This window comes from Apium graveolens, chromosome 2 (assembly GCF_009905375.1).
Source record: "Apium graveolens cultivar Ventura chromosome 2, ASM990537v1, whole genome shotgun sequence".
In the NCBI taxonomy this organism is placed as follows: domain Eukaryota; kingdom Viridiplantae; phylum Streptophyta; class Magnoliopsida; order Apiales; family Apiaceae; genus Apium; species Apium graveolens.
In genome coordinates, this window is record NC_133648.1 from 35,756,881 (window position 1) to 35,901,059 (window position 144,179).

Here is a 144,179-nt window from a genome sequence, read left to right on the forward strand (position 1 = left end):
ATTTTTGGTTTTAAAAATCGAAAACATATGGTTGCAGTTCCGGTTTTATCCGAAAACCGAGTCGAACCGTCCCATGCTCTTCCCGAACCTCATATACTCTCGGAAAGTGGACTCGAAAGTGGACTCGAAAGAGTACGATTACATTTGAAGGCTTTTCAGCCGTGGGTGTGACCTTTTATATTCTCATAAGAGTAGGATTACATTTGAAGACTTTTCAGTCGTGAGTGTGACCTCGTCAACTCTCGGAAGAGTGGACTCAAAATAGTAAGATTACATTTGAAGGCTTTTTAGCCGTGGTAGCCACCTCACATACTCTCGAAAGAGTGGACCGAGTACGCTCCAGGGGAGCCTCTCAACCGAGTAGGATACAACCCCAACAAAACTGAAGGTTTTAAAAAAAATCAGCCAAGGAGGCCACAACCACACCCCCTAGCCGAGTAAGGGGCATAGTGCCACCTCTTGGCCGAGTGGAGTGAGCCGAGTGGGCTCCGGAGGAGCCCCTCGACCACCATCGCCTACACGACGACAAAAAAAAAGATTAAAAAAAATTATTTTGAAAAAAATCAGCCAAGGAGGCCACGAGCACACCCCTCAGCCGATTAGGGGGTATGGTGCCACCCCTTGGCTGAGTGATCTCTAGAGGAGCCCCTCGGCCACCGTTGCCTACACAGCGACAAAAAAAGGGATATTTTTAAAAAAAATCATCTAAGGAGCCCTTCGACCACTGTCGCCAAAATAGTGATGGAAAATAAAATTTTAGTTGTAGAGGCACGATCACACCCCCTAGTCGACTAGAGGGCATAGTGAAGCCCCAAGACCGAGTGGGGTGAGCCAAGTAGGGTGAGCCGAGTGGGGTGAGCCGAGGAGGCTCCACGGTAGCCCCTCGGCCACTATCGCTTAGATGAAGACGAAAAAAATTAAAATAATGGAAATTTAGCCATGAAGGACACGACCACGCCCCCAGGCGAGTAGGTGGCCATAGATGAATCCCCTAGCCGAGTAGAGGAGGCCGATTAGGCTCATGGAGGAAGCCTTCGGCCAGGTCGCTCCACACTTTATAATATGACCAAACCCAAAAAAACACGAAACTATCCCCGAGTCGCGATTAGACCGTTTTAACTTTTACAAAAACTTGAGAAGCTTACCCGGAAGTTGGGGAAAATGATATGGATGGAAAGTAATCCGCAAAGACACAATTAATGTTAAGTTAATTATGTCCTAAAGTTGAGTGGTCATGGCGCCACTGCCTAAAGTAGGTCGTCACGGTCATGACCCAATAATAGTCTTTATAGTTCGAGTAGACCATGACGGCCACGACCCAAGATGGGTCATGTCACCCACGACCCAAAATTAACTACATGATAGGCCCGCCGAGCAGATCTAAGAATGAGGTCCACCGTGACATCAACATCTTATCCAATATAGAAATGGACTCCTCCTAGGAAGTATCCAAAATTCACCGTCTAGAGGAGTCATATTTACCATCTAAGTATGAGACTTGTCCACCAAGTCTCCCTACCCTAGTCTAAACCTAAACTCAACATTTATATAAAAGGCTCAACCCCTCAACCCAGAACTACATTTATTGGCTTAATTCTCTACAAGACAGAGATACATAGGCATCTTGCAAGGACGGCTAGTCTGCACCATGAGAATAGCCATTAAAACCCAAAGCTCAATAACCCTAACATTAAATACAATCACAACTGTGACGCCCTCAGAATCTTGGGTCTAGATTTGAGAGTCACTAGCCATACATAATCATAAACCAACCTGGATAATATATATATATATAGATAGACACATACATGCATCTGACCCCGTCTAACTATTATGGATCAATCTTTGGTTATGGTATGAAACAAGAATCCAAAACATAACTATTATTAAAACCCAATTTAAATTCTCAACATAACTCTGATAAGAAGCATACCACAAACCAAAAATCTAATTAAGTTTTATAACTAGATCAATTTTAACACACACACACACTACATAATTTACACATGAGTGAGTAACTCAAAGCTCTCCTCCTGAATAAGGACCAGCACCTTACATGCCTGAGGGTCCCTTCTTCTCACATGCTTCATTGACTTTCAGGTGTGGATAAGCTTCATCTTCTAACTTAACTAAAAGATAAAGGGAGTAATAACGAGCATCAACCATAATTGCTCGGTAAGTCCACAATATGTATATATACAAGATCAACAATGTGAATAAGGTGAATCTGATAAAGAATCAATAAAGTAGTCTCAACTAATTACTTTAGCAAATAAAAAGGAATGCCGCTAATGGAGATCAACAATAACCCTCTGATTAGTCGGGATGCAGTATGAATTTATGCCCATCCGCATAAACCCACAATCATACTGGGTACCCAGGCCAATTCTAGCCTAAAAAAATATAGGGTATAGTCCATCCCTAGCCCTTACTCGTAACCATCCAGTCTATGAGATAAGCATCCGGAACAATCAGTATGCTTAGATGTTATCCCAATATCATAATTCTTTTTTTACTTACAAATAATGCATAAGAAAAATAGGATATGAGAGGTTGCGTTCAAGTTATCCAGATTATCAGGAATCTAGTAAGAAACGCTATCAAAAGAAAGATAACTGAATTGCAAATAATCCAGAACATTGGTTATAGGCTCAAGATATCAATAAACTATCATAATGAAAGATCAAGGGATATGCGTGCTAGCATAATAAGAATTTGATGTAATAAATAAAGTATTTCATTATTCTGAAATTAGAATAGGGGAGAAGACTTGCCTGATATGTGATAAGAACAAACTTTATTACTTCTAGCTAACCATGGCTCATATCGCCTCGTCAGACTCATATCTATAAATAAAAGATACTATTTTAATCGGTTTGTACAACAACTTTTATAACGAATTACTTGTAAAAACCCTATCTTCTACCCATAAGATTTCAAATTACTCACAAAATAATTAAAGATGACAATTAAGACTCGACTATGCGCACAAATCACATAGCACATAAATCAGATCGTCAGATAGGTTCGCAAAATAGTTTTAGAATCAAAATCAGATCATTATTCACAAGTTTACAAAATATTTGACTCGTATAATAATTTTATAAATTAATTAATCCCTATTTCAAAAATAATTTGTATCTAAAATAAATAAATTTCGAAAGCCGATTCGTTTTCGAATAAAATTGAGATTTAAAATAATTTTTATTGAAAATAGATCATTTTTCTATTTTTAGAAATATTAATTTAATTTAAAACGAATAAACGGTTCGATTAATATTTAATTAAAGAGAATAATCAAATTATTATTTAAAATAATTTATTATTCAAATTAATTAATCATTAATCCTATTTTTAAGTAATTATTTAAGAAAAATCAGAATTTAAAATAATTTTTCCTAATTTTAAGAAATTAATTAAAGATAAATCAATTTATTATTTAAACAAAATGATTAATTACTAAAGTAATTAACAATTTGAAATAATAAATAAATAAAAGAATTTCGGATTTTGGAAAATAATTTAAAATTGTTCAGATTTATTTATTAAATAAATCGATTAATTAATTAAATTAATTAAAAGATTCATTTAATTAAATAAACTGATTTTTACATTTACTATTAAAATAAAAACTCAAAAACGGTTTTTATGAAATGCAGTTAGGGTTTGAGAATCAAAACCAAGTCAAAAGTAGATTAAAACCAGGGTTATCGAGTCACCGAAGTGTGAAGAACATGTCGGGAATTATGCTGATTCCAGCGAGCTTCACTACTTTTCCGGCAAGTGTAACGTCCGAGAAATATTATGTAATTATTATTATCAATAAATAATTATTATATAATTTTTATGTGAATTTTGATGAATTATTTGATGAGTGATATTAATATTTGGATGTCTATTTCTGATAAATTTTAGACATTTTAATCTTTAATTATCCAGGATAAAATATACATAGTTTTGGTATTTTTCTGGTAATTTTTTTTGGAGTGTTACGTGATTTTATAAGGATTTATAGAATCAATAATGATTATTTTACGTAATTATAAAATTACTTTTTAGAATCAGAAATCGTCCCACTTCAATCGTTTTTGCGTTTTAAAACCCGAAACTCTTCTGAAAACTCCTTCCTAACCTAATCTGATAATTCTGAACACTTTTCAGTTTTGACTTTTTTGATCCGGGATACGGTTTGACCTGTATGAGTCCCGGCGTAAAATTTTCGATACGCAAATCATTTTATATATCGATAAAAATTTGTATTCTCAAAAGGCGAGACATTATTACCTTATTTTCGTATAAAGTATTTTATAGGAAGCTCTGTTTTGATAATTATCCAAATTTAATATTAAAATCGTATCGTCTTTTTAGTTACTTAGCGGTTAAGTAACCTAGTTTCGGATCCGATATGCACATATAATTATTGAGTATTAAATGAATAAAGTATGTAATGGTTCTGTCAGCCATGCGTTGCTGTATTATTAATTGTTTATGATTTGTTGGATGCGAAGATTAATTTTATAATTAATTATCGAGCTGTATGAATTAATTTGTTTTTAAAGTGATTTTATGGAATATTTATTCATATAAATGCTAAAATTGTTTCAAAAATTATTTTTATTATTTTATAATTTTATTTATTATTTTTAGGAATTTATAAAACTCAGAAATCAATATTTTATTGATTATTTATCTCTAAATGATTTTTCCGATTGCATTTAATTGTAAAATCATTTTTTAATTCCAGAATGCTTCAAAAATCATGAAAATTTTATTTTATTAAGTTTGGAATATTTCGAGAATTTTAAAATTATTTCGAAAATTTTCGGATTAAATCCACCTGCAAGTTCATTCGTTAAACTATCAATTCGGGTGTGTTGAGCGTTTTAAAAATATATTTCAAAATTTCGAAACTTGTGTTTTATTATTTTCGAAATATTTATAAAATTTGGAAATTATCTTGATATGATTTCATTGAGTTTTTGCACGCATACACCGTTAAATTCCCAATTCCGTAACAGAAAATAGGATAATAAAGAAAAGAAAAAAAGAGAGAAAAATAAATAAATAAATAAATAAAACCCCTAATTTTACCCCCTTTCTCCAGCACCGCTGTAGTCTCTCTTCCATTCTTTTTCTCTCTTATTCTCTCAAATCTCTCTCTCTCTATCGACCTTATCTCTCTCGATTTCTCCCTTTTCTTTCCCTCTCTCCTCCTTCTTTCTTTTCCTCTGCCCCGTTCTCTGGTTCCGGTGAGTTCACCGTTGTACTTCTTCCTTTTTTCGGCGTCTTGTTTTCCGAATTAAGTATGTCTCGATTGTTGCCGATGTGGTTGACTATTAATTGCATATATATATATATATACACATAACTGTATGAATATATGTGTGGTTTTGCAGTTCTGTGTTACCTGTGGTGCTATCGCCTCTCGGATTTTCCGAGAGGCATGGTGGCGCGTGGTTAACACGCGGTTGCGTCTTGCCCTTTAATGTGCTGCCTTGGTTCAACTGTTCTGTGAAAATTTTTATTTCATTAATTTATTTTATTGATTTTCTCCAGAAACTCATTGATTGCGATTCGTAAAATGAAATATTTTGTGCGGAAATAAATCATATTAATCGATGAAATTGCGAAGGATGTCCGATATAATCGGGAACCCACAAATTTTATCGCCGTCGGCGAAGAGCCTCGGCGAGCCGACGGTGGGTAATGATGATTTTTATCCGAGTCCTATAATTATAAATAAATAAAATTAGTGTGTAAAATTAATTTTGAAACGAAGAAAAAAATATAAAATAATACGAATAACAATACTTAATAATTGAATACGTATCGGTGATTGGGATTGGTGAATTTGGTTGTGAATTTGATGATTGCGATTGTTTGTTGTTGTGATTGACATCGATTTGATTTCGACGGGTTATTCCGATAAATAAAGGAGACGCTGCCCGATTTTTGGGAAATTAATTCCGAAAATACGGAAACATAACCTATAATTATCGGAGACGTCGAATAACTATATATAGTTATATTATACAAATTTAATAACGGGTGAGACAGAATAATTTAGAAATAATCGATTACCTGTTTTCCAAAACGACGAGTATACGTATTTTCTGAAAATAAATACCGAACCGAGTTTAGAAAATGTGAACCCTAATTGCTATGTGTATTTTAATAATACATATAAATATAAGTTGGGTTATGAAATCGCATGGGTAGAAGTGATAGTGGTATTAAGTTGAGCTTAAGTGATTATCTGAATTAGGGTATTTCAACCCTGTAGGTACTAGACGGAAAACCCGAGTATCGACATCGGACTAGGAATGATCTAGTGATTAGACGTCGAGATCAACGAAGTTCCAATCGAAGGGCCTGAGTGTTGGGATCGTATCCAAAATGGGATAGTAGTTTGACGATAAAGCCGAACATTCAAGTCGAACTAAAGTCAACTAGTAATAGCGATTAAATCTTATTGAGGCAAGTATTCCTGAACTTTCTTTTAAAATACTGCAAATGTTTCTTCGTTCCTATTCTAAGTTCAGAATAGTTAAATGTTTTACATTTCGCTGCAATTACTTTTATTATGCACGTTCTTTTCATTATTGTTCCTATGATTCGATTGCTCTCTTGAGCAAATACCCATTCTTTCGGGTAATTTGCGAACCCTGAATTGGGATGTTTTGAATTCAAAATGATTTGACATCAAAATAATCCACGGGCTGGATAATAATGATGTGTGGGATTATGTTTTACTTAATCCTAAGGACCCGGACATGACCGGTGCCTTGAGACGGGCCGTAGTGCCTGGGGACACGACTGGATCTATACAGGTAGGTATAGATTTGCACTGTATCCTGAATGATCAGCAGGATATAGGTGCGAACTAGTGTCTAGTCTAATTTGTTGTTGATCGTCATTAACGACATTCTTTCTCAAAAAGTTTATGATTCCAAAACCGGACAAAACCCTGATTCAGGAGATGAATCGGGGAATCGTTTGTCACTTTTGGGTTTATAGTTAAAGGCTGGTGATAACCAACGTTTATTCACTCAACTCACACAAATAAATAGAATTGTTAAAATTGTTTAAAGATTTTGTCCGGAAATTTTCCTTTGAAATTAATGCTTGAGACTCAAATTATATACTTGCTGTGCCTTTTTGGCTAACTCTTGCTTTGTAAATTCTTATTTCTTTCAGAAGCAGATAATGATAGAAGTGAATAGCTTTTGTTAGACAGCAGAAGTTAGAGCAATCTTCGCTGCGAGAGGACGAAGATGTTAGAAAAATATGACAAGAACATTAGCATAAAGGTATTTACACTTGTATGTTAGTTATTGTGAATTGTAGAAGATTAGATTCTTATTTCGTACCGGAACCTGTAAACAATCCGGATTCAAGGGGTTAATGTAATATTCTTTCATTTTATATAAAGATTGTTTAGTAACACCAAATCTTGACCCCGGATTTGGGTTGTCACAGCAAGCCCGTTTAAGCCTAAATCAACACGATCTTTCCCCATTTTTTCCTTCAGTTTCATTCACCAACAACACAACAACACATATATGCCTCAATCACCCACAATGTTGGAAAATATCTAAGTGAGAAATCAGGATTTGCTGGGATCGGGATCTGCTAAAGTCATCAAGATCTGCTCAATCGTCAGTATCTGCATACAGTTAGGTTTTACATCAGTATACAGACTTTTAGGATGTGACTGTACTTCAGTATAAATCAGAACATGTTGATTTATACAGTCCCATCATTTGAGGAGTTTGATATAGTCGGTTCCTGACTTATAGAATCACAGATGTTAATTAAATATGTATAAAAACTAGATAAATTATATTGTAATATATCTTGTAATTGATAGAGATTGATTTAATAGTTGTGTATTATATAAACACAGAATAGGTTACCGCATTTGGTGAATCACTCGAGTATCATTTATAACCTAGCAGCTCTTAAAAATATTATTTTCTTGAGAGAGTTCTGTAACAATTTATAAGAGATTTAATAAACTGTTATTTAATCTATTTGTTCTTACTTTACTTCTTTGATAATCGATTAGTAAGAATAATTGTATCCAACCCCCCTTGAACAATTATTCTTTACCGTGTAACAAGTGGTATCAGAGCAGGCTAATTGACTAATAATTAGAAAAGATCAAGATGTCTGGAAGTAAGTATGAAAGCATGAAAATTCCAATCCTGAAAAAGGTTGGCTACTCAACATGGAGAGTCAAGATGTTAATGTCTCTTGAAGCCATTGTTGATGCTTATATTGATATAATCCATAGTGGACTTCCTTAGCCTGATATGGTTGTGGCTATGACACCAAGAGTTCCTGAGTACTACATCAGGAAAGAAAAATCTGAATGGTCAGAACCTGAGAAAGCTGCAATGCTTAAGGATGCCAAGGTAAGGAATATTCTTTACAACAGTTTGGACAATGTAATGTTAAACATGGTGATTGCCTGCAAGACTGCCAAAGCTATATGGAATGCTTTGGAAACTCAGTTTCAAGGAACAATAGCAATCAAGAAGAATAGAAGGGATGTTCTTATGCAAGAGTATGAACAGTTTGATGTCAAATCTGATGAAACCATTATTGACATCTATGACAGATTCCTAACACTGTTAAATGATTTGTCTTTGGTTGGAAATGAGTATGACAAGGAGGATTCATACACCAAGTTTCTTAGAGCTCTTCCTGAAGAATGAGATGATATCTATGGGATGCTGAAAACCCATGATTTGGAGATTCAACAAAGGAAAAACAAGAAAGGTCAGAAAATAAAGGTTGTTGCTCTTAATGTTGATACTTGCAAAGGCAAGGAAAGGGCTAGTGAGACTTCAAGAAGAAGGAACATGGTTGAGGAGTTAGATACTGATGAGTCGTTAGATACTGATGAGGATTCTGGGATTGAGTTGGATGATCCTCAAGTTGTTCAAATGGCTGCAATGTTCGTGAAAGGCTTTAGGAGGTTGAGGTTAAGTCACAGAGAAAAGGTGGCTTTAACAAGAAGTAATCTAACGATGGCAAAGGGAAATTCAGAAGGAATGATGGTCAATATTCAAAGGGAAGGAAGTCTTACAAGACAAAGATGACTTGCTACAACTGCAATGAAAGGGGACATTTGGCTATTGAATGTCCTAAGTCAACTGGAAAAGAACTTAAGCTCAAACAAAGACTGGATGAACACATTAGGACCTGACAGTGATGATGAATGCTATGCACTAATGGAAACTCATGGAGATGATGTGTCTTCCACTAATAAGGTACAGATGACTGTTTCCCATAGGTACTGATAACTTGTCTGAGTTAAAGAAATTCTTGTATTCTTTGCATGTAAACTTTAAGAATAAGTCAATTGAGAATGATAGTTTAATTGCTGAAAATAAAGAACTTAGAAAGAGAAATGATCACTTGGAAGCTGAGTGAATATGTATGCATGAAAATGAAAAACATGTATAAAGGCTATACATAATGAAACTCAGATGCACATTAAATATGTCATGCTAGAGGAAGTACTGGAAAAGGAAAGAGACGTGTTTAAGACTTGGATGACTTCAGGAAGAAAGGTTCATAACTCTATAAATGACAAAAACTGTAAAGAGTTCTTAGGTTATAATAAATTTACTGACAAAAACTTTAATAAAAAGATTACCAACACTACACCAGTTAAGTTTGTCGGTACTGATAAAAATGGAATCAAGTCAGTATATGAAGTAGGGTCTACCTCTACAGTTCCTGACAAAAAGAAAGTTAAATTTAGAGTTAAGGAAAAGAAAGGCAAAAACATAGATATTCTATCTAAAAGTCAACTAGAAAAGAAAATTTGTGAAGTAAATGCTAGGCCTCACAAATCTAGTGTTAAAAGAAATGGAAAAGAGGAGATAAATAAAGCAAGCAATTACAAATACATTACTGATGCTTCTAGGAAAGATGGTTTTAACTATGGAAATACTAACCATATTGCTATTGATTATAGGAAGAACAAAAAGAAAACTATGGTTATTCCTGAATCTGATATTAGTGCTAGATCAATATTTTATAAACCACATTGTGGTAGTATTTGGTATTTCATCTATACTTTTAAGGAGTATCATAGTCTGTACACCATAACAATTATGATCCTTTGCCCAAGTTCAATAAAATTGCTATTTCTGCTAAATCTACCAAATTGAATGATCATGCATCTTATAGAGTTAAAATTGACAGGACCAATTCTGATGGATCAAATCCTGATGGAGTAAATCCTAATGGACCAAATCCCGATGGACCAAATCATGATCTGCTGCAAATAAACATAAGATGTCAAAAAGGACCCAACAAGTGTGGCTTCTTAAAAATCCTAATTGATTTCCATATTTCTGATTGCAGGAAAATAAAAAGAGTCTTCTAGTACTGGATAATGGCTACTCTGCACATATGACTGGTAATAAATCCCTGTTGTCGGAATATGAGGAGCATGATGGCCTAATGGTTTCTTATGGTGATGGAAATGTAATAAAAACACTGGGATATGGCAATATAATCATTGGAAATGTCATCATTCAAGATGTAGCTCTGGTAGAAGGATTGAAGCACAATTTGTTAAGCATCGGTCAAATAACTAACAGAGGATACTATGTTGTATTTTATGTTACTCACCATGAAGTAGTTCATTAAATTACAAAGAAAGTTATTTTCAAAGGGTACAAACATGGAAACAACTATGAAGCCAAACTTCATGCAAATATTGATGGACCTGGGAATTGCTTGATAAGCAAAGCATCAGTAGATGAAAGTTGGAACTGGCACAAGAATATTTCTCATCTCAATTTCAATAATCTTAATGAATTGATGAAGAACGATTTGGTTAGAGGACTACCAAATATGTACTACTCCCCTGGTGGTTTGTGTGATGCATGTCAACAAGCCAAACAAAGTAGAATCTATTTTAAGAGCAAGTCAGAATCATCCATCAAGAAGCCATATCAAATGTTGCACCTTGATCTCTTTGGCACTATTAATATCATGTGAATTAACAAGAAAAGGTACACCTTAGTTGTTGTTGATGATTATACCAGATTTACATGGGTATTTTTATTGCACAGGAAAGATGAAACTCCAAATGTTTTTTTGGATCATCTGAGATTAATTGAGAATGGCTCCAAATATAAAGTACAAATACTCAGAAGTGATAATGACACTGAATTCAAGAATATCAAGATGGATGAGTTATGCAGATACAAGGGAATTTTATAATAATTTTCAGCTCCTGGCACACCTCAACAAAATGGTATTGTAGAAAGGAAGAACATGACACTGATTGAAGCTCGAAGAACAATGCTTGTGGAAGCAAATCTACCAACTTACTTTTTGCATGAAGCATTCAATACTGCCTGTTAGACTCAGAATTTAACTCTTATTAACAGACATGAACTAACTCCTTATCAAATGATCAAGGAAAAGAAGACAATCTTGAAGCATGTTCACATTTTTGGATTAAATGCTTTGTATTGAGAACACATCCTCAAATGCTTGGAAAATTTGACAGAAAAGCTGATGAGGGTATTTTTGTTGGATATCCTTCTTCAAAAGCCTATAAAGTATTCAATTTGAAAATAAGAACCATTGTGGAATCAATTCATGTTTCCTTTGATGACAAAAAGATTCCTTTTGGAGAAGATATTCATGAAAAACTTGTATTTGCAAACAAAAAGCTCAAGTCAGGAAATGATCCAAATCCCGATGACTCATCAAATCTTGATGATGAGTTAAATCCTGATAATGAGTCAAATCATGATAATAATACTGATCTTGATCTAGAGTTGATTATTGAAGATACACATGTTGAGGGGGATAACATCAACACACATACAATAATAACTCTAATGAATCAAATCCTGATGATACTGATGAATAAAAAAATACTGGATCTAATGAAAATTCTTCAAACTCAACAAATGACAGCTCATCAGGATGAGATCATTCAATTGAGCATAAAGATCAATTTGGTGAACAGTCCACAACTGGAAGCTCTTTTCAACCAGGAAATGATAATACTGATATAGGGGGAGCTTCACATGAAAATGATGCATCCAATTCATGAGGAGCATTAGAAAATGGGACCGAACTTCCAAGAGCTGTAAAATGCACAAAAGAACACACACTTGATCTTATCACTGGAGATCCTAATGCTGGTGTTCAGACAAAGAGTGTAATTGAGCATGAATGTCTCTATCATAATTTTCTTTCTAAAGAGGAGCCAAAGAAATTAGAGGATGCACTCAAAGATGCTGACTGGATTCAAGCAATGTAGGAAGAGTAGAATGAATTTGAAAGGAATGAAGTGTGGAATCTTGTTCCAAGGCCAAAGAACAAATCAGTAGTTGGCACAAAGTGGGTTTTTAAAAATAAGACAGATTCAGGTGACACTATAATCAAGAACAAAGCCAGACTTATTACAAAGGGTAATTCACAACAAGAGGAAATTTATTATGATGAAACATTTGCACATGTGGCAAGACTGGAAGCTATTAGGATTTTCTTAGCATATGTTACACATAAGAAATTCAAGGTCTTTCAGATGAATGTCAAGAGTACTTCTGATTGGAGAGTTAGAAGAAGAGGTATATGTTGAGCAACCACCTGGTTTTATTGTTCTAAGATTTCCAAATCATGTGTACAGACTAAAGCTTTATATGGACTCAAACAAGAACCAAGGGCCTGGTATGAAACACTTGCCAATTTTTTGATTGAAAGTGGTTCCAAAAGAGGTACAGTTGGCCAAACCTTATTTTAGATTAATAAGCGTAATGATCTACTTTTGGTGCAAATCTATGTTGATGACATTATTTTTGGGTCTACTAATAACAAGTTGTGCAAAAAATTTTCTGATCTTATGAAGTCAAGGTATTAAATGAGTATGATGGGGGAACTGAGCTACTTTTTTGGACTACAAGTCACACAAACTGAAAAGGGAGTTTTCATTAATAGTCTCAGTATACAAAGAATCTATTGACTAGATTTAATATGCAGGAAATTACTACAACTACAACTCCAATGGCCACTGCTACTAAGTTGGATCCTGATCAAGGTAATGAGGTTGATATCACTGCTTACAAAGGTATGATTGGCTCATTATTGTATCTAACTGCTAGTATACCCGATATTATGTATGCAACTTATTTGTGTGCAAGATTTCAGGCCAAACCTAGAGAACCTCATTTGGTTGTTGCGAAAAGAATTATGAGATATTTAAAGGGGGCTAAATCTCTTGGTTTATGGTATACAAGGGAATCAGATTTTAGTCTGATAGGCTATTCAGATGATGATTTTGCAGGATGCAAAATTGACAAAAAGAGTACCTCTGGTGGCTTTCAGTATTTGGGTGGAAAACTTGTTACATGGCAAAGCAAGAAACAAACATCCATCTCTACATCTACAACTGAAGCTGAATAAATTGCTGCAGGCAGCTTTTGTGCTCAAATTCTTTGGATGAGAAATCAGCTTTTGGATTATGGATTGTTAACTCAAAGATTCCTATCTACTGTGATAATCAAAGTGCAATTGCTATGACAGGAAATCCAGTGCAACACTCTATCATACAATACATCAGTATTAGATATTATTTTATCAGGGAACATGTCATGGAAGGAACAATTGAGCTTCACTTTGTTCCAACTGATCAACAAGTAGCTGACATCATTACCAAGCCATTACTAGAAGCAACCTTTGCGAAACTTATACATGAACTTGGAATGATCAGCTATGAAAAGAAATAATTTATCAAATCCTGATTGTACTAGTCAAATTCCAACACACCATATCCTAACAAGGTGAGTCAAATCCAGAAATAGTCAATCACATCCTGACAAGGTATGTCAAATCCTGACAAGATCAAATCCTGATGAGATAATCGAATCATGATAGGCTCAAATAATGACTGTGAGTATTTTGTAATTTTGTACAAACATTTTTCTTAATTGATACTTGATTTAATTCAGTATATTTGAGACTAATTTTTGTGCATAATTATAGAGTCATTTATAATTCAAAATAATGTGATAATGTAATTGCTAGTTATTAGGCGCAGTATCACATTACTATTCCTTAAAAGCCGTGCAATATTAACTAGATTCACACATTATCTAGTCCAGTAATAATTGCATCCAATTAACTGTTGCCATGTGTACCTGTGTCTTAATGTATTGTACTCTCTCTATCAGTTTTTGACAAAACTACTTAACTTCCCAATACACACATTACACACGAATTGTTCATCTTCTCTATCTCTCTCTGAAAAATTTTTGAACCCTAATTTTTCTCAGAAAAAACCCTAATTTTCACAATGGCCAGTACTGATTCTGTCTCTAAGCTCACCTCCACTAAGTATATGCTTTATGAAAAGACCTTTGTTGCTAATAACTTTAAGGCTCCTCTGAATTGTGATGACATTCATATTTATTTTCAATTTGTTCAAGATTTTCTTTCCCAAAGTGATATCGGGTATACATTAACAGCTTCTTCCCAAGTATGGTTTAAACAAATTATGCATATTTGGGACACTGCAAGAATTGATGCTGAGAAGGGTGTAATCATCTTCACTCATGACAATAAGGAGTATGGGATCAATGCTGAAATTATGGGAAAGAATTTAAAATTGCCTTCATTGATGGCCAGGATGTTATGGTCACACCTACTGCAACTCTTTTTGAGTTTGTCAGGGAGATAGGACATAGCACAGAATTTATAAAAGCTAGGGAACTATTCAGAACAAAGCTGAGAAATGAGTGGAATTTTTATTTTGATTGTATTAGTCATGCCTTTCTGAATAAGGTAACAAATTTTGATGATCTTCCTCCAGTATATGTGCAGTTAGGATATTCACTGATCAAGGGTCATGCATTTGATTATGGTAATAATCGTCTTCAATTCATGATTGCTAGATTAAGTGATAAGGATGGTGTGATAGGGTATCCTAGATTTTTGCAGTTAATCTTCACTTATGTCTTGTCTGATGTTTCTTTTGATAAGGATGAATTATTGTTTATTTTTCAAATAACATCAAAATTAATGATTAATTTGGCAAAAAAAAAAGAAGAAAAGTTTGCAGGCAGGGCTAAGTTTCCAAAGGAGATGTGGCAGTTCCTGACAAGGGTCATGCCACATAAGTATAAAATGATAAATCCTGATACTGGGGGATAGGGCATAACCAACCATGTTCCTGACCCAAATCAAACACAAAAGTTAACATACTATATACGAATAGATTCACAAGGCAACGATCTATAACTACATACAAACCAATTCAATCAAAACAATCTCAAGTAAAAACACCCAAATTCAACGAAAAACACAAAATTTATTTTTTTGAAATCGTTACCCTTGATAAAAACGATGATTGCAATGAAAAGAACACGTTTCGGGCTTCAATTTGAGTACTCGAACTCTTAATTCTAAGACCCCAATCACCTTCAAATTCCCCTTTGAACTTTAAGCTCAATCAAGAACCCTAACCCTAATTTACAAGAGAATTTTCTTGAATTTTCTGAAATTTATCTAATTATTTTATAATTTTATTAATTCTGAAAATTATCTATAGTAGCATAAAAATACCCCTAATTTTAATCAGGGCATTAATTATATATCCTAATAAAAATAATTAGCCCATAATTAATAATTTATGGAAATAATTTTTTAAAATTTTATTTTTAAATAAATATAAAATATATGCCAATTTTTTTAAAAATTATGAATAATCCAAAAAATAAAAAAATATACAATATTTGAAAGACCCATAATTCTGTAAAAATAAAAATATGATTTTTGTGGGCTTTGGAGTACCCGTAGAGGACCGCTGAGATTATTTTTAATGAAATGAGATATTTTCTAAATTAACTGGATGCCCCGAAAATCAATGTGGTAAACACCATATTACGCAATATAAGGCCATACACTCCACACACAATAAAAATTATTAAATTTTAATTTTATAACAAAATATCACATATAAACATATTTAACACGTAATATAATAGCCGAAAATTATCCCGAACCACACTGAACATATAAGGCACATAACAGGTAAAAATTTAGACCAATCATAATTTACATTATAATAAAGCACACACTATTCATTTAATATAACACAAAATAGTCATAATTTCCCGGTTCTTACAACAACCCTAATTTTCATTTCACAACATATGTGTTTTGAGAATTTCGTTTAAATAGATGATATTGTATAAATTTTTTTTTTTTTTTGAAAATGCTCGATATATAGGGAAAATAAATATGATTTTATAGGTGTAATCGAGTGTAATATTTGATCTTATGATTAAAAGAATGGATGAATATGGCTGGTTTTGATGTAATTGGCCAATATTGTAAGGAAATTACATATTTAAGTATGTTATTCGTATTTAATTAATATATTGGTTATTGGACAATCATATCATATTGTGACGAAGTTGATGTATCATATGTATTAAATATGATTACTCTCAAATACATTGGTGAAAAAGACGATGGTATATCAAAGAATAGAGTGGAAAAATTGAAATTTAAGTGATATGCATAAATGAATGATCATTTTGAGATATTGAGTTGGGATCTGAATATTGAGAATGAATCATTGTACATGGTTAGAAATAATTAAGATATTGATAATTGTATTAAAGTGAATGAAAGACTATTATTATGATTCTGTAATATCATCTGTCAGTGAATAAATGACATCGTTTATGAGAAATGAGATTGTAATTATCTGATTCGTGAATGAAAGTCATTGAGTTCGTGAAAAATAAAAAAATGTGGGAGTTGTATGATATTTCCTAAAGATAAAAAATCCATATACTGTAAGTGAATTTTTGGAAAGAAGATACAAGAGAGATATAAATTAGACAATGTCTGTTGCACGAGCGATTTCAACAGCGCTTTTAAAAGCGATAGTTACGAGTGGGATTCTAGAACATACACAACTTAGATGTTATAGTATATGTCTAGAAAGTTTTTGTCTAAGTGGGAGTATAATATCCTACCATGCATGCATCTTTTTCCCCAATATTATATTCATACTGCCTTTGCCCATGATCATCGATGCCCTTAATGTCGATGTGAGTTTCCAGTCCAGCCACAACCTCCACCGCCTAGGAACCATCCTTTTCGCTTTCTTCGTACTCACATGTTATATTTGACTTATTATATCAAATATATAAAAGAAATAATTACATAAATAATATATTTAATAAATGTTGAAGATTTATGAACAAGAAGATCCAACACCTCGGTGCGCCGACGCGGATTATGATTGATTCCTGAGTCCGAAAATTTCATAATTTCCTTGTTAAATTTTAAATAATTTAAGTTGCATATATTCTTTAAGAATTTTAAGATTTTTGTTGGGTTTATTACTTAAACTTGGTTTGACTATAATGAACTGTGAAGATGTGACTTTGATTATGTGGTTTTTATCCGAAATTGATGTAATAAATTTTATATGTTCGGTTTTAGAAGATGCATTTATATTATATTCTTTATTTTTCAATTTTTAAATTAGGGTTTTTTGAAATTTGGGTTTATTTTTAATTATCATTAATATATAATCCGGGGATGATTGTTTTGTGTTTGTACATGTTCATTTAATGAGTTTGTCGATTCAAAATAAAGTTTTAAAACCGAAGCGTGGTTATATTCTATTTGATTTGGTATGTTGATCAATTGAATGATATATGTTAATGATGTATAATAGTCGGTATGTGATTGATTAAGGGTCGTTAAATGTTTATGTGTAATTATATTGTATAATCTTGGTTGTAACTGTTGAAACTATATTGATAGTCGTAGTGTATATAAATCAAATATGATTTGTGATTATTTGCTGTCAGCATGAGACCTGATAGATAGTTGATAAAATAAAAGAATTGATGCCCAAATATTTATAAAACAAAATAACTTTTAAGGAAAAAAACACCTTATTTGTTTTGTTAGTAATTTCACTCTTATAGATATATTAAGGTAAAATATTTTACAAAAATAATTAAATTATATATCCGTATAATATGTAGCCGCTGCATGATTACATGTCTATTTGGTTGCGTATTTATATAAGGTTTAAGGTTTATACAGATACAAGGTTGTACATGACTATGTCATGTTATGCGAATTAGTAGAATAGTTAATACGTTAAGTTGAACGTCAAGTGTGTATAAATTCTCTAAATTCGAGTTCGTTTTCATTTGTAGATTTGAAAGGTGAGGACGCTCGGACTATGAAAAAGAACGTTGCTTTAGGTGATAACAGTTCAGGTCAAAAAGGAAAGGTTTTGAGGCAAGTAACTTTTCCTGCTCTAATAAGTGATGAAACATATGAATAGGATAAATGTTATAATTATGATGATATTTTCACCTAACATGTTGATGAACCTTTTAAATAGCCCATTATTCTTTTCATGTTTATAAATAAATAAATAAATATATATATATATAGACATTATTTTCTTCTTCAATTATGTTTCCCTTAATAATACATTTGCTTACCCCTAAATAACATTTTGAATTATGTTATCATGATATACATTTGCATTCATACTTGAACTTATGAAATTGAAACTAAGAATGATTTCAGACTGGAAAGAGTCTTAATGATTTTAAATGTTGGTAAAGATATAAAAATGAAAATAATTTGACTTTTCTAATATAAAAGTTTTCACTAAATTCCTAAATGGTCCAGCCAAGTCTATGAAATCTTTGCTTCCAGAACCATTACCCTAAAACTTGATTAACTCCAGTCTCATTTTATCAAGCCTTGTATATAGTTTTTTATGTCCAGTATATTAGTAAATTGTTATTGTAGTTATTTGTTGAGCATTTTACCTCATATTATTTGTTGTTTATCTAATCTTGGCACTTAAACGGTAAGATGTCGAGACTTAGACGCGCATCTCGTATGAGTGTCTATAACTGTCCCTTGCGTGCCGTTAGATTCTTTATCTCAACTCATGTAGAAGGTCTTGTGAGAGGAATAGTTCATAGACTTTTGTTAGTGTAACCTTTTATTTAAAGATACATTTGAGTTATTTGATAGTTTCAAGTCGGAATTGTAAATTTTTATACTAAAAGGGTTGTAATATATTTTACGTTCTTGTATGGTAGTTGTAACTGTTTCATACCTCATCATGTATTAGATCCCTGTAGCTTGGGGTGAGCAAGACTGAACCGAAACCGATAAAACGAACCGAGCCGGGTAATTTCGGTTCAGTTTGGTTTGAGTTTTTTAAAAACATTCTTTAAAAAATTCTGATTAATTCGGTTTTTTTTGGTTTGAATCGGAATAATATCGGTTTGGTTCAGTTTTTTAACTATCGATTCTGTTAAAATCGAATTAACTGAAATATATATATATATATATGTATATATATATAAGCCTATTTATCAACAGGCCCATGCCCACATAATGGTCCTAACCATATCTTCTTTTCAGAATTCCCTCTCACTGTCTCTCCCAATATAAGAACACCTGTTATATATCTCTCTGCAATTTATTCCCTTTTTGCCTCCTTCAAAACCATCCTTCGTCGTCTTGAATTTATAATAATTTTATTGCTTAATTTAAATGTTAAACAAAATATGACCTAAATATTCTAAACCTAGACCGATTCATCTATTCGCCGCCATTTAGTTTCAACAGATTGTCATTCAATTCAGTTTCATCCTTAAATATCAAAGATTCTTCCTCTAACAGGTTTTGTTGATTTTGATTCTTCTTCCAAATAGTAGATTCTTTTCTTCAAATTTGGTCATGGTCTCTAACCTTATTTAAAAACTACACATGATTTCAGAATTTCATTTTTTTTCAAACTGAACCGAATTGATTATATTATTTCGATTCGGTTTATAAGAATACTCCGATTCAGTTTGATAAATTTAAGAATTTTGGTTTTCATTTTTTTCGGTTCGGTTTCCGACCGAACCGATCGAATGCTCGGCCCTACTTGTAGCGCTTTGGGGTTGATTTTATATTGCTTTATATTTAGAGTTTAATTATTTGGTTTGTCTAGTATGTGCCCATGAGCACATGCTCAATGTCATTATTTCTCAATCTTGACCCTAGTTCTGAGGGCGTCACGTCCAATATTTTATCACTCTCTTCATATTTATTCCAGGATTATTTATTTAAGTTTTCTTAATATTACTTCACGTCGAACATAAGTTACATTATTGCTTAAAGCTATTTTAGGGGGTGTTATAATGCATTCTACACATCCATCCACTACTTCACCTGGAAAGGGATTTATTATTAAATTTGTGTTTTAAATTATTATAAAGTTCATATTTTTCTTTATTAGTTTCAAACAATAGTGTCTTTACTTAGCGCAAATAACTACCCCTCCAAAACTTTAAGTAATCACAAATCGATAATTTCCCGAATTATTTCTTTAAGATCATTATAAGCAAGTATGTCCTCATTAAACATAATATAATGTCATGAACATACTTAACTACTTCTCTTGTTTTCATAAATTTAATCTCATAGTTATTAACAAAGCTTAATGGATTTATCATATAAATAATCACCACATCATAATTTTCAAATAGACCAACAACTGATGTAAAATCTCTTTCGGTCGACTTTTCATTCATATTTAGATAAAACCATCTTATAACATGTACTAACACTACCTATAATACCAACACTACGTATGAAATAAACGCTTGCTAATTTTATCTTCTTTACATCAAATTTCATATTTAAAATCAAAAAATTTTGCAAACATTCATAATCTATTTTCTTGGATTAGTAGAATTAAATTTTCGTAGATAAAAAATTGTTCTTCACAAATTATAAAAAAGTTGTGAAACATATTAAGTGTAAAATTACATGTAATTTAAGAAAAATCACCTGTAACAGTGGACTACGTGCAATATCCCGTATGACAATTTTTCTTTTGGAACTTTCTGTAAAGATCTCATGGGCATAAATAGTAAAGATGCAAAATTGACGATATAGAAATAATGCTTGTGCTGCATTAGCATCAAATGATTTGGATTGTTAAATGAATGAGGTTGTTGATAAGTGGAACGAGACACGAAAATATGTATTGTAGTGATATACGTTAAAGTTGAAGAGTACACATATAAATTTTTGGGATATGATGTTTTAACATGTTAGAGAAAAGTCTTTATATAGCTTTTAATTAAATTAAATTATATAACTATAGAGTCCGATATAAAGATTACAAATGAGCTGATGTGATATAGTTCACCGAACTTCAACTCAACAACACCGTACATGCAAGATATTCAATTCATTCATATTCCCAATTCACATGTAAGAGATATATGCTTACGAGTAGATGTTTATTTTTACAAAATTCACGGTATATTTGCATCTTGCAAATTGCAACCTTACTATCTCCATCAATGATTTAAGCGTTAAGGTCTTTGTGCTGATTTATAAAGTTTGAGTTCGTATCGTCAGATCAATAACTTCAATAAAACATATTACTCACATATTATATATAAATTAATAATGTCAACTTAGATTAAAATTATATATTAATTGTTATTACATGTATGAAAAATAAAATTTAACTAAATGAACGAGTCCATAATGTAATTAAATTGATGAACTTAATTTAAAGAACTTTTTTAAATACATTTATGAATAGAGAATGAAGTTAGGGAGATAATCTTCGGAAATATATCTTAGTTACCCAATTAAATCATCTTATATTTGGTAATTGTGTGTGTATATATCTAGTTAAATAATTATTAATTTTTCATAATTGACATACATTTAATTATTCTATTTCCTCGAAACAAATACATTTGAGTGTACCTATCGACTGTCGTTTTTATTAAATTTCTTAATATCACCGTAGGTAAATTTGGTGAGATAATCTCATGAACTTTATTATCATATTAATATTATAATTGAAGTTATAAATTTATTTTAATTTAAAATTTAGAGTTAACGATAAATTAATATTTTGTTATCTATCATGATAAATTAATGAATTATTAGCTTACTAAAAATAAAAATTAATAATTAAATAAGATTAATCTATAAATTTGTCACAATATAATAAAAATTTAACATACTAATAAAAAAATTAACTTATCAATTAAAATATCAAAAAATATATAATAAATTTTATTACCCAAATTTACCGTAAAAACAAATCACACCATTCACGACACCACAGATTGTCTGCATTTTTTGGATTAGCAGGTCGTAACTTGGAATTTGGACTTACGGCGGTGGAACTCCATCGCCAAAATCAATTTAGTATATATATACATACAATCGCCTTGTGTATCTATTGTGCGTATGTATATAAATTCAAAGGGGGCTTGTTGCCACAGTTTGCTTCCCGATTTTCGAGATTATAGATATCATCGCTGCTGCTGGTATACTCTGTCTCCAGTAAGTCACAGTCTCTCTCTCTCTCTCTCTCTCTCTCTCTCTCTCTCTCTCTCTCTCTCGCTCTCCCTCTCGCTCTCCCTCTCCCTCTCCCTCTCCCTCCCTCTCTCTCTCTCCCTCACTCTAAAGTGGAATTAAGTAAAACCCTAACGATACTCGAATAACTAGAATACAGGCAGAAATTTTCTTGTATGTTGTGTAGCTATGTGGATCACTAATTTATGTGAATTACAAATACTTTTATTTTCCCTGTGTTTATATTTTATTAATTTCTATATTATCACTAACACTCTGTTTGTGGTGGATTTAAGTAAGCTGCAATGTTTGAAGGTCTCGTGAGACAATTGATTGTCGGTTATTTAGGACGCTACATTAAAGACATTCACAAAGAGCAGCTTAAAATCACCTTATGGAATGGTACATTCTCTCTTCCAACACTTTTTTTAAATAAGTTCCGGCATTTTGTATTTACAGCTGAATGTTTATCTATACTCTACTATTTTTCTGCGAGTAGAATAAGATTTATAGTATCGTCATTTATCTTAGGGTTTTATCATGTTAAAATAAGCCAAGGCCTTTTATTTCTTCTTTAGATTTTAAGAATGAGAGTATGAGAGCACTTAAATAGTGCAAGAATCAGTTTTCGTTAAATAGGATCTTCCTGGTGAATAATATGTCTGCGAGTTGCAGTTGTAGAAGAAGCATGTTGTTTTCCTTTTAATAATCCTTGACAGGAACTTGAATTGACTACCCTACTTTTTTTATTTAGGCGAAACAAAGTGTTCACTTAAGAACATATTAGATCTACTATTGTTAGAATATCATATATGATCTTGTTAACTTAATATGGTTGGGAGATCTCGAGTTTATTTTCCTCCTATCCGCGATATTCTCAAATATCTAGTATGGACACAATGGAAAATAATTGCCCCAAATATGGGCGCGTGTGGTACACTCTTTGAGCATAAAATGGGGTTTGGAGTGGGATACTGTATGAATATATATATGATATTGGTAAGCTCTCCTCCTAATGCCTCAATGTTTTATGAGAACTTGTAACTTAACAAGTATCCATTATCTTGAAAAATAGTATTGTGTTTGTTCCTCGTATAACAAATTTCTTGTTATAAACATTTCTCCGTACATTATCAAACGTGCAAAGTGTTGCACTTGCATAACCAGAGAAGATGTGATGATTGACAATAATCACGGTCCTGGTGGACAACATTAGTGATTGACGTGTCAACATAATCAAATTAGATGTTTCTTACTTCTATGGACTATAGCTGTTAAATTTATATTTAGTTCGATATTTTTTCTTCTATTAGGAAGGAAAATATGTTTATATAAAAAGAACCAAGACTAGAACTATATGTATTATTTGACAAACCTTACAGTAATTGGTGGTAGCAGGTTCGTCATTAATATTGTTAGTAGAAGATACAATAGAGACGGCGAGTCAACATTGTTGCCTTTATCTATCTGCAATTCTTCTATAAATTCCCAATGCATTATTGTTAAAGTTTACTTAAATAGTAATGTTTGTTTCAGGATTATGTGTTTCAGTAATTTCTTATATGAATGCCATGATACTTTATGCAGAAGAAGTAAAACTGGAAAATGTAGAGCTGATTCTTGAAGCTTTTGACTACCTTCAGTTGCCGTGCGCTCTGAAAGAAGGTAATATGTCAGTATGAGTTTGCCTAGTACTATAGTAAATCATTCTAGTGTAATCAGTAAAAGAATAGCCAAGTCTATCTAGACGTACAAGTACCAACCAAGTTAATGCTAGCATAAGTGGTTTTGTTTATTGATATTATAGAAGTAGCAAATCCTACTGAGTTATTTAATTTACATCCTCTCTCTCTCTCTCCCTCCCTCCCCCCCCCATGTTTATAAGTAATTCTATGTACTATATTCTTTTTTGTAGATCTGTTATCTCTTTATTTCTAATGTAGTGCACTTTGTATATTCTAAACTATTTCCCTTTTGTAGATCTATTTTCACTTTAGTTTTTATTTAGTGTTCTTTGTAATTTTTGTGATTTTACTGGTGTTTACTCTTAAATCTTCTGATATTGTTAAATTATGTGCTATTCTGATCATTACTTAATACTCAGTACCTATGTTGTTCGAACTCTAGTGAGGCCAGGATACAAATCCGAGAGTCTGACTTGACTTTTTAAAAATTTGAGACATGAAGATTTATTTTTAATTTTGGACCCATGGGTACGGGGACACGTCACAAAATGTTGACAAACAAGTATATACAAACTGATTTTTTTTTTGTATTTTAATTTATTTTGTAGTGCCGCGGGCTTTGCAAGTTGCTAGTGTTTTTTTCCTAAACTTATTATTTTGGACTTTTTTTAACCTACGAACCAAGGTTTTTTCACATGGTCGAAGTAGACCAGGCGTACAAATGGGTTGCACTATGTCTCTATTTCTCTTTCTGTAGGTTTATTTCTAGCGTCTGATTTGTCCGAATGTCAACTTCGAGATTATTGTTTTGTAAAATTATAAGATATGTATACCCGATGTAAACTGAGTTGTAAACAGTCATTTAGCCTCTACAATATTTAATACAAGCGCCTAGGAGTTGCTATAAGGCTAATGATGTAGGGAAAGTTATACGTGAAAGAAGGATATGGAAGACATTTGAAGCAGTAATAGTGTAATATTCTTAATTTAGTCAATTATCTTATATTTATGTTGTCTTTATTGTCTTCGACTTGGATCTATAAAGGTTATTACAAGTTTTTTTTATAACTATTAATTTTATCAGATTATTATTAGGAGGTATTACTGACTGTTGTTTAACTAGTACAAGCACAATTGTGCTGTTGAGAAACGATATGGCTAGCTGGAAGTGTTAAATATGCATGTGTGTGAGGATGTCTTTATGATGCGCATGGCCGCATGGGCGTGGCATAAATGTTCCCTAAATGCAATCCTGATAAATCTCACAAATAGCAAATAACAGCACAAATTCTAATCTTACAAGTCAGTTTTGCGACGATACGTAAAATACTAGATAGTTTTCATGCATTCTCTAATCTCTATATGCATTCTCCCAGACGGAGATTCTGTAATTGCTAAGGTTAACTGATTGTGGTAGGTCGTGTTGGGAGGTTAAGCATCAAAATTCCATGGAAGAAGCTTGGTTGGGACCCTATCATAATTAGTTTAGAAGATGTTTTAGTTTGCGCATGCCCGCGGAACGATGAAGAGGTAATCTATATATTTCTGAAATCAAACTAGTTATTAGAAGTATGTCTCTCTATTTCTTTGCTAGTGTCATGGATCTGATCTCAGTTTTTTAACTTTCAAGTCATTTAAAGAATACATATCATAATCTAGATGTGTAATATTTGTTGAACTTCGTGGGTATCCTTTTATAACGGTTAAATGTTCCTTCATCAGTTATTTACTTATTGCTTTTTTCTTCCAAAGTTTCACTTGGCGCTTTACTAAAATTTGTAAATACAGTGAACGAGTTCTTACTATTTTGAAATATTGGTAAAATGACATGTTTAACAAATACTTCAAATGTAAGACATTATCCCTTTTATGGTGTCAGTGGAGTAGGGATGCTGTTGAAAGAAGAGAATTTGCTGGCAAAAAGGCAAAACTTGCTGCAGCAGAATTGGCAAAATTGTCCAGGCGTTTTTCCGGTGAGTTTTCTTTGATAATCAAATCTCAATCTTATTTTGCACCAATAGCATGCATATGTTATATAAAGCGTACTTCATAGTAAAAGCGCACAATATTCTTATTAGTTATTTACATCATATGGCCTTTCATATGCAAACTGTAAATTTAATTGCGAGTTATGTGAGAATGTTCAGTGCTTGGAATAGCACTTAAATTTCAACCAACTCTTACCATATTAGGATATAAGCTAGTCACATGAACTATAATCATTGTCATAGTAGGCCTTCGCGCTTTTTGTTCATGGTCCTGTTACAAATATATAAAAGTAGTCCATGTTATTTGACTGTGAATTTAAAATTTATTAATCAAGTCTATGCTATTCTTTGGAGATCGTAGGGTACTATGCAAGATACGCCCAGGTTTAGAAAATGTGTTCTATGTTTTATTATACTCGTGGAAACTATTTAATTTGCTTTTTATAGATATTTGGATGCAAGCCTTGATAAATTAAACTTTTGTTATTTGGTCCTGTTCAATTCTAGTGAATTTCTTTATGTATTTTGCCGGAAATGATTTTAATGTTTGCTTATGTAATACCTTATAAATGCTGCTAAGTCTAGTCATTGTTTTTTTCTTTGTAATATGATAGAAGATGTGCGTTCTCGCACTCCTAGGGTACAGTTCAGTGTTATTAAACGCCAAATGCGCACCGAAGCGCAAAGGCCTCGTGGGGCATAAGCGCAAATGCGCTGTGAATGCGCTGATTCATCGAAGACATGTAAAATTAATAACCTTTATTAATAAGCGAAAGCCCTTTTTAAATGGTACTATTAATTTTGGTTTCACCAATTTTTGGTACCACTAACTTTTGGTTTCACTTATTATATCTTATAATTCTACTTTTGTATATCTTTTAATTCTACTAAACTTTTAATTACACCATTTATTCGTGTTATACTTCTACATGTATTATGATTCTATTAAGTTTGGTTTTATTTTTGTTATCTTATACTTCTATATTATACTTTTACCTATTAAGTTTGGTTTTATTTTTGTTATCTTATACTTCTATATTATACTTCTACCTATTAAGTTTGGTTTTATTTTTGTTTCACCCTTTTGGCTTTAAGCTTTGTGTTATTTATTCCCTTATGTATTGCTAATTCAATATATTATACGTTTTTGGTTTCATCAACTTTTGATTTACCTTTTTTGAATTTCATTATAACTCTAAATGTATAATTTTTATTCCTTTTTTACTCCTATATGACTTATAATATTATATGTATTATTTAACCCTTATTAATTGCAATTCTTATATTGATTTCAACTCAGTAATCCTATTTCCATATGATTCAATAGTATATTTTAATAAAATAATAAAATTTTTGAAATCGTATAATAATTATAATTTTTTTTATTATAATCATAAAACAAATATCGTACTCAATAGTTTGGGTTGGATTTTCTGAGCAAAAATTAGAAATTTTGACATGACACTTATATTATTCTAATTTTTAATAATTATTTAACTAAATTAACTAGGTCGTGCTTCACACGGGTTATCAACTAGTATACATGTAAATACTATCTATATTGTAAAACGTTATGTACTTACGGATTATCAAACATTTATAAGCGAAATTCAGTTATCATAAATGATTATGCAGTCAGATTACATAAATTTAAGGTCTAGAATAGTTTAAAGGCATAGTGACAAAGAAATGCGAAGCAAATATCCACTTTACATAATGAAGAACACCAACAAGAGGACCAACCACTTTACATAACGAACGACACTATTTCAAAAACTAGGCATCATCACAATACTAGCAATTCTTTCTCCATTTGGTTCCTTCTCTGGAAGTGATTTAGGGTTTTCTCTATGACCCATATTTATTTATGTCTATTTAGAGAGCTTAGTCAATGGCCAAGTCAAGCAGTCAACAGCCCAGTCAACTGTTAATACAAAAGCGTGCTTTTTCTGCGCTTTTCGCATCTCTCCTAATCCCTAGACGCGCAAAGAAGCGAGCGCATCATTGAACTCACATTCTAGACGCGCAAAGAAGCGAGCGCATCATTGAACTCACATTGCATTAACAAAGCGATGCGCAGCGCATCGCTGCGCTTCTCGCTTAATAACACAGGTACAGTTATAGTATAACTGAATAAGAAATAATAACAGATCGATAATTTGAATTTAAAGAATAAAGACCAATCCATTGAAATCCATGCCCATATTCACTAGAAGCCTTGTCTTTTACTTTGAAGGCATCACCCATGATAATTCACCCGAGGGGAAAACCGGGTCCTCCCCAACATGGAAATATCCTCGCCTATTTATGTAGGGGCCTCATCCTAAGGAAAATACCAAGGTCATGAGAATTGAAGTTAGGAGAAGAGGAACCTCCCCAAAACAACTATTTGGAGGTCACTGGAGACCATGGGTCATGTTCTAAATCATTCATTTTACAATTATTATTGCAGTTATGGAAGAAGACTATGCCCCACCCAGGCTAATATGCTCAAAAAGCATCACCCCTAGTTAGTCCTTTAAAAGGTTGTCTTTACTTTGTGGTTCAAGGTGAGCGTTGATTCCGACATTCTTAGGTCAGTGGCTTGGCTAGTGACTTGGCTGTCACGTTACAAGAAAGTAGTCGGGCTCCGTCTGCTTATGATGATTCCACTATAGACGGTGGCCCCGATCTTGTTGCTCTCTAAGGAAGCAAACCTAGACCATTTGGTTAACTTGCTCCCCATGAACTACATTTGGATTGATTTGATCTCTATAAATTAGTGAACGTAAACACATTGTATGTGAGGATACGATCCTTGCGAATAAGAGAGAATCCCCCATTCAAATTTTAAGAGAGAATCCCCCATTCAAATTTAAGAGCAGCTAATTTTTCTATGAAATATCAGCCACACCCAAATCACTTATCTCTTACCCTTATGGCGTCCTCCATCGTCAACCACCGCCACAACCACAATTCTTGCAGCCCTCTTTGAATTTGCTATCACCAAATTCCCCTGTTAACATATCGACTAAAATATCAACGTTAGAACTATATATTTAGAACTAATTAATTAGCATGACTTAGAACATAAAATAACTTATAGTAGACCATCAATCTAATAGTAATTAAATAAAATTTTCTGATTAACTAATACTCGTCACTAAATTAAGTGCGTGTGTGGGTGAAAATTTAATTGGACTTGTATGGGCTGAAAGCCTATTTGCAATGTCTTTGGGTTGTTTGGCTAAAATTTTGAACATGCTTATTTAACACTTCTGTGTTGGTAAGTTGAAAGTTGGTTCACACGTTCTTACAATTTTTTTCTTTAATCCCAAGATAATTGATAACTACTTTCTACATGCACATACCTGTCGCTAAAAATTTAAAGTAAAAATTTCAAGTATAATAACATTAATAATAATATTATAAGATATAATAGTAATTTAAGAATAAAGTTCCAAATAGGCACTCTTGAAAATAAAGTTCCTTTTAAATTCATGTAATAAAAATTCCAAATTTAATGTTTTTAAATTGTCGTTTTAACTTTATATTCATGTATTAAAATTCATGTATAAAGTTCTATTTTTTTAAAAAACCAAGTTAAATTTATAAGTTATAATTAACCATACACAGAGTGCTTGTTTGGAAAATCATTTTTTCTGAAGATAAGTTACTAATTTTTAATTTTGAAAATAAGGTTCGATCTTAAATTTCTATAATAGATATTTATATTTTATTTTTATTAAAAAGTATGATTTTTTTTAAAAAATAAGTTATTTATTACTCCCTCCGTCCCACTAGGTTCTTAACATTTAAAATGGAGAGTTCGACATGCTTTTTAAGGCTCTTATCTAGTATAGTTCCATAACTTATTTTTAAAATTTTCTTTTTCTAAATAAAAGTTATTGAATTTTTATTCAAAAAAAGAAAATTTTAAAAATAAGTTACGTAACTATACCAGATAAGAGCCTTAAAACGCGTGCTGAACTTTCTATTTCAAATGTTAAGAACCTACCGGGACGGAGGGAGTACTTATAAGTTAATTTGCCAAACATGGTTAACTTACACAAAAAATTATCTAAACAACCAATTAACTTATAAGTAATAATACATTTATAAATTATATGACATACACTTTAATTTATAAGTTACTTTCTGGAAGGTACCCTAAATGGTAAGTCATTACCAGATATATCCAAGACATCCAAAACAAACAATTAAAGAACAATGTTCATTGAATTATGTTCCATTGGATCCGTTGACTTGTTGGACCTAGTTGACCCGCACTTAAACCAATTTTACAATTCCTTCTTATTTACTTTTGTTGTGGATAATTGAGTGGTGCGGAACAAATAATTATAATGTTAGTTTGTATAAATTTTATGTTATTAGTTAAAAGGATTCTTGCATATTGGACCTTATACTTTCCAAGTCCAAGTTATGCTCTACTTTAGTTGATATAGTTGCTGCTAGCATGCTACCCAGAATGTGTATTTTTAAGATGCCTTTTCTTTTATTTGCCCTATATATACCTTGATTTTTTTGAATGAAGTATTCTATAATTGTAAAAAAAATTAAGTAATTTAAACTATTTACAATTTATTAATTATTATTATAAGTTAAATAGATAACTTTTTGCTAGTATGAGATCAGTGTGGATCCATCTATTATCATCAAGGCCAACTTCTTTGTTATTAATCTACTAGATGTAAACCATACCTAGTATTAGGTGTTCTACCTCATCATCATCATCATCATCATCCCAACATCTCAACATAAATAACTTCTGAATAATTTTGTGTCTTTCAACTGCACTTAACTACTCGAGAGCCTCCCCGACATACCTCCACAAAATTAGCATCTATATAATGCAGGTCTACAATGATAATCTGAGTCCATCTAGTTTTAATAACTTTTGGGCATATACTTGATGATTTCTACTTTTAGCAGCCAATGCTTGTCCATCGTCATTGATTGTTTATGCATCTTTCATGAACTTATCAGCCTAAAGTTCTTTTGATGACTCGAGTGATGAACTCTAATTTTCGATGGTAAAGTGTTCCCATTTTTCGCTAAAATTTTTTCAGCATTATCTATGTAAAAAGAGTTCAACTGAATTTAACATATCTTAGCTTTAGTACTTAGTACGAGAATATTATTAATTCAAAACTCACTTACAAACATTAATATACCGGGTTCTAATTCTTACGATATTAACGGTCAAAGAGCAAAAATATTAATTTTTCACCGCATGTAATATAGCAATGAACCACTCTCTTTTATAGACTAGTTGGCTAAAAAAAACTTCTTGCACGTCAGGTTGTAATTTAATATTTCTTTTATGCAGATGATCAAGCTGGAAATTCATTTATGTCATTCATCACTGCAAAGGTATGTCAGCTTCACTGGCCTTGGGATGACTATTTCTAGTTTTATTAGTTCAACTGACCAACGGTTACGTTTCAAGGTCTTTCTGAAATTTTCCTTGTATACTTGGTGAATATCATGTTTTTATTAGAGCGTAATATGTTATATTTTTAGAGATCTGATGCTCTTTTGATATCACAACTAACATTTTTTCTTTTCATATATTATAGATCCTTGATGGCATCCAAGTGTCCATACGGAATGTCCATGTCCTCTATCGTGATATGCTGACAGACGGGGTATTTATATCATTTCATGATGTTGTATTATATTTTACTCAAGTGAAACCCTATAATGCCAATGCTCTCAGAGGCAAGACTATGTCATATTGGGACCAAATGTTTGATGTGATAAAATTTGTAAAGAAGGATAGTTATTTACCTACTGTACTGGTATGGTATTAGAATAATACAAGTCATATTTGTAGTATATTCTATTAAGGAATCCATCAATTATTTTTGGGCTGGATGATTAATAATTTTTGTGCTGGATAAAATAATAGAAAGATAGACTTTATAAAAATAAAATCTTAGATAGGATAAAATGGACCATAGTACTTGTTATTCTTTTGAGTCGGACTAAATTAAAAGAAGTTGGCCCTTCACAAAAAAGAACTTGGATATACTGTAACTGAGTTAATCAAATAATCCCTTTATGATTTTTAAGGTTTGTACTTTCCATCTTCATACAGTTTCTTTTCTATGTATGTTAATTTCTTCTTTAGGGTTACTTGTATATACTATACATGTTGACTCTTCCTTAGAATTTATTCCTACTATGATATTCCATATATGTTAAGTTCCGGTTACAATTTTAAATATATATATGTATGTGTGTGTGTGTGATAATTACAATTTACAAGATTACATATGCTATTTTATATATATTAGTTCTTATTAAAATTTGAGAATATTGTAATATTGTATATAAGAACTATCCTATTAAGATATATTCTTTACTTCTTTATTTATTGATTTTTATTTAAAACATACCAACATACAATCCTGTGAATTTTAAACAACAGATTTTCTTGTAAATTTATTCTCACGCATCCAAAATGTCAAAAGAAGTACAAATATATCTAAAGAGATTTGCATTGTTATACTGAATAATTGTATTGTGATGCCAAGTGTGAGGTACTTTGATTAGTTGGATACGTCAAATGTATATATAGTCATTGACGGTTACTTTGTATAGAAGTTGGAACACTTACTCCAACGTGCCACATTATGAGGTGTGCCAGATTAAATCCATGTAACTTCCTTCAAATAAAAATGTGTGGCATTTTTCTGTATGTGGTGCAGTCTTCATCTTATCTTGTTGGCTTCTTATTATGTTATTTGCTTCTTGGACGTGTTTGGCAGGTACGAGCAGAGTTTGGTTTGAAGTTTTCTAGCTTGACATTAATGAAGCAAAATCCTGCTGGGTATCTTGCTCTGCTTTCCTTTCATTTTGCCCGTCCAAATGTATTAATATTTGTAACTTTGTCTCGTGCCATCAATCTTAATCTTTACAATGTAGTATACATGCTTTAGATAGTCTAAATACAATGAGGTCAAGTATAGTATGCATGCTTCTTTTATCCATTTCCGATGTTAAGGTTTTCATGCTAGAGAGTAGAGATTGTTTGATATTTCTTTGGTTCCATAATGAAGTACTATGGTGAGTGGTGGTACATCAAAAAGTGATGGTTGGTAGTTTAGATGTTGAGACATTGATGACCATTTTTTTTCCTTTCGGTAATTACTATATATAGGGATATGTGATGGGGCAACCAAAGTGAAATTAAGAAAGGGATTATATACTGTATATGTTATTCTGTGGTTTGGTTATGTGTATGAGTGTATGCGGTAATTAGTTTATATATAATAAGCCAAATTGTTTACAGACCTTAGGCCATTAGGTTATTTTATTAGGCATCTATTATCTATATGAAGATGTAATCCATAATTGTAACTTGGTTGATATATATAGTAACAGACCGAAAGTAGTTATTAGTTATGTCAATATTGAGTTGAGTCCTTCCTGCGGAGGTTGGAAACTTATTTGGGTAGATGGCGGTTCAATCTCCCAGTATTGTTACTTTATTCAATTTATTGGCATCAGAGCTGAAAATTTTGGGAGTTGTTCAGTTTTCGTACCTGAATTTATTGATCATCATTGGCATTACAGTTCATTGACATCAGAGTTACTGTTCATCATAAAATCTGCTCCTACCTTCCACTATTGCATTCCTAATATTTCCATTGCAAGCCACCTTAAAGCCAATAGAACCCCATTGCTCCAAACACCAATCGATAACCCGTCCTTCAAATCTAAAGTCCGAATTGAACAAATCCAAATTGGGCTTTTACTCGACCTGTGGGTGTTATTACATAGTAAAAAAGAGGAGATAAATCCAAAATACAGAAGAAATAGGAGGGACAAACAGAAGACAAAAGGTAGATTAAACAAACGTAGATGTTGAGAAGAAAAAATGGACTCGGGAAGGAAGGAGTGGGAAGAAAGGAGTGAGATAGAAAACCGGGATGCCATCATCTAACTTTTGCTGCCACTGCTGTGTAACCCAATGAAATTATCCTATTTTTTTTTTAATTTAGCCCATCAGTGCACATTAAGCCCAACCCATTCTACTTTTAAGCTACACAATTACTTTAAGATACTGCAATCCACTTTTAATTTTAAAAACTGAGCACAATGTTTATTACAGGATTATCATATCTACCAAAATTAGAGTTTAGTGCGTGATATGTTGAAAAATGTGGTTTCTCAAATTTCCGAATTTATAAACCAGTCCCTTAGCTTGCAGGTTCCTTTACTGTTCCAAGAATTATAATCAACCCCCAAAGTTTCAGATGCTTTTCGAACTGAAATCTCTTTTATCAGATCCGAAATCAGAGAGCAACGAGTCCACCTACCCTTAGCAGTTGCGAAGAAACGGAAAACACTGAATATACTTATGAAAGGCATTTTTGGTTATTGTTTTAATGAATCATCAATCAGTAACATTCACTATCATGCCATTACCTTTTTTTTCAGAAAAAAGATTACCTTTTTTTTTATTTGTAGCTATAGATGCAATGTAACCTTTAAACTATTGCATACAAACACCTTCCCCATGTGCCATTTATTTAATTTAAGTAAAGTTAGGTTATCCTTGAACCCTGAAGGTAGTTATTTTGAGTAGTTTTAAGATGAGGGAGTACAACTATGAAACATATTGATACTCTATTCCATTAATTGGATGGAAGTCATATGAATTGCAGGCAGCTGTTTTGTGAGTATTTAAAATCTATTATATATACAATAGAACAAATGGGGGTTGGGTGAGACAATTTATTCAATGTAAAATGACAAGTTTAACCCTTATCCTATTTATTATTTTGTATTTAATATCCATTAATAGCTAATCTTCATTAATGCATATTAATTATTTTGTAATTAATAACTATATATATACACACACTTACATATATATGCATACATATGTTACTTTCAATTATATATATCATTTAAAAAGTTATTAATAAAATTAAGAATTAGATATCTCAGATATTTATTAATATAAACATGATTAAATTACATCAAATTTTTTAATAACATGTATCATATTAATCATGGTTTAAGTAGCTGACAAAAAAAACATCACTCACTAATTTTAGAGTACACTTGCAAAACATTATATTTTTTAAAACTGTTTGAAATTTAATACGATTATTTATGACATATTATGAGCAGTGTTCCAGAAATCGCTAGGTGTGCCAGGGCGGTGAGGGTACCTTCGAGAGATTAATCGGCAAGTTGGAGATTAATCGGACCGATTAATCGGAAGAATATAAATATTATTTTTAATTTTTATAATTATATAATGACCAATATGTCAAATATTTGTTTGAAAAAAAATTAGAATGGTATTGAACAATATTTACACATTTGACATGCGTTATGTACTAATTATTGAGTTTACAATATTAACTATATTCTAATTCACACTTTTAAATTAATTATAATATGTTATTTTTATATTTTAAGTGAGAAAATAAATATATTAGATTACTTGTTATTTCTTACAAATACTTTATATTAGAAATTGACATGATATTGTGTGAAATTATGAAATTAATGAATTAAAATTATAAAAACGTAAAAAATAAATTAATTATTTTCCGCCTAGACTGCCTAGGACCGATTTTTGACCGCCTAACCCGCCTAATCCCGATTTTAACCCGATTTTTTGAAAAAACGCCTAAATCACCGCCTAGATCCGAGTCGGGGCGTTTTACCACCGCCTAGCGCCTAGGCGCCACCTAGGCGGCCGCCTAGACCGATTTTTAGAACACTGATTATTATGAGTATCAAATTCTTACTTACAAAATAGACAATAACATAATCACATTTAAAACATCATGCACGTATAATACATGAAATTCTTATCAATACAACATAAAAAATATTTTTTTGCAGATCAAATTATATATTGCTACGTCGATAGTATATAGTCACATATACACTATGCATGTGTGTTACACGAAATTACCACCAATACAACACAAAATACAAAAAACATATTATGGAGTATCAAACAAGTCGACAATAAAATAATTGCCATTGGGAACTTCTTTGAATACAACACATAAAAAATAAGATTGGTAACCGCCAATATTTATCACTAATTTAAAATTTTAAATATCCCAAAAAGATACTGAAATTAATAAAAAATATTGTAATATTTTAGAACATGCCCGTGTCTCGCACGGGCTACAGAGCTAGTTATTTTAGAAGTTTCAAAATTTTCTTTGTTAAGATTTTAAGTTAGGTAAAGAACTGTTTCTTATGCTGTATCTATGCAGATCTTGGCCTCATGTCTGGTCATAATTATATTGGAAGGAAAACTAAAAGCAAGAATGTATCTATCACTCTCGGGAAAGGAATAGATAACATGTGACATTTATTTTCCTATCTTTTCAGGGTTTCAAGTGGAAAGGCGAGAGGTAATCAAGTTACAAAACTTGTTGAAGTTCAAAGCTTAGAAATCTACTGTAGGACTTTCCTAGGAACTCCTGATGGAACAAGGATTGGCAGTGATGGAACTGAGTTTGTTGACAATAGAAAGTACCTACACGAGGGACATATAAATGTCTTGGCTCCGGTTGATCTATCAGTGTCCCTTTTGGTACGTATTTATGTTACTAGAATCTTAATATCATGAACTGCTATTTTAGCCAATAAACTGCTAAAATTGTGAGATAAATATTATGTAATATTATTATACTTCTCATTTTAATTGAAAATATAAATTTGTTAATCAGAATCGATTTTTTTAGTTATATCTATATCTATTTTACATATCAGCATGCGTGCCAAAACTCAAAACGATTACAATATGGAACATAGTATTCTTTTACCAATGTGAAGGGTAGCTTAACATTGTGTAGCCACACTAGCCAGTTTTTTTTTGAAAAGAAGATTGTTTTGAAGGACATCTGTACGGATCTCTTTTATTTGGGTGTTAATTGCTCAATTTTAACTGACTAATTGAATCTAGAGATCCAGCCTTGAAAGTAATTGCTGTACATGGTTATGGAGTCGTCAGACTAAGTTTAGGGTCTAGTTTTGTTTTCTATGGGGAGCTCGGTCAGCTATTCGGCTTGTCATGGAAGCAGTCAACTAGTCCGCTTATCCTGTAACTAGACGGTTTCGGCTTAGCGACTGATAGCTTGACGGTTTGGGTCAGTGACCGAGTAAAACCCCTTCTAGATGGAATCAAAAATTGCAAAAAATAACCCAAATTGAATGAACTAGAGAACCGTACATGCTTCTTGAATCCCCACTTGTTAGAACGGAAGAGAGAAGAGAAAGAAGCAGTTATATATGTAAACTTATTTTTAAACTATTTTTAATTGTTTCCCCATATCATATGTTTTTGGTCAAACTTCACACTTGTAAGATTTGTTTTATATCAAATTAAATACTTACATAAACTATTGAATTGTTTTAAATCAAAACCGTTTCTTATTTGACTCATTTACTTATATACACTTATGTACATTGACATTGACATATCCACTGACTTGTGGCATTGTAAAAATGACTGGTATTGCTTCGAACATAAAAAGTTTTACACTTAATCTACACTTGATGCGAAAATGATCCTTGACAATGAGGTATCTGACAAATATGATTTATTTTTGTTTTACTTGTCGGCTAGCAGTACCATGTCAACTGACTCGACTTACTCTTGTAAATAAATTATTTTCCCTTTGCATTTTTCATAAATTGTAAATATTGGAAATACATTTAGGTTCATGTGTTACTCTGTTCCAAAATCTTGTAGCTATTCGTCATCTTCAGTAGTCGGTGTATTTCTGTGCACAAAGATTTTTGTTTTTTTAATCTTTTCATGCTACGTTTCTGCCTTGAGAGTCAGTTTTGTGTGTACATCTTTGTTGTTGATGTGTGTAGATATGGAAGATGTACGTATGTACGATATAGTCCTGTTTGATTTGTTTTCTCATCTTCAAATTAAAGCAAAGAAATCCACCTTTAATCTTTATTCTTGAGAATACTAAGGCTATGTTTGTTTGTTTTAGGAATAAATTGATGATGTAAACGAGAATAAGGCGTCTTTCTGTTTAGACCCCTGTGACATTTTTTCTTAGTTTACAAGTTTGAGAGGATTAAGTATGAGATAGGATGATGACCTTTAAAATCATGAATTTATGATGTTTTTGTAAATTGGATTATGTTTATAACCTTTATCCCCTGTTTTTTTTTGTAAAATTAGCACAAGGTTATGATTCAGGGATTTGCTAGGATTTAATAAGAACTATAGTAGGGATGAATGTTTGAGCGAAGGAGGGATATAATTATCCTTTTGAATTTAATCCTTTAACAAAACTTTGCAACAATGGGATTGGACTATCTGAAGGACCATTAGTCCAAGGATTGTAATGGTGGGACTATATTGTCGGGATACTAATTTTTAGACTATAGTTGTCAGGGATAGGCAATTGTGTGTATTAATAGGAGCATATATTAGTAAGGGCACTATTAAAATATGTTAAGAAAGGGGTATCATAGTACTTCTCCTGTGTAAGTTGTAGTATAAATAGTATCGAGGGTTTGTAATTTTGTTTTGTTGAATCTATTATCAGAACATGGAAATTCTTTTCCACCACTTCTCTCTCTCTAAAAATCAGCAATCTGTAGCTGTTTCTCTTTCATTTCTAGTTTAATTCTCTATACCTCTACTTGTTTTACTCTTCGCTATTATCAAAAACACCAAAAACATTATAAAACTAAGAAAACTCAAAACCAGAAACTCTCGTTCCTGACAATAGTCACTTCAAACAAATATATCCCAAGTGAAGTATGTTTGATGTAGGATGAGGTTTGGCGAATCTCCCTTGAATAAAAATCTCTACTTGTTTTACTCTTCTCTATTATCAAAAACACCAAAAACAATATAAAGCTAAGAAAACTCAAAATCAGAAACCCTAGATCCTGACAATAGTCCCTTCAAACAAATATATCCCAGGTGAAGTATGTTTGATGTAGGATGAGGTTTGGCGAATCTCCCTTGAATAAACATCGACAATGAGAACACAAAAGAAATATCAGACACAATGTTATGCTGGGATTCGCGAAGAGCAGATCTAATAAGATGATAGTAATTCCTTATGTTGGAGGAAGATTGATATTGATATTGTGGAAACTGGAAGTAATTTCTTATAACTATCTGGATTCCTAAAGATAATTAAAGCCATAAAAATTCCATTGCATATCTTATGTTCAGAATTTTACTAGTGCTATAATATAGACATTATAATTTTGCTATTGACAGGATGCTATGTTAGTAGCCTAATGCTAAAAGTATACATAAGCTTACATACTCATATCAGATGTAGCCAATAAGTTCTTTTTGCTGATTATGTAGCCCATGATTTTCTCTATATGTATGTGTAATTATGTATATATTTTAGGTGAACAGACCCGGAAAGCTCGAGAGTGATGCTCCACAATATTCCATCGATTTCAACCTAACTAGTTTGGTTAGTTTATACTGAACTAGAGTTTTCACATAAATATGTAAGTTTCAGATTAATTGTTACTCACGTGCTCAATTTATTTAGGTCATTTCCCTGGATGAGATGCAGTTGCAAGAAATATTGAATCTCTATGATTATTTAAGCACTTGTCGTTTGAGAGAGAGGTAATACAACAAAGGGAGCATAACTCTCATACATGCATACATACATCAGACTAGTTCTTACACTAGGGTTATTGGTGTCATCATCATGCGAATTAGTTTTTTAACTTGTTTTTTATATCGGAATGCCAATTTGCAATTATGTAGCGAAACTTGTTTTTTTGGGTAAAGTCACATGAATCTTTAATTATATGGGGTTGTTTTCTCTATTGATGAACGGACAGACCCAAATTCCTTGCTATTACCACTGCTCAAGCATTCCGGCTTTTGATTTGTACGGGCTTTGTTGAGATTTTTTTTGTTTGAAACTTTTTATTACACCAGTAGTAGTATACAAAAGAAATATAATTTAGTTTTTCCTTAATTATGATTAGTTTCACCATATAAAGTATATTCTTACTACCAGATCCTTGAGGACGTCAGTTTTGAAGCCATACATGAAGGCATATATGTTTCGGTAAAAACCTTGATATGCTTATCGGTTGGTCTTATAAATAAACTAAGTTTGGTTCATTTATGATATAAAATTTGTTAAGTATCGAATTTAATGCTATAGCCTCCCTTGAGCACCAAGCTATGACTATATGAAAATAATTATGTAATTTTAATTTATTGAGTGAAACTGGTTAGGTATGTAAATAAATTTGTTTGTCAATGTCACGATAGAGCTTTGCTGGTACTGCGCAGGTGTGCGTGCAATCTTCCCTCTATCTTTGTGATCTTGAATGATGCAATTTTCGGCTTTCACTGAAAACTATCCTTTTTTTTTTCTTGGCTTCTATCATCTTTTTTCTTTTAATGCAGTATATTCTGAAAACAGTTTTACTTGCTTGATAAATAGCTTTTTAGTTTTATGACATATTGACCACTGTGGAAGGAATGACAAGCACCAGTGATATGTTATACTTACATTCATTTCTAAGGTATCACTGTTGGCTATTTATGATGTAGGTATGGGCAATATCGACCCTGGGCTAGTCCTTTATCTAAGAAACTCGAGGGCTGGCAAATATTGTGGTGGCAGTATGCTCAACAGTCTGTGTTATCAGATGTTTGTAAAAGATTGAGGAAAACATCATGGAAGTACCTTGGTGAACGGCTGTAAGTTTGTTGTTAATTGGAAAATAAGTTTCTTTACCTGCTCCACAAAGGGAAGGCATCATTATCTGTTATTTAGCTATCACATTAGCCACAATTTTTTTTACTTTGAGTAATAATTGATGAATAATGTCACAGGACATGTTATAGTATATTGTGGAGAGTTTTCTCTTTTAGCTTGTTGCAGAGTCTATTTGAAATGTACATTATGAAGTTTTGATATTGACAATATAATCCTTGTTATGGAGAGCATCATTTAGTGTGAACTTTCGTCTTGCAGAAGTCAAGAATAATATATATGCACTTTATCTTAACGCAACACTAAGAGACTTCTACATTCTGAATGTTCTTGCAGAAACAAATAAAGAGTATGTAAAAGATAAGTGTGTCTTTAGTCACAGCTTGTGCTCTCCTGATTTTTCCCAGAGCTATTTAATAATGAGTTACTTATGTGTCAATCCCTTTTTGTCATATTAACAGAACGGTTTCCCGATTTCCTTTTGAAATATGCAAATATAGATTTTTAAGATAACATTATTAGATTTTAGCACCATTTTTAAGAAGACAATGCAAAGATTTTTAAAATAGTTAAAATATAAGTTCACAACAAATCTAATGTTTGTTAATAGGCCTCTCAGCTTTGCTATCCAAACAGAGTTCGGCATATTTAGGATCAGAGATCACAAAAAATCCTTCGCTTAAGGTGATTCTTGGTGATCAAATACAACTCATAAGTAGTCTACAGACATGCATTTCGCTTGTTATTGTAATAGAATTGATTGCGTTTTTTTTTGTTTCTGTTTAATATCGCAAGCACATTGTTCAAACCCTTAATTTTAGTTTCACATGAACAGAAGCCGTCGTCACAAGTATGTGAAACTGTACAAAACAAAATTGGAATGTCTTCGACAAGAACTGGTGAGGCTCTTAACCTACTATACAGAGAAGCTTATGTATCTTGTGGATTACTTCTTTTTCGGAATAATATATCCTGTTGTATTGTTTATTAAACAATTTTCCTAGTCCTAGCTTCAATCTAATATTTCGAAGAAAGTAAATGAAGTGATTATGATAGCAAATTCAAACATATAGGAAATGTAAGACTTCACAAAAATTCTTTTGCAAAAATAAGTACTCTCTCCTACATGGATCCGAAGAACAGAATCATGTGAGAGGCCAATGAACAATTAAATCATAATCTCAGAAAAATAACTTACTGTATAAATGACCAAAAAATGAATTGGAAATTGTTGAAGCATTCGTTCTTGTAGAAATCAATGTTGTCTCAGCTTTAAGTAAGTTTGTGAGTTTTTGTAATAGTTATTCACCTGTTACACCTGCTTTGCACTTTGCTTTGTATATTCCTGATGGAGTCATTTTCTACTCTCTGGTCGATACTTGTGCTGTTTTTGGTTGGAGGGAATGGAAGAAAAAATGTGAACAAATTAAAGGTGGAAGAGAAGGATGTAAAAAAGATTGTACCTTTTCCTTAACGAGGTCTAAGAAGAGAATGAGTAGGGTGGGATACTGAGCATTCCTCTTAATTGGTGGTGTTGAGCTCTGTTTTAAATTGGTAGATATAGTATAGTGGAAAGAATGAATCAAATTTTAGATACGAAAAAATGATACCAATTGCAGTCCATTCCCACCCATTCTCTTTCCTTCTAGCGAGCAGAGAGCATTATAATATTGAGAAAAATGCCCCTAAGTACGTACTTAGGGGAGTTACATGTGTGCATAATGTCTTTTATTGATAGAATTAGAAATTTTTTAATCAATTTGTGTAGTTACAGATATTCCCCTCGTGTATTAACATTAAAAAGTCTTCGTACTCACCTAATTTAGTTGGGTTCGTACTTAGGAGCATCAAGCTCTATAATATTTTAGTGTACTGAATAGTATTCTTGTAGAAGTTCTTCCGTCATTAGAACAGAATATCCTGCTACTTTATGTTTTCAGAGGCTATAGACACTTCTAAACCTAAGTTGGCATGATGCCTTTTCTTGAGTTCTGTTTGTTGTTTGACTTTGCTATTGCTGTAGCCTGTAATGTTTTAGATTGAGAAGACCACTGAAATGCTTTCTTCTATTATATCCACAAGCGAAATTGTTATTGTTATAATATTTTTACTTTGGGTTCTGCGTTATATAATCGTTAGAGGTCCACAGATAGAGTACTACTTCTTTTGATTTATTTCAGTTTTTTAAATCAAATAAATGTAGTTCAAGGTAAAGCTCTTAGATATTTATACATGTTTTTTATGTTGATTGGTTTCAATCTGTTATTCACTAACTTCTTTATGTGTCAGCTGCTTGATGATGATGTTCTTTGGGAGTTGGAGCAGATTGAGAAAGAGGCAGATTTAGATGAAATCTTAGATTATAGATCTGTTGCAGAATGTGAGATTGAGGTTTGATCACTGCGATATATATCATGCAGCTAGTTAATTAACTTCATAATGTATATTATTACGATATTCTGTTTTCCATTTGTTTAATTGCAAATCATTTTTGTTTTCAGTGGCCATTTATTTTTTCCATGGCCGCTGCTAAGTGGTTGAGTTTATTTTTGTAGGAAAATCTACAAGAGTCTCCTTCTAGTTTTCGAGCTACTGGTCCTAATGCTGTCGACTTTGCTGCTGATAATTCAGTAGAAGACGAGCACTCATCTAGTAAGCCACGTGGATGGTTAAACTGGCTATCACGTGGCATGCTCGGTGCTGGAGGAACAGATGATTCTAGTCAGTTTTCTGGTGTTGTTTCAGATGAAGTTATTAAGGTAAGTATTAAGTTATATCAGTATTGAACATCATCTATTTTCCCCAGATATATTAATACCCTATTTATTTGTGCAGGATATCTACGAGGCAACAAAATTTTATTCAGTACCTGCTTTGAGTGGGGAGACAGCTTCAGATGAAATCTATCTATCTTCAATGAAGTTCAACATTCATCAGATTACTGCAACACTAAGGAGCATGTATGAAATTCTTTGTCTTACATATTGTAGATACTAGCTAATGATTAGTCATTGTACAGTACATTTTCTGTATATGTTATTATATTTGTCATCAGTGTATCCATATTCTGTATGGTTGTATTCCAAGTAAAAGTGAAAGGTTTTTAAAGGTTCATATATTTCTAGTGTTTTATCTTCGAGGCTCAGATTGTTTGCTTATATTTCTGTTTATGAGGATATCTGGCACGATATTCTAATGCTCTTTATGCTTAGGTCTCTTTCCCCCTCCCCCTTGCTCCTTCTCCCTCTCTTAAGACGTGGTGTATGAATTAGGATCATGCATCGCTCAGTTATCAATACTGTGTTAGTTTGATAAATTGAAACACATTATACATGTCGGAAATGTGTTACCTGTACAATTAGCTCTTCGTTGACCTGAAAAATTAGTTAACTCATATGCAAAAGTCAGTATAATTACTTTCAAGCCTTGATACAATTTAACTTTTGACCTCTGGTTGGAGATTAGCAATACTTACAATCCTACCTTGCTTAAATATGCAGGAAACCTGATCGTCCTATTGCTGATTTGCTTTTTGAAGGGGTTTTTATTGAATGCAAGATGTGGGAGAAATCTGCAGTAATTACTTCCACAATCAAATCCGCTAAAATAGTTAATCCATCAAGCAAGCAAGTCATATTAGTTATAAGAAGGGTATGTATACAATTTAAGTCGTTTTTTGTTTTGTGATTAAACTCACTATGTTGTGCTATTAATTTAGTTATGAGTTTCTCTATCTTAACAATGCAACACCCTAGAAAGATTGCAATTGTTTGTATAACAAAATTGCACTGGCTTAAAGCATCCCTATCTAGTGTTATTTCAAAGTTTTGTAGCAGTATGATTGAAGCTAGTACTCTCAGCGTTCAAATTTTGATATAATTGCTCTTAGATGCCTAGAGGTACTACTGCATTTTCAAAATCTACAAATTGTTATTATTCTATCGCATATGATTAACATTAATACGTGGTTCTAGTTCTAATTACTTATTGCATCCTAATTGTACTCCATTTGTCATTAGCCAACTGTTGATTTAGCTATCTAAGGAACTTAGTGGTGGATTATTTTTCTCCTGTAAACTGAACAAGTACCTTTACGTTTTGTGTGGGTAACTTATCAATATCAGTGAATATTATATCCTTCATCTTGGTACAACCTTTCCCTTTGTTCTTGGATGAAATTTCATAGATTAATAAGTGTCATTAATTATCAATTATCCCGAGCAATGTTTATAGGATGTACATCTACAGGTCCCTGTTCGGCTGGGTCGAATATCAAGACTTATATATGGCTAAGATAATTAAAATTGGTACTCGTTTACATTCATGCATTCATTGCTAACGCTAGTATGTGGTTAAGCCTAGTATAACGTCTCATAGCTTTATCACTATGATTTTATGATTTATCAGTGTTTTCTTGATGTAGCTTTGTGCTTGCTCCCCACATTTTATTAGAAATATGTGTAAGCTTTGGGTTTCTGTGAGCAACAGGACTTGTTTCTGGTCCATATTAGCAGTTATGTTTACTCATGTACAAACCACATGAAGATACCCAATTTATCCCATTTGGAGGTAGGATACTAGGAGGGCAGATGTATACGGTCCCCTTAGCTAGAGTTAGTTCCTTTGAAACACCCTTGGGAAAAAAATGTTAAAATCTCAAAAAATGTTATTAGAAAATAAAGACACGACAATTACACAAACCGTACAATAGAATGGAAGTATGTACTCAAATCAGCATTTGCGCCTAAAACTGCACACTGCTATTTAATAATTTGGATTACATATGCTATAAAATTCTAGTACTTTGATGCGGCGTCTACAAGTTTTTAAGAAAATCATGATTAGGCTTAATTGCTCATCTTTTATAGCGGGCCTCTCTTTTTCACCGCCTCGTCCAAAACACATTCGACTCTGCTCAAGTTCCATTGTCAGTCTTTTGCAGACATGGTCAAAATACAAGAATATTCACTTCCTTTAGCTTGCATTAGGTGCGATCCTACTGTGGGAAAGATATCATTTGATGTTCTTTCCGCATGTTACACAACATTCTAATCTCTGCATGTGCCTCTTGATTGCCTAACTCTTAGTACTCACAAATACCTTATTGTTAGAGATGATGTAAGCAACATGATGTCAGCATGCTTATGTTATTAGACAGGTTTTACTATTCCAATATTGGGGACCAAGTTTTACTCCCTATATAAGGAGAGCAGCCCCCCTCATTGTAATTACAACCAATATTAATATATACATAACCAATATTAATATATACATAGTTCCTGAGTTTCTCTTCTTCAACATATATCACTACATACACTACTGCTCTTCTTTCCTTTCTCTCCTTCCCTTATCACATACACACACAGCTGATATACACAATCTGAGATAGTATCAGAGCACGGTAAGTCGGTAACTAAGTAAATGGCCAGATTATATCAATCCATAACATCTGCTTCAGTTCTTTAAGAAGAACGAAGTCAGGCCAACCTTTTTTCTGAAACTCCCAGTTTTTTTTATTTAAAAAAACTCGATTAAACCAAGTCCAGACACATACCAATTGAAGAAGATTACCGGACAACCTCACTGTTTTCTTCCGGTTCAAAAGCTCAGGTACGCGCTGCCACGCTCCGACCTATGCGCCATTGACGCCTACCATACGCCTCACGCGCCGGCGCGTGGGATTAATTCTGGCCACTTTCTGGCAGGTTGTCTCCAGGGAAAGCTATTACTCAGACCAATTCGAATCTATACGTGGTACACTCTTTCGAATCTGAGAAACTCTCATTTATATCTTTCCACTATTTACTCAATCTGCATTACTACTATATGTTCTGCTTTTTAATTTATTAAAACAGATTACACTTCATATATATCGTTAGTTAAGGCTCGACTTTATATAATGGGTGTGTCATTTGAATCATTAAAATGGCAGAAGTTGTAAATGTGTCGGCCACTAGTGACAACACTGTTGTAAGCAACAGTGAGTCCGACTTTCATAATATTCCATACGTGAGTCCTAAATTTGACGGATTTTTTTTTCTTGAATGGACGAAAGCTTGTACAATAGCGTTAAAATCCCACAAATTGATGCAATATATCAATGGGAAAGCCAAGCAACATGAGGAAAGCGATGTAAGTTTTGATGATTGAGATTCTGAAAAAATGCCATGGTCTGTTTAACTCTATGGAGGTACATATTCGCTAGAGCTATATCTTTATTAATACATCTGAAAAGGTGTGGAATTCTCTCGCCCGAACTTATTCTTTCTCCGGATATGTAGACAAACGATTCGAGGTGAACCGAAAGATATTTGCATTGGTTCAAGGAAATCGAACACTTGCGCAATACTACTCAGAGCTTACGTCACCATGGAGCGAGTTGGGACATTACACTATATTTGAGTGCAAACATGTTGAAGATCAAGAAAAATATCAGAAGATGATGACAAAAGAAAGAGTGATGAAATTTCTTGATGGACTGTCAAATGAATATGATTCGATTAAAAATCAACTTATCAGACAGATTCCTTTTCCTACTGTAGAGGATGCATATGGACGTGTCCGGTTAGAGGAAAGTTGAAAGCAAAGTATGACTCCTACGACTTTATCTGATCGATCTGCACTCTTAACGGGAAGTGTTCAACAACGTGTGACAGTAAAACCAAAAAGTTCCAGTGGCTCTACCGGGTGTAAAATTTATTCCTCAGTGTGACTACTGCAACAAGATGTACCACACTCGTGAGAATTGCTTTATCTTGCACCCTCATCTCAGAATCCGGGGAATAGGAGGACACACCCGAGGAAGTTATCGAGGTTTCTCATCTGGAAGAGGCCCGGTCATAGGCACGGGAAGCACTCCCTTTAATGCCCATCATACAGTGTCAGAATGTGAGTCTTCTACAAGAGCAATGACTGCTTCAGCACTAAACATTTTCCGTCAATTGATGTCTCAACTGAACACCACTCCACCTACAGCTCATTCTGTTCATGCAGGTATATCTTGTCACTTAATCTCCGATAAATGTCCTACATCATGGATTATTGATTCTGGAGCATCAGCTGGAAATTCTAGTTTCCTAGTATCATATCACAGTGAAACATGAAATGTTTGTGTTGCTAATGGAGCTCTTGCACCTGTTCATGGACGGGGCACTTCTCTTTGTCTCTCATCATCATTACCATTATCGGATGTTTTGCATGTTCCTTCTTTAACTGCAAACTTATTATCAGTTCATCATATTAATGAAAATCTCAATTGTTCAGTAACATTTTTCCCCCCTCACTGCGTATTTCAGGATCTGGCAACGGGTAAGGTCCTTGGCAGTGGTAAAGTGGTGAATGGTCTTTATGTCATGGAAGGGACTCATATTTCTCCTTTAACAAGTTATCAGGTGTCATCTAAATCTAGTATTGTTTTAGAGTCTTTGTATCAATGGCATAGACGGTGAGGCCATCCATCTTTTGGTGTTCTAACACATCTCTTTCCTAATTTAACAAAGCAATATACTAAGGAAACTGGCCAAACATAAAAGGTCATCTTATCCATCTAGAAATAAAAGAAGTGCTACTCTTTCTTCTACTATTCATACAGATGTTTGGGGTCGATTTCGACATCCTACACATGATGGCTACTGGTGGTTTGTTGTTTTCGTTGATTGTCATTCTTGACTTACTATCTTCTTAAACACAAAAGTGAAGTATTCAGATGTTTTAAATCTTTTCATCACATGCTACAAACACAGTTTAATGCCTTTGTTAAAATTCTTCGAAGAGATAATGGTATCGAGTATGAAGGTCCATTTACATCTTATTTGGATACATGTGGTATTAATCATCAAACCACATGTATTATTCATCTTTGCTCCAGGGGGAGATTAATCGACATAGTATTGATAATGAAGCTACAGAGGAGTCACTTCCATTCATCAATGTACGTAGTCCAAATACAAGCCCAAACACGGATGTACGTAGTCCTAATACAAGCCCAAACACTAGGTCAAACACATCATCATCAAACACTAATCGAAACACTAGTTCAAACACATCATCATCACGTCCACGTGTCTTTAGCGAGTCAGATGATCTAAATAGATTTGACCATCCAGATTTGATAACATTTTCTTGGAGGAAAAATGATGATGCCACCACTTTACCACATCCAGAGATCTCTGACCTCGAGGCAGATCCTACAACTCCTATAATTGAGACTGATAATGGTAACGCTCTTGATCCTACTCTGAATCTCCCTATTGCTATTAGAAAGGGTGTGCGCACTTGTACTAACCATTCTATCTCAAATTTTGTGTCCTATAATGCATTATCTCCTTCATCACTTGCTCTTGTGACATCTTTGTCTAGTGTTTCTGTTCCACGTACTTGGCAGGAGGCTTTGTGTGATCCTAAATGGAAAGCTGCCATGATAGAGGAAATGAATGCATTCAAACATAATGACACTTGGGAGTTAACTACTCTCCCCGCTGGAAGAAAGGTAGTAGGGTGCAGATGGGTGTTTACAGTGAAACAAAAACCTAGTGGGTTGATTGAAAGATTCAAGGTAAGACTTGTGGCAAAAGAGTATACATAAACTTACGGGATTGATTACCAGGAAACTTTTGCCCCAGTAGCGAAATGGCCTCTATCTGAGTCTTAATATCATGTGCTGCAAACCTTGGATGAGAACTCAAACAGTTGGATGTAAAAAATGCATTATTGCATGGAGACCTAAAAGAAGAGGTTTACATGGACATTCCACCTGGCTTTTTTACAGCAGCAACCATTGGAAAAGTATGTAGATTAAAAAAGACTATATATGGATTGAAACAGTCTCCAAGGGTTTGGTTTGGCAAATTTCAGAGAGCTGTAGTCAGATTTAGCTACAAACAGGGCAATTCAGATCACACCATGTTCACGAAAGGAAAAGGTGAAAAGATCGCAGTATTGATTGTGTGTCGATGACATCGTGATCACCGACAATGACACATGTGAGATTGCAGATGTTAAACAGAGACTTTCCTCCGAATTCGAGATGAAGGACTTGGGAAAACTAAGGTATTTACTTGGAATTGAAGTCTCTAGAGGTCCGGGTGGTATTTTTCTTTCACAATGGAAGTATACACTTGACCTGTTAAACGAAACAGGTACGTTGGGATGTAGACCTGCAGATTCTCCTATAGAAGCGAATCATAAGCTTTGTGGAGCAACCGGTGACACTGTTGATAGAACTCAATATCAAAGATTAGTTGGAAGGCTAATCTACCTCTCACACACAAGACCGGATATAGCATATGCAGTGGGAGTTGTAAGTAGATACATGCATGATCCTCGTCAACCCCATTTGGACGCGGTATATATGATACTAAGGTATCTTAAAGCTGCTCCCGGGAAAGGAGTGATGTTTACTAATAACAAACATCTCGGGGTTGAGAGCTATACATATGCAGATTGGGCTGGATGTCTAGATGATAGACGTTCCACATCAGGATATTGTACATCTGTTGGAGGCAATGTAGTTACTTGGCGAAGTAAGAAACAACCAGTGGTTGTGCTATCTAGTAGTGCTGAAGCAGAGTATCGAGTTATGGCTCGAGGTGTACGTGAATTGCTATGGATTAGATTATTTTTAACGGAGTTGGGACTTACATCAGACACACCAATAAAGCTGCATTATGATATCAAATCAGCTATTGCCATTGCACATGACCTAGTTCAACATGATCGAACGAAGCATATTGAGATTGATCGACACTTTATTAAAGAGAATATTAATTATAATGTCATCAATATTCAGTTTGTTAGATCAGAAGATCAACTAGCTGCTGTTTTAACTAAGGGTTGAAGTGGAAAAATGCTTCATCCTCTTATTGGCAAGTTGGACATGAGTGATATATATGCACCAACTTGAGGGGGACTGTTAGAGATGATGTAAGCAACATAAATTCATCAGACAGGGTTTACTATTCCAATCTTGGGGACCAAGTATTACTCCCTATATAAGGAGAGAAGCCCCCTCATTGTAATTACAACCAATATTAATATACACATAGTTCCTGAGTTTCTCTTCTTCAACATATATCACTACATACACTACTGCTCTTCTTTCCTTTATCACATACAGACACAGCTGATATACACAATCTGAGACTTGTAGAACAATTTCATTGGAAGACAAGGTTAAAGCTAGAAATTGTCGAATATGCTTAGTATTGGAGCTATCAGTTTAAAATTGGTACACTAAATTATTGTCATTCATGTTTCGAATGCATGACTGCTTTATTATTATTATTATCGTTAACGGGTTACCGATTTTACTTGTAAAGCTTACAACACTTTGTCGGGTTAAAATGTAAAATTTACCGACTGTAAAATGTGTCTGTTCTCGAATGTCTTAAATGCATTTGACGGTGTAATTACGTGTTAATTGATTTCTTTGTTCCTTCTCAACTAGTTTGAGCATATAATTTTGTTTGCTAAATTTATGACAATTTTCTTCCTTTATACCTATCCGTTTTTAAACTTTTAACAAAATTCCAATTCTCGAACCTTTTTCAGGCCGTTCCTGTCAAACATCTCCCCGAAGTGATGCAAACTGCTGTAAATATTCAAGTTGATTTGTGCCCTCTAAATCATGATAATGAATTCTCTGTTAAGGTATTTTCCTGTTTACTTGTGATCAGTGGCAGTGGAGGATATTCAACTGTTTATGGCTTTCTTTTTATACTGTAAATATTTTGAAATAAGATTGCACATTAAACTGATCTCTTGTATGTTTCTGCTCAGGTTATGCTTCAGTCATTTGAAGTGACCTTTGACTCGGACTTTGTCCTAAGTGTTATGGAGCTGTATCGAATATTACAGTCATTCACATTTCAGCAGGAAAGGGTGAGTTCCTCGATATTAACCCTTGTGACTATTCATCAATAGGAACATACTATATAAAATGTCAACTACTGTTGTTTGTAGTATCTATGGACAATTTTTATTTATGAAGACAGAAATATGATAATTTATTACTCCTTAAATGGATACCTATTACCTTATCTCTGATAGACAGATTTGCATATCACACCCCTTCAAGGACTAAAGTGATTTAGATTTTTTACCACTCAGTTTGGACTTATTCCGCAAATCTGGCAATTGACTGCACCTGAATTTTTTTTCTGTCCTCTGTTCTCCCCTCAAAGTGGGTCAAGGATATCTCTGCAAGCTTGCTTTAGGTTGATATTGTTTCTGGTGCAACCACTTTTTAGTTAATGTACAAGGCAAACAAATTAGTGCTTCTCTGATTGGTAATTTAAGATTAGTTGCTCTTGTCGCAGTAAAGCTTGGCGGGAAGTAGCTAATCATTCTTTTCTTTGTGTTTTTCTTTGTTATGTTGAAGAATACTGAAAGTAGAATTAGTTTCATCATCTCTCTCTCTCTCTGAACTTCTATTTTCCCAGTTTTTGAAGTCTCTGCAGTTTTTGTTTCGTCCTGTCGTTTATAGCCCTGTCAATTGATCGAGTTTGGATAGGATCAATACTAATTCATATTAAACTCCATTGATTTTGGGATCAGATATAATGTCGGAAAAGTTTATAGATCAGTCCATGTCCGATCAACTAGGGTCCGGTTACCACGGGTAACCGGATCGGAGTTCAGACCCATTTTTCTTAAAAGCCCTTACTTAACAAGTACTCTGTGATAGGATTATAATCTTTGTAAGAAATTTATATCAAAAGATTTAAGTCAGACACAAAACATATATTAAATGTTACATCTTTTCTTTTCCTAGATAAGCTGACATAAAAAGAAAGAAGAAAGAGTGATGGAGGAACATCCCCTATCTACTTCAGAACTTAACACTGGTCATTAGATAGCAAGATCACCAAAAACCACTTAATGTAGTATTAAAACCTGGGACTCTGAAGTCTGAACTTGTTTTGTTCATTTTAATACGTGTTTTATATTTTTATGTACTGGAGGTACCACTCTCACCTCTGTGGGAGGTTGAAGTTTCAAGCCTGTCAAGGCAAATTGGTTATCTGTTTCTAACTAACAAGAATAATGGTGGTAGATATCATTCTACTATAACTTATTCTTTTCAGTGAGTGCTATGATTATAGCTTCATTTATCTGGTGTTGCTGTTATGGTTTTTTTTTTGTTTTAATATGCAGGTTTTGTTATCATTGAATGGCATTGATGATGACAAAGTTCGACTGCAATCAAAGGCCGAGTAAGTTTCATCTGAACTGTATATCTTTGTTAAAGTAAAAAACTGCCAGCTTCATAAATTCTATTGCACTACTTTCTAACTAATTGCATCGTAAATGCATATAATCTATTATGTTTTATGATTAATTATTCCATGTATGTGACAGATACATATTATCCAGTCGCAAGAGGGTTATGTGGGATGTCCAGATCTTCAATAATCGAATAAGTGTTTTATGGAAAAATGCAAATGCAGATCCTTACAAAATGGTACGCCTTGTAAATGATTGTAGTCAATTACATAATTAAATGTGGATATTGCACTTTAACTTGTATTTCTTTGTGTGGTTGACATTATGTTTTGAAGGAGGTTGTGTGTACCTATTTTGATTCTATAATTTCAAGGCTTCATTCAGGATTTTAAATGGGCGTACACTCATGCTTCCCTTGGACCCTCAACCACATGCTTACTAATGGGCCTTTTGGCATATCTGAACAGTTAATATCTGAATGATTAATATCTCTGAACGATCTGAATGAATCATAAATCTGAACAATGAATAATATATTGTTTGATAAACAAAATTTGATAAATATTTTTAAATATATTGCAAACTAATTAAACAGTTATGTAAAGAAAACATGGAAGTGCACTGTTCAAGTCAAGCGCACCATGAAATTTGAACGATTCAAGTAGAATTATTAGAAGGAATGATCAGCTAAATCTGTATCGCTCAAAGATGAAAAAATCACTGACAAATGATATGATTGGATGAATCGCCCAGAAAATACTACATTCAGATTCATTCAGTTGAAAACTAATGAGGCCTAAGTAACATGCGGAGGAGTGGTATCTGAATTGGAACTGAAAAGTTAAATGATGTCAAGTAGAGTTCAGGAACAGAAATTTTAAAGAGGAGATATTTCTAATTTAGCATTTGTCTTTACAACATGATTAGCATGCAGCACCCAGTTATGGAAAATACTAAAAATAGGAACTTGGTAACATAAACCTTAGTGTGCACTAAAACTAAGTCTTAAGAAGTTACACACTCTTGTTTATCCTTACTACTGCTAGTAACGCTAACTGCTAATAATGCTAATTGCTAAAAGCACACGATCATAACCTTGCATGAAACATACATGTTCAATAGTTTAACTCCCAAGGCCGGGTCTGAGAAAGAACAGTAGAGCGAAAGGTGGGAAAGGAGGCTTGCAACAAGATGCAAGAAGTTGATCTCTTGACCATTGTAGACTGTTATTTAATTTTTTTGTTTATAGAGTGATGCACTAACTTTGCAGTAATTTTTGTGGCAACATTTGCTGCTTGAAAATTTATTGAAAATTCTTGAATATTGATATTAGTACTCCATACCTTTTTTCTAAAACACTAATCGTGGCAGGTCTTGGAATCTCAAACTCTTTCGTTTCGGTCAATACATGATATAGGTTCTGTTTCATCGGTTGTGGATCATCAGTCATGCCTCATGGGGTTTCAGCTTGCAGATCTGTATGATTGGTTTGAAATCAAATTAGATGATTTTATGGTTAGTGTTGCTATCTTTCTAATGTTTTTTACACTGTGAAACTAAAACTATTGATGGCTTATTGCGATAAATGTATTGGTCTAATCCTCATATGCTTTTTTTCAACTGTTTTTCATTCCACTATGTTAAACCATAACTATTGATGGCTTATTGCAGATAAATATATTGCCGCCTTTTAATCCCCATATGCTTTCTGTTTTGGATAAGCTAGGTGCTTCTTTTACTGTGTCATCCTGTGTCATCCCAGATGAGTCAATAATGAAAAGCTTTGAAGTAAGCAATGCACGGGTGAAATTAATTTTACTGACTTATATACTCCTCTTTTATTGCATTATAAAATAATGTTAAATATTATATAACTTGTGATTGCATGAACACCGAGTGTAATTTTGCTTTGATATTGTAATCTCTTTAATTTTCTAAATTTGAAGTTGCACACATATATCCACAAATTCAAACGAATACCACCCATATGTTTATATATTTAGTAAACAAAATTAAAACAATGGGTTGGCCCGCATTTCGCTTGCATTTTAGTCAACAGATTTAGGTAAAGAAATGTTTAGAATATGTAACATATATTTATATATATGGGGGGCTACTCTAATAGAAACCAATTTTAGAATAGAAACTAGAAACCAAATAATTTTTTTTTAAATTACTTTGAAATATGACACATATGGTATGCAAATCGATTGTTGAGAGATGGAGAAAAATACAGTGAAGTCGGATTTAAAGAAAAACTTACCATTTGACGGGAAAAATCAAATTAAAAACGGAGGGGAAAAGCTGAGATTGTGTGTGGGAGGGTGCAAATTAGTTAGGTGTGGTGCTTTTAGGGGGGCCATTTGATTAGATTGATTTAATGACTTAGATTAGTTTCTAGTTTCTATTTTAAGTTTAGTTTCTATTGATCATTTGCCTATATATATATGTATATATATGTATATTTGGGTCATGTTCTTTGTAGAACCCTTAGCCTAAGAACTCTTACAACTGATACATCTTAGGTAAGTTAGCCTTAGAATTCTGTGGCAGAATTCGCCTTATTTCGTAGTTTTGTAATCTTTAGCTGAACTATGTATTTTGTATTGAAATTATATGATATTTTCATAATTAAATTTAAATAGTCTATTCAAAATTTAAGGTTCTGCAGCATTTGCCTTACTTGTAGTATTAACCAGGGTTCTCCAGTAGAATTCGCTTTCTTGTGTATATTAAAGTGCTATTTATGTAGAGTTCAGGCGTAGAACATAACATTTTGCAGAAAAATTCGCTTTATTACGTAGTATTAATATGCTATTTACGTAGAGTTTATGTGTAGAACTTTACCTTATTTGTAGTATAAATTAGGGTTCTGTAACAGAATTGCACATGCAAAATGTCATGTGTATGTGTTATATTTTGAAAACATTTTTAAGCATACACAACGATGCAAAAAGCATGTATATAGGTTTAGATCCTGAGAGTTTATTTGAAATTTAGGGTTATATAGCAAAATTCACCTTATATTGTAATGGTTCTAAGGTTTTAATTTAAGGATTGGTTCTAAGTTGAGTGCGACTCTATATATATTACTTTTTTATTTTTATTTTATACTAGCGTCAAGTATCGTTGTATGTGTATAATCATTTTTTATTTAATTTCTAAGGATATAAACTTATGACTTGCTTCTATGTTATAGAATATACTATTTTATGTACTTAAGTATAAAATTGCAATCAAAATAAATTATCAATACAAATTGTATTTGAATATTTAATATACGCATGTCTATGCTCTACTACCTGAGGCGAGTTGGAGATCTCTGGCTGGATTTCAGATGTCAGTGGCCAAGAAAATATTTAATATATAAAATAATAAATCTTATATGGTACTCAATCAGAATTCTATTTCAATTAGAATAGTTACTCTTTTCTTTGTACAGATGTCCTATTAAAGTTTGTGAAATTCTTTGTAAATTTTTATTTTCATTAGAATTGAATTATAATATATGAATATTATAAATTCTTTACATGAAGATGTTATTAGAATGGTTAATAATATAAAAATGTACCATACAAAAAGTAGTTAGTTGATTTTACTATACAGAAGTTTTTTTGTTTTGGTGTTTGAGAACTCTAAAAAATATTATTTCTTGTACCTTTTGTATTAAAGCTCATAGGCGCTGCACGTGCTGGCAATTATGTAAGGCAATATAAAAATCTCTGCTAATAAAGGTCTAACGCAATGTAATAGATTAAATTAAAGAGTTGGATTATATAATAAAAGTTGACTTAGTAAATTATGAGTTTATAAGATACAAGATTGCGTAGATTATATTAAAAATATTTGCTTTGAAACATAGGATCCAAGAATGTGTATAACCACACAAACATGTAATATTTGTCCATATTTTTCATATATTATCTAGCATCAATGTGTATTATAGTTGTAAATATTGATAGTGGTAATCTGTGTTATGTAACCGCCATGGTTATCAAGTCGACGACTAGTCGCCAAGTCACTGTTGGAAAATAAGTTGAGCGACTTTGTATTTCTGTCTTTCAAGGGTTTTACCCGATCCGACCCGGTACACGACCCGGCCAGATGGTCCAAATAGGGGTTTTTAAACAAAAAACTTACCCGATTGTTAATCTGGAAAGTAAGAAAAGGATTTGGGCGACTTCGACGGAGATTTAAGGTATGTTCTTCATCTCTATCTTCGTCTTCTTCAACTCTTTTCTGTATTTTTTCTTCTTTCTTCTTTCTACATCTCTGCTCCGAGGACTGTTATGCACGTGTCTATATACATGTTTTGTATATATTCACGTGTACTTTTTTATTATGTTTTATAAAAAACCCGTTCTAAATCATTTTTTTTGTTTCTTTAATTTTTTTTTTGTTTTTAATTTATTTCATTACTTTTTTAAAAACAACAAAACAAATTTTTATATCTTCTGTTATTCATAAACTGAATTTTTGTTATTTATTTACCCTAAAAATGATTTTTATTTGATTTTGGTGTTTTAAATTGATTTTATAATTATAAAGTTTTACATTTATCCATAAAAATTTATATTTTAAAGCCTCGACTGGGCTACTTAATAACCTTGATAACCGCTTTATTTCGCCTTATATAGAGGTTGTTAATGTGTGATATAACAGGCTGATAGTAAGGGATGGCGTAGGGTGATTTATAATTAAATTAAGGCTATTTCTTAGTTGATTTGTAGCCATAATTTAGGTATGTCATACCTATAATTGTAGGAGCTTGTTTTCATGAAAGTTCAATAGATAGGTAATTGCAGAAGAAGATCGTACTTGGGATATTGTTCCCTTACCTCCAAATGTTAAGCCAATTGATAGTATGTCGGTTTATGGTGTGAAACACATGTCCTATGACGATAGATACAAAGCTCGATTGGTTGCACTTGGTAATAGACAAGAATATGATCTCGACTATGAACAGACATTTGCGCCAGATCTTGGCCTTTATCAAATGTTTGTGAAAATACCTTTTTAATTGGTTTTCTCAAAGAGGAAATTTACTTTCAACATGGCATGACATGGATAGCTCCAAATAAAGTTTGCAAGTGAATGCGCTCTTTGCATAGATAAAGGCAATCCTCGAGAATGTGGTTTGATAAGTTTTACTTTGAAAGTCAATATGATGCTTCCTGTTAGTACTAATTGTCGAGCAATTGATGTCTTTACAAAAGTTTTGAAGTGCCAAGGGCACAAGATTCTTAGTGGCAAATTGATGCTACTAGATTAACCCATATTAATTTGAGTTGGGATATTCAACATCAACAGCTTATGTTATAGTTGTGAATATTAATACCCGTAAATCTATGGTGTGTAAGAGCTTTATTAGGCCTAATATAGAGGCTGGTGATGTGTGATATATAAGGCTTATATTAAGGGACATTGTAGGGCGATTTACAGGCTGCTATGAATGAATTTGTTAGCTGATTTGTAGCTCTAGTTAGCTCTGTTGTACATATATAAATACAAGAGCGAAAATTCTCTTGTATTTTTTGTCATCGCCATTTAACATAATTTGTGTTGTGTTTGGTTGCAATGATGTTTTGTTGGGCTGTAATTCGGCCGGAGACGAGCTGTGTATCTTATAAACGAGTTCGAGTTTTTTTAAAAGGGTAGTGCCGCTCGTTTATGTTAAAGTAGCTCAAATATCTTACCAAACTTGACTCTCTATTGATAGACGAGTCGAGTTGAGTTTGTTCGCAAGTTAAACGACCGGGTTTAGACGAGGCGAGTCGAGTTAGCTCACGAGCTCAACAAATAAAAAAATTCAAAATTATTAAAATCTAATTAAAACTAAATTTATAAATAATAAAAATTTATTTAACTGTAAATTTTAAACAAGTTCTAACTGAGCTTTAATCGAGTTCGGTACATACTCGGCTCAGTTTGTTTAAACGAGCTTGAACACAGCTCGACTTGTATACAAGCTCGTGCTGAGCTGATCTTAGAACAAGTTTGAGTTCGAGCTGCTCCCCGACTCGAATCACAACCTTAATGTTGTGTTTGGATGGAATGGATGAAGTTGTAGGGCACATAATGAAAGTTAAACTATATTACTTTTAATTTTTTATGGGTAAATGTTTAATTTTTTTTTCCTTCGTTCATTCCATCCCTAAGAGCCTAAAGTAGAGCTTAAACTTCCAAATTTGGATTCACGTTATGCTGATCTTTTTTTAAAATGTTCCCTCCTACCTCCATTGTTTCCCTTACATTTATTCCATTTCGTTCCATTCCATTCTCCCCAAGCAATCACAAAATTAGAGTATAAAAATGTTTTAATTTTTAATATATACTGTCTCATACCTTCTTATGGTGTAGGTATAGATATAGGTCATTAGTATTCAATGTTTCCACATTGTTGTCTCTGAAATTTTGGCTCAATTTTAGTACGGGACACTTCATTGACAGACACCGTATGCTTTAAGTTTAGTTTAGACTTCTTATGCATAAAAATGCATAAATCTATATGAGAAGTTACATTGTTAATTTTCATGTGCAGGTTTGTGTAATTATATCATCTTTATTTGCACATTTTTCACTGTCGAGATATGGTGCGATACTGGAATTTGTTTCTAACTTTAGTACACTGAAACCGGCAGCAGACGGAGAAATGGTGAAAACTGCCGCCTCGTCTAAGAAACAGTTTAATGGGGGGAGGACCTCTAGTATCAATTGTTTCTCTGTTGTTGCAAACCTGGGATCAGCCAGCTTATTGGTGGACCTTGAAAATGGTACAGAACATAGCTGCATTTTGAAGCTTTCTCTGCAGGAGTTGAATGTTCGGTAAGTCGCTCGACAACATATTTTCCTTCCCCTAGGTCTTTTAGTAGAATATCGTTCTTTATTTCTCTGCTTGCTGGAAGAGAAGATGATGTTTTAGTGTTTTACTAAACTTTATCTTGGGCAAGATCTTTTGAAGCTTTTTTAAGTCATGACAAAAACTATGTCCAGCAGAGTCATTTGGCTTAAAGGAGCATACATTTTAGTCTGGCTTTGCATGCTTTTTTAGTGCAGTTTTAATTTATTGTGAAATTTTATAGTTTGTGATTATATAAATTTATCTATATGTTCTGCATTCGTAGTAGCGGGTATAATCCCTAGTACCTGCAAACAATTGTTGCCAATTCAGCTGATCGTCCTGATTCCAGAAGTTAAACTGCAATATGCAGCACTAACAAATAGAATAAAGGAAACTCCGCGACCAACCAACTATTATGGAATTAGATTGATAAAGGTAGGAACCCGACAGCCTATATCACAGTCAACACATTTAATTAAGTCAAGCATAAATCAAGTCTGAAACAACGTAACATTCAAATAAGTCTTGCAAATATAATAAAAAAACATACGACTACGATATACATCTTCAGTCTTCATCTTCTATGCGATCTACATCAAAAGCATCAAAGTTGGTGCTAGGATCCCCTCTCTCGAGTTTAGGTTCATCTTCCTCTTCTTTGTCCTTTTATTAAAAAAGGTGAAACTAGTAGATGTTATACCAAGTGGACATCCCTTTCTTGTCGAGATTTTATGAAGAAGTTGATCGAGTTTGTGACCACTTGTAGCTAGCTTCTCTTGCACGGGAAGCAATTGTTCCATCTTTCAAATTAATCTATCCTCCTTACTGAGCATTCATTGCTGTTGTCAATTTCACTCAAAGTTATGGGAATCAACTGTCTCACGCAAGGTATATTGATGTCACGGTGCACAATTTTATTTTGACAAAACTAGATCAATCAAAACGTAGTTGAGCTAGTCGAGTCCTCCTTTTCGAGTGAAGCTAAAAATTTATTGCATATTGTAAGCATACAAATTAATTGAAACTAGGTCTTTTTTGCAATTATTAATTTACTACTTACATAATAAATGGTGCTCCATTTTCTGTTTGCATCTGGATGAGCTACAAGTTCAGCTTTTAGCTTAAATAAAAACACAAAAATAGTTTATACAGATTGCTTGGTTGTCAGTCTTCCACAACAAGTAGACGGGAGGAGGTCTAATCATTTACCTGGATTAACCATTCTCACTGGCCTTCTCTACAGCCATCTCCCAATTCGATATACAATGTAAGAGCAAAGGAACAACAGTTGGGCAGATAGGTTTATAATTACTACTTTGGGGTTTGGGCTGTTTGATCTCGTGGGGGACAGTGTATGATGAGTTTTTATGCAATAATCATGATTACCCTCATTTATATATAATGTACGACAGAGGTTGTAAATAGATTTTAGACTAAGCTACCCTCATTGATGATGGTCAAATAAAATTCGAATGTATTTATGTGCGTCAATAAGAAATAGAAGAGTGAAATAAAGCATTTATTATCTTGTGAGAAATGTAAGTCAAGTATGAAATCTCTAAATTATTTAATATTTAACAAAGATAAAATACATAGAAGGAATTGAAGAAGTAATTCTGGGACAAACTAAATTGGAAACAAAGACAAATAAAATGGGTCGGAGGGAGTATATAATTTCGTACATTTTTCTGAAAGTTCATTTCATGCAAACCATGCTTTGTTCATTTAAGAGCTCATGCTTCCTTGTCGTAATTTCAGGCTATCTATTGCAAGGCTCTCTGAGTGGCGGATTGGTAGCAAGTCCTTAAGTGTTATCATTTGCCCGATTAAAAATGAGAACAAAATTCGAACTTTGTGCTCCGCTGAAGCAACAGTTTCTAACAGCCATGCACAAGCGCATGAAACGGATGCTGAAGTCGGTAACAAACATGTAATTGTTGATAAAAAAGGTACTTGTGGCGAGGAATGCTTTTTGATACATTATCAAGCTAGCAGAAACTTGGATATTAATCGGCACAGGTACTCAATATGGTTTAGTGATGCTGACCTGCATATTTATCCCTATATAATCGGTCAGCTGGTTGGATTTTCTAATAAACTAGCCAAGTGTGGGGCATCTCATGATACCATTTCCAGGGATGCTGTTGAGAGTAATTCATTAACAGGGTCATGTTTTGAGTTCCAAAGATTTGGTTTCTCAAACTACTTTGACACAAGTGCTTCTGAATGGGATTGCATTCCTGTGGATCAATTTCCATTTGTTACAATAAATAATGATGGTCCCCTTCTCAACCTTGAAAGTTCACAGAACTTTGCTGTTCCTGAGTGGAGGGATCTACTTAAATTGAGAGACAGAAAAATTAGAAGTCCAAGGTTAAGCTGTAAAAAAGGGTCTGAACGATTAAATGCTCAACCAGTTAACTCTATATCTGATGCTGCGGTTTTGCCTACGTTGTTGCCTGTCGATAGGGCTGAAATGTTTGCAGTTGAAATAAATCTCAGCAGTGTTAGATTGCATTTTCACGACTCCGCAAGTCTGATCGGAACAGTGACGGTGCCCACATCTAAATCATTTATTAACATATATGATGTTTGCTTTGACGTATTGTTATCTTGTGAGGGATTGACCCTCTCATCATCTTGGTGTACTCAACATCAAAGTGACATTTTATGGGGACCCTTATTACCTGATCTCTCTTCAATTCTAAACATACGCGTCAGGAAAGTACAGAACGGATCACTTGGTTCTATTATGGAATCAAGCTTCAGTGCGCAGCATGTTTCTTGCATTTTACCACCTGAATATTTGGCAGTATTACTGGGCTACTTCTCATTGACTGATTGGAAACCAAATATGAAGCAGTATTCAGTTGATGAAACTTCTGAATTGGTCAAAAATAAAATGAAAATTGATCTTAAGTTTGAAGTGCTGGACTCTTCTTTATTTGTACCAGCTGAGGATGATGACTGTCATCTTTTAAAGCTTAACATCCCGCAATTTCTTTGTACTTTCATAGAAAAATGCAGTTCAGAAAATATACTGAAGGACATTCCTGTCGAATGTTTGGTTCCAGTTCATAAAGTTAATGGCAAGAGTGACTGTTTAAACATATTTGCGCATGATTTATCGCTTCAACTATTATTCCTGAAGGATGATGCCTCTGATTTCTTGGTATTCAATAAAATCACAGGACAAACAATTGCAACCTTAATCTCTCAGCTTAATTTTGATGTATGGATTAGAATTCCCTGCAAGTCTGTCTCTCCTCCTTCAGGCCCTTCTCCACTATGTATAATGGCAAAGATCTGCAATATCCACCTGATGGTTGAAGGTAGGTATTGTGGTATCCAATATTTACCTTATAGTCTCTTGATGCTATTCCACCTCTCTCTGGGTTTAGCTGATTTTTTTTAAAAATTTGAATGGCAGGTATTCATGTACTTGCTGGTTTTGAAGCACTGCTGGATATTATAAATCAGTTTTCCGCTGTTGATGCTGAATCTCGAGGTTTTACATCCGACATTCAGCAGTTTCTCCACTTCAGGAGGAGTACAAAAGAGAAGAAAAAAGTTCTGGCTGAATCTTCAACTGTAGTATTGACAGAGATCAAGTGTTCCTGTGATTCAGTGTCAGTGAAATTGTACTCCTTAAAACGAGAGTTAGCTGCATCTACACTTGTTTTTGAAGCTAAAACACAGCTTTTATGCTACGCGTCTTTGAAAATTGATGAACCTCATTACCTGGATATTTCGTTCTCCACGATATCACTGATCTCACTGATTAATTCTGTTAGGTTAGTGGAGTCCTGCTCAAGCTCAGTGGCAACTGAGGTAAATACTTTAACTGCTACGCTGTCAGAGATTGAGACTCATGTTTCTCTTCCGCCATTAGACATATGGTTTTACTCGTTTGACTGGTGTGAGTTCATTGACCTGTGTAGTTCATACTTTAAACAAAGATCCAAAGTTCCTGTTATGGAAGTATCATCACGGAACTTAATTGATCTTGTAGATCAAGCTGGAAATGAAGATTTTGATGTTTTAAATCCTCCTCATTCTGATAGTATTTCAAATAAGTTTGCATCACAGACCATGAAGCGCCGTACTTTTCTTCATTTGAAGTCAGAAAATATTACCATAACAGCCCGTGTACCTGTCCAAGTCAGTGGCGAGCTGTTTCGTGAATTTGCTGAACTCCAAGTTCACAAAGATTCGTGCAATATATATGAAACAGACCAATATGGTTTCATTGTTGTTGATTTAGAAAGTAAAAGTAATGAACTGGTTTTTGATGGCAAAACTGCCAAAGTAAAGTGCAACTTCGAAAAAACAAATGGAACAGTTGAATTGTGCAAGGAAATAAGCGAACGGGTGTGGCGTTTTTTTCATATCTTTCAAGTGAATTTGGAAGCTGACATTAGTAAACAGGTAGACCTTATGCAGATTAAAGGAGAAGTACGATGTGATAGCATCGACGTATGGATTTCTCATCATATATGTTATATTTGTCGACATATTATGCTTGGAAGCTCTTCACAAGGATCATCACAGTTGGCATTTGGTAGAACAGACTTGAACTTACATCTAAGAAAGTTCTCTCTTCTTTTGATTGATGGAAAGGTATGCATATTTTTTACTTGCGTCCTAATTATTGATTGGGCTGCATCTTCTCTTATAATCTTGTTTATTCCCTAAACTACTGTATAACCTGAATATAATCCTATACTTAATAAAATATTCTAATCAGTCATGACTGTGACCCGCTTGCAACCCATGCGATTCAAGGATCTTATATACTTTTTATTGAAAATTTTTTGTGTACTGTGTTTTAACTCAAGATAACACACGATGTTTATATTTGCCTCCTATCATTTTTACTTCATCCGTGCACCTTTTTCCATTTTCAAATTCTGAAGCAAACCTATAAATTAAAATATATGTCGAAATAATAAGTTTGGAAAATGTTGTGTATTTGAATTGTTTTGTTAAGTGATTTATCTAATTGTTTCATGCGACCAGATACTCAGAAATTAGTAATTTGTTATTTTTTATATTCGCATAGACCTGAACCCTTAACCTTTGCTGACAATATTTTAGAAGATAATTTTTTAACACCGGGTAAGTAATTTTAGCACGACAAATTATTTTTATGCATGTGTTAAATCATCTTAAATATTAAGTTATTTATCATGAAAATATCCTGGGTCTGATTTTGATTCCTTAACTATGATCTGGGGAATCCAAAGCTATGTTGAATGACAATTGGATGAACATCCAATTCTACTACTAAATTTCACAAAACATACAATGGAGGAGCTCCTTGTTCATTGCTAATAGTCCGTTTAGACCCCTCTATTTCTTCTACCACTGGATGGCCCATCCGGAAAATAAAATTAAAGATATGATGCATAAAACAACATTCCATCTTATCGACAGATTAGCATGGAAGAACACCATTTAAAAATGAAAATAATAAACCTGTTAATATCTAAAATAGAAATCATTTCTTCGAAACCATAAAAAACAAGGGAAACTCTATATATATGTTTAAATCAAAGCAGTTTAATATAATTTAATTAGAATATGTATGTAAAATAACTAGGTCCATAAGAATATATTAATAACAATTAGACCCTTTGAATATGTTTTAGGCAATAATATCTCTACTATATTGTTAAAGTTGAAACATTGAAAATTTGGTAATCGGTACGATACCTTTTTTTGGTAGTTGGGCCTCAATACTTGGCTTTATTGCCAAGGCTTTATTATAATAATATTGTTAAAGCTGAAACATTAAAAATTTGGTAGTCGGTCTCGGTCGATATAAGACCACATGGGATTAAGTACTTAGTTTTAGTACTTGGATCCAAGATATAATATAAAAATATTTTTAAAGCCTTGTATGAACGGGCCTAACTATTTTACAAATCTATTCTAATTAAAACGCATGTAAACTTTTAATCTAAGCACAACTCCGGAGCCTAACAGGATTAATTATTTTAAAAACCATTATAATTAGGTACTTGGGCTTCAGAACTTAATTTTAGTACCTCCAAAATATAATCAAAACAAGGGCTAATTACTTTAAAAATCCCTTATAATTAAAATATTTATAAAAAGAATAAATTATAAAAAAGATAAAAAAATACAAAAAACAAATATTAAAAGTAATCCGTGCATCACACGGGATATAAGCTAGTATTGTTTGATATTGTTTGATGGATGTAATAAAATGAGTTTATTGTTTTATAACTTTAATTGTTTTGTAAACTTATTTGGTCCCAAAACTACTAAATTATAGATTTAAAGTGTAACGGTTGATACTTGATGGATAGAAGACCCTTGTACTTGCCTTTTTTCCTCTGAAACTTTAAATTGGGACTAAGAAATTAAGCAATTAAACTCCTGAAAAGTTAAATTTCTAGACTCTCTTATCTAATTAATGATATGATTGGCTTAGCTTATAAAAAAGGTCCCTATGTTTTCAAAATAACGTTTTGATTACAGATAAGTAAAATTTGCTTTCATATTTATAAAACGTGGTTATCTGTTTGGATAGGATGGTTCTAGCTTATACGCAGATAAATGTTCTCTAAAGTTAATATGTCAAAAAGTCTGTGACTAGACTCATGTTGATGTATAAGAAGATTATTCCCTGTTACTTGCAGAATGGCGGAATCATCAATTATTAAAAGGTATTTCGCTACTTCAACCAAACTTTGGTTTAAGCTAAAAAACTGAGCTGATCCCCGGAGCTTATTATTATTATCATTTCTACGTGTTAGACGAGAATTAAAGGACTTAGATACCCTTACCAAACCTGTGAAACATCCAGCGTAGCTTGTAAGTTTGACCAGCTTGTAATCTTAGCTAAACATGTTTAAAATGTTACTTAGCAAGTTTTTGACCAAATCAGCATTTTAACTTGTTTAAAGATTAACTAAACTCAAATGAAGTAGTATGAACTATGTAATTCTGACCCGTCCCGGTATATGGAGGCTTTTTTACGCCACACACAGCCCGTTTTGGTTCCCTCCATAAGTGGAAGTAAATTTGTATATATGTTTTTTTGTATCTATGATTATATTCTTTTTCCTCGTATGTTGAATAAAACTTTGACACCATTTCTTTCAAAATGTAATATTTATACAGATGTTTTTTTGGTACTTTTAATCAAGATTATATGAATAATATTTTCCATTCAGTTTCTTCATTTTAATACTTAAAATTCCAGCCTGTACAATATAAACAGAAAAGCTATTTAAGTTATGCGTCTTATGCTAATGCAGCAATGCTCTAATGGACCTCTAGTGGAAGTACTTCTACGTAATTCAGTCTTATGTGCAGTAAGCAACGAGAACAATCTACAGACCTCGATTTCTGGTGATCTACAAGTGAACTACAATAATATTCACAAGGTATTGTAATTGCTCAGACGTGTTATTCTACCTTACATCCGTTTTACATTTTTTTAATAGTGACTTTGTATTACCTATAATCCTTCCAGGTATTGTGGGAGCCTTTTGTGGAACCTTGGAAGTTTAACTTGAGCTTAAACAGGCGAAACCAGAACAGTGTTCTTCTAAATGCTGCAGTAATGGCTGATATTTCTCTCTCATCAACATCAGAACTTAACTTGAATATCACAGAATCCTTTGTCGAGGTATTTGAGTACTAAATTACTAAGTTACCTGGACTCTTCAATTTTTCCCTCATACACATTCGGACATGACGTGGGTGTGGGTATGGGATCTGAGTCGCATCCTTCAGATGGAAACCGGACACTTTGACCTTAGGAAATCTAGTTCAATATGATTTACAAGACCTTACAACAACTTAATCCTCTTAATTTTAGGGAGGGATGTATGGATTACTATCTTCATGATATCCTTTTGATTTATGTTATAAATATGACTTGAACAATTATGTATGTGTTTATTTTATGTGGTAAAAGACATGAATTGACAAATGTAATATATAAAAAGTAGGTATAATTTTGCTTATGTGAAGGTTATATGCCAAATCCCCGCACCCGTGTCCAATTTTGGATCCATATCCAAGAATCCTAATTTTTTAAAAACGTAGAGTCTGACACTTCTTGACAAAAAAAAAGAGTCTGACACTTGGATCCGCACCCGTATCCGACACCCGTACCCGATTCTGCCTTTAAATTTTTGGAAATGGCAAATTAATATAACATTTAGTAGCCTGCTGGCCGTGTAATTTTAATGTGTCTTTCCATCCATTTTTCAATCCTCTTAAGTCTCAAATTCATTGAAGTGACGGTTTCCCTATCTTATTTGAACTTTGCTAACAATTTGAATATGACCCTGGATCATTAAATTGTGTTTCACACTCAGCTTTTTGATGGATACTTTTGGCATGAGGAGTTTCAAGTCGCATAAGTCACTTTGGGAAATGGTGTAAGTCACTTTGGGCAATGGTGTGTGCTTGAGGGTGGGGGTCTGATATTGAGAATTTGATAGAAGTTTTAATTTTTAGATTGTTAATGGTGAATTATTTATTCTTTTATTTTTGACAATGATAAATATGATCATCTACTGTCTTGTTTTTTTTAAATCTAAAGCTTATCCTTATGTTACATGTTATATAATATTTATTACTTTCTACAGGTTGTCTTTAGAGCAATCGATATGATTGCAGATGCATGGGGTCTTCCAGGGTTGCCTGGTCATTCTGAAAGCCCTAGTTTTTTTAAAAATCAGACCAGGGAAAGCATTTATGGTGGAAGATATGCTCCCTATAGAATACAGAATTTGACTTCCTTGCCTCTTTCTTTCCACGTCATTGAGGGCCCACTTAGCACTTGCGACTTGGATGTATCAGCATTAGAAGACGAGATAATTGTGCAACCAGGTTCTTCGATTCCAATATATATTGATGAAACTCCAGAGGAACAACTCTTCCGCCATAGGCCTGCCCATTCTTCTGAGAGACTTAGTGATAAGCAATTTATGTACACAGCACACCGGTATGTTGTCATTCGACTTGAAGGTACTTCCATTCCATCCGCTCCTATCTCAATGGATCTCGTAGGCATCAGCTGCTTTAACGTGGACTTTTCTAAGTCAACAAAGAGTCTAAAAGGTGATACCCCTGATGGCTTGAAAACCAATTACCTAGGAAAGAACAAAGCTGAGTTGGACAGTGGCTATGTTGTTCCCGTTGTTGTTGATGTTTCTGTACAACGGTATACAAAACTGATCCGGTTGTACTCAACGGTATGTCCATGTTTATTTTATTTTACTTTTAAATGCCACAGGTTTTTTTTGTCAAAAAAAATTCTACAGATTTAGTAAACTTTTCTCATTTCAGGTTGTCCTGCTAAATGGTACTTCTACACCATTTGAAGTACGATTTGATATTCCATTTGGTGTGTCTCCAAAGGTATAGTATGAAAACTTCTTACAGGTCAATGTTCTAGGCTGTGGTAAACTTTCATATCGGTGATAAAGTTCCAATTGAATTTAACATGTTTTTTTCAGATGCTAGATCCTATATATCCTGGTCAAGAGTTTCCCCTTCCTCTACATTTGGCTGAGGCAGGGCGAATGAGATGGCGCCCCATTGGCAATTCCTACCTATGGAGTGAGGCTTATAACATCTCAAATATTGTTGGACATGAAAGTAATGTTGGAGTTTTGCGTTCTGTTGTTTGTTATCCATCTCATCCAAGCAGTGACCCGTTTCGCTTTTGCTTATCAGTGCATGATATGTGCTTACCTGCATCTGGCAGGCTCAGAGGTGGTACATCTGAGTATAGTGTCAATACTGTGAAACAATCGTTTGAAAGTTGTCATCAAGTTTTGCCCACCGTGGATGAGTCAAAAAAGTGTTTTCTACACCTGGTGACTATAAGTAGTCCATTAGTAGTGAATAACTTTTTACCTGTGTCTATAACTCTAGAGATAGAAAGTGGTGGAGTTACACGTTCTGCAACACTGACTGAGGTATGTAGCCTGTTGTAGCTAGCTATAGCAACTGCATTGGCAATTTTAAATGTTCTTGAAGCTTCAGTCTCAGATAAATTGATGCCTGCATGTTCTGATTCTTTTTCAGGTAGAAACTTCTTTCTTCCATATTGATTCTTCACATGACCTTGCAATGGTCTTCACCATTCACGGATATGGACCTTCGGTTCTAAAATTTCCCCGTTCAGAAAAATTTGGTGCTGTGGCCAAGTTTAGCGGAACAAAGTTTTCTGCGTCTGAAACCATTTCCTTCAATTCTGATTCATTATCTGAAGGTGTTATGTTGATACTTTTTTAAAAACACAACTTTAATGTACTAGAAATAATTTTGAGTAATGTTCGTCATATTTTGTAGGTAATTTATATGTTTCGATCGAGATGATTATGGAGGCAGCCTCAGGAGCTCGTGAAATATATATTTCAGTCCCTTTTCTTTTATATAACTGCACAGCTTTTCCGCTTGTCATTTCTAATTGTGTCGGTGATATTAGAGGGTGTGGTTGTACTCTTCCATCTTGTTATAATCTGGAGGAAGATCTACTTCCAAGCAGAAAAGATGGTTTGAGTCTGCTATGCTCTGATCAAGATTCCCAAATAACCTTGCATAATAGTAATATGAGAAATTTTTCCTTGAACAATCGCATTATCTCAACTAGGAAGCTTTTGGAACCCCACTCTTCACAATTACGTGGAGCTTCATCCAAGCAAATATGTGCAGAAAAGTCAACAGCCAGAAATTCGAAAAATTTGTCCGGTTCTAGCAGTCAGTCAAATTCGAAATTCCCCGATTTTGTAGAATTTGGTCATAAAAGGGTTAGCGGTTGCATGTATTCACCTGATCCTAAGTCCTCTGCAAGTGATATCAAGGTTCAAGTAAGTCGAGGCCAGCTCAAGGGTCACAAGGATAGCAGTCAAAACTATTTTTGGTCAGGTCCATTTTCCCTTGCTCCTTCAACTGGTTCAATTAGAGTTCCTGTCCTGTACCCATCTCCGAATGCTGGGTACACGATAGCTGTTACATCAACTGAGGTTGCTGGGCCAATTTCTGGGAGAACAAGAATGATCACTTTTCAGCCTAGGTATCTCCCTAGAATATCTTATTATGAGGTTACTTGAATAGTGACTAGGTGAATGATTCTCAGTCGATTGTCTAAATCTAAGACATTAATGAGTCTCCATTGTTAATTATTGCTCCCAAATTATGCAGATATGTGATCAGTAATGCGTGCAGCCGGAATCTGTATTATAAGCAAAAAGGAACTGATTCTATATCCTATCTACAAATTGGACAACATTCTCAAATTCGTTGGGCTGATTATACCCCAAGGTAATCGACATTGATCTTGTATATATCACTATTTTATTATGATACAGTGCAACAGACAGACGTGTTTTAAATTCGGTATATATATTACTCTATATATTGCATCATCATCTTTGTTTAAGTCTTCATCTTTTTCTAGCCGTGAACCTATATATAGTCATGCTTTACATTGTTTCAGGGACCTACTAGTTTCAGTTCGTTTTGATGAACCTTCATGGCAATGGTCAGGATGTTTTTTGCCTGAGCATCTTGGTGACACTCAGTTAAAAATGAGAAATTATGTTTCTGGTGAACTCAATATGATACGCGTTGAAGTCCAAAATGCTGATGTTTTAATTGGAGATGAGAAGATCAGTGGAAGCTCCAATGGAAATTCTGGCACAAACTTGATCCTGATATCCGATGATGATACTGGTTATATGCCATACAGAGTAGACAATTTCTCAAAAGAGGTTAGTTTTTTGTTACTTATCAGTCCTGTACTCCTTTTAGCCAAGAATGAATTTTTGCAATAGAAAAATGGTGAGTGTTCAGGGAATCTGTATATTATTTATATCTATATGTTATCAATTGTTTGATAACCTATTACTAAGGTTTGGTATCCATATTTAGGTCCAGATAAATTTTTTTAACTTAAATTTGACCCATGAATTTTTCAGCTTTTGTATCCATATTTTGGTTCGGAAGGGATCCGTATCCATTATTTGACCCATGCTTAATTATAGAAAATGACTCGTAATAATAATCACAATTAATTCTATTCAGAATATTTTTGATAAACTCATTAAAAAAAATTGAATGAATTTGCAAAATTCTGGGAAGCTACTTAATGCAAAATTATCACATCTATGCTTTATTATAATAGCCGAAACATTAAAATTTTGGTAGTCTTTACAGTACTACTTCAATTGCTTTTACTTTATTACTCTTATTTAATTATATTTAGGACCTATTTATTTTATATTATAATTACTAATAACTAATCAATTACCTTTTTCAACTAAAAGATGTTACCTTTTCTATTTTTTCCAACTAAAACACCTCTTTTTCCAAAAATATCTCGGGCAATCCTATTTAATTAAATAAAATAACAATACTTATACTTTCTAACCAATTTTTTATAACAAAACCCGCTTCTTTTTCAAAAATAACACGGGCAATTATGTTTAATAAAATAATAGTATTATAACTACTATGAATTAACCAATTTCCCTTTTCAGCTAAAACACAATATATATATATATATCTATATATTTTTAACAAAAATACCGTTATTTTTAAAAAACATCACAAACATATACATGTATATATATAATTATTATCAAATCATGTCATATAAAAAACATCAGGAGTATCATGCTCATTGAGTGTGTTAGTCTTCTGCGAGGGATAAGTTTAGTATGCAGTAAAATCTGTGCCCCTAAATATAATTTTCTGGATTTATTTAGCCAGAAAAAAACTGGATTTACTATATTTTTTTCATAAGAAAATCTGTAGACCATCTAAATAATAAATCAGAGAAGGCTTTTTTTTTCAAGACAAAGCTTGCTCAAGGGAACTCCGTATTTGTTGTGGTGAGACAAAGTCACATTCACACAGAATGATAATGAGTTAGGGATCTTGGAATGGACAAAATGTATAATTTATCAGAATTGGCGAGACAGAGAATGAAATTGAGTCTTAGATAGAGCTTAAATTTGAAGTAGAGTGTAAAGTGATAGAATACATAATGAATGTCATTAAAATCATCATGATGTTTTTTGTCATTTATGATATTTTTGTTAAAATCTGATGATATAAAGTGACTGGACGTGACTACCATATTCCTTTTCTAAAGAAGTCGAGGTATTTCAAATTGTCTGTTGTCTTGCCCCTCCCCCCAAAACCCCCAAGGTATCCTTGCTTCCTTTAACATATACTCTTTACGACACAACAATAAAATAGGTTTGCTAATTGTATCATTCTTCCCTTCCCTGGTTCCCTATCGGTCTATTTCCCTCTCCCTTTCGTTTCTCAGTATCTCGATATAACATGCATGCATAGGTCACGCGTAACAACTAACAAGCCTTCACTTGTCAAAAGATGATACTTGTTTGATGGACCGAATGTTTTTTATAGATTGATCAAAAGGTATTACAAAGATGGTTGTACCTTTAAAAGTGACCTAATTAGTGCCCAAACATTTTATTATATGAAAAATCGGGCAGTTTACTTTAAATTAAATAGTCAGAAAGCAAGGATCTAAAGTCCACTGATTTAATAACACGTTTTGGATGTTAATATCAAACAAAAATTACATTTATTCTAATTATGATGATTTACAGAGATTTTTTAATTTCACTTTTGTGATGCTATGTAGAGACTACGGATCTACCAACAAAAATGTGAAACTTTTGAAACAATCGTGCACACATACACCTCATGTCCGTACGCATGGGATGAACCCTGCTTGCCCCATCGTCTTATTGTGGAGGTATGTAATACTTAAAATATTATTGTTCCTTTAATTCTTTCCTATTTTTGATATTATTGCTATAATATACTTCTTTAAACTTCTAAGGTACCTGGTGAACGTGTTTTGGGATCATATGCACTTGATGAGGTGCAAGAATTTTCGCCCGTGTACTTGTGTGCAACTTCCGAAGTAAGTATTCTGTATTTACCAATCCTATCCAAATTACATCCATTCTTTTGTTTCAAAATAACATACATACATGCACTTACTTATGTAAGTGGAAAGGTTCTCAAGATTGTCCTCTATCTTTCCCTTGAGATCCCCATTTATTTCTCTTAAGCTACATGAAGCCATTAATGTTTTTGTGTATGTGTGAATAGGTGCATCTTTTTTATGAATAGTATATATAGTGTCTTAATCAAACAGAAACCAAACTTCAGCTATAAACAAAAAACCAGAGGTAATTCTGTAAATATTATAAAACTTAAGGCCAAATATATAGAGTAATATGTTTTACTCTCTCTATATTTTGATGTTACTTGCTAAGAGTGATTAACTGAAAGAGAAATATTTATAATGAATATAGAGTGATATAAATAATTTTCATGCATTTATTTATGCAAAAACTTGAAATGTGTATAAAGGGGAAGAGGGGCAGTCGTTTATAATGGGGTGGGTGATGTGAAGAAGAGTGGGGTGGGCTGGTTAGAGTAGAGAGTGTGTTCAGTTAGGCTATTTCATTGGAGACCATATATGTTCTTCAATGCAATCAAAATATTGCAAAGCATATTCTATAAATATCACTATTTCATTGAGAATGAAAGCAACTCAATTTGGTCCTGCATGGGTTGTAGTCTTTTTAAGAAATAGGTGTCTTGATGGGAAGTTAGTTAATTAGAGCAACTCCAACCCAACACTATAACACTATAATATTGTAAATTTTAGTGTAAAATGAACTTCAAGCCAACACTATAATAGTGTAAAAGTTACACCAAATGAATAGCGTGAAACCAAATTTGGTGTAATTTTTACACCAATTTGGCGTAATTCATAATTCCTACTATACCCTTGTCTTTGTTAACAAAAACAAATTTATATCTATCCTATTATATCCAAATAAGGTATTTGCTTTTGGAAAAGTAAGTATATCATATCTCTATATGGACATTTAGTGTAAAGTATAGTGTATATGGGTTGGAGTTGGTTGTGTGAATGGTGTAATTTTGACACTAAAATAGTGTAAAAGCTACACCATTTTATTGTTACGGGTTAGAGATGGTCTTAGGTCAGGTACTAAGTCAGTTGATCGACCTTAGATTTTCTGAGTCTTCCTAGTATTCGATTCAAAACCTAATGGTACTTTTTTCACATTCAGTTAAAAACTAATGGTACTTTTTCACAGAAGCCACAAAGGACTTTGCTTGTATATGTCCAGGCAGAAGGAGCAGTAAAGGTGCAGAGTGTTATGAATTGGATTTGGATCTATTTTACTTTTTCTTACTGGATTTGAATCTTTCTGTTGTACATAATTTCTTAATTCTTTCATGTCTAATGTTATAGGTTCTTAGTGTTGTCGATTCAAGTTGTCATAATCTGAATGATTTGAAGGGTCCACGAGTTACTACCTCAAACATGAAAGGAAAACAAATTCACAAACAGGAGGCTTCTGCCCATTACAAAGAGAAGTTGTCATTTTTTATTCCCTTCATTGGAATCTCTGTGATGAACTCTTACCCGCAGGTTGTTAGTCTGAAATTTTGAAGCCACAAGTTTCCCCGAGCATGCTATCACTACTCTTTTCTCATGTATTTTTTTTTCTGTAGGAACTGCTTTACATATCTGCAAGGAACATGACAATTGATTTGGCTAGGAATGTTGATCAGGAAACATTTTTAATACAGTTGTCATCTTTGCAAATTGATAATCAGTTGCCCAGCACGCCATATCCTGTTATCCTGTCTTTCGAGCATGAAATTAGAAAGAACTCAGTTGCTCAAATTAGAAGAAAAGATGATAACACAAAGCTAAATAGTGATAGTGAGGTTGAGATTGCTGACGATTCATGTGGCCCTGTATTTACCTTGGCTGCGGCAAAATGGAGGAATACAGATACATCATTGGTTTCATTTGAGTATATAAGCCTAAAGTGTGTAGTGTTGAGACAAGTTTACATTAAATTCTTATTTAAAGCATACATATGATTCTGATTTATTTTTTCCTGTTGCTCTTAGGATTGCCGATTTTCATCTAGAGCTCGAGCAAGAAGTAATCCAAAGTGTATTTGAATTTTTTAAAACCATATCTTCAAGGTTCAGTGGTGATGTTTTGCCTGATGGGGTTTCCATGCTAAATCTTACGTCTGAGTTTGGTTTAGTTGAAATAACTTCTACATACAGTCAGGGCCATGAAGGTGTGAAAAGTGCTGACCAAATTTCTGCTAGTAATATTCCTATTGTTACTGGAAACCACAAAAGCAGCTCTATATTACCGTCAGTGGTTCCGATTGGAGCTCCATGGCAGCAGATTTATCTTCTAGCCAGAACACAGAAGAAAATATATGTTGAACTACTTGATTTGGCGCCTATAAACTTGACCTTAAGGTGAATCTAAAACTGTATGGTTGTCAGCATGTGTTACGCTGCCAAAAACCAAAAAAGCTTAGTAAGATTGTTTTGCAGCTTCTCTAGCAGTCCATGGATGCCTATGAATGGAGTAGTCACATCTGGAGAATCTGTAATCCATGTAAGTATAAAGCTTAAATTAAGGTATCAAATGTTTGAAATTTAATATGACATGATGGAAGGATTAATAAGTTAGATGGACGACCTGAAAGATGCTGATCTGCCGCATAGTCCTTTAAGAACACGGATATCATACTTTAATTTCTGGTCTAGTTTGAAACTGATGGTGAGCGCAATGCATATTTTTTAATGAAAGACCAATAAATAAGCAGTTCATTTACCACAGTATTCGTCGTGATCGTCCTGTTTTTTGTTCCTAAAACTTCACTATCTTTAACGAACTGCATCAAACTAGTTAACCACTGTTGTTTTTTTAATTGTTTCAGTAATCAGACACATGAAGATGAAAGTAAACATTAAATTTCTAATTTCTTAATGTTTAATTATGTTTTTATGCAAAGTAGCTTATAAAGTCTGAATACTCGACTTTTTTCAAAAGGTTTGAGCTTCGTAATATTATTTTGGTTGATTTGGGGTGTCAAAATCAAATAAATTTTGGATTTCAATTGGAAACCCACTGTTCGAAACTACTTTGCACTTGATTGAGTGACCTGTAGCAACTGGTTGTAAATTCTATACTTAAATCTCGTGAACTCTATACCTAAAATCTTGTCAATTCTATACTTAAGCTTGTTTTGTGGTTCATGTGTGACCCATCCATTAGAGAGGTACGCCGATGACATTGCAGTAGTGTATTGATTTCTTTTTTAGCTTATCGCTTCTATCTCCGACATTCTACTTTTTTGTTCTTATAACCATTCTATTACAGAGAGGTCTCATGGCACTTGCTGATGTTGAGGGTGCCCAAATTCATCTCAACCAGCTTCTCATTGCACATCAGTTGGCTAGTTGGGAATCCATTCAAGTGATCTTGATTAGACACTACAAAGGGCAATTTCTTCATGAGATTTACAAGGTAAGCTTAGGGCCATCTTTTAAATACTCCAGGTTTTCCCTGAGAAATTGTGGTACATGTTCTAAAAATCAGCCTAGGTGGTAGGCGGTGCCAAAAGGTTAAATTTTGCAAAAATTGGGCATTAGGCATTTTTGTATTAGGCGGTGCCAAGAAGGGTCTAGGCGGTATATTATCCTATCTAAGAGCCTCTCCAACAAGCTCTCTATTCTAGGTCTGAACTCAAAATTTGAGGACCAAGAAACTCGTAGTGGCTTTTAAAATCACTAAGAGCCTTCTCTCTTTTCAACTTTAAGAGCACAATTCCACTTTTAACTAATATTATAATATATCTTCATAATCTTTCTCTATCCACTTCCTTTGTATTCTTATAGATTGAACCTGTTTGTAAAAATAATAAACCACTAAGAGCCTATAATTTATATCTTTAATATATATATGTTGAAGCCTATATATGATGTATAAGTCTGAATATGCATAACTTTCGGTGAATTGGCATGGCTACAACACCAAATAGTTATACTCAAACAAATCCTAAAACTCTACCATCCATCATGTACACCAACTCGAAAGAGATGCCTATACAAATTTAATGTCACGAGCAGACACATGTCTACAAATTTAATATGTTACATGCTACACATATCCTCTGCACATTTATACTCTGGTAATGTAATTAGTGAAAAATATTTTATGTTTTGTAAAATTTGCTTTTTGTCAAAAATAAATTAACAATTAGTATTGTTATAAAGTGTAAAATATTGTTTTTTAACCAATCAAAAGAAGAAATCAAAAAAAATGTTACATATGGCCAATAAACTTACTATAGTATATTTCAATAATTTATAAGTTTTTTCACATTATAAGATTTTCTAAAAACGATCAAAATAAATAATATAGATTATGATAAAATGTGAAAATAATTCATACTATGAAATATAACGTTTTGCTTCATATAGGTACCATCCTATATAAGATGTCATGACCTAGAAATTATAACACCTAAATCACACACACTTAGAACCCTAGACTTTTATACAAACTTCCATAAAATGAAATATATCACCTAAATCATTCACAACTCTATATCTTTTACATTTCTATAAAGATATGTAATTTAAGTATGAACAAAATAGAAGACATAATTTTTTAAAGTGTTAATAAACTTATATTTTAAAATAAACAATTTTCACGTTTATTAACTTCAAAACTTTTTAATTATAACTTTTTTTATTAAAATATATTTAATAGGATTACAATTAATTAATTGTATTATAAAATTTAAATAACTTTACAAGTTCTTACATAGCTGTAAATTTAACCATAATCTTTTAAATTTTCATTATAAATAAGTCTAATCAAAAAAATTTAAGAACTCAAAATTTGAAACACTTAAATCATTTAAAATATTAAAACATTGATGTAAGTATGACCTAAACATCATTGTTAGTATTTTATATTTTATATTTTATGATAGTATGGTATTATGGTATTGTATTATAGTATATAAATGCCAAATTATATTATATATAATGATACCTAATTATGGTATTGTCTTTTTTAAACTCTATATCTTTTACATCTATGGTATGTATAATGCTGCCTAATTATGACATTCAAGACATACACAACTCACGTAAAATCTATACCTACAATCCACTCAACCTAAAATTTTGAAAACTACTAAACACATTAAACTTTTACACAAAAACAACCTGCAACACAACTACAAACACACACACAACAATGCTCATATAACTACAAACACAACTATACTCATATAATTGCAAAAATTCAATGAACAACTTCATAATATTTAAACAACACAAATATAAAACTATGATGTTTTACAGAAATTTGAAGGACGGTGACTAAATACTATAATTTGTATACAAAGTAGCTAAATAAAACTCAATGCAATCTAATATTTTTTGTATTGGTACAATTTTAACTTCTAATTTTAAATCTCTTTTTTTTAATTTGTAAATAATATCTTTACTAATTGTGAATTTAAAGACATGTGTCCTTTTGTGACATTAAATTTGTAGACGTGTCTCTTTGGACTAGGTGTACATGATGGATGTAGTTGATTGGTAGGGTTTTACCGTTTGTTTGAGTATAACTATTTGGTGATGTAGGTGTGCCTGTTCACCTAGAGTTATGTATGACCTCATATATAGGTTTCATGATTAAATATACTTCTACTGTGGTCAATGAAACAAATAGTGTACAAATTTTCTGCGGTCAATGAAACAAATAGTGTACAAATTTTAAGTAAATGTAGTTTTGTTCAGTTGAGTACCTTAAATTGTATGTAATATTAAGTGGAGTACTATTTGCGACATGTCCTGCGATATTTTAAAGCTATATAGTTTAATTATAAATGTATAACATAATTGTAACTAAAAAATTAACTAACCACGAACTTTTTATTTTTATTTACAAACCCCGGGCGAAGCGACAAACGAGTACTAGTTATTTTTTTTTATCGTAGGTAACCCGCAGCTGCTACCCTTTGGGTGCGCACTGGGTAAACCTTACGGGTTCACACAATAGCCTGCAAACCACGTGAACCAAGGTAAACCGCATTTAAGCGACAGACTCTGACTCAGGAGGCATAATCATAAATTCTCCTCCCGTGAGATTCGAACCTGTGACCAAGAGTATAGTTATTCTCACTTTAACCAACTGAGCCAACCCTTGCGGACAATACTAGTTATTTATGAAGAGTGAACTAAGAATATGTTGGAGATGAGTTAGCAAAAAATCTTGATTTGGCGTGATAAGGGTGAAAAGGTAAAATTACACACAAACATATATATATATATATATATATATATATATAGATATACAGGGAGTTGCTCAAATGAGAACCCCAATTAAAGTGAGATATGAGATTTAATCATAGCCCTCTATTTTATAATATTTTAATATATTTGTTTTAATCTCCACCCTACATTACTTTCTTTCTCCTTTCCCCTAATTCCTAATCTTATATTTCTCATCGACATCATCCCTTACCTCCTGGTCTCTCCATCCCCCTCCCCACCAACACCCTACAACCGTCGACCTACCACCGTCATCACTCCACCGCGTTGTCTGACTCTTCTAATTCCCCGACTAACTCGACTCAATCTCATCCAAACCCATCACCACCTCACTCAAATATATAAACATTACATACATGAAATTCAATTTTCTTCTCCAAAGCTCCGATTATACTTCGACGTCGTTATGACTGTCGTTTTTGTCATGGTTTCAACCTCCGCCGCATAATCAATCAATGGGAGTAATATTATTATCCAAGTTCTGACAGTTGTGTGTAATGATGGTGTCTGTATATTGCCGGAAATGGTGACCGGAGGTGATTTTCGTTATACAGTAGTTATTTATTTATATTTAGATCCGGTGATTTTATTAAGACGGTGGTGATTTGTAATGGGTAGGACTTGGTAACCAGAAATGTATTATTGTCGGAATTGATAACTGAATGTAGTTGTGTTGATTTTATTGTGGTGGTTATGTTTTTAATTTGGTAATTCATACTTAAATCTAGTGAATTTTGATATGATGACATCGCTCAGAGTTGATAAACAGAGCTGGTGGCCCGATCTGGTGGATAAAAATAGCGGATATACGTGGTAATTTTTTGTTTTCTGGTGGTGATTTATGATTTGGTAATGGGGATTTTATGTTTGACGGTGGTGATATTTTGGTTGTGGCCAGAAGTGGTGGCGGTCGGAAATGGTGGTCGCCGGAGGTGATGGTGGTTGAATTAAAAAGATGGTGAAATTTTTAAATATTAAATATTAAATAAATGGTGAGAGATGAATAAGATATATTCAAATTAGTGGCTAGGATTGGATCTCATATCTCACAATATATCTCACAATAGTGAGGTTCTCATTGGAGGAAGACCCTATATATATATTATATATATATGAAAATAATACAAATCGGGAAGAAAATGAAATATAATAATTTGGCGTGGTTGTTATCAACCCAGATTTTAAAGATTTTTTTTGGATTTTTATAATCATGGATTATTTAGTCTAGATTCTAACTCGACTCCACCGTGTCATCGCTCCACCGCGTTGTCTGACTCCTCTATTTCCCCGACTAACTCGACTCAATCCCATACAAACCCATCACCACCTCACTCAAATATATAAACATTACATACATGAAATTCAATTTTCTTCTCCAAAGCTCCGATTATACTTCGACGTCGTTCCGACTAGTCGTTTTTGTCATGGTTTCAACCTCCGCCGCATAATCAATCAATGGAGTAATATTATTATCCAAGTTGTGACGGTTGTGTGTAATGATGGTGTCTGTATATTGCCGGAAATGGTGATCGGAGGTGATTTTCGTTATACAGTAGTTATTTATTTATTTATATTTAGATCCGGTGATTTTATTAAGACGGTGGTGATTTTTAATGGGCAGGACTTGGTAACCAGAAATGTATTATTGTCGGAATTGATAATTGAATGTAGTTGTGTTGATTTTATTGCGGTGGTTATGTTTTTAATTTGGTAATTCATACTTAAATCTAGTGAATTTTGATATGATGACATCGCTCGGAGTTGATAAACAGAGTTGGTGGCCCGATCTGGTGGATAAAAATAGTGGATATACGTGGTGATTTTTTGTTTTCTGGTGGTGATTTATGATTTGGCAGTGGGGATTTTATGTTTGACGGTGGTGATTTTTTGGTTGTGGCCGGAAGTGGTGGCGGTCGGAAATGGTGGTCGCCGGAGGTGATGGTGGTTGAATTAAAAAGAAGATGGTGAAATTTTTAATTTTATAAATATTAAATAAATGGTGAGAGATGAATAAGATATATTCAAATTAGTGGCTAGGATTAGATCTCATATCTCATAATAGTGAGGTTCTCATTGGAGGAAGACCCTATATATATATATATGCAGGTTTTTGGTTCAGCTGGTGTCATAGGCAATCCCATGGGATTTGCAAGGAGTGTAGGCCAAGGAATCAGAGACTTCTTGTCAGTTCCTGCTAAAAGCCTTGTGAAGGTCTGTCATAGTTGCCAAGTAGTGGTTCTTTCCTTTTTAGCAAGTATATGAACCTGCAATTGCTTTTGCAGAACCCAGCGGGACTCTTCACAGGAATGGCACAGGGTACAACTAGTCTTCTAAGTAACACAGTATATGCCATCAGTGATGCTACTACTCAATTTAGCCGTGCAGCGCACAAGGTATTTACAACTAACAAATAACCTTAGAGCAAATATAGTTTTTCTTGTTCATTTTACTCAAAGTATTGATCTGATTTATGATGGTAGGGTATCGTGGCATTTACATTTGATGACCAGTCTGCGGGAAGGATGGAAAAGCAACAGTTTGGTATATCATCACATAGTAAAGGCGTAATTAATGAGATCTTGGAGGTAGAGCATCTTTCTGTGATTTATTTAAAACAGTTTTTTTAAATAAAAATAAATTATAACAACTTTGAATGTAACTTCTTGGTGAATATAATTAACATACGAAACAAAATCATTTAAACCCTAACTAGCAGATTGTAATCCTTCAGCAGCAGTCCCAGCAGATATATGCAATTTTGTTTTTAAACTTGGACGTTAAACCGTAAGGGTGTAATATATACATTGGTTGTTATGTTAGTACTGTACCACGTAGTAGGCATTCATGAGCTTTTGAGTATGACTTTGACATGTGATTTATTCTGCTGTATCTTTTTCTCTACAGGGCCTTACGGGTCTTCTTCAATCACCAATTAGGGGTGCTGAAAAACATGGTCTTCCGGGTATTCTCTCAGGTACTTCTTTATCTCCGGGGTCTTCCTGTTTATGTATTAAACTAGTCTTTTTTGTTATAGGAAGCAAGATAACGATCACATTAACTGTGCAGATAATTACATTGATTTGGTGGGTATCCATAATTTTGTTCTTACTGCTTTTAATGTTCTGCAGGTGTAGCACTTGGAGTCACAGGCCTTGTGGCAAGACCAGCGGCTAGTATCCTCGAGGTCACTGGGAAAACTGCACTGAGTATTAGAAATCGTAGCAAACTCTACCACATGGGATCCCACCGGTTAAGGGTCCGTCTTCCTAGGCCTCTAAATAGAGAATCTCCTCTGAGGCCTTACTCATGGGAGGAAGCTGTTGGAACATCTGTACTTACAGAGTTTGACAGTGGGTTTAAGGCTAAAGATGAGATTTTAGTTCTGTGCAGAAGACTTAAACAAGGTGGAAAATTTGTTATCATCACAGAGAGGCTTGTCTTACTTGTTAGCTGCTCCAGTCTCGTAGACTTGGGAAAACCAAGGTTTAAAGGGATCCCAGCTAATCCAGAGTGGGTAACAGAGGCAGAAATTGGAATGGATAGTGTGATCCATGCTGATGCTGATACTGAGGTGGTACATATTGTCGGAAGCAGTTCAGATACATTGTCAAGGCAGAAACAGTACCAGCTGAACAGAAATGAGAGAAAAAGGTGGAACAATTCCGCTACACCGGTTCCTCTTTACCAGACGAATTTGGTATTTACATGCAAAGAAGAGGCGGAGAATTTTTTACAAGTTCTATTGGCTACTGTAAGGAAGGGGAAAGAGCATGGATGGGGATACATAAATCTTCTTCATCAAAGTAATCTCAAGTAGTGGGAATGAGAAGTACATATTATTTTCTTCTGGCTCCCTGATATAGATATAATGTTAAGTAAAATAGGAAGGGACATCAGATTAGCTGCCCAGTCAAGGGTGTAGATTTAGACTAATTGTCCTGTACATAATGTAGATGTAACTAGTGTATTGTATATGTTGCAACATGTTCGGCTAGCAGATAGTTGTATACGAAATGTGAAATGACAAAAATTAGTTTAATGAAGTGGTTTGATGTTACAAAGCATGTGAATGTGGCTGTTTAGTGCAACATAGACCTCCAACATGTCCTCTTTTAATTATGCCCCAACCTAATAATCGGTGTCACAATTTGGTTAGTGATGTGAAATTATAGTGATTTATATCATGCTATGCAGTCTGCATCATGCTAATATAATAATATTTGGTTTTATGACATCTTATAAATGCGCAAAAGTAGTAAAGTTATACACTTAACATAAAATTTTAATTATAATGTAAAATTCTAATATTTATTTAAAATAAATAGTCCCTCCATTCCGGTTTTATTATTCACTATTACCATTTTTATCTATCCCAAAATATTTGTCCAATTTAATATATATGGTAAATAAATGATGAATGAAAGTTAAGTAAGAGATTAATAAAAGGTAAAGATTGTTGTCCCGGTTTAAGGAAAACGGGTTATTGTACTCTCAATAATTCCACCATTCTTGTATATATTCATCTTTTTAGAATTTTGTTCTTTTTTTTCAGAATTACTTGTTTTTTTTAAATCTCAAAGTGTATTTCAGACGTGTGTCCGGGAACAATTATCCAACACATTATCTTCTGGTCATTATATCATTGATCTGACGCTATGATTATAAAATATATACTCATTCCGCATATAATATTCGCAGAAAGCAGTTTGTTCGCGGATATTTTTTGCGGAAAGACCTGATTGGTCCGCGGATAATAAACGATGAATAAACGATGAAGAGCTGTTTGTTTCAGTTAGTTAGACGATTAGACTTCACTTGCTGTGCCACTTGAACCAAATTGGAGAGCAAAAATGAGATTTTCTTGCATTTATTCATCATTGTTAATTATTTCCATAAAGTAAGTTCAAATTATTGCTTATTTGTTGTTTTCATTATGAATAAGATATTTTCTAGATTTGTAGGTAAATTTTTTTGAAAAAAAGTGATAAAGATATTCATGTAATAAATAATGATGTTGATATTAGTAGTGGTACTTGCTTGCATAAAGATAATGTAGAGTATTTTAATTTTGTTGATGATGGTGATGATGATATTTTTTTTGATGAAGATGTGTTTGAAAATGAAAATTTGAACACTTTATGCATGATAGTAGTGAGAAAATGGATAAGAGTGTTGAAAAAGAAGAAAATTTTATAATTACTTTCTTGAACCAACGTTTCCCTAAATTCTAAGCCGCAGAAGCCGCAGAGAATGTATTTAGGGCGTGCACTTTACAAAATGGCTTTGCAATTGAGATTCAAAACATAAAAAGAAAACATAAAAAGACGTGTTAAGGACAAATCAATATAAGCAAATACTTTCATTTCCAGTATCCTTCTTTTTTTCCTGACACAATGTTAGAATTCTAGCTCTTCCAGAGTGGTATCTCACTGATGGCTCGGGCCCCCCGGAAGGAGACCTTCTTCGCCTTCCACCTAAGCTGTTTATAATTTTTCGGGAGAAAATGGTGATAAAGAAACCATTGAGGATGATGAAATTTTAATTAAAAGTGTTGGTAATACAAAGAGAAAAAGGTGTAGAGATAAACTTCTTAGGAGTGGATACAAATTTAAGATTTATGTGGATGATAGGAGAAATACAAACCATTGTTTTAACGTCGTTGGTGTTAAAACACTGAGGTTGTGTCACCATCTAAGATGAGGAGAGACACGTAATAGCGACCCAAAGTAATTCAATCAAGAGTTTACATGTTTCGGGTATCCAACCTAGACAACAAATATATATTTGAGAAATGTCGTGTGTAATTTTAGGAAGCACAATTTGGTGCAAGCGGGGTTGAATTTGTTGCATCGGAGGAAAGTGGTGAATTTTTTTTCATTAGGACTCTAATTGATGAAGAACGAAGATTGAAGTGTCTTATATTAGTTGATCATCGGTCGTTGTTGGCCTACAAAAATTTTGGTGATGTGGTTGCGTTCAATACAACATATCGAACAAATAGGTATGTTATGTCTTTTGTGCCTCTCACAGGAGTCAATCATCACTACCAATCGGTTCTCTTTGGATTTGCACTAATGTGTGATGAATTGAAGACTACATTTGAGTTAGAAGCACCATGCCGCTTCCATTTATACGAAAGAGATGTTTAAAAGATGTCAAGACCAATTGGTTGAAGCCTCTAAGTATTATATGGAGAAGGATAGAGATCGGTTCTTGGAAGATGTAGAAGATACGTAGTACAAATGTTATATAGCATTGATGGTTGCATCTAAGAGAACCACTTATCTTTTTTCTTTCAACAAGTTATCATTACGGGGTTCTTACATATGTAGAATATATATGCATTCGGGCATTTCTGTGTCGCCACATTATTGCCGTGTTGATAAAGAGGTGTGTGGCCGAGTTACCAGAACATTTTGTGAAACAGAGATAACTAGGATTGCCAATAGAGTTGGGTGTATTTCCATTTCACATGGCCAAAGATGATGCCCCATCCCATAATTTGACTCCCACAGAAAGATTTAACCACATGACTTTGCTCACTATAAGGTTTAGTCATAGTTGCATGGTATCGAAAGAGCGTTATGAGTATACCGTCAGGGTTTTCAACCGAGAAACCAAAATTATTTAGAAAATGCCTGTTGATAAAGTGGAACGTGTTGAAAGTGAATTTGATACAAAAGCAATTCATGAAAGTGGTGACAAGTTGCATGAAACTATTCTTAATCCCGTAGTTTCGAAAACCAAAGGGGGAAAAAACATCGATTTAAAAGTCCGGTTGAGGAACTTAAATAAAAAATAGAAATGCAGACATTGCAGAATGTCGGGACAAGATGTTAGGAAATGTTTAGCGAAAATGGAAGAATTAAGAAAAAGTCAAAGAGGCCAATCATAATTGATATTTTATATAATATTCCCTTATATATTGCTTTTGTCATGCTTTATTTACATTTATATTTGTATTAGTAGTTCTACCTCATTTCACTAACATGAACTTCTTCTCATGTGTAGGTGAAGTGGCCAATGCTTCGGATGTCGAGCGGGTGTCTCACGTTAGCAACTCATTCTTGGACTCCGACTTTGAGGATTATGTGTCACCAACCTTTAACGACTTGGAGAGAGCCGCTCATGAATGCACTAAATTAGCATTGTTGTACGAAGCATCTCCCCAAGCGGGGGAAGAAGACTCAGAGTTGTAACCGGCCGAAAAAGAGGCCTACCATTCCTGGGTTTAGGCCGAAGCATGCCATTAGTGTACATTCCCTTGCAAGTTTGAAGCCGCCTTATTTTCTCCCCCTTTTGAACTTGGGTAAGGAGTCCCACGATGGCCTATGAAGACTATCTGAATGGGATAGTGGTGAAATTTTGGAATATTATAGGATCCCGGAAAAACGTAAGTTGAAGCCTCGAGAGGGTTGCACCCGGGACCAAATACGCATTGAACACGTCAATGGTAGGGTGTCCCACCTAAGTGGTGACAATACCACTGCATAGGCTTGGGGTCATGCACCATGAAGAAAATTCACTCTCTCCGACGGGTTGAGTAGCATTCCCATTATCATATGGATTGATCATTAAATCCATGCCAAAGTCACTACTGGTGTGCTCCACGAAGGTTGTATTGTTGTGCTCCATTGGGTGTCATGCTTCGTGAGAGCCGACGCCCCTTCCGGAACCTCCACACACCGATTATCGGGTGACTTCTCTAATATTTTAGAGATATTTAGTTAGTTAGGGCTTGTCGTACGAGAATGCCTTTTTTAGTATTTTGATGTAATGTTGTCACACTAGAAAAGGTATGCACTACTGTGGACTTAAATTGCAACGATTATGTCATTTCTGATTCGCCATTGATCCATTACTTGAAACCTTATTATATGGGAACACAACTTTATTTATGTGATTTAGAGTGGAATGGATATATTTTGGTGTGATGCTTAGGTTGTTCATGCATGGCAATTTATATGCAAAGTAGGAAAAATGACCAAAAAGGCAGTAAAATAGTGGTTAATTTTTGTTAGTCATAGTAAACCATGTTCAAATCATTATTTTAGGCCAGAATGTAGTTAAGGGAGTTGAACTATAGCTATTCAAAACAGATTTGACGGAAAAAAGGGCATATTTTTTCAAAAACTCACTGTAGCATCCGTGCATAATATCCGCGAATGGCCTTACCCTATCCGCGAAAGTATCCCACCTGTTTCAAAAGCAACAATTGGTTTTTTAAAAATGTGCCATTTATAATGGCACATTCCCACCTGTTTCACATGATACCAACCAAATTAACCCATTGTTAAGTGGCATTTATGTCCACTTAGAACGCTTCATAATGTCTCGAATTGGTGTTTTTTACTCGAGGTATTTGTGTATTTAATGTGTTTTGTAGTGTTTTGCATTTCAGGGCATAATCAGGAAGAAGGACTGGATCTTGCATATTTTATGCTTGGAAAAGTGTTAAGATGGAGCCTCGGTCAATTGCACAAAAGAAACCAGCAGTTGAAGGCAAGAAATAAAGAAGAAATGATTTTTTTCCAGAAGCTCAGCGCGGCCGCGCTACACCTGGGAGCGGCCGCGCCATACTCAGAGCGGCCGCGCCGGATCCCAGGGCGGCCGCGCTATGTCGATTTTTCAGAATCCTGTCTATAATAGAATATTGATCTGCTGGACTTCTGGTCGATTTGGGCTGCTATATAATGACTTTTTAAAGACGTTTTTCATAACGGAGAGCAGGGAGAAGACAAGGAGAAGACCTAATAGCACAAATTCAACGAAGGAGAAGAAGAACTTATTTTACTTGTGATTCTTTACTTAAGTTGTAATCTTGGATGCTTGTTTTCTTGTTTGTTGAACCTAATACTCTTGTTAACATACTTTGATTCAGTTTATAAAGACTTAGTTTATTATACCATGCTTTCATCGGAACCCACAGTGATGATGAGTTCGATTATGAACTAATTGTTATCGTGGGGTTCTAACGGATTTACTTATGGATTTTAATACTTAATTTATTTCGATACCTAAGTATGTGGTGATTGTATGATATCCTAGTATTGGTTATGCTTATTTGTATTATGAGCGTCGGGAACTTATAAGATAGCGTGTTAATCTCTATTGAAGCGACAGTGAATTTAGAGATGTAGAACTTGCCATGCTAGCATAGGTTCATGTATTTGTTATGCATGATTCATAGATAGTTTTAACCATCTTACTTGCCCTATGTAATCACGATAGATAACTTGCGCATTAAACCTTTATGCTGTCAAATTCTATAGACATATAGGATCTCAATATAATTGGTGTCTATTCAGCTTCTTTCTCTTTTGTGGATGTCTGGTAGTAGGGTATTCGTACAACGAAAGTTGGCGTTTACTAGTTTCGTGTTATCTGATTAGTTGTCATCACCATTACATGCTAAGGTTAAAAATAATGACTTTGAATGAAGTAGTAATGAAGTTAGAATCCCATGTGTGTCTCATATAAGTAATTCAACCTAAATTCTCGTAGTTAATGCTATTTAGTATAATCTTTTAGTTTAATCAAAACCCAAATTGTTATTTGTCTTAGCATTGAACGATAGTCATATCATTGTTGCATAAGTACTTAAATTGAATTTAACTTAAACCAGTCTCTGTGGGAACGAACTAGAAAGAATTCTATATTACTTGCGAACGCGTATACTCTCATGTAAATTTAGCGCGTATTTTCGTCCTAACAAGTTTTTGGCGCCACTGCCGGGGACTCGGTGTTTATTTTTAGTTTATGTGCTTTTCATCAGTGATCGTTAAAGTTCACTGACTCGGATATTTTACTTGTTTTGCTTATTTGTGTTTAAGTACTTTAGAGAGCATTTATGCTAACGCGTTCTCGATCTCGTAAGAGAACACTGGATAAAGCGGAGGAAGAATCATAGTAGAAGAATAAGTCTTTGTTGAGGAGAAAGCTGAAGAAGAAGTGATCGTTGCAATGGGAGAACCAGTAGCGAATCCGAAAGCTTTGATGGACTTTTCTCAACCGAAGATTAATGACATCCAGTCTAGCATTGTCAGACCAGCCATCGCGGCTAATACTTTTGAAATCAAATCTAGCACGATTCAGATGGTGCAGAATTCAGTCCAGTTTGGGGGTTCTTTAACTGAAGATCCCAATACTCACATTAGGGATTTCATCGAGATCTGCGACACCTTCAGGTTCATTGGTGTTTCTGAAGATGCTGTTAAGCTAAGGCTTTTCCCATTCTCTCTGAAGGACAAGGCTAAAAGCTGGTTACACTCTCTACCAGCTGGTTCTATCACTACTTGGGAAGATTGCTCATAAGTTTCTTACTAAATTCTTCCCTATGGCAAAGACAACTGCAATCAGAAACACTCTTACTCAATTTGCGCATCAATCAGGAGAGTCTTTATGTGAAGCTTGAGAGTGTTATAAGGAGATGCTTAGGAAGTGTCCTCATCATGGGATGCCTGACTGGATGATTATCAACTGCTTTTATAATGGCTTGGGAGCACAATCTAGACCCATGCTCGATGCAGCATCAGGTGGAGCCTTATGGGCTAAGAGCTATGATGAAGTTTATGAGTTGATTGAACTGATGCTGCTAATGAATACCAGAATCTAACCCAGAGGCTACCTCAAGGCACGGTAGTAGGAATTATGGAGGTGGATACAACTACTTCTATAGCTGCTCAGCTTAAGGCTTTGACGATGAAGGTGGATTCCTTGGCTAATTATAGAGTTAATCAGATCACTAGTGTTTGTGAGCTTTCTGCTGGTGCGCATGATACCGAGCAGTGTGCTATTTCTAGTGAATCAGCTCAGTTCGTGAGTAACTTTCATAGGTCGCAACAACCAGTTCCGACCACCTATCATCCCGATAACCGCAATCATCCTAACTTCAGCTGGAGCAACAATCAGACTGCGGTGCAACAACCTTATCAACAGTATGCAGCAAAGCAATTTAACCCTCCTGGTTTTCAACAACCGCAATATGCACCAAGACAACAACTCCAGCTTCAGAAACTACCACATGGATGTGCAAATCAATCTAACAAAAAATCTGAATTGGAGGAGTTGAGGTTCATGTGCAAGAGCCAAGCAGTTTCTATTAAGACATTGGAGAATCAAATTGGGCAGATTGTCAATGCCTTGTTGAATCGACAACCTGGAACACTCCCTAGTGACATAGAAGTTCCAGGCAAGAAGGAAGTAAAAGAACAAGTAAATGCAATTACATTGAGGTTTGGGAAGGTTGCAAGCCCCGAAAAATCTCAAGTTCCAGAATTTGAAGTTGTGGCTGAAGAAGATGCGCAAAAGGAAGCAGAAGTGGAATCAAGGAAGAAAACTGTGGAACACACTCCTCCTGAGGGTAATACAGGGGAGAAACATGTCTATTCTCTACCTCATTTTCCTAAGAGGCTGCAGAAGCAAAAGTTGGATAAGTAGTTTTCTAAGTTTCTGGATGTGTTCAAGAAACTTCATATCAACATACCTTTCGATGAAGCTCTTGAACAGATGCCTAGCTATGCGAAGTTTATGAAAGGTTTTCTCTCTCGGAAAGTGAAGCTCGATGACATAGATACCGTTGCTCTCACGGAGAAACGCAGTGCTGTGCTACAACAGAAGTTGCCTCCAAATCTTAAAGATCCTGAAAGCTTCGATATTCCTTGCACCATCGGAAACTTGTCGTTCGACAAGTGTTTATGGGATTTGGGAGCTAGCATCAATCTGATGCCTTTGTCTGTCTTCAAGAAGTTGGATTTACCTGATCCAAAGCCTATATATATGTCCTTGCAGTTGGCCGATCATTCTATTACATATCTGTTAGGGCGAAACCACGCGCTAATATTCACGCAAGTATACGCGTTCACAAGTAATATAGAATATTTTCTAGTTCGTTCCCTCAGAGACTCAGACTGAATTATTGTCTAATTAAACTCACTCACCAATGTATGATTACTTCTCAATGTTAAGACACTAACACTTAAAATTGTTGATTAAATATTAACTACAATTAACTACTTAATTAATCACTTAACTAACACTTCAATTTATCAATAATAAAACACTCATGAGATCACAAATTCATTATTACTTCCTTCTATAGCCATTGTTATTACCTTTAGCATGTGACAGTGATGATATTAATCGAATAACACGAAACTGATAAAAGCCAACTTTCATTGTACTAATACCATTCTACCAAGCATCCACAATTAAGATAGAAGTTGAATAGTCATCAATTATGTTGAGTTCCTATATGTCTACAGAAATTGACAACACAACGATTTAAGCACAAGTTATTCCTGTTGATTATATAGGGCAAATAAAATTGTTAGAGTTACCCACTAATCATGCACAATGTACATGCACCTATGCTAGCATGGCAAGTTCCAAATCTCAAGATCCACCGTCGCTTCACAAGAGATTAACACCCTATCTTATATGTTCGCGACACACATAAGACGAATACGCACAATCAATACTAGATATCATGCAATCATCACACACTAAAGTATTAAACAATTAACTAAAGAATTCCATAATAAATCCGTTGCAACCCCATGATCATGATTAGCCCATAATAACACTTATCGTCATCATGGGTTCATATAAAATCATGATAAACAAACACAAGAAAATAATAACTAAACTAATTATATTAAAACAGAGTACGTCACAAGAGTAAATAAGTTCAAAGCAAGAAAACTAGCATCCAACGTTACAACAAAACAAGAATCACAAGAAGATATGCTTCCTCTTCGTTGCAGTGTGCTAAATCGGTCTTCTTCTTTATCTCCTTCGCTCCTTGCGTAAAAACACAATCTTCTTCAATCCACACTTGTGAAAACGTCTCAAATCTACTTATATAATAGTCCCATAAAACTCAGATTACATAGAAGTGGAAACCAAACAGAAGTAGAAGTCCTAAAATAATTTGTCTTTTTTCCCGACCCTGCGCGGCCGCTCAGCATAGCTGAGCGGGCGCTCAGCTTGCTGCGCGGCCGCTCAGCAATGCTGAGCGGGCGCTCAGACCTCATTGCTGAGCGGGCGCTCAGACCTCTACTGGAAAAAATCTGATTTTGCTCCGTTTCTTCGCCGTAATCTGCCCGTTTCTTTCCTCTCGCAATGGTGAACACATGCCAAGGCTTATTCTTGATGATTCCTCCCCCGAAATGTAACTAAAACCCTGAAATGCATAAACACTAGAAAAACGCATCAAATATACAAAATACTTGATTTCAAGACACCAATTTAAGCCATTTTAAGACGTTCTAAGTGGTATAAAATGCCACTTATCACACCCCCAAACTTAAATCGATGCTTGCCCTCAAGCGTCACAGACTCAAAAACAAATAAAAACATGCATGAATGCAATCTATATGAAAATGCAGCGATCCCCCTTACTACAATTAAGCAACCAAATTGCCACATCTCAACGAATGCAGTTAGGCAACTAAAGATCAATAAACTCATGCAAACGGACATACAGCTAGAAACGTGGTGTGTGCAAATGCTTAACAGATATGCTTTGGAACTAGACCAATTACTATGACTAGACCATCCTCAAGGCAATCCTACGATTATACAAAGAATAAAAAATTCTAGGCACAAAGTGATATACAACACTACAAGAACTCTGGAGCTTATTACGGAATCGTGCTTTTTATTTACAACTCAAATGCTTATTTGACCGTGCAATGAGTGAGGTCCACAAAAGACTTATACAATGGTATCCATGTAACGAGCGTTAGGTTAGCGGATCCCAGACTCTAAAAGCCTTAGGTCACTACGCACAAAGTCCCCTAAGAACTTAATAACTCGAATACCAAAGAGCACACTCTTGATCAATTATGCATAATTTTTTTTTTTTTATAACTTCTGAGCAAGAGCGTTTCGCTCCATCTTGCTCAACCCTAGACTACTCGCACCATATGCGAGCCAGCTACTAGCCATTTGACGCCTAGCCACAACTAGCAACAACTTCCATATATTTTTTTTCTCCAAAATTTTTTCTTTTTCATGCCTTTATCACTAAGAACCTATAATCGAATTCTAAGCATAATAAGTAGATTGACCTTGAAAATAACCAAATCATAACAACAATCTAGCCCTTACGCATTCTCTAAGACTTAGTGGACTTACAATTGTTTCTAGCATGCATATCAACCTACACAACTTAATATCACTTTAATGCTATCACTACACTCGCATCAATATCACAATTCAGTCGATAAATCATTACAAAAGGGATCATGGTAAATGCATGAGCTACATGACATTCATAACAAAAAAAAACCATATGGCATAAATTATGCAACTATATGAACTAAACTATCATGAATATGCAACTATATGACACACACACAATATTCCTTAACTACCACCCCCAAACTAAAAATCTTCACTATCCTCAGTGAAAGTAGTAGAAAGGAACACAGGGTATACCTACTCGGAGTCATCATCATCATCACCCTCAGTGGGTGGAGTATCAGGCGGCGGGTATGCAGAGTCCTCACCAAAAACTGGCCACTGGATATCAGCTCCAAGGCCCCGAAAAGCAGTCCCTAATGCAAGGGTGAGCTCCTGAGCAAACCTGCTCTGCGTCTCATACATGGTATCCATCCGCCGTGAAAGCCTCCTATACTGGGCATCGCCCATCCCAGCACCCTCCTGAGCTCTCGAAGAACCAGCCTCATCACGCCCTGGCCTAGCCATAGTAGCACCTCGTGCTGGACGCCCTCCTGGAAGACGATAACCCAGCCCATGCTCCTCAGGCTCACCACCGGTCCACTCCTGCATCCTATTCAGAGTGCCAGAATCAATCGGAGCTGCTGGCAACTGCAACTGCTCATGAGCCGGCCAGTTCACTCCCACTGCTCGGCATAGCTTCATAACCGTAGATGCATAAGGGATGTTCATATGCTTCGCTCCCCTCAAAAACTTCAGAATTCCTTGGTTGATAAACTCACCAAGGTCCACATAGTATTCCTCATTCAAAATTCCCCACAACAACTGTGCTCTCTCAACTGTGACCTCATGTGCATGCGAAGAAGGCAAAATATTAGCACAAATAAATGCATTCCATGCACGGGCATACCTGTTTATGGCGATCGCCGGAAAGTAACGATACTCATTAGTGCCGGTCCTGTAGGTCCAAACTGTGCCCGGTCGACAGAGAGTCGTACAAATCAAATCCAAGTCAAAATCCTCAACAGTCTTTTTATTCCAGTTCTCCTCCTCGGGCTTCCTCTCTCGCTGTCCAATCACACGGCGAATCGCCGCAGGATGATAATCAACCGTCAGCCCACGGACCACAGAAAACCCATTCTTTTCGGCCTTCGCGTTCGCGTAGAACTCGCGAACAACGCTCATCGGTACTGCTTCGGGTGACTCACAAAAAGCTATCCACCCCTTCTCTGCAATCATGGGCAGCAACTCACCATCCCTCCCCGATGGTAAAAACCCCCTCTCCTTCAGAATCGGCTTCCCCAACAGCCTAGTGTACTCCTCCTCCGCGGCTCTGTCAGTTAACCGAGGCCTTGCAGCAGTACCCCTCGATGAATCAGCAGTAGGAACTGTGCTGCTGCTGTCAATAGTGCGTGCTCTCTTGGGTGCCATTGATTCGTGAATAAAAGTGTGTAAGATCTGATTTTTGATGTTTGTGAGAGGGTTTAAGTGTAGGAAGCTTGTGTGGGAGATATGTAGGATATGTGTATGTATATATAGGGTGTGGATTAGATTAGGGTTTCGGAATTAAGGGGTAAAATGATGGGGTAGTGGGAACAAATCGTGGGTTTATGGGCTAAAACTGTTTTTGTGTTTTTTTTTTTTCTGAACTGTAAAAAAAATTCTGGTACTCGACCCCTGAGCGGTCGCTCAGCAAAACTGAGCGGGCGCTCAGCTTGCTGCGCGGTCGCTCAGCAAAGCTGAGCGGGCGCTCCGGGGGTCACTGGAATTTTTTTTTCCAGCCCCTGTTTTCTGATTTTTTTGTGTTTTTGGATAGGTTATTAACTTCTAAGGGTTCCTGCAACAACAATTCATGGGTTGCCTCCCACGCAGCGCTTCTTTTTCGTCATTAGCTTGACGTTTCGTTCCCTTCTCAAGTAGTCAACAAAATGGCACTAACCACTTCTCGGTTTGCCATGTCCCCATAGTAGTGCTTCAACCGCTGACCGTTAACCTTGAATGCTTGGTCCAGATCATTCTCAAAAATTTCCACCGCTCCATGTGGAAACACAGTTTTGACAATAAAAGGTCCAGACCACCTTGATTTCAACTTCCCAGGAAAAAGTCGGAGCCGAGAGTTGAATAAGAGAACTTGTTGTCCTGGCACAAATAACTTTGGATGTAGCTTCCTATCGTGCCACCTCTTCACCTTTTCCTTATACATTTTGTTATTTTCGTACGCTTGAAGTCGAAATTCATCAAGTTCATTAAGCTGAAGCATTCTTTTCTTACCAGCTGCATCTAAATCCAGGATCAACTTCTTCAATGCCCAGTAGGCCTTATGCTCAAGCTCCGCAGGTAGATGACATCCCTTACCGTACACCAACTGAAACGGTGACATCCCAAGTGGAGTTTTGTATGCTGTTCTGTAAGCCCAAACAACTTCATCGAGCTTTAAAGACCAATCCTTCCTTGACGGACAAACAACCTTCTCTAGAATGCGCTTTATCTCTCTGTTAGACACTTTCGCTTGACCATTTGTTTGCGGATGATAGGCAGTAGCTACTCGATGATTCACATTATAACGCTGCATCATAGAAGTGAACTTACGGTTGCAAAAATGCGATCCTTCATCACTTATGATTACCCGAGGTGTTCCAAACCTTGTGAAAATTTGCTTATGAAGAAAATTTAGCACTGCCTTTGCATCATTTGTCGGTAAAGCTTTAACTTCGACCCATTTTGAGACATAATCGACTGCCAGCAAGATGTACTGATTATTGCAAGACGAGATAAAAGGCCCCATGAAATCGATTCCCCACACATCAAAGACCTCGACTTTAAGCATCACATTTAATGGCATCTCATCCTTCCTTGACAAATTTCCCACTCTTTGGCAACGATCACACCTTAAAACAAACTGATGAGCATCCTTGAACAAAGTAGGCCAAAAAAACCCTGCTTGCAGAATACGAGCTGCCGTCTTCTCACCACCATAGTGTCCACCATAAACCGTGGAATGGCAGTCTCGTAATATCCCCTCCGTCTCACAGAACGGGATACATCTCCTGATGATCTGGTCAGCTCCCTGTCTAAACAAATATGGTTCATCCCACATATACCACTTCACCTCATACAGAAACTTCTTCTTTTGAGCGGATGTCAAATTAGGAGGCATTATATTGCTGACGAGATAGTTTACAATATCTGCAAACCATGGTTCTTCCTCCTGAATTGCAAACAACTGCTCATCCGGAAAAGATTCATTGATTAACGTCCTATCTTGTGAAGTAGAATCGGGATTCTCCAATCTAGAGAGATGGTCAGCTACTTGATTCTCAGTACCTTTTCTATCTTTGATCTCTAACTCAAATTCCTGAAGTAAAAGCACCCAACGAATGAGTCTCGGCTTCGAATCCTTCTTGGAAACTAGATAGCGAATAGCTGCATGATCAGTGAATACTGTTACTTTCGTACCAAGTAGATACGATCGAAATTTCTCAAAACCAAAGACTATAGCCAACAGCTCCTTCTCAGTAGTGGTGTAGTTCAATTGGGCACCATTTAAAGTCTTACTCGCATAGTAGACCACATGGAAGAGGTTTTTCTTGCGCTGTCCCAAACTGCACCTACCGCATAATCACTCGCATCACACATCATCTCAAACGGTTCTGTCCAATCTGGTGCTGTAATAACTGGTGTAGTGATCAAACTCTTCTTGAGAGTCTCGAATGCTGCCAAACATTCATCATCAAATTTGAAAGGCACATCTTTCTCAAGCAAATTGCACAACGGCTTAGATATCTTTGAAAAGTCCTTGATGAATCGCCGATAAAAACCCGCATGACCAAGAAAACTACGGATTCCTTTCACAGAATTAGGTGGGGGAAGATTTTCAATGACTCCCACCTTGGCCTTGTCCACCTCCAGACCCTTGCTAGAGACCTTATGCCCAAGGATAATGCCTTCACGCACCATAAAATGACATTTCTCCCAATTGAGCACCAAATTAGTTTCCACGCATCTTTTGAGTACGACGCGCAGATTATTCAAACATTCATCATATTAGTGTCCAAAGACGGAGAAGTCATCCATGAACACTTCGACGTTATTTCCAATCATGTCAGAGAATATAGCCATCATACATCTCTGAAAAGTGGCCGGGGCGCCACATAACCCAAACGAAACTCTGCGAAAAGCAAACGTGCCAAATGGACAAGTGAAGGTAGTCTTTTCCTGATCCTCTGGTGCAATACAAATCTGATTATACCCGTAATAACCATCCAGAAGACAAAAATACTCATGACCCGCCAATCTGTCAAGCATCTGATCAATAAATGGAAGAGGGAAGTGATCCTTCCTTGTGGCTTTGTTCAATTTTCTATAATCCATGCATACTCTCCATCCTGTAACTGTTCGAGTAGGGATGAGCTCATTCTTTTCATTTACGACCACAGTGATACCTCCTTTCTTAGGTACCCATTGTACGGGGCTCACCCACGAGCTGTCAGAAATAGGATAAATGATGCCTACATCCAGCCATTTCAGAATTTCTTTCTTCACCACTTCCTTCATGATGGGATTCAGTCTTCACTGCTGTTCCACAGTTGGCTTACTACCTTCCTTTAGCAGAATTTTATGCATACAATATGAAGGACTTATCCCCTTGATGTCTGCTATGGTCCATCCTATAGCCGATTTGAATTCTCTCAAAATCCTTAAGAGCTTGTCTTCCTCACTTCCTGAAAGGTCAGATGAAATAATAACAGGTAACGTAGATGAATCACCTAAAAAAGCATACCTCAAGTGTTCAGGTAATGGCTTGAGCTCCAAGGTAGGTGCTTCCTCTATTGATGGTTTGAGCTTCCCTTCAGCATTCTTAAGGTCAGAAGTACCAAGAGATTCAAATGGTATGTCCAGCTTTCGCTTCCAGGGAGAAGCGTTCAGATATTGTAATTGCTCGTTGCCATCGTCATCATCGCTGTCAAAATCCCCCACTAAGGCCTTTTCCAATGCATCAGACATTAGCATGTGATCGAGTTCCGAAGTAACCGCAGAATCAATCACATCCAATTTTAAGCACTCCTCATCTTCTGTAGGGAATTTCATTGTCTTGAATACGTTGAAGGTCACATCCTGATCTTGGACCCGCATAGTAAGTTCACCTTTTTACACATCTATCAAGGTACGGCCAGTAGCCAAGAAAGGCCTTCCCAAGATTATGGGAATCTTCTTATCTTCCTCAAAATCCAGAATAACAAAATCTGCAGGAAAGAAGAGCTTATCCACCTTGACGAGCACATCCTCAACTATGCCCCTTGGGTAAGTAATGGAACGGTCAGCCAATTGTAGTGACATGTATGTGGGTTTTGGATCAGGCAGATCCAGCTTTGTAAAGATTGACAACGGCATCAGATTAATGCTCGCTCCCAAATCATAAAGGCACTTGTCAAAAGTCAGATTGCCAATGGTGCAAGGAATGGTGAAGCTTCCTGGATCTTTCAGTTTTGGTGGTAACTTTTGCTGCAGAACAGCGCTACATTCTTCCGTGAGAGCAACGGTTTCAAGGTCATCCAGTTTCACCTTCCTTGAAAGAATAGTCTTCATAAACTTCGCATAACTAGGCATTTGTTCCAGAGCCTCAGCGAAAGGTATATTGATGTGAAGTTTCTTGAACACCTCCAGAAACTTCCCGAACTGTCTATCCAGCTTTTGTTGCTGCAATCTCTTAGGAAAAGGTGGTGGAGGATAGAGCTGTTTCTCCCCTGTATTAGCCTCAGGCAGAGTGTGTTCAACAGTAGTCTTCCTTGGTTCCTCCACTTTCTCCTTTTGCTTAGATTCTTCATCTCTAATTTCAACTTCTACTTCTTTTGCCTTTTCAGCATCAACCACTTTTCCAGACCTTAAGGTAATAGCCTTGACTTGCTCTTTAGCTTCCTTCCTTCCTGGTACTTCCGTGTCACTGGGAAGAGTGCCAGGTTGACGATTGAGCACTGCATTGGCTAATTGACCGATTTGATTTTCCAAGGTCTTGATAGAAACCGCCTGACTCTTGCACAACAACTTAAGTTCCTCAAAATCAGCACTAGTAGGTGCAGCTGTACTTCCCTGTTGAGGATATGATTGCCTTGTAGCATACTGCTGTGGTTGCTGGAATCCAGGTGGGTTAAACTGTTTACTCACTCCTTGCTGATATGGTGGCTGAATAGTATTCTGATTATTCCCCCAGCTGAAATTTGGATGATTTCTGTTGTTAGGATGATAGGTCGCTGGCACAGGCTGCTGTTGTCGCTGATAGTTATTCACATACTGAACAGATTCGTTGATAAGAGAACACTGATCCGTAGCATGAGAACCTGCACAAAGCTCACAAACCATAGCTATTTGATTAACTCCATATGTAGCCAGAGAATCAACCTTCATTGATAGCGCTTGGAGTTGGGCTGCAATAGCGGTGGCTGCATCAACTTCCAGAATACCTGCTACCTTGCCTGGCGTCATCCTCTGAGTTGGGTTTTGATGCTCATTTGCAGCCATCGTCTCTATAAGATTATACGCCTCAGTATAGCTTTTAGCCCATAAGGCGCCTCCAGCTGCTGCATCGAGCATGGGCCGAGATTGGGCCCCCAAACCATTATAGAAACCAGTGATCACCATCCAATCCGGCATTCCATGATGTGGACATTTTCTCAACATTTCCTTGTAGCGTTCCCAAGCCTCGCACATAGATTCTGTAGGTTGCTGCGCAAACTGAGTAAGAGCACTCCTCATAGCAGCAGTCTTTGCCATCGGATAAAACTTCACCAGAAACTTTTGCGCAAGATCTTGCCACGTAGTGATGGACCCAGCTGGTTCAAAATGTAACCAGTCTTTAGCCTTGTCCCTCAGTGAGAATGGGAAAAGCCTCAACTTGATAGCCTCATCAGTCACGCCATTATACTTAAAAGTGCTGCAGATCTCGACAAAATTCCTTATGTGCATGTTGGGGTCTTCAGTTGCCGCTCCTCCAAAAGAAACAGAATTCTGCACCATCTGAATAGTGCCCGGCTTGATTTCAAAGGTGTTAGCTTGAATAGCCGGATGAAGGATGCTTGACTGAATGTCATCAATTTTAGGCCGAGAAAAATCCATAAGAGCTGGATCAGCTTGAACAATACGATCTCCCATGTTTACTGGTTCTTTCTGCTCAGTTCCTGAATCCGAATCCTCAAAATCTAACTTCTCCGGAATATCAAGAACTTCGTCTGTCTCCTCAGCTGTATCTAAAGTCCTCTTGCGAGCACGAGAACAAGTTTGCATAAACGCTTGCTAAAGTACCTGAAACACAACCGGAAAAAATAAGTAACTACTACGTCCTAATCACTGAGTCCTAATGACCAATGATGGTAAGTACATAAACTAAACAAATACGCCGAGTCCCCGGCAGCGGCGCCAAAAACTTGTTAGGGCGAAAATACGCGCTAATATTCACGCAAGTATACGCGTTCGCAAGTAATATAGAATATTTTCTAGTTCGTTCCCTCAGAGACTCAGACTGAATTATTGTCTAATTAAATTCACTCACCAATGTATGATTACTTCTCAATGTTAAGACACTAATACTTAAAATTGTTGATTAAATATTAACTAGAATTAACTACTTAATTAATCACTTAACTAACACTTCAATTTATCAATAATAAAACACTCATGAGATCACAAATTCATTATTACTTCCTTCTATAGCTATTGTTATTACCTTTAGCATGTGACAGTGATGATATTAATCGAATAACACGAAACTGATAAAAGCCAACTTTCATTGTACTAATACCATTCTACCAAGCATCCACAATTAAGATAGAAGTTGAATAGTCATCAATTATGTTGAGTTCCTATATGTCTACAGAAATTGACAACACAACGATTTAAGCACAAGTTATTCCTTTTGATTACATAGGGCAAATAAAACTGTTAGAGTTACCCACTAATCATGCACAACGTACATGAACCTATGCTAGCATGGCAAGTTCCAAATCTCAAGATCCACCGTCGCTTCACAAGAGATTAACACCCTATCTTATATGTTCGCGACGCACATAAGACGAATATGCACAACCAATACTAGATATCATGCAATCATCACACACTAAAGTATTAAACAATTAACTAAAGAATTCCATAATAAATCCGTTGCAACCCCATGATCACGATTAGCCCATAATAGCACTTATCGTCATCATGGGTTCATATGAAATCATGATAAACAAACACAAGAAAATAATAACTAAACTAATTATATTAAAACAGAGTACGTCACAAGAGTAAATAAGTTCAAAGCAAGAAAACTAGCATCCAACATTACAACGAAACAAGAATCACAAGAAGATATGCTTCCTCTTCGTTGCAGTGTGCTAAATCGGTCTTCTTCCTTATCTCCTTCACTTCTTGCGTAAAAACACAATCTTCTTCAATCCACACTTGTAAAAACGTCTCAAATCTACTTATATAATAGTCCCATAAAACTCAGATTACATAGAAGTGGAAACCAAACAGAAGTAGAAGTCCTAAAATAATTTGTCTTTTTTCCCGACCCTGCACGGCCGCTCAGCATAGCTGAGCGGGTGCTCAGCTTGCTGCGCGGCCGCTCAGCAATGCTGAGCGGGCGCTCAGACCTCTACTGGAAAAAATCTGATTTTACTCCGTTTCTTCGCCGTAATCTGCCCGTTTCTTTCCTCTCGCAATGGTGAACACATGCCGAGGCTTATTCTTGATGATTCCTCCCCCGAAATGCAACTAAAACCCTGAAATGCATAAACACTAGAAAAACGCATCAAATACACAAAATACTTGATTTCAAGACACCAATTTAAGCCATTTTAAGACGTTCTAAGTGGTATAAAATGCCACTTATCAATATCCACGAGGCATTGTGGAGGATGTTTTGGTCAAGGTAGACAAACTCATCTTTCCTACTGACTTTGTAATTCTTAATTTTGAGGAGGATAAAAAGATTCCCATAATATTGGGAAGACCATTCTTGGCTACTGGCCGAACCTTGATTGATGTGCAGAAGGGTAAGCTCACTATGCGAGTACTAGATCCGGATGTGACTTTTAATGTTTTCAATGCCATAAAATTCCTTACTGATAATGAGGAGTGCTTAAAAGTGGAATTGGTCGATTCTATGGTTACTTCAGAACTTAAACACATGCTAAGATCTGATGCCTTAGAGAAGGCCTTGATGGGAAATTCAGATAGTGAAGATGATGAAGGTGATGAACAGTTGCGATATTTGAATGCTTCTCCTTGGAAGCAAAGACTTGATATACCTTTTGAATCTCTTAGAATGTCAGAACTCAAAAATGTTGACGGGCATCTCAAGCCATCTATTGAGGAAGCTCCCACACTTGAGCTTAAACCTTTTCCTGAATACTTGAGGTATGCGTTTTTAGGTGATGCATCTACTTTGCCAGTTATTATTGCATCTGACCTTTCAGGTAGTGATGAGGAAAAGCTCTTGAGAATTCTGAGAGATTTCAAATCGGCAATTGGATGGACTATAGCAGATATCAAGGGAATCAACCCTTCTTATTACATGCATACAATTCTTTTAGAGGAAGGAAGTAAGCCAACTGTTGAGCAACAGAGAAGGCTAAATCCGATCATGAAGGAGGTCATGAAGAAGGAAATTCCCAAGTGGCTAGACACATGGATTATTTATCCTATTTCTGATAGTTCTTAGGTGAGCCCAGTTCAGTGTGTGTAGAAGAAAGGAGGCATCATCGTGGTTGCTAATGAAAAGAATGAGCTCATTCTACTCGAACAGTCACGGGGTGGAGAGTTTGCATGGATTACAGGAAGCTGAACAAGGTCACAAGTAAGGATCACTTCCCTCTTCCTTTTATTGATCATATGCTTGACAGGTTGGCTGGGCATGAATACTACTGTCTTCCGGATGACTATTCAGGCTATAATCAGATTTGTATCGCTCCAGAAGATCAGGAAAAGACTAACTTGTCCCTTTGGTACTTTTGCTTTCAGAAGAGTTTCTTTTGGGTTGTGTGGTGCACCTGCTATATTTCAGAGATGCATGATGGCTATCTTCTCTGACATAATTGGTCAGAATGTGGAGGTGTTCATGGATGATTTTTCTGTGTTCGGGGATTCTTTCGACGAAAACTTGCAAAATCTTGGCGCAGTTCTTAAAAGGTGTGTTGAGACCAATCTGGTTTTCAACTGGGAGAAATGTCACTTTATGGTGTAATAGGGCATCATTCTTGGGCACAAGGTATCTAGTAAAGGTCTTGAGATGGATAAAGCCAATGTGGGGGTCATTAAAAACCTTCCTCGACCAATTTCTGTTAAGGGGATTCGCAGTTTTCTTGGTCATGCGGGTTTCTATCGGCGGTTCATCAAGGACTTCTCTAAAATCTCTAAATTGTGTAATTTATTGGAGAAAGATGTCCCTTTCAAGTTTGATGATGAGTGTCGAGCTGCTTTTGAGAGCTTAAAGAAGAGTTTGATCACGGCACCTGTCATAACTGCATCTGATTGGAATGAGCCTTTTAGAATGATGTGCGATGCAAGTGATTATGCAGTTGTAGCAGTTCTTGGGTAAAGGAAGAACAATATATTTCATGTGGTCTACTATGCTAGTAAGACCCTCAATGGTGCTCAACTGAACTATACTACTACCGAGAATGAGCTATTGGCTATTGTCTACGATTTAGAGAAGTTTCATTCTTATTTGCTTGGGACGAAGGTGACATTGCTCACTGATCACGCTGCAATTTGCTATCTTGTCTCGAAGAAGGACTCGAAGTCTAGACTGATTCGATGGGTTCTTTTACTTCAGGAGTTTGGGTTGGAGATCAGGGATAGGAAAGGTACTGAGAATCAAGTTTCTGATCATCTCTCTCGGTTAGAAGATCCAGGTGCAGTTTCATATGACAAGACTTTGATAAATGAGTCTTTTCCCGATGAGCAGTTGTTTGGGGTGCAAGAAGAAGAACCGTGGTTCGCAGACATTGTGAACTGTTAGATATATTTGATAATGTCATGTCTAATATGATTTATGTTTAGTTTTCAGATCTTACTTGAACAGGACAAATCAGTACTTAATTGAAATCAACACTTATACTGAAGTCAGAACTTAAGTCATCAGTACTTAAGGTTCAGGAGATATTTATCAGAAGATAATATCAGGACTTAAAGGAAACTTTCAGATAAGGAAGGCGGCTGATTGAAAGGAAAGAAGATCGAGACAAACGTAAGAAGAGATATGCATGAAGAAGGAATTCTATGAAGAATGGAATACTTGGAAGAAAAGATTACTGTTTGATATATTTTAGGAAGCAGAATTATATTCCATATCAATTAGCGATTATCTTGTAACTGTGTGATATATAAACACAGACATAGGGTTTACACTATAAGTGTTATCATTATCGAGAATATTATTTATTGTAACCCTAGCAGCTCTCGTGATATTTGTTCATCACTGAGAGAGGACCGTTCTATATTGTAACAGAGTTTATTGCATTGAATAAAGTCTGTTTTCTGTTACTTGTGTTATTTGAATTCGATTTGATTGTGCTATACACTGTATTCAACCCCCTTCTATAGTGTGTGTGACCTAACAAGTGGTATCAGAGCAGATCTGTTAACACACAAACAATTTAAGATCCAAAAACAATCATGTCTGAAGCAAAAACTCCAACCAAGCCCACCAAAATAGAAGAACCTCCAAAGACACAAATCCATAGTCGATATGAGGCTATTAGAGTTCCCATACTGAAACCATCTGAATATCCCATATGAAAGGTGATGATGACTATGTTTCTGGAAACTACAGATCCAGAATATCTTGACAGAATCCATGAAGGACCTCACAAGCCAACCAAACTCGTTGTTGCAGTTGCAGGTGAAGCAGCAAAGTCTGTACCAAAGAAGAAGAGTGATTACACTGCTGAAGATATCGCATCAATTGCTAAGGATGCTAAGGTACGACACTTGCTGCATAGTGCCATTGATAATGTAATGTCAAACAGGGTAATTAACTGCAAGACTGCAAAAGAGATATGGGATGCGTTAGAGACAAGGTGCCAGGGAACTGATTCGATTAAGAAGAACAGGAAAACAATACTCACTCAAGAGTATGAACACTTTGACTCAAAGTCTAATGAGTCATTGGATGATCTATATGACAGATTTGTCAAACTCTTGAATGATTTGTCACTTGTTGATAAGGAGTATGATCTTGAAGATTCAAACCTTAAATTCCTATTAGCTCTTCCTGAAAGTTGGGATTTGAAGGCAATAACTATAAGAGACAACTATAATCTTGAAGAAATAACTCTTGATAAAATTTATGGGATGCTCAAGACTCATGAACTTGAGATGGAAAAAAGAAGCAAGAGGAAAGGAGGAAAGTCAAAGACAGTTGCTCTTAAGGCTGAAGAAGAATCCCCCAAGGTAGCTCCCTCAAGGAAAGGCAAAGGAAAAGCGCTCTTCACAAAGTCTGATACTGAGTCATCAAGTTCTGATAGTGATGATGACTCAGAAACTGAAAGCTTGCCTGAGATGGATGCTGATGAAGAGATGATGAAGCTGTGTGCTCTTATGGTAAAAGGAATCACAAGGATTACATACAGGAAATTCAGGAAGGGAAAGAAGTTTTCCAGGAAAGGTGCAAGTTCTGATAAGAAGAATTTCAGAAAGTATGAAGGCAAAGGAGGAAAGTCTGACAGAGGAGATTACACAAATGTCAAATGCTACAACTGTGGTGAGAAAAGCCACATATCTCCTGATTGCAAGAAAATGAAGAGTGACAAAGGCAAGGCTCTTGTCACATAGAAGAAAAGCTGGACATACACTTCAGATTCTGAAACTGAAGAGAACTATGCCTTGATGGTAAATGCTGATATGGCAAATGCTGATAGCAGTTCTAATGCTGCTGATTTAATGGTACTTCAAACTACTTATGTCTTTCATACTGATGATATTAATGAGTTGAGAAGATATCTTAAAACCATGTTTATTAGTTATAGAGATCAAACTTTAATATATGAAATATTAACTTCTGAAAATCTTGCTTGTAAAAAGAGGAATGATTATTTAGAAAAAGAGTTAGTAATGTTCCATCAAACTCAGAAAGATAGAGATGATGCTTTCTATGTTAGGGATGAAGTACTTAAAATGAATGAATCTCTAAAAACTGAGTTAGAAAAGGAAAGAGAGATTATCAGGACTTGGACTAACTCTGGCAGAACAACTCAAAATTTGTTAAGTAGTGGAAACTGGAAAGAGGGCTTAGGCTATGGAGATGGTAAGAATGATAAAGGAACTGTAGAAATTAAGCCTATAGTTGTTAAATAAAAGCCAAAGTTAAAACCTATTAAGTTTGTAGCTGTAAAGTCTGATACTGATAAATTAGAAGTTAAAGAGGAATTAACTTCTGACAAACTAAAACAGGAAAAGACAACTGAAGTTAACGTAGGCTTAATGACAAAGAAGCAGCTTAAACATAAGCTGAAAGATGTTAAGAATGTAAACAAGGTACAGTCACCTAGGAAAAATAGGAATGGAAAGGAAGGTGTGAATAAAATCAATGATTATAAGCCTGTTCCTAATGCTCCTAGAAAAACATGTCATAACTGTGGAAGTTCTAACCATCTGGCTTCTTTTTGTAGGAAGAATAAGAACATAAACTCCTTACCTTCAAAGACAAGAGTTAAGAGTCAGTCTGTTAGATATAAGCCACAAAATCCTTGTTTTCATTGTGGTAGTCTATGGCATTCCATTTATACTTGTAAGGAATATCATAGTTTGTACTATGATTATTATCAAATAAAACCTTCTTTAAAGAAAGTTAGCATTGTTCCTTCTAGTGTAAGTTCTGATACAAAGTCTGATAGTGTAAATGCTGATAAGAAAAATGTTAACATAAACTCTGATGCAAAATCCGCTGCAAATGTTAACAAACTTAATAAGGCCACATGATCCAAGCAAGTATGGGTCCTTAAAACTAATCATTAGTGGTCTTTGTGATTGCAGGGCAACAGGAAGAACATCTTAGTTCTGGACAGTGGATGTTCAGGACATATGACTGGAAATAAAGCCCTGCTATCAGACTTTGTGGAGAAAGCTGGCCCAAGTCTTTCTTATGGAGATGTCAACATTGGAAAAACATTGGGATATGGCAATATCAATATTGGAAATGTCATCATTAAAGAAGTAGCTCTGATCTCAGGACTTAAACACAATCTGCTGAGTGTTAGTCAAATCTGTGACAGAGGTTATCATGTGAATTTCTTTGAAGAATACTGTGAAGTTGTAAGAAAATCTATAGGCAAAGTTATTCAGAAAGGATACAGGCATGGTAACATTTATGAAGCCAAGCTTTCAACAAGTACTGATGGTTCTGCAATCTGTCTGATGAGTAGAGCATTAATTGAAGAAAGTTGGAACTGGCACAAGAAACTCTCTCCTTTAAATTTCAACAATATAAATGAACTAGTCAAGAAAGATCTTGTGAGAGGACTGCCAAAGTCAGTATTTGCTCCTGATGGCCTTTGTGATTCTTGTCAGAAGGCTAAACAAAGAAAATCTTCATTCAAGAGCAAGACTGAATCATCAATTCTTGAGCCTTATCACCTACTACATGTTTATCTATTTGGTCCAGTGAATGTCATGTCTATTGCAAAGAAGAAATATGCTATGGCCATAGTGGATGAGTTCACCAGATACACATGGGTGTATTTCTTGCACCCAAAAAGTGAAACTGCATCTATCTTGATTGATCATGTCAAGCAACTGGATAAATTGGTCAAAGATTCTGTGAAGATAATAAGAAGTGATAATGACACTGAGTTCAAGAATTTGACAATGGAAGAGTTCTGTAAAGACCAGGGAATCAAGCAGGAATTTTTTACTCCTAGAACTCCACAGAAAAATGGAGTTGTTGAGAGAAAGAATAGAACTCTTATTGAAGCTGCACGAACTATGCTTGATGAAACAAAGCTACCAACTTATTTTTGGGCTGAATCTGTGCAGACTGCTTGTTTTACTCAGAATGCAACAAACAAGCATGGAAAGACACCATATGAGATGGTGAAGAAAAAGAAGCCAAATTTGAAGTATTTTCATGTATTTGGATGCAAGTGTTTTATTCTTAAGACTCATCCTGAACAGCTATCCAAATTTGATTTAAAAGCTGATAAAGGAATTTTTGTTGGATATCCACTTTCCACAAAATCCTTCAGAGACTACAATTTAAGAACAAGGGTTGTCATGGAATCTATCAATGTCTCCTTTGATGATAAGAAGATTACTGGACTTGAAGATTTCAATGATCATGATCAGCTGAGATTCGAAAATGAAGACTTAAATTCTGATACTGAAAATCCTGACAGTCTAAAACCTGATATTGCAAACTCTGATGGATTAAACTCTAATGTTATTGAAACTGTGGTGACTACGTCAAAGGAGGATGCACCTGTGCAGGGGGAGCATACTGAAGATACAACCACATCTCAAGAAGCATCAGAATATACAACTGGCTCTTCAAGTACCGATTCATCAAGTTCTGATAAGCCAAATTTTGATAGTTCTGAAAACTTAAATTCTGAAGGATCCAACTCAGAGAGCATAGTTTCAGGGGGAGCATCATAAAATGTTGATGAAGATGGCATGGATTATGGGGGAGCATCCAGTTCTAGAGAAAACCTTCCATTTGCAAGGAAGTGGACTAAATCACATACACCTGACTTAATAATTGGAAATCCTGATGCAGGTATCAGAACTAGAACAGCTACTTCAAGTGAATGTCTTTATAATTCTTTTCTTTCTCAGACTGAACCAAAGAAAGTGGAAGAAGCTCTTCAAGATGCTGATTAGGTGCAAGCAATGCAAGAAGAGTTAAATGAATTTGAAAGAAACAAAGTTTGGACCCTAGTGCCAAGACCAAAGAACAGATCTGTTGTTGGTACAAAGTGGGTGTTCTGAAACAAAACTGATAGTGATGGCATAATTACAAGGAATAAAGCAAGGTTGGTTGCAAAAGGATATTCTCAACATGAGGGAATTGATTATGATGAAACATTTGCACCAGTTGCTAGATTGGAAGCCATAAGGATATTTTTGGCTTATGCTGCTCACAAAAAGTTTACTGTCTTTCAAATGGATGTGAAAATTGCTTTTCTCAATGGAGAATTGGAAGAGGAAGTATATGTTGAACAACCTCCTGGCTTTGTAGATCCCAAATATCCAAATCATGTCTACAGGCTTGATAAAGCACTTTATGGCCTTAAGCAAGCTCCAAGAGTATGGTATGAGACTTTAGCTCAGTTTCTTCTGGAAAGTGGATTTAACAGAGGAACTATAGACAAAACACTGTTCTACCTCAACCATGGAAAGGACTTACTTTTGGTTCAGATATATGTTGATGATATCATCTTTGGTTCTACAAATGACAGACTTTGCAAGAAGTTTTCCAAACTGATGCAGTCAAGATATCAAATGAGTATGATGGGGGAACTTAGCTATTTTCTGGGCCTTCAAGTCAAGCAGAATGAAGAAGGCACTTTTATTTGTCAAACCAAGTACACCAAAAATTTGCTGAAGAAATTTGGAATGCAAGATTGTTCAAGTGCATCCACTCCCATGGCCACTGCAACAAAACTGGATAAGGATACTGGTAAATCAGTAGATATTACTGATTACAGAGGTATGATTGGCTCTTTACTCTATCTAACTGCTAGTAGACCTGATATCATGTATGCTACCTGTCTTTGTGCAAGATTTCAAGCAGATCCAAGAGAACCTCACTTAACAGTTGTGAAAAGAATTTTCAAGTATCTTAAGAGAACAGCTGATCTGGGATTGTGGTATCCCAGAGAATCAGATTTTAAACTAATAGGTTACTCAGATGCAGATTTTGCAGGTTACAAAATTGACAGGAAAAGCACAAGTGGAAGCTGCCAATTTCTTGGAGGCAGATTGGTTTCTTGGTTTAGCAAGAAACAAAAGTCAATTTCCACATCAACTGCAGAAGCAGAATACATTGCTGCAGGAAGCTGTTGTGCACAGATTCTTTGGATGAAGAATCAGTTACTGGATTATGGGTTAACATATTTTAAAATCCCTATTTACTGTGATAATCAAAGTGCTATTGCTATGACAGGTAATCCAGTTCAACACTCAATGACAAAGCACATCAGCATTATGTACCACTTCATAAGGGAACACGTGGATGAAGGTACAGTGGAATTGCATTTTGTTCCAACAGATCAACAACTAGCAGATATCTTCACCAAACCACTGTGTGAAGCCACTTTTACAAGATTGGTAAATGAACTTGGAATGGTTTCAGGTTCTTTCTATTAATCTGCTTAGCTTCTGTTCTGATGCATCAGACTTTATGATCAGTATTTACAGATATTACTATCTTTGTGTATTCTGTGCCTAATTGAAAATTGCTTAAGTACTGATTGTTGTCTGATGTGAATCTCTAAACTCTGATAGTGATATGCATGTTTCTATGATTATTCAATCCAATGACGATAAATATGCTAGATGATAACCTAGTAGTTTTTATTATACTAAATCCCATGTTAGAAGTAATTATTTATGTGGAAATTTATTGACACAAGTAAATTCTGAAATTAAATTTAGTTAAGTTTACTTTGTCTATCTTATTACTAAGTCAAAAACTAGAATAATGCTTCTCATCTGTTAAGTTCTGATGTTAGTAAATCTGATGAATGTACTAAGTGCTGATAAGCCTCACTTATCAAAAGAAAAGGAAAAGAAATAGAATAAAAATCAAGTACTCCTTTGAGATCTAGAGTAAAAATTGTGGAAGGGAAGACCCAAGTGCATTGCTGGTATTAAGTAATATACATCAGAAAAGCAAAAATAAATATTTTTCTTGGTGACTTTTCACACTCTATGATTACTGGAGAAATACTCTGATAATAGCATAAATTCTGATAAGCAGTCGTGACTCACTTACACTGAGAAGCCACTGTAAAATGGAATTTCAAAAGATGCATAAAATAAGCACAAAACAGTAGAGGTAGACTCATGCATGAACTCATTCTAAAGTAGACTTCAGAATCATGACAGGTCTTGAGAAAAGTTCTTAGTTATGCCTTATTTTTAAGATATATTGAAGTGAATCAGACTTTAATTTTTGATATTTAGCTTACTGCACACACATATACTCCATATGAATGATGAAAATTACTATGGTGATAAATGATGTTTTAGATGAACAGTTTATGTGTCAGATTGCATAAATTATGAGGACAAGTTATGATGGAAGTTCTGATGATTAAGTTCTATAGAAATGAAATCAGAATTTGTGTGAAGAATTGCAGAAATAGGAATTTACTTTTCGAGTTAAGATATCATGTTCTGGTGACTGTTAAGTTCTGATATGAGTCTAAGTTCTGAAATTTCACTGATTCTTTACTTGACTTATTTGTGGTTACAATCTGAAACAGTCTTATTTAAAATCAGAATATGTTTGGGTGAGATATTAACAGTCAATACAATTAGGGTTAGTGGCACACGTCCATGCACAGTAATTTTTACTTGTTTCATGTGCGCATTAAATCCTGTTTTACACTTCCAATGGTTGTTTTTCTTCTCATCAGTCTAGGGAGATGAGGTAGAATTATTTCTACCTATAATCATTAACTTTTCCTTGCGTCTCCTGACATTCTGTTGGCTATATAAACCAGCACTTCATTCCAGCCAACACATCTCTCATTTTCTCACAAACCCACTCTCGTCTTATTCTTATCACCACAAATGGCTGCGTTTGGCTGGTTTTACAATTATGGTAATGAGACAGTACATGTTTTTCTAAATGGAATTCCAACTCTATACCATGTCAACAACATCCCTCACAATCTCTGGATTCAATTTCCAGAGATCATTAAACGTGATCTGTTGACAGTTCGAAGAGATCTACATCTCCGTCATCTCCGGCAGCATGAGCGAATCATTCGTCTCGCTGTTCTTTTTGTTGAGAGTAGGAAGAAGAACTAGTTTCTGCTCCCTGTTTCTCTTCACTATCAGCTATGTCTGGCTTCTAAAGCTTAGGACAAAAGCTGTTGTTGTTAGGACTTGTAGCTTAGGACAATCTTGTATTTTTCTGATGTACTTTAAATTTCATGGAATGTATTTTCTCAATATAATAATGAAATTTTATATTTGTGCAAGATTTTGTCTCTGAGTCGTTCGATATTCTGATGCATTTTTAAATCCTGATTTACCTATATTCTGATGACCGTTTTAACTCTAATACAAATCAAGTTCTGATTCTGACGTGTCAATATTTGTTACTTGGTTTATTTATGGTCATTTTTATCATTGGTCATATTTTTATAGAATATTGGTCTCGCAGTGGAAATAATTTATTAAGTAGGAACACTTTTAAATTTTAAACTAAAACTGAACTACCTTAATTAATGGGATTACTTGGTAAGTGGAACAGTTTTTCCTTGAAAACTGCATGTGACAAGTAATGATTACTGTATTCCCGTGCCCATTAATCATCCTTTACTGCTACATGTCTGACAGGTGTCCAACGGTTACTTTTTCTACCGTGTATAAGTAAAAGAGAGAGAAGATTGTAAAATCTTTTATTTACTTTCACACTTTATCTCTCTTTCTTTACTACTATTCTCTCTCATCTCCTGACGTTCTTTTTCATACAGATATTTTATCAAACACCTTTCAGGCAACCTAACTTCTCAATTTTTCTCATGGCACCAAAGGATTTGATTATAGATGGAGCCCAGTTTGTACCCAACAACTATGCTGCAATCTTGAACCATGCTGCAACTATGCACCAAAGGCTGTATTTTCTCAACAACAGAGGAACCCGTTCTACAGCAGCTCATGGCTAATTTGGGGTATGAGCAGAGTTTGGCCAAGCTTGGACAGTTGAAAAGAGCACATATCAGAAAGGAATGGAGCTTTTTCTTTGACTGCATCACTAAGGCATTCTCCAATAAGTGTTCCAACTTTGATGTCATTCCAATTATGAGTCAACACATCGGGTATGCTATTATTCACCAAACTTATTTTGATTTTGCAAGAGCTGTGCTAGGTTTTATAGGGGATAGGATGACAGAAGATAGGAATGTAGTATACTTCGCTAGATTCTGTCAGCTTATATATAACTTCTGTTGTGCTGATGAACCCCAACCTACCACTGACTTAATTCCACCCTTTAAGCTTGCAAAACGGGCTTTTAATGACTTGGTAAATACTGACCTTAAGAAAAAGGTGGTTAGACCCTTACAGATACCTCAGTCTATAAAACAGATCCTGGTAAATGCTGATCCTCAAACCTACAGATCTGTTTACCCTGATGTTCAACCCACCACCACATCCCAGAAACCACAACACCTATCAGAACATACCACATATACATCTCAACCTACTCAACCCTCTATCAGAACATATATCAAACCTTCACAGATATCTCAACCTTCATCATCAGCACATATTGTGAGGCCTTCATCTTCAAAGCCCAAGAGGACAAAGACTGTACCTCAGACACCACAGAAGAGAAGGAGGATTATTCTGAGAGATGAATCAGACAGTGAGGAACAGGTTCCTGTGTCATAACCTGTTGTCAAATAAGCTGAGAAGGTCTCTTCTCAGAAGGATACTGGAATTGGGGGATCTAAGCTTCTCAAAAGGCTTAGAAGGATGTATTCAGATGAAACTCCCAAGGAATCTCCACCTTCAAAGAGATACAAGAAACAGAGAGCACAAAGGTATAGGGCTGAGTCAGTTTCAGAGGAAGAGGAAGCAGCAGCTAAGGAAGGAGATCAGGAATCTCTGATCTCAAAAGAGCCAGAATTTGCTGAAGCTACTGCATCTCCACCTCCATTGTCACCAACTCAGGAAGCTGCTAAAGATAAATCATCTACATCACCTGTTTCTCCTGTACATGAACCAGTATCTACTGAAGACCCAGGAATAAGTGCTGAGATTGATATTCACAACCTAATTATGCCTGAGGTTCTCTACTTAGAAGCTCCACCAGCTCAAATCAATCCATCAACAACACCAATTCATGATGCTAATGCAACTCCAGAATTGTCTACAACACCTTCTCTGCATCTAGACATTGAAGATCAGACTATAGGTGAGCATCAGAATATGGCTGTTGATCAGAACTTGGAAGCAGATCAACACTTAGAGGATGATGTTGAAGCCTCCATAGCCTCTCATACTGTTCTTTTATCAGAGGATGTTGACTCTGTAAGTTCTGATGCTGAAATCCTGATGATACTGGTGAGGCTGCTACAAAAGCAGATGCTGATGAAGCTGGTCCTTCTGGATATGCACCTATACAAGCTCCTTCAAAAGCTGAACTAGTCAAAAAGTTTGTTAGATTAAATGCACCAGTACCTTGGAGTGAAACTCCTAGAGGACAGGAGTGGACTAAGGAGTGGAACACAGTCACCTTTGTTCCATCTGAAAAAATTCTTGCTGAGCACTTGGAAAAAGCTGATGAGATGCTAATTAATGATGATTTCAAGACACAGCTATGAGTTACTGCATTGAGTACTAGACACCTTCAAGGTCAACACTCAACAACTCATGCCGAGGTGCATAAAATTCAAGAAGCTTTACTCAAGCAAGAAACAACTATAAAACTTGACAAGAAAAGTTTTTTCAAACCTACCTTTGACAGAGTTGCTTGCATTGAGAAAACCCAAGAGAAGCAACAATCTCAGATTGATGAAATTTTGAAAAATCAAGCTTCTCAGCAATCTCAACTCGATGAAATCCAATCCTCAGTGGAATTGCTTGTCTCTCTTCTTTTACCTGCTGATGCCAAAAAGGGGGAGAAAGTAATTAAGTCTAAATGCAAACCTGTTAAGACACTGAAGGGGAAGGATGATGAAAAAGATGACCAGGGAAACTCTGGAATGAGTGGAGGTCATGGTCAAGGTAGAGGTATCTCATCAAGAAGAGCTGGAACTACAAGTCATATAACAAGTTCTGATATTGGAAGAAGAATAACTTCTGATACTGGTAAAAGGATAAGTTCTGATGAACTTTTGGATCTTGATGATGAAATTTCAAGACATGTATTTCTGAAAGAAAATCCAGGAATGGACTTTGAGAGTCTAATGGAAGAAGAAGCTAGACTTAAGTCAGAAAAAGTCAACTCCAAATCTGAAGCTTCTGTTGGTAAAAAGAAACTTCCTACGGCTAAAGGCATTGTGATAAAAGAAAGGACAAATCCTGTGGCAATCAAGGCCAGATCACTATTACAGATAGATCCAAGGTCCAAGGGCAAAGAAAAAATTGGTGAACTTGTAAAGGTTTATATGTCTCCTGTGGATGAAGAAATTTCTGTTGAAGATGCTGATCTTACTCTGACTTCAAGAAAGATTTCTAAGACAACCTCTGACATGGCTCAAGTTGTTCAGAGTCAAGATATAGTTAGTTATGATATAACCTTGAATCAAGCAACCTCTGACATAGCTCAAGTTGACTTGATATCAGAAGATAAGTCAAAGGAAACCTCTGACATTGCTCATGTTAAATCCTCAAGGTTATTGCAGCAGGTTTTACTAAAGCCAAACAGACTCAACCTTTGAAGACTGCAGCAAGTGGTTTTGAAGCAAGAGTGGTTACTGGAAAGGAAGCAAGAGATAAATCTGGATTGGGTAGTGCTGATGAAAGAAGAGTGCAGAACACAACCAATGATCCAACTTCCTTAAGTGAACTAGGTGTTGGAGCAACTCCTAATAGATTGAATCAACTAGAATCTATACAAATGGTCTACCATACTTACTTGAAAGAACACATCTTGTTATATTTCATGACAGATGGTAGGGTTTACCATATAAGGGAAAATGCTATTCCACTGAAGTATTTTGAGGAACTGGAACATGTTTTATTCTTACTTCAAGTGAATGACAGAATAACAGAAAGTGCTGCAAACTATTTGAAGACTCAAATTCAGAGACAGAAAAGGCTTTATTTTGTAAAGTCTGACAGCACATATCTTCCAAAGTACAGAGATCACAAGGGTGATATTGTTGATATGAAGCCTAATACTGCACAGATCAGAACATATCTTGGTATTAAGGGACTTGAATTCAATCTAGAGTCTGACAAAGCCTATGTCATAAGACTAGATCAGGAGTTTAGAAAAACGAAAATTAATGATCTCAGATATGCTATCTTCCAAACTGGTGAAGGTATTGCAGAACTCAAAGATGCTAAAAGGAGGATGATTGATGAACTCAGATATGCTGAGAGATGTTTGTTAAAGAACTATCTCAGAACAACTCCTGACATCAGAGAGATCAGAAAGTGAAGCCAAGTCAAGATCTACAACTGCTCAAAATTCTGATATATATACAGACTGAAGTTGTTATCAGAAATTAAAGTTGGTAAAGCTTTAAAGACTGTAAGTTGTAGTTATCTAGTCAATTTCTCATTCATTTGTACTTAATATTTTTGACATCATCAAATATCTGTTAAACTTTTATATTATGCTAATTTACAAGTTGGGGGAGATTGTTAGATATATTTGATAATGTCATGTCTAATATGATTTATGTTTAATTTTCAGATCTTACTTGAACAGGACAAATCAGTACTTAACTGAAATCATCACTTATACTGAAGTCAGAACTTAAGTTATCAGTACTTAAGGTTCAGGAGATATTTATCAGAAGATAATATCAGCTGTTAAAGGAAACTTTCAGATAAGGAAGGCGACTGATTGAAAGGAAAGAAGATCGAGACAAACGTAAGAAAAAGATATGCATGAAGAAGGAATTCTATGAAGAATGTAATACTTGGAAGAAAAGATTACTGATTGATATATTTTAGGAAGCAGAATTATATTCCATATCAATTAGCGATTATCTTATAACTGTGTGATATATAAACACAGACATAGGGTTTACACTATAAGTGTTATCATTATCGAGAATATTATTTATTGTAACCCTAGCAGCTCTCGTGATATTTGTTCATCACTGAGAGTGGATCGTTCCATATTGTAACAGAGTTTATTGCATTGAATAAAGTCTGTTTTCTGTTACTTGTATTATTTTAATTCGATTTGATTGTGCTATACACTATATTCAGCCCCCTTCTACAGTGCGTGTGACCTAACATGAACTATCTTGTGAGCAACATAATGCCCCTGGACTTATCTTCTGCTAAAAAGAAAAAGTTTCTTCACGAAGTGAAGTGGTACATGTGGGATGAGCCATTTTTGTTTCGGCAAGGAGCTGACCAAATCATCAGGAGATGTATTCCGTACAGCGAGATGGAGGGTATCTTGTGAGACTGTCATTCAACTGTTTATGGAGGCCACTATGGTGAAGAGAAGACATCAGCTCGTATCCTTCAAGCAGGATTCTTCTGGCCTACATTGTTTAAGGATGTGCATCAGTTCGTTTTGAAGTGTGATCGCTGCGAGCGTGTTTGTAATATGTCAAAGAAGAATGAGATGCCTCTTAATGTGCTTCTCGAGGTTGAGGTCTTCGATGTTTGGGGAATTGACTTCATGGGGCCATTTGTCTCATCTTGTAATAATCAGTATATCTTGTTGGCGGTCGATTATGTGTCAAAATGGGCGGAAGTTAAGGCTTTACCGACGAATGATGCGAAGGTAGTGCTTAATTTTCTTCACAAGCAGATATTCACAAGATTTGGAACTCCAAGAGTCATAATCAGTGAAGAGGGATCGCATTTCTGCAATCGCAAGTTCACTGCTATGATGCAGAGATATAATGTGAATCATCGCATTGCTACAACCTACCATCCTCAGACTAATAGTCAAGCTGAGGTATCTAACAGAGAGATCAAGCGTATTCTGGAGAAAGTTGTATGTCCATCGAGAAAGGATTGATCTTTGAAGCTGGATGAAGCTGTTTGGGCATATCGAACAGCATTCAAGACTCCGCTAGACATGTCACCATTTCAGCTGGTTTATGGTAAAGGATGTCATTTGCCTGTGGAGCTGGAGCATAAGGCATATTGGGCTTTAAAGAAATTGAACCTTGATATGGATGCAGCTGGTAAGAAAATGATGCTTCAATTGAATGAACTCGATGAGTTTCAACTTCAAGCATATGAGAACAACAAAATGTATAAGGAGAAAGTAAAGAGGCGGCACGATAGGGGTCTAGTGCTCAAATCATTTGTACCAGGGCAACAAGTTCTTTTGTTTAACTCTCGTATCCGTCTTTTTCTTGGAAAATTGAAGTCGAGATGGTCAGGGCCGTTTGTTGTCAAAATTGTGTTTCCACATGGAGCGGTGGAAATTTTTGAGAATGATCCAGGCCAAGCATTTAAGGTGAATGGACAACGTTTGAAGCATTACTATGGAAATATGACAAACTGTGAGGTGGTTCGTGCCATTTTATTGTCCACTTGATCTTGGGATTCTACGTCAAGCTAGCGATGTAAACCAAGCGCTTCGTGGGAGGCAACCCAAGCTTGTTGTACATTAGTAGAAGATAGAAGGAAGAATAACCAAAAGAAAAGACAAAAAAATTAAAAAAAATAGGGTGTTTTTTCCAGAAGCACGGCGCGCCCGCGCTGGGAAGTGGGGCGACTGCGCTGAAAGTACAAAAGCTACGCGCGCCCGCGCTGGGAAGTGGGGCGGCCTCGCTATGGCAGCAGAGTCTCGGCGTGCCTTCGCTGCCTGGCGGGGCGGTCGCGCTGAGGCCCTGGAACCGAAAAAAAGAAAATCAGAAAGTCAAAACAAAGGAAGGGGGATACACGCAACTTCTATACAAACACTTATACCCGAAATTCCAGCCCTCAAATCACCCCATTATCTCCACTAATCCCATATTCATAACCCACTCCTATTCTAATTCAATTTCTAAATTTCCTATATATACATACATCTCCATACATCCATTCCCACCATACTTTTTATTCTCAAACCCTAAAATCTCTTACACACTTCTCTCTTTTCTCACTTTAGCAATTCCAATGGCACCCAAGAGAGCACACACTCAAGTTAACAGCAGCACTAACCCCGCCACTACCGATTCTTCGAGTGTTGGGGGTACGAGGCCTCGATTTGTTACTCCTGAGGCTGAAGTGGAGTATACAAGGTTGTTATCGAAGCAGATAGTGAATGAGAGGGGTTTTCAACCATTGGGTAAGGATGGTAAGCTTTTGGAGATGATTCTGGAGATGGGTTGGGTTTCTTTTTGTGAGGCACCCGCGGCTGTGCCTATGAGTGTCGTTTGTGAGTTCTATGCGAATGCGAAGGTGGATAAAAATGGGTACTTGGTGGTTTATGGTTTGACTGTGGACTATACTCCGGAGTCTATTCGGAGGGTGATCAACCAGCCCGAAAGACAGCCAGCTCAGGAGGATTAGGTGACTAAGACCGGGGAGGATTTTGACTTGGACTTGATTGTTGCTACGCTGTGTGTCCCAAACACTCACTGAAAGTTCAAGACGGGATTGAACGAGTATGCCACTTTCCCTGCCTCATGCATGAACAGGTTTGCTCGTGCATAGAATTTTTTTATTTGTGCGAACATCATGCCTTCTTCTCATGTGCATGATGTGACTGTAGATCGTGCAAGGTTGTTGTGGGGATTTTACAGGGAGATTATGTAGATCTCGGTTCCATTATTTATCAGGGTATTCTGAGGTTTCTGCGTGGGAGCACTACGGGGTCTATCCCTTATGCGTCGATTGTGACGAAACTTTGTGTGGTGATGGGAGTTCATTGGCCTGCACACAAGCAGCTTCAGTTACCGAGTGTCCCTATTGACAGTTCGACGATCGCAGTGATGCAGGATTGGTTTAGTGGGAAGGCTGATGAGAAGGGACTAGGTTACACCTATGATCATTTTTTGGGGGGCCAGCCAGCTGATCAGACATATACTGGTGGTTCTTCTCAGGCACACAGAGCGGCATGGGGACATCAGATGGGTGAGGCCATTTCTTCGCAGCAGCAGCAGCAAGAGGAGGTAGAGGATAGTGTTGGTTTGGGTTTAGCATATTATAGGCGCTTGGCGAGGTAGATGGATGCGATGTATGACATTCATAGCAGGTTTGCATAGGATCTTACCCAGGCGTTGGGTACAGCTTTCAGAGCCACATGGGTAGACATTCGGTGGCCAGTTTTTGGTGAGGATTCTGTGTACCCGCCTCCTGACACTCCACCCACGGATGGTGATGACCATCCTGATTCTGAGTAGGTATGCCTTGATTCCTTACTATTACCTTCACTGAGGATAGTGAAAATTTTAAGTTTGGGGGTGGTAGTTAAGGAATATTTGTGTGTGAGTCCATATAGATGCATATTCATGCTAGTTTAGTTCATATAGTTGCATATTTATCATGAAGTCATTTGTTTTGCGTATTTGTTATCATGTTTGTATGTTACATATAGATGCATGTAAATTTTATCATGATCCCTTAAGTTTGCTTTTCAGATTAATTTGTGATGTTGATTTGAGTGTAGTGATGTCGTATAGAGGAATGTTAAGTCCTAGCGAATTGATTTGCATGCTAGAAATAAGAAATTTTTCACTAAGTCTTATAGGTTGCTTGAGTGCTAGATCATGATCATGGTTTGTTTGTTTGTCGATGGTTTAATCACTTGTTTATGATGGTTTGTTTGTTTGTCGATGGTTTAATCACTTGTTTATGTCTAGAATGTATGATATTCTCTTAGTGACGAAATAACATGGATTTTTAATATTGGAGAAAAACATTGGATTTCATTGCTAGTTGTGGCTAGGCATCAAATGGCTAGTAGACGGCTCATATTTATATGAGTAGTCTAGGGTTGAGCGAGATGGAGCGAAACGCACTTGTTAAGAAATTGTTGAAAAAAAATATTGGAAAAAAAGAAAAAAATATATGTGTTGTGTATAATTGATCACGAGTGGGCTCTTGAATATTCGAATTATTAAGTTCTTAGGGGACTTTGTGCCTAGTGACCTAAGGCTTTTATAGTCTGGGATCTACTAACCTAACGCTCGCTACATGGGTATTATTGCATAAGTCTTTTATGGACCTCGCTCATTGCACGATTAAATAAGCATATTTGTGTTTGTTATGTGTTATCAATAAAAGCATGAATCCGTGTACAACTCCTATAAAATTGAAGCGTTGTCAGTTATTTTGAGTTTATCGTTTATTCTGTTTATAACCTTGTGATTGCCTTGATGAATGACGAGTTATGATTATTGATCTAGTTGCGAGAGTAAATATGTTAAGCAATTGCACATACGCACGTTTCTGGCTTGTGAGTTGGTTTGTGGGATTTGATTAAACTTTGTGCGAATAATTGCATTCATTGAGATGTTGCTCATTGGTTGGTTTAGTTAATCTGAGGGGATCGTTGCATTCATGTTAGTTGCATTCATGCATTTTTATTTCTTGTTTTTTGAGTCTGTTATGCTTGAGGACAGGCATTGATTCAAGTTTGGGGATGTGTTAAGTGGTATTTATGTCCACTTAGAACGCTTTGTAAAGTCTCGAATTAGTGTTTTGTACTCAAGTTATTTGTGTATTTGATGTGTTTTTGTAGTGTTTTGCATTTCGGGCCATAATCAGGAAGAAGGACTGGATCTTGCACATTTTGTAATAACCCCAATTTTTGGAATTTTTGAAACCCTTATGAATAGTGTTTTGCTGATTATGCTGAATAAAAAAACTTTTCATGCCACACTATGTAGAGGCTCTTTTATTGATCTTTTGGGATATTATTAGTACTCTATATGATAAATAAGTGTATGTAAAGATCGTCAGAATCCAAATTCGAAAACTTTGATTTTTCCCGAAAATCTACCAGATACAGAAAGAATTGAGTATAAGGTAACAGAATAAAAAGGATTTAAATTCAAGGATTAAAAGAGAGGATCATGAAAGGAATATAATGTATTGAGAAAGGTTAAAGAAACCTAAGTAATAAGATCCCGGGTATGATCCCTCAAACGATAAACGAAAACGAAAGTTAAGCGAACCGTATAACAGATCAGCGGTCATTAGGCAAGCAATTAAGAGTTAATCAAGGAGGTTAGGGATGATGATGTCATCAAACCAACAAGAAGAGGACAAGTGTGGAGGGTGACATCACATGATGACCAAAGCATGACATAAGGGAAAGAAGTGTGGTTGATTTATAACCACACAATTTTTCATGGTTAAAAATGATTAAAACAAAACAAAAGTCAACCAACCAAGGCAAATCAAAACAAATCACAAAAAACACAAAAGCTCTTCCCTTTTCTTCATCAAGCTCTCGGCCAAAATAAACACAGAAACTTCAAACTGCCATATATCCTTCAATACTCACTCAAATGTTGTGTTCTATAGCTCGTTGGAAAGGTATTGAGATGGCCTACAACTCTTGTTCACAAGTCTTGTCCAAATAAGTAAGGTAAGACCCTCATGTTTATAGTTCTTTCAATCGGACTTTTAGAAACTTTAAAGCCTAACTTTGTGTTCTTGATTTCTTTGGAAAGATCAAGCTTGTAGGAGGCTCCATATGGCTTCCTAGTAACTTTCCACCCTCCAAGAAAGGTATAAATCTTCACACCCTTTAGTAATAAGTTTGAATGTTGAAGTTTGGAGATGGTTTGGATGGATGAGTAGTAATTTGAATGATAAGCATGATTCGAGCTTAATTGTTAAGTAGTTTAGTTGAATTTGGAGATGTTATAATATATGATTGGATTGAGATCCTTGAGCTTATTATGACTGAAATCAGTAGCATTGATGTGTATCTTGAGTTGTTGTTGATTGGTAGTTGGATTGATATGATTTGGAATGGTAAAAATTTGGGAAATCGCGTAAACATAGCCGTCGTAATATCCGATTTACTTTAGACTGTTTTTGCTCTTAACATCAGGACCCGAGAACTCCCTGTTAGGTTTTGACCATTGCCATGATTAGATAGTTCATGTTACGAGCTTCTTTTTGATATGTGGTTCGTTTGAATTCGATGTACGGTTTAGGAGAAACGACCGTTTTAAGCAACGGCGTTTCGCGACCGAACCATTACCCCTCGCCTTACTTTGAAACCTTGGTTAAGGACCTTAAATGAATAATTGGGGTATGAAACATTTATTTAAAGTGGATTAGGAAGTTGGTAAGGTACTCGCGAAAGAATCGCCTTAAAACCCTTAATGGTTAATTTATTAAAAATGGTGGAGCCGAGGGTACTCGAGCGACTTAAGAGAATCAGTAAGCGCAAAGCGAGCGTTAGAGTCTAATTTGGTTAAAGTATAGATTTACAAGTGACTTTGGTTTAATTCCAACTTATATGTTGTTTATAGGTTACCATACTCGCCCCAAGCCATTTATAACCCCCAGTCGCTCAGGCAAGTTTTCTACCCGTATAACTGTTGTTGTGATGTATATGTGTATATGCATGATCTTGTGATAAATGCATATTTGTTATTAGCAAATCTTGCGATATATTGGAGCATGTGATATGGTATATATGCATGCCTGTTTTGTATTCTTGATTTATATATCTGTTGGTTCAAATGCTTATTAGTTGCATAATACCTATGCTAGAGATAAGCAGTAGTTGCGTATACCCTTAGTATAGGGGACCCAAAGGCGAACATTTTCTAAACCGGGAGTCGATGCTCCCGAGTATATTATATATATATATTTATATATATATGGATGTAGTTTTCAAAACTATTGATCGAATAAGGTTAATTCGATAACTTTATTTTATTTAATGAATATTATTTGAATATTCATTCGAGGACTTATGACTCTGTTTATTCTATTTAATGATTATTAATTGGATATTCATTTGAGGATGTATGACTCCGTTTATTTTATTTAATGAATATTATTTATAATATTCATTCGAGGTATTATGACTTCGCTTATTATTTAATAATATTCTTTATTTTATTAAAGAATAATATTTCGATAACCAACTTATTTTCGATTATTCAAATAAAGATAGTACTTTCATATAAGTATATCTTTGGTTATTTAATATCCATTTCAAGTATGAGTTTTAAAACTTCTACTTCGATTATTTTTATAAGGATTATCTTTATGAGAATATTATTTAAATAATAATATTCAGATATTTCTAATATATCGGGACTGATTTATTTTAATAAATCAGCAGTACTCCAAACATTCTTAAAAATGTTTTCGAGTCTTCAAAATGATTTCTAAAAGTTAGGGCGGATCCCAAAACTCATTCTTTTATATTTAAGATCCTCCTTTCGAAGGGGATTTAAATACTCGCTCAAAACCTGGGGGATCCGGCTCTGTGGTGTATTTTACATTCGCAACATGGTTGCTATTTTGAGAAAACAATTTGATTACTTGCCCAACGTTCGGGAAGTAAGTCCATCTAATTGAGTCGGCATAAGCGACAGGCCGGGGTACGGTCTATCAAAGTGTAAGTGGCTGGGTGGCAGTCCATCAACGCGTAAGAGGCCGGGTGGCGGTCCAGCACAAGGTCCTTATGTGGCCAGGGTGATGATCGGTGGGGGATTCATCCATCTACTAGTAGAAAAGGTTACTTATTGGTATCTTTGCATGATCAGCAAGATATCAGGTTTATGCAAAGGTTTTCTCCTTTCCAAAATTCATTGGATATTGCAACTCTGTTTATAATTTTCATAACAGAGGTTTTCAAGGAGTGTATGAAATGTATATATATATATGTGTGTATATATATATCAGGACTTAATGAAGTATCTCGTAACTTTATTATTTATAATGATATTTCAAAGATTGAATCTATTCAAGTCTTATCTTGTAGTCTCATCAGTGTGATGAACTTTTGAAACTAATTATAACTTGAACGGTGGTAGTTCAAGTAGTATTCGGAAAAGATATAAGTATATTGAAGTATCTTGTATCTTCATCTTTTAAACTTATATCTAGTTAATGATTATTTTATGCATGACAAAGATTTTCAGAAAAACGTTGAGACAAGGTTGGATATATGAGATCACCTTGCAATGATATTTTTATACAGTTATAAACTGGAACTCTGTGTATATTATACATGTCAGAGGATTTCAAAGATTGTGAAAAGTATATATGTACATATACTGAATATTTTGCGACTTGGTCGCGTTAAGATATCAGCTTGGTTCATTTCTTCTTGACCAAGACTTTCATGAGTACTATGAGAATGCTCATATATTATTAATCATTATACATATTATTTTGGTGGGCTTGTTGCTCACCCTTGCTTTCTTCTTTCATCACACAACAACAGATAGAAAAGATGAACAGGACCAAGCTCCCAATTCGCGAGCGGATAGGAAACGTTCCGCAGTTTCCTATAGGCGTTGATGTCGCTGTAGCTGAGGTAGGAACTACCAATAGGATAGGATTTCAACTATTTATGTACCAGACTTATGTATCTTTATTAAATGTAATAATGGCAAAGAAATGTAAATTTATTCAGAAACCCTTTTGAGGTGTAATGACTTATAATTGTGGAATAAAATGACTTGTGTTATATTTTGGATATTCATCTCTGAGACTATAACTTGTGGTGCGTGTGTATATTATGGGGTCACAGTACGCAGTAGTTGGTTGATTATTAAGATTAAGTATTATTAAGGGAAATGAAACTCGTGACAACCTGGATCCCCGACCCCAGATTTGGGGGTGTTACAGAAATGGTATCAGAGCTAAGCATTATAAACCTCAGAGATGATGTGACGTTAAGATAATAAGTTCATTAAGATAATAAGAACTCTTGCCAAGTTCATAGTCGGGCTACCTAACGTAGTACTGACAGTTAAAACCCTTATGGGAACCCTTATAAATATCGTGATAGAAGCGTAGTTCGTTATCGTAGATGGTAGCGGGACTCCGAACCCTGAGGTTGAGGAGCAACAGCGCAATGATGTTTTATTACTAATTGGAGATCGGATTGTGGATCCGATAGAGCGTCATAACGCAGGACCGGATGATGTTCATATTGAGGATGTAGTTGTCGAGGATGTTGTCCTAGATGGGATTGTTGCTGAGGAGGATCTCGTGAAGGATCCTAACAAGAATGAATAAAGGATCATTGAGGAATTAATGACCATGGTTAGGGAAACTACCAGAGGTAGGATTGGCCGGTCACTACCGGAGGTTCGTTCAAGTTTGTAAAGATAGTAGCCCCTTTAACGCGGCTTACTCATAAGACTGAGAAGTTCGAATGGACAGAGAAATGCGAGAAAAGCTTTTAACAACTGAAGCAAAGGTTGGTGACGGCCCCTATATTGGCATTACCGGATGGAAAAAGGAGATTTTGTGATTTGTATTGACGCTTTGCATAAGGAATTAGGGTTGTAACACCCCCAGATCCGGGGTCGGGGATCCGGGTCGTCACGGTCTTTCTTTCCACAATATCACTTCACTTAATTAATAATAAATAACCTTATGCTGTGACCCCACACTAACACACACACCATAACCCGTTATAATCTCAGAGATGAAATTGAAATAAGTACAAGTCTTTGAATCCACAATTTAAAAGTTATTACAACCCAAAACGATTACTTGATAAATTTACAGTTAATTGCCATTATCTGCCACAAGTTATAATTATACATAATTGATTCTCAAAAGTAGATGGTCTGATCTATAATAGATCTACCTCTGCAGCTATAGCAGCTAGAACATCATCGGGAAGACGCGGGACGCTTCCCACGCGCTTGCGCTGGGTCTGCTGGAGTCTGGCCATCTTTCCTAACTGTTGTTGTGTGATGAAGAAATAAAGCAAGAGTGAGCCTTACAGCTCGCAAGATAATATATAGTGATAACAATAATATAAGTATCTAAATGGATACTTACTAGAATCTTTTATCAAGTGTAAGATAATTACTTACTAGATATAAGTAAAAACAAGGGATGAGGTTACCAGATACTTCACTACGCTTATATCATTTATAAAGCTACTTGAACTACCACTGTTCAAAGTATAATGAGCTTTCAACAGTTCATCACATAGATGAGACTACAAGACAAGATTTGAATAGATTAAATCTTTGAAATATTATTAAAGGAAATGAAGTTATGATATACTTCATTAAGTTCTGATATATATATATATATATCCACATATACATCTTCTTTATACAATTTCCTGAAAACCTCTGTCATGTAAAGTATGAACAGAGTTGCAATATCCAATAAATTTGTAAAGAAAAAGAATTTTGGCATAAACCAGATATCTTGCTGATCAGGCAAAGATACCCATAAGTAACCTTTTCTACTAGTAGATGGACGAATTCCCCACTGGTCATCACCCTGGTCGTAATAGGACCTTATGCTGGACTGCCACTCAGCCACTTATGCATTTGATGGACTCCCACTGAGCCACTTACACTATCATGGACGCCCACTGAGCCCATGTTGCTTATGCCGACTCAATAGATGGACTTACTTCCCGAACGTTGGGTAAGTAATCAATTCATTTACCAAAACTGCAACCGTGTTGCGAATATAAAATACACCACAGAGCTGGATCCCTCAGGTTTTGAGCGAGTATTTAAATCCCCTTAAAAAGAAAGATCTTAAATATAAAAATGAGTTTTGGGATCCGCTCTAACTTTTAAAAATCATTTTGAAGACTCGAAAATACTTTAAAGAGTGTTTGGAGTAAAGCTGATTTAATGAAGTAAATCAGTCCCCAGAATATTTAGAAAATGTCTGAATATTATTATTTAAATAATATTCCCATAAAGAATAATCTTTATAAAATAATTGAAGTAGAAGTATTAAAACTTATACTTGAAATGAGTATTAAATAACCAAAGATATACTTATATGAAAGTACTATCTTTATTTGAATAATCGAAAATAAGTTTGATTATTGACACCTTATTCTTTAATAAAATAAAGAATATATCTCAGCAAATAATCGGAGTCATAGATCCTCAAATGAATATTCAAATAATATTCATTAAATAATATAAACTGAGTCATAAGCCCTCGAATGAATATTCAAATAATATTCAAATAATAAAATAGAAGGAGTCATAAGTCCTCGAATGAATATTCAAAATAATATTCATTTAATATAAATGAGTCATAAGCCTTCGAATAATATTCGAAATAATATTCAATAATAAAATAAAGTTAAAGTTATCGAATAAACCTTATTCGATTAATAGTTTTGAAAACTATGACCATATATATATATAAGTATATATATATATATTTATATCCATATATACAAAATCTACTCGGGATCCTCGACTCCCGGTTTTAGAAAATATATTCACCTTTGGGTCCCTATACTAAGGGTATATGCAAATTACCGCTATCCTCTAGCATAGGTATTATCAACTGAATCAACAGATATATATGGAAAGAATACGAAACAGGCATGCATATATATATACCATAGCAGCATGCTTCAATATATTGCAGCATTTGCTAATTAACCAACATGCATCTATCGCAAGATAATGCAAATACCTATATACATCACAACAACAGTTATAACTGGTAGAAAACTTGCCTGAGCGACTTGGGGTGATAAAAGGCTCGGGACGAGTCTGGTAACCTATAAACAACAAGTAAGTTGGAATTAAACCAAAGTCACTTGTAAATCTATACTTTAACTAACTTAGACTCTAACGCTTGTTTTGCGCTTACTGATTTGCTTAAGTCACTCGGGTACCCTCGGCTCCACCATTTTTAATAATTTAACCTTTACGAGTTTTAAGGCGATTCCTTCGCGAGTGTCTTACCAACTCCCTAACACACTTACCATAAATGTTTCATACATTAATTAACCCTTTTTGGTCTTTAACCTATGTTTCAAAGTAAGGCGAGGGGAAAAGTTTCGTTCGCGAAACGCCGTTACATGAAACGGTCGTTTCTCCTAAATTGTGCATCGGAATCGAACGAACTACATATCAAAACGAAGCTCGTAACATGAGCTATCTAAACATGGAAATGATCATAATCTAGCAGGGGGTTATCGGGTCCTAATGTTATGCACAAAAACAGTCTGAAGAAAATCGGACGTTACGACGACTATGTTTACGCGATTTCCCAATTTTAAACCATTCAAAACCAACCCAATTCAACCTCAAATCCAACATACAACCAGCATCCATCCTTATCACATCATAACAACCCCAACCAATTCAATTTTAACATTCATACTTATGCCTAAGCTTAACTTTAACCATACTTAAGTTCTTTTAATCAAAACAACAACATTTACCATTCCAATTCAATACCATTTCAATCCCAAACTCTAAATCACAAACATCAAGCTACAATATCACCCTACTAATCAAAATCATCTTATAATACATAGGAATCTAGGGTTTGGATATGATATACCTTCCTTGAAGTGGTGGGAGGAGCTAGGAAGCCTTAAGAAGCTTTGAGAAGTCTTAGGAATGCTTGGATCTTCAAGGAAAACAAGAAAAATTTCAAGTTAAAAACTTGAAAACACTATTCATAGTCTTCTTCTTTGATTAAATGAAGAAGATGGAGAAGGAATTGATGGCTTAAACTCATGATATAGCCCTAACTAAGCATGAAGATGATTAGGGAATTAACTCACCAATTTAGGAAGCTTGGATCTTGAATTTTTGAAATTTCTTGCGTTTTGAATAGTAAAAAGCCGAGAGCTCTCAAGAACAAAGCCTTGGTTTCTTTTTGATTTTGATGAAGAATGAATTTGCTTGGCTTGGTTGATTTGTTTTTGTGTTTGATTTAGTTAATTACCTTGTTGCCCTTGAATTTGTGTGGTTCTCATTCGACCACACCTCCTTCCTTCCCATGTCATGCCTATGTCATGTTGTGATGTCATCTTTCCCTCCTTGTCCTCCTCTCATTGGTTGGGTGACATCACTCCCTCTAATCCCTTTGCTTAACTTCCTAATCGTTTGCCTAATGACCGCTGATCTGTTATACTGTTCGCTTAACTTTCGTTTTCGTTTATCGTTTGAAGGATCATACCCGGGATCTTATTACTTAGGTTCCCTTAACCTTTCTCAATACATTATATTCCTTTTTATGATCCTCTGTTATAATCTTTTAATTTAAATCCTTTTTATCTTGTTACCTTATACTCAATTCTCTCCGTATCTAGTGGATTTCCGGGAAAAACCAAAGTGTTCGGAATTTGGATTCTGACGATCTTTACATACACTCATATACCGTATAGAGTACTAATAAAATCTCAGAATATCCATAACAGAACCCCTACATAGTGTGGCATGAAAATTTTTCTCATTCAGCTAAAACACTATTCACAAGGGTTACAAAAAGTTGAAAATTTTGGGGGTTATTACAGTCTCCCCTCCTTAAAAGGATTCCGTCCCGGAATCAAACAGAAAACAAATGGGGGTACTTTTCTAGCATTGCGCTCTCTAGTTCCCAAGTTGATTCTTCCACATTATGATTCTGCCATAGTACTCTGACTAGCTTGATCACTTTGTTCCGAAGCACCTGCTCCTTCTTATCTATAATCCTTACTGGCTTCTCCACGTAAGTTAGATCTGGCTGCATATCCACCTGCTCGTACTCCACTATATGTCTGGCATCCCGATGATACTTCCTTAGCATTGACACATGGAACACATTATGAACTTGTTGCAAGTTAGGGGGTAAGGCTAGCTCGTAAGCTAACTTTCCAATCCGTCTTAATATCTCAAAAGGTCCAATGTATCTTGGGCTTAGTTTTCCTTTCCTTCCGAACCTCATTAATCCCTTCCAAGGGGATACCTTTAGCAGTACTAAGTCCCCGACTTCATATTCCTTGTCCTTTCGAGCTAGGTCTGCATATTTCTTCTGTCTGTCTTGGGCTGCTACAAGTCGCCCTCTGATAAGATCCACTATGTCTTTGGTCCTTTGGACCACTTCAGGTCCGAGCATCTTCCGCTCTCCTACTTCATCCCAGTATAAGGGAGATCGACACCTTCTTCCGTACAGGGCCTCATAAGGCGGCATTCCGATGCTAGCATGAAAGCTATTGTTATAAGAAAACTCGATCAACGGCAAGTGATCATCCCAACTCCCTTTAAAGTCTATTGCACAGACTCTCAACATATCCTCTAGTGTCTGGATGGTCCTTTCACTCTGCCCATCCGTCTGGGGATGATACGCGGTACTCATATTTAACTTGGTCCCCGCACATTCCTGAAAGCTCCTCCAAAATCTGGAGTTGAACCTGGGGTCTCGGTCTGAGACAATGGACGCTGGGACTCCATGTCGCGTTACTATTTCCTTAAGGTAAATGTCCACCAGTCTATCGACTGTGTATCTCTCATTGATAGGAATGAAATGAGCTGACTTTGTCAGTCGGTCTATAATTACCCATATGGCGTCGTGATTGGCTTTCGTCCTTGGCAATCCTACAACAAAATCCATCGCTATCTGTTCCCATTTCCATTCGGGAATCTCCAGGGGTCGTAAGAGTCCACTGGGTCTCTGGTGCTCTACCTTTACCCTTTGGCAAGTCAAACATTTGCTTACCCATTCTGCTACGTCCCTCTTCATGTTGGGCCACCAGTAATATTCCCTCAAATCCCTATACATCTTGGTACTTCCCGGGTGAATGGAATATCTTGAACTATGGCTTTCATCCAATATCTCATCTTTAAGCTCTTGAACATTCGGAACCCAAATCCGGTAGGAGTACCTCATTATCCCTTTATCATCTTTCTCAGTATGGATCTCCTCTCCAGTCATTGACTCTCTGCCTTCATTCATTATTTTCTCCTGGTACAATCTGATCTTTTCCAATAACTCTGGCTACATTGAGATCTCAAAAAGCTTTTCAGTTCCGGTTCCGGTTACCTTTACTTCTATTTCCATTCTCTCAAAATCCCTTATCAATTCTTCCGAAGTCGTTATCATTCTGAGTCTTTCCTTTCTACTAAGGGCATCAGCCACCACATTGGCTTTCCCTGGATGATAGAGAATCTCACAATCATAGTCCTTGATTAGTTCTAACCATCTCCTCTGGCGCATGCTGAGCTCTTTCTGCGTAAATATGTACTTGAGGCTCTTATGGTCTGTGAAAATCTCGCACTTCTCTCCATACAAGTAGTGCCTCCAAATTTTTAAGGCAAATACTATTGCCGCGAGCTCAAGGTCATGGGTAGGATATCTAACCTCGTATTCCTTCAGTTGTCTCGACGCATACGCAATCACTTTACCGTGCTGCAGAAGCACACATCCTAATCCTTTGTGCGACGCGTCACTATATATCACAAAATCTCCTTTTCCGTCCGGCAATGCCAATACCGGAGCCGTTATCAACCTTTTCTTTAATTCCTGAAAACTGTTCTCGCATTTCTCCGTCCATTCAAACTTCTCTGTCTTACGAGTAAGTCGTGTCAAAGGGGCTGCGATCTTCGCAAAGTCCTGTACAAATCTACGATAGTAGCCGGCCAATCCTATAAAACTCCTTACCTCTGTGGGTGTGGTTGGCCTTTCCCAATTTGAGACCGCCTCTATCTTGGAGGGGTCGACCAATACTCCTTCTTTATTGATCACATGTCCTAAAAACTGTACTTCATTCCGCCAGAATTCACACTTCGAGAATTTGGCATATAACTGTTCCTCTCTGAGTATTCCTAGAGCTATCCTCAAATGCTCTGCATGTTATGTCTCAGTCCTTGAGTAGATCAAAATATCATCGATAAAAACTATCACACATTTGTCCAAGTACTTCTTAAATACTCTATTCATTAAATCCATGAAAGCCGCTGGGGCGTTGGTTAATCCAAAGGACATTACCAAGAACTCATAATGCCCATACCTGGTACGGAACGCTGTCTTGGGAATATCTTCGGGTTTAATCTTCAGTTGGTGATATCCAGTTCTCAGGTCGATCTTGGAAAAATAAACAGCATCCTTTAGCTGGTCGAATAGATCGTCTACTCTAGGTAATGGGTACCTGTTCTTTATGGTTAGCTTGTTCAACTCCCGATAATCTATGCACAGCCTCATGCTCCCATCTTTTTTCTTAACAAATAAAACTGGTGCTCCCCATGGAGACACACTGGGTCTTATCATACCCTTATCCAAGAGTTCCTGCAATTGGATAGCTAATTCCTTCATTTCTAACGGGGCTAACCGGTAAGGTACTTTTGAAACTGGCGCCGTCCCTGGGGCCAACTCAATAGCAAATTCAATCACTCTATCGGGTGGTAATCCCGGAAGGTCTTGTGGGAATACATCTTCAAATTCATTGACTACTGGAATATCTTGTAAGTTAGGCACCTCCTTCTGCGTGTCCACCACATAGGCTAGGTAGGCCTCACTTCCTTTTCGTAGCATCCTTTTGGCCTGGGCCATGGTCAAAAATTTCTGCGTCTGCCTCTTTCCTCTAAATATAACTTCTTTCTTCCCTGGGACATTTAACTTAACTTTCTTCCCTTTATAGTCTATCTGAGCATCATTGCTAGATAGCCAGTCCATTCCCAAAATTACATCAAACTCCCCTAATTTAAAAGGAATCAGATCAACACTAAAAGATTGCTCCCCTATGCCTATCTCACAGGCGGGGTGAATCTGGTTAACATGAATAATTTCATGATTGGCTATTTCTACTTGCAAGGGTTCTATCAAGGGTTCAGCCTTAAGTCTTAACTTACGCGCAAAGTTCTTTGATATAAAAGATTTAGTTGCTCCCGAATCAAATAAAACATTTGTACTGACTGAATTTAGAGAAAGGGTACCTGCTATCACATCTGAATCTTTCATAGCATCCTGGACTGTCATGTTGAAAGTCCTCGCAGTAGGTGGCTTATTAGAAGCAGCCCTGCTTGCTCCCGAAGCTGCTGGTTTGTTCATTGGGCATTCCCTCTTCCAATGACCCGGGCGTCCACACTGATGATAAGTGGTGGTTGGAATGACGGCAGGGGTTGATGATGGGCACTTAGTTGAATAGTGGCCTTCCCGACCGCACTTAAAGCAGGTTACTGGCTTTCCTTTACACTCCCCAGTGTGATTCCTTCCACATATGTTATAGGCTGACAATGGGGGTCGAGACTGGTTGGAATAGGATATTCTTGACTTCTGGCCGCCCTGGCTCACGCTCACACTCATTGGCCGCTTAAACCCAGTGTTCATTCCTAGTAGGGACACTGCTCCTCGATTAAATCTAGTTGGGAAGCTTCTTCCTGCGGAACCTCCACCCATGCTCATACTTTTCCTCTTTATTCCTTTCTTCTCTCTTTCTTTCTGCATCTGTTCACTTCCGACTTCTACAATCGTTGCCTTTTGCACCAGAGTGGCATAGTCCGTAAGCTCAAGGATTGCCACCCTATTCTGAATCCACGGTTTCAGTCCCTGCTGAAACCTCCTAGCTTTCTTTTCCTCGGTGCTCACAAACTCCGGCACAAACCTTGATAACTCAGTAAATTTCGCTTCGTACTCTGCTACAGACAAGTTATTCTGCTTTAGCTCCAAGAACTTGAGCTCCATCTGGTTTTCCATAAACCTCGGGAAATACTTTCCCAGAAACAACTGACTAAATCTCTCCCAGGTTATTATAGCATCTGTCTCCATGTTTTTCTTGGCCTCCCACCAGTAGTTAGCTTCTCCTTTCAGAAGGTAGGTAGCAAATACAATCTTCTGTGCCTCATCGGTACTCAAAATCTCAAAGGATTTCTCCATTTCCTTTAACCATGCCCTTGCCTCAACTGGGTCGGCTGATCCGTGGAACTCAGGGGGCTTAAGGGACTTAAAAGCCCTGAAAGAGTTTGCCACAGTATTGTTATTTCCTTGAGGGGGTGGGTTGGGTTGACGTTCCAAATTCTGCCTTAGGAGTTGTATGAACTGGCCCATGGGATCCATGCCTGGGTTTGGTACTGGTTGTTCAACCTCGGTTTCTCCTTCTTCAGCCTCTATCTCAAATCCCTCAACATCATATGTTTCCTCTTCCTCTTCATACAGGGAGTCATCCTGTTCCACATAATCCTCATCTTCCTCTTCACTGTGTTCCTGGTTCCTATCATCCTGGTTATGGCTTCCCTGGTCCTCAGATCCAGGGTTCGCCCTAGTTCCAATCTTTCTTGGCGGCATGATTCTGATAATAATAAAAAAAATTTATTGGGAAAATTCAACGTTAGGTCACAATCATATACAACATTGTGCCTTGCACAGCTCTTATAATGGGGAGAACGTATATCGCAATTCTATTATTTTAAGAAAGTTCTAATACGAAGTGCAGTAATAATAATGATAAAAACAGTGATCCCGTCACTAATGAACTGAACCAAAGGAAACAAATATATACATAATGCGAGAAATACATAGTTTGATCTGGTCAAAAGTACAACAGTGCTACAGTCATCTGTCCCAAAAGTGATACACAAGAGTCTATCTGTCTAGTCAGAAAAAGGGATGCTATATACAAGTCAACTATCCCGGAAAATTGGCTCTTACTAAGGCCTCGGCTAACTAGACAACTAGACTATTCCATCATCAATCCTGAATCACACACCGGAGCGGGTCAGCTCCCATACCCTTTCCATCGCACGACGGAAGATATAGTCGGTATGCCGCCTGGAGATCCTACCATGCCTGTCCCCCTGGAGCGATCTGAGCCTCGCTCGGGATGTGAGCTCTATCCCTGTAAGCTCCCTCCTCAAGGATCGGGGTATAGAAGCCCTAGTCTCATAAGCTCAAGTACGCCTACCCGCCCTCTCTGCATCCAACTCCCTCCTGGCCTCATCCAGTCGGCCCTCGGCAACAGCCACTCGGGTCCTCAGAACATCCTGAACATATACATGAGCTAACGAAGACTGCCTGTGGGCAGGGTCAAGAGGTGGTGAATCCGGAGCCGCTGAGGGTGCCTCTTCGGTCTGCCTAGGCTCGGAAGTATGGGTCTCTGAGTTGTCATCATCGGGAATCCAGGATAGTGGTGGAGGGGTAGGGGCTCTGACCACCGGAAGTGTGGGTAATGGGGTACCAGCATACACTACCATAGGTCCAACACGCTCCTCAGCTAGTGGGACCTCATCCGGGTCCTCCTCATCTGGAATAGCAATAACCTCTATCTCTGACTCCTCTGAGGGGTCCTCCTCATCTGAAATAGCAATGACCTCCGTCTCTGACTCCTCTGAGGGGTCCTCCTCATCCTCCTCCATCTCAGGCTCCTCCTGATCCTCAACATCTAGCAATGCCTCATCATGCTCACGCTCGAACATCTCAGGGTCCTCTATCTCAGGCGCCTACACATTAAATGAGCTAAGTTACTATCATGATACTTATAAGGGTTCCCGTAAGGGTTTTAACTGTCAGCACTACTTTAAGTAGTCCGACCATGAACTTGGCAAGAGTTCTTATTATCTTTGTGAGTTTGTTATTATATCGCCGCATCATCTCTGAGGTTTATAACGCTTAGCTCTGATACCATTTCTGTAACACCCCCAGATCCGGGGTCGGGGATCCGGGTCATCACGGTCTTTCTTTCCACAATATCACTTCACTTAATTAATAATAAATAACCTTATGTTGTGACCCCACACTAACACACACACCACAACCCGTTATAGTCTCAAAGATGAAATTGAAATAAGTACAAGTCTTTGAATCCACAATTTAAAAGTTATTACAACCCAAAACGATTACTTGATAAATTTACAGTTAATTGCCATTATCTGCCACAAGTTATAATTATTGATAATTGATTCTCAAAAGTAGATGGTCTGATCTACAATAGATCTACCTTTGCAGCTATAGCAGCTACAACATCATCGGGAAGACGCGGGACGCTTCCCACGCCCTTGCGCTGGGTCTGCTGGAGTCTGGCCATCTTTCCTAACTGTTGTTGTGTGATGAAGAAATAAAGCAAGAGTGAGCCTTACAGCTCGCAAGATAATATATAGTGATAACAATAATATAAGTATCTAAATGGATACTTACTAGAATCTTTTATCAAGTGTAAGATAATTACTTACTAGATATAAGTAAAAACAAGGGATGAGGTTACCAGATACTTCACTACGCTTATATCATTTATAAAGCTACTTGAACTACCACTGTTCAAAGTATAATGAGCTTTCAACAGTTCATCACATAGATGAGACTACAAGACAAGATTTGAATAGATTAAATCTTTGAAATATTATTAAAGGAAATGAAGTTATGATATACTTCATTAAGTTCTGATATATATATATATATATATATATATATATATATATCCACATATACATCTTCTTTATACAATTTCCTGAAAACCTCTGTCATGTAAAGTATGAACAGAGTTGCAATATCCAATAAATTTGGAAAGGAAAAGAATTTTGACATAAACCAGATATCTTGCTGATCAGGCAAAGATACCTATAAGTAACCTTTTCTACTAGTAGATGGATGAATTCCCCACTGGTCATCACCCTGGTCGTAATAGGACCTTATGCTGGACTGCCACTCAGCCACTTATGCATTTGATGGATTCCCACTGAGCCACTTACACTATCATGGACGCCCACTGAGCCCATGTTGCTTATGCCGACTCAATAGATGGACTTACTTCCCGAACGTTGGGTAAGTAATCAATTCATTTACCAAAACTGCAACCGTGTTGCGAATATAAAATACACCACAGAGCCGGATCCCTCAGGTTTTGAGCGAGTATTTAAATCCCCTTAAAAAGGAAGATCTTAAATATAAAAATGAGTTTTGGGATCCGCTCTAACTTTTAAAAATCATTTTGAAGACTCGAAAACACTTTAAAGAGTGTTTGGAGTAAAGCTGATTTAATGAAGTAAATCAGTCCCCAGAATATTTAGAAAATGTCTGAATATTATTATTTAAATAATATTCCCATAAAGAATAATCTTTATAAAATAATTGAAGTAGCAGTATTAAAACTTATACTTGAAATGAGTATTAAATAACCAAAGATATACTTATATGAAAGTATTATCTTTATTTGAATAATCGAAAATAAGTTTGATTATTGACACCTTATTCTTTAATAAAATAAAGAATATATCTCAGCAAATAATCGGAGTCATAGATCCTCAAATGAATATTCAAATAATATTTTTTAAATAATATAAACTGAGTCATAAGCCCTCGAATGAATATTCAAATAATATTCAAATTATAAAATAGAAGGAGTCATAAGTCCTCGAATGAATATTCAAAATAATATTCATTTAATATAAAGGAGTCATAAGCCTTCGAATAATATTCGAAATAATATTCAATAATAAAATAAAGTTAAAGTTATCGAATAAACCTTATTCGATTAATAGTTTTGAAAACTATGACCATATATATATAAGTATATATATATATATATATATATTTATATCCATATATACAAAATCTACTCGGGATCCTCGACTCCCGGTTTTAGAAAATATTTTCACCTTTGGGTCCCTATACTAAGGGTATATGCAAATTACCGCTATCCTCTAGCATAGGTATTATCAACTGAATCAACAGATATATATGGAAAGAATACGAAACAGGCATGCATATATATATACCATAGCAGCATGCTTCAATATATTGCAACATTTGCTAATTAACCAACATGCATCTATCGCAAGATAATGCAAATACCTATATACATCACAACAACAGTTATAACTGGTAGAAAACTTGCCTGAGCGACTTGGGGTGATAAAAGGCTCGGGACGAGTCTGGTAACCTATAAACAACAAGTAAGTTGGAATTAAACCAAAGTCACTTATAAATCTATACTTTAACTAACTTAGACTCTAACGCTTGTTTTGCGCTTACTGATTTGCTTAAGTCACTCGGGTACCCTCGGCTCCACCATTTTTAATAATTTAACCTTTACGAGTTTCAAGGAGATTCCTTCGCGAGTGTCTTACCAACTGCCTAACACACTTACCATAAATGTTTCATACATTAATTAACCCTTTTTGGTCTTTAACCTATGTTTCAAAGTAAGGCGAGGGGAAAAGTTTCGTTCGCGAAATGCCGTTACATGAAACGGTCGTTTCTCCTAAACCGTGCATCGGAATCGAACGAACTACATATCAAAACGAAGCTCGTAACATGAGCTATCTAAACATGGCAATGGTCATAATCTAGCAGGGGGTTCTCGGGTCCTAATGTTATGCACAAAAACAGTCTAAAGAAAATCGGACGTTACGACGGCTATATTTACGCGATTTCCCAATTTTAAACCATTCAAAACCAACCCAATTCAACCTCAAATCCAACATACAACCAACATCCATCCTTATCACATCATAAAAACCCCAACCAATTCAATTTTAACATTCATACTTATGCCTAAGCTTAACTTTAACCATACTTAAGTTCTTTAAATCAAAACAACAACATTTACCATTCCAATTCAATACCATTTCAATCCCAAACTCTAAATCACAAACATCAAGCTACAATATCACCCTAATAATCAAAAGCATCTTATAATACATAGGAATCTAGGGTTTGGAGATGATATACCTTTCTTGAAGTGGTGGGAGGAGCTAGGAAGCCTTAAGAAGCTTTGAGAAGTCTTAGGAATGCTTGGATCTTCAAGGAAAACAAGAAAAATTTCAAGTTAAAAACTTGAAAACACTATTCATAGTCTTCTTCTTTGATTAAATGAAGAAGATGGAGAAGGAATTGATGGCTTAAACTCATGATATAGCCCTAACTAAGCATGAAGATGATTAGGGAATTAACTCACCAATTTAGGAAGCTTGGATCTTGAATTTTTGAAATTTCTTGCCTTTTGAATAGTAAAAAGCCGAGAGCTCTCAAGAACAAAGCCTTGGTTTCTTTTTGATTTTGATGAAGAATGAATTTGCTTGGCTTGGTTGATTTGTTTTTGTGTTTGATTTAGTTAATTACCTTGTTGCCCTTGAATTTGTGTGGTTCTCATTCAACCACACCTCCTTCCTTCCCATGTCATGCCTATGTCATGTTGTGATGTCATCTTTCCCTCCTTGTCCTCCTCTTATTGGTTGGGTGACATCACTCCCTCTAATCCCTTTGCTTAACTTCCTAATCGTTTGCCTAATGACCGCTGATCTGTTATACTGTTCGCTTAACTTTCGTTTTCGTTTATCGTTTGAAGGATCATACCCGGGATCTTATTACTTAGGTTCCCTTAACCTTTCTCAATACATTATATTCCTTTTTATGATCCTCTATAATAATCCTTTAATTTAAATCCTTTTTATCTTGTTACCTTATACTCAATTCTCTCCGTATCTAGTGGATTTCCGGGAAAAACCAAAGTGTTCGGAATTTGGATTCTGACGATCTTTACATACACTCATATATCGTATAGAGTACTAATAAAATCTCAGAATATCCATAACAGAACCCCTACATAGTGTGGCATGAAAAGTTTTCTCATTCAGCTAAAACACTATTCACAAGGGTTACAAAAAGTTGAAAATTTTGGGGGTTATTACAAGGGTGCTCTTATACAGCACAACAAGGTACTCGCGTACGCGTCAAGAAAATTAAGGGAATATAAAATTCGATATCCCCACCCATGAGCTTGGGCTCGTGGCAATAGTTTATCCTAAAGATTGGAGGCACTACTTGTATGGAGAGAAGTGCGAGATTTACCTAAGCCATAAGTGCTCTAGTTCATTTTCACGCAGAAAGAGCTCAACATGCGCCAAATGAGGTGGTTAGAGCTAATCAAAGGTTACGATTATGAGATTCTTTATCATTCGGGGAAAGCCAATGTGGTGGCTGATGCCCTTAGTAAAAAGGAGAGACTCAAGATGAAAATGTCTTTGAGAGAGTTTATAAGAGGTTTTGAGAAAATGGAAATAGAAGTGAAGGTAACCGGAGCCGGTACCGAAAAAATGTTTGAGATTGCAATACAGTCCGAATTATCGGAAAAGAACATATTGTGCCAGAAAAAAGTGATGAATGAAGGCAGAGAGCCAACAATTAGATAGAAGATTAATACCGAGAAAGATGATAAGGGAATAATGAGGTATTCCTACAGAATTTGGGTTCCAAATGTTCAAGAGCTTAAAGATGAAATCTTAGATGAAAGCTAGTTTGAGGAATAATATTTAGAGCAAACCCTGAACGTGATAGTCAGGGAGGTCGCCATCAAGATAGAAGGAACCCATAACATAATGGAATGGAAAATGAGGATTTTAATGTATAAGATAACCCCAAGTATGGGAGAAGGATGAAACATTTCATACTAAGGAAACAGAAAGTCGAGTAAGGAAAAGAGACCCGAGACGGTACTCCTATACGGCAATTCATGGACCTGTCTAAAAAGAACTTAGACTATTATCCCCAACCACCACCTTGAGGAAACAATTCGGTAGGAAATTCTTTCAGGACCTTTAAGTCGCTAAGCTCTTGGATTTCCAAGGAACAAGCTGACCCAGTCCAGGCAAGAGCCTGGCTAAAGGAAATATAGGAATCATTTGAGATTCTAAATGATGGACGAATCACAAAAGACTATTTTTGTCACTTACCCTCCTAAGAGAAGGGCCACTACTGGTGAAAGACCAAGAAAGGCACGGAGCCAGAGGTTAGAATAAACTGATTAAAGTTCAGTCAATTGTTTTCGGGAAAGTAATTCCCAAGGTTATGGAGATAGTGTAAAAGCTTTAGAGTCAGAACAAAGACGGACGAGTATGATGAAATATGAAGCTAAGTTGTAAAAGTTATCAAGATTCGTTCTGATGACAAGAATCCCAGAACGATGTGATGCTTGAAGTCAATGATTAGTGGGTTCATGAAATAATGATAAGAGAAAGGAAAATAAAAAGAAACTGAAGTGGAAAGGAATATAAAGGCAATAGAGTTTGAGGAATGATAAGGGAGTTGGGTATGAGGAAACCCTAAAGACTCGTAGCAATAGAAATAGAAAAGTATGTAATCGTCAGGATGAGGGTGATTCACCATGAGTTAAAGTTGATGATTGAAGGAATAAGAGATACATATATTTTATCCCCTGTAAGTTGGGAGGATTTGAGGAAACCTTGAGATAGTTCGAAGGATAAATATTGAGACGCGGATAGACTGAGGAGTCAAGGAAGTAAGAAATTAGGAAAATTGGATGAAGGAAGTGACCTTCAAGAATGTGAAGTGTAAGACCAGTGGCTTGATACCTAGGAAGGGAGACGCCAGGTATGAGAGATATCCCAACATTGAGATGACTGTTGAGATAAACAACAAAAGTAAATACGGAATTATTAAGAAGAAGTTCACGTTGAACACGACCAATATCTTCCAGAACATCCTTGATATCATTACCAAATCAAGCAAGAAAAGTAGATAATCGTAGTTATCTTTTGGAGGCCATATTGATTGACCTCATTTTGAATACAGATGTTATTGTGAAATTAGGCATATACTATCGAGGTGGGAATGATTGAATAAGACACCCTTATCAGGGATATATGACTTGATTTATCCATGGAACGATGCATGTACCTTTTTAAAGGTGGCATTAAATATAGAACATTGGTAACTTAAAATGAATCCTAGGGGAATGCATAAAGGTTGGCATTCCACCCTTAATAGGGACAACATGAGTTTTGACAGTATGAATTGGAAAGGATCAAGGTAGCAACAACCTTTAAAGATTAGTAAAGAAATTTTTCAGAAGTACATAGATAATGGTTCTAGTATTAGTAAAGGGTATTTCGATATGCCCTGTATCTAGGGAATACAGGAGGAACGATTCAAGGATAACCTTAGAGGTTTTACAAGGAGAAAGGTAATATTCAAAATTCTCAAGAATAGAAATTTTGATAAAGGAAATGTGACGTAATTATAATGATGCCAAGTGGGGCACGTGTTAAACCACGAGAAAGTATGGATCGAACCAGTAAAGGTCAAAATTGTTCAGGGCAATTAGGACCTAAGATAAAAGATGTTCTAAGTATGATTGAGAGTCAGTCGTAACAGTGATTAACCTCTA

The 144,179-nt window shown here is 35.5% G+C and overlaps 2 protein-coding genes and 2 non-coding genes across 7 annotated transcripts; 3 read left to right on the plus strand and 1 right to left on the minus strand.

The window, feature by feature from the left end:
* Positions 1–8,315: 8,315 nt before the first annotated feature.
* LOC141688211 (uncharacterized) lies at positions 8,316–8,720 on the plus strand. The gene has a single exon (XM_074492877.1). It carries the CDS (start codon positions 8,316–8,318, stop codon positions 8,718–8,720), a length of 405 nt encoding a protein of 134 aa, XP_074348978.1.
* A 13,464-nt stretch (positions 8,721–22,184) lies between these two features.
* Positions 22,185–84,216, plus strand: LOC141707287 (intermembrane lipid transfer protein VPS13). Of its 4 annotated transcripts, none has more exons than XM_074510360.1 (48): positions 22,185–22,416; positions 22,725–22,830; positions 24,016–24,093; positions 25,531–25,643; positions 25,993–26,086; positions 31,431–31,474; positions 31,681–31,749; positions 32,875–32,936; positions 36,479–36,683; positions 39,493–39,561; positions 39,643–39,722; positions 40,671–40,820; positions 41,672–41,735; positions 43,126–43,227; positions 43,392–43,595; positions 43,672–43,796; positions 44,337–44,487; positions 51,385–51,483; positions 51,613–51,714; positions 52,990–53,048; positions 53,194–53,296; positions 54,430–54,573; positions 54,730–54,861; positions 59,600–59,883; positions 61,658–63,231; positions 63,330–64,519; positions 67,189–67,317; positions 67,407–67,562; positions 68,533–69,141; positions 69,236–69,307; positions 69,406–69,870; positions 69,980–70,166; positions 70,247–70,970; positions 71,099–71,218; positions 71,394–71,667; positions 73,575–73,688; positions 73,776–73,859; positions 75,046–75,123; positions 75,231–75,410; positions 75,494–75,816; positions 75,902–76,270; positions 76,349–76,412; positions 77,181–77,327; positions 82,259–82,363; positions 82,435–82,545; positions 82,633–82,737; positions 83,057–83,126; positions 83,281–84,216. In XM_074510360.1, the coding sequence occupies exons 2-48, from the start codon at positions 22,734–22,736 to the stop codon at positions 83,967–83,969; spliced, it is 10,569 nt and encodes a 3,522-aa protein (XP_074366461.1). In that variant the 5' UTR covers positions 22,185–22,416; positions 22,725–22,733; the 3' UTR covers positions 83,970–84,216. The 4 variants fall into 4 exon arrangements, with proteins under 4 accessions (XP_074366461.1, XP_074366462.1, XP_074366464.1 ...); XM_074510361.1 differs by having other exon boundaries at positions 54,730–54,846; XM_074510362.1 differs by having other exon boundaries at positions 22,186–22,416; positions 75,073–75,123.
* Positions 84,217–90,503: 6,287 nt separating this feature from the next.
* Positions 90,504–90,610, minus strand: LOC141709113 (small nucleolar RNA R71). Its single transcript, XR_012569706.1, has one exon. It is a non-coding gene; the product is annotated as a small nucleolar RNA R71 (small nucleolar RNA).
* A 10,372-nt stretch (positions 90,611–100,982) lies between these two features.
* LOC141709464 (small nucleolar RNA R71) lies at positions 100,983–101,089 on the plus strand. The gene has a single exon (XR_012570039.1). It is a non-coding gene; the product is annotated as a small nucleolar RNA R71 (small nucleolar RNA).
* Positions 101,090–144,179: the final 43,090 nt, after the last annotated feature.

What these genes read in the sequence shown, in the direction of transcription:
- LOC141688211 (XM_074492877.1), top strand. Translation starts at nt 8,316, where the DNA reads ATGGTTGTGGCTATGACACCAAGAGTTCCTGAGTACTACATCAGGAAA.
- LOC141707287 (XM_074510360.1), top strand. Translation starts at nt 22,734, where the DNA reads ATGTTTGAAGGTCTCGTGAGACAATTGATTGTCGGTTATTTAGGACGC. An exon ending in CGACTGCAATCAAAGGCCGA is followed by an intron (nt 53,049 to 53,193) that starts GTAAGTTTCATC and finishes TGTATGTGACAG; the next exon opens with ATACATATTATCCAGTCGCA. An exon ending in TAATTAATGAGATCTTGGAG is followed by an intron (nt 82,738 to 83,056) that starts GTAGAGCATCTT and finishes TTTTCTCTACAG; the next exon opens with GGCCTTACGGGTCTTCTTCA.